Genomic DNA, 144179 nt, shown 5'->3' with positions numbered 1-144179 from the left:
CCATCCTGCTTTCACATTCAAGAAACCTGTTATATGCCCTCTCCTTACACTATACTAATAACATGGTAATTTACTAAATTTTGCTTTTCTGCCCAATATTAAAACAGCCCTTAAACATATATATATATATATATATATATATATATATATAATATATATATATATATATATATATATATATATATTGTCTGGGACCGACCAGGGGACAGGGAGAGTGAACCCTAAACTGACCCTAAAACATCTCTCCCTGCTTACTTGCCCATCAACCCTAAACGGTGGATTAACAACTGGACACCGGTCCCTCCCTGAACAAAAGTGCAGTGGCCTTAAAAACACATACTAATAAACAGTCAGTCCCAATCCAGAAACATAACAGGAACATAGAACTCTATAAACTTTAAGTTCAGAGGACACAGATCAGTGAGCTGCACAGAGGACACTGGTAAAGCACAGAGGAAAACACTAGCTAAGTGAACATGTACTCTATGATCAGTGCATGTACAAAAACTCCAAAGATCTGAATAAAGAACTGATAAACATATACAGTTCAAAACACGACAAAGAAACGGATGAGTCTGAACAGACTCCAGGAACAGACAGGAATATAGCATAATCCCCTAGAAAACCTCCGGTAGACACAGGAATAACAATACCCTCTGAGTCCCCCACACAAAGGTAAATGGGATCTATAGCTAAACAGGAATAATCACAATCCCTCAGAAAACCTCCAGTAGACACAGGATGAATCTCCCAGAGTCTCCATGGACTGGTAACAGGGGTGCCAAGTTGCAACTCAGAAAAAAAACAAATACAACAGGATATAATTATAGAACACTGTTCACACTGAAAACAAGACAGGAATAATCACAATCCCTCAGAAAACCTCCAGTAGACACAGGATCAATCTCACAGAGTCCCCATGGACCGGTAACAGGGATAACTAGTTATAGAAATACAGAAAATGGTTACAAGAGAAAACATAGTGTGAACAGATACATAGAAAAATAGACATACAAATCCTAAAACCGACTAAACAAACAAGGATTAAAGTCTACTATGAGCATGCTATCTAACCATGTGTAAATGCCCAGCACATATCAAAGATGAATGCAAGGTGCATGCTAAAACAGAGATAGTAGAATTTAAGCACAAACAGACAAAGTGTTTCATCAAAAGCTCCATTTCAGCATGTCCATATGTTATCACCAGCACTGAAATGGTTTTTGGGGGGCATGTCACATTTTAGAAGCCCCTATGGTGCCAGAACAGCAAAAAAAAAACCACACACACACACACATGGCATACTATTTTGGAAACTACACCCCTGAAGGAACGTAACAAGGGGTACACTGAGCCTTAACACCCCACAGGTGTTTGAGGACTTTTCGTTAAAGTTGGATGTGTAAATTATAATTTTTTTCACTAAAATGCTAGTTTTCCCCCACATTTTACATTTTTACAAGGAGTAATAGGAGAAAATGCCCCCGAAAATTTGTAACCCCATCTCTCCTGAATATGGAAATACCCCATGTGTGGACATCAAGTGCTCAGCTGGCGCACCACAATGCTCAGAAGAGAAGGAGTCACATTTGGCTTTTGGAAAACAAATTTTGCTGAAATGGTTTTTGGGGGGCATGTCACACTTAGGAAGCCCCTATGGTGCCAGAAACGCAAAAAAAAAAAAAAACACATGGCATACTATTTTGGAAAGTACACCCCTCAAAAAACACAACAAGGGGTACAGTGAGCCTTAACACCTCACAGGTGTTTGACGACTTTTTGTTAAATTTGGATGTGTAAATGAAGAAAAAAATGTTTTCACTAAAATGCAGTTTTTTCCCCAAATTTTACATGTTTACAAGGGGAAATAAGAGAAAATGACCTCCAAAATTTGTAAACGATTTCTTCTGAGTATGGAAATACCCCATGTGTGGACGTCAAGTGCTCTGCTGTCGCACTACAATGCTCAGAAGAGGAGGAGCGCCATTGAGCTTTTGGAAAGAGAATTTGTTTGGAATGGAAGTCAAGGGCCATGTGCGTTTACAAAGCTCCTGTGCTGCTAGAACAGTGGCCCCCATTTTGGACCTACTACACCCCTCACAGAATTTAATAAGGGGTGCAGTGAGTATTTACACCCCACTGGCGTTTGACAGATCTTTGGAACAGTGGGCTGTGCAAATGAAAAATTACATTCTTCATTTTCACAGACCACTGTTCCAAAAATCTGTCAGACACCTGTGGGGCGTAAATGCTTATAACATTACATGAGGGGTGTAGTTTCCAAAATGGGGTCACATGTGGGGGAGTCCATTGTTCTGGCACTATGGGGGTTTTGTAAACACACATGGCCTTCAATTCCGAACAAATTTTCTCTTCAAAAGCCCAATGGCGCTCCTTTTATTCTGAGCAATGTAGTGCGCCAGCAGAGCACTTTACATCCACATATGTGGCTTTTTTCCTATTTTCCCTTGTGAAAATGAAAAATTTAGGGTAACACCAGCATTTTAGTGAAAAAAATATAATTTTTTTTATTTACACATCCAAATTTAACAAATAGTTGTCAAACACCTGTGAGGTGTTAAGGCTCACTATACCCCTTGTTATGTTCCATGAGGGGTGTAGTTTCCAAAATGGGGTCACATGTGGGTATTTATTTTTTTGCGTTTATGTCAGAACTGCTGTAAAATCAGCCACCCCTGCGAAAATCACCAATTTAGGCCTCATTCCTGAGCCTTGTTGTGCTTGCCCAGAGCATTTTAAGCCAACATATGGGCTATTTCCGTAATCAGGAGAAATTGCGTTACAATTTTTTTCCCTTTTACTGCTTGTAAAAATAAAAACTAAAAAGTATGGGGCAACACCAGCATATTAGTATAAAATTGTAATTTTTTTACACTAACAGGCTGGTGTAGCCCAAACTTTTCCTTTTCATGAGGAGTAAAAGGAGAAACAGCCCCCCAAAATTTGTAGTGCAATTTCTCCCGAGTACGGAAATACCCCATATGTGGCCCTAAATGGTTTCCTTGAAATACGACAGGGCTCCGAAGTGAGAGAGCAGCATGCGCATTTGAGGACTAAATTAGGGATTGCATAGGGGTGGACATAGGGGTATTCTACGCCAGTTAATCTCAAACAGGGTGCCTCCAGCTGTTGCTAAACTCCCAGCATGTCTTGTTTTGGAAACACTGACGTACGATATGTTTTTCCTTTTTATTGGGGGGGTCAGTGTAAGGAGGTGTATATGTAGTGTTTTACCCTTTATTATGTGTTAGTGTAGTGTTTTTATGGTACCTTCGCACTGGCGGGTTTACAGTGAGTTTCCCGCTAGGAGGAATTTGCCGCAGCTCAAACTTGAAGCAGGAAACTTACTGTAAACACGCCTTTGGGAAATTACCCTATACATTCACATGGGGGGCAAACCTCCAGCTGTTGCAAAACTACAACTCCCAGCATGTACTGACAGTCCGTGCATGCTGGGAGTTGTAATTTGCAACAGCTGGAGGCACACTGGTTGGAAAACCTTCAGTTAGGTTCTGTTACCTAACTCAGTATTTTCCAACCAGTGTGCCTCCAGCTTTTGAAAAAATTACAACTCCCAGCATGTACTGATCACCGAAGGGCATGCTGGTGAGATGTAGTTATGCAACAGCTTGAGGTACGCAACTACAACTCCCAGCATGCCGAGACAGCTGTTTGCTGTTTGGGTATGCTGGGATTTGCAGTTTTGCAACATCTGGAGGGCTACAGTTTAGAAACCACTGTACAGTGATCTCCAAACTGTGGGACTCCAGATGTTGCAAAACTACAAATCCCAGCATGCCCAGACAGCAAACTGCTGTGTGGGCATGCTAGGAATTGTAGTTTTCCAAGATTTAGAGGGCCACAGTTTAGAGACCTGTGATCTCCAAACTGTAGCCCTCCAGCTTTTGCAAAACTGCAATTCCCAGCATGCCCAAACAGCAATATGTATAGTGGTCTCCAAACTGTAGCCCTCCAGATGTTGCTAGGCAACTCAACGGCTTCCATAAGATCCAGGGAGCCACATCGCCGTCCTCTGCTGCCGCCGGTCAACGCCGCCAATCGCTGGGCCCCATCAGTTTCCCCGTTCTGCCCGGCCTACCATGGGTGGGCAGAACGGGGGAACCGAATGTTAACCCCCTGCCCCCGATCTGCTATTGGTCGTCGCTTCTGAACTACCAGTAGCAGGGATAGGAGGGGTGGCACCCCTGCCACCTCACTCCTATCCCTTCAGAGGGATCGTGGGCGTCTTGGACAACCCTGATCCCCCTTATGTTCCAGGTCACTGGGTCACCGGAGACCCGTATGACCCGGAATCGCCGGTGTGAATTCACCAGCGATTGCCGACATGAGGGGGCCTCAGGCCCCCCCTGGGCATTTGCACGGGGTGCCTGCTGATAGATATCAGTAGTCCTCCCGGTCCGGTCCCTGCCCAGGTACGCCCTGGGTCCTTAAGTTCCAGGCCGTCAGTGCGTATCTGTACACCCTGTGTCTTTAACTGGTTAAAGACTCAAATTCGTCTTTTACTTAATCTATAGCTTTACATTTATCTGGGACCCCCCTTGGGACTCCTATAGCATCAATATACACAGCCAAGGCTCCCAGCAGGGGCTGCACGTTTACTTCTAGAGTGTGGTTTGGGTTCCTCTGTAGGTTCGGTAGTGAAAATGTGTATGGGCAGAAGAGTCTTGGCGAATGTGCATTCTCCAGTCCAATTCCCTTCTAATCTGGTTCTGAGCTTCATATCCCCAAGTATCCCATACCTTACGGTAGTTAAAGGGGTATTCCAGGAAAAAAACTTTTTTATATATATCAACTGGCTCCAGAAAGTTAAACAGATTTGTAAATTACTTCTATTAAAAAATCTTAATCCTTTCAGTACTCATGAGCTTCTGAAGTTAAGGATGTTCTTTTCTGTGTAAATTCTCTCTGATGACACCTGTCTCGGGAAACGCCCAGTTTAGAAGAGGTTTGGGGATTTGCTTCTAAACTGGGCGTTTCCCGAGACAGATGTCATCAGAGAGGATTTAGACAGAAAAGAACAAACTTAACAAACTTAACTGGAATACCCCTTTAACATTTACTCATCCCACTAGCTAGGCCTATCATCTCTATATTTTTATGCCAAGTATTCCTTTTATTTATCTTTTCCTATGGAATAACCATGGTTATGTAAAGACATAGATTTAAAAGTTATCAGAGAATATATCTTAGATACATCTGTACGGGACCATCATATGTAAGAGTCTCTTTCCTCACTTATTCCCTGATACACACTCATAGGTTTAAGGAACTGGGTAACAATAACAGAATCTGAAATAGGCACCACTTTACAAAAGGTTCTTAGTTGTATTCTTTACTGTATCTATGGCTAGCGAATCAGTACAGTCAAAGACATACTTATATTGGTCTACCTTAGGCAGTTAGATGAAGTCTACTCATATTCTCTGAAACAGGTAAGTTGATTATGGAGTGGGTTTGTCAGGTACCTTTATTGTTTTACTTAGGTCATAACAGATATAAATAATGCAAGTCTGTACAAACCTTCTTTCTGCATTGTTGAATCCTGAGGCTACCCAATGTACGGCCATTACTACACACATAGCTCCCTTCGGCTTAGTGTACAGGGCCATATAAGTCACCATGGGGTACAAGACTGTTGGCACACACAGTTTTTTACCAACTCTCCATCTTTTCCCTGTACCACCTCTTTCTTTTTCCATTGGTCTCTCTCAAGAGACCTAACCAAACAGATCCACACTCCCCATCCATCTGTACACTCTGTACCATAACTGTAGGAGGACAGGAGCACTGCAGCCTTAACAGCCTTCTCCACAATCCAGTCCCCTTGGCTTCTGAGATTGTTTCCTTCAAGTGGCTCTGAACCTGTATGATGGCCACCTTCTCTGGTAGCTCTAGGACTTTGAACACTTGAATTACAAACTACAGATTCTACATTTGATTGGTTTGCCCAAGGATTAAAAAAAAACTTTACTACAATAGGTCCCTACTTTTGGGCGGTAATATAAAAGTGTACCCGTACTCATTATGTCTTACCTTCAGATATCTTACACATCTCAGTGAATATCTTCAACTCTACTTTCTGAACCAACAGCTCAGATCGAGTGGTTTATTGAAGTAGAACTTCATTCTGCGTGTGGACACCATATATCCTGTCTGGTGTATTACATATTTGCATCATTTGGAGCAAGCTTACATTTACAACTCAGCATCAACCACGGATTCTCTGATATCCTATCAAGGCTCTTGAATTTTTTATCTCATAAGTTCAAGACAATCAATCATAAGGCGAGGGTAGCAAAGCTACCAAACAACGGTCTTCTTTTTCAGCATTTTCGTGTTACTCTAAATTATAATCATTATAAATGTATCCACTCAAAATTGATGTTATTCAAATAAATGCAATGCAGAATGTATAGGTATATCACATTGTGTATGTAGGTATTATGGACATACTCAAGTTCAAACAGTAGATTTATATTTTCTTCAAGTCTAATGTGACTTTGTGTTTCAGTAGACCAAGGCTGCTATTCTCCCTATAAGCCCCACCTTTCTCCTCCCACTCCTCTATGTCACAGGTCACCACCCCATTGAATCTAGCTTTTTGTTCTCCCTCAGGTTTTGTCAGTCTTCAATAACACTTGAATGTATAGTATCTGACTGGATTCCAGTATCACTTTACAAGGAGACATACAATACACATGTAACATGTAACAATACCGACATGTACAAATACTCAACGTACAACACACAGCGCCCAACACACATTCTCACCAAAATGTAAAAGAATAAAAAATATATATACAGAGCTTTTTTATAAATTGGGAAAAATCACCTTTAATGCGCATTGTTTATAATATAATAAATCATTCGCTGATTTTAAATGCTTAACATTTTCAGGACTCTTTTGAGTCCTTAAGGACGTAGGGCGTACAGGTACACCCGTGGGAATTCCGGTCCCCGCCGCTAGCAGGTTGGGAGACCGGACCCGGATGCCTGCTGAAATCTTTCAGCAGGCGTCCCGGCACATCGCCGAGGGGGTTCCTGAGACCCCTGTGACCTGGAAAATAAGGGGGATCGGGGGATCCAAGACACCCCAGATCCCCTGAAGGGATAGGAGTGAGGTGGCAATGGTCAGTCAGAAGAGAGGGGCGGGGGCTCTAAACTGTAGCCCTCCAGATGCAGTGGTCTCTAAACAGTGGCCCTCTAGATCTTGAAAAATTACACCTTCCAGCATACCCACACAGCAGTTTGCTGTCCAGGCATGCTGGGTTTTGTAGTTTTGCAACATCTGGAGTCCGATAGTTTGGAAATAACTGTCCGGATGTATCTAAACCGTGGCCCTCTAAATCTTTCAAAACCACAACTCCCAGCATGAACGAACAGCAAACAGCTGTCTCACCATGTTGGGAGTTGTAGTTGCGTACCTCCAGCTGTTGTATAACTACATCTCCCAGCATGCCCTTCGGCAATTAATAGATGCTGGGAGTTGTAGTTTTGCAACAGCTGGGGCCACACTGGTTGGAAAATACCGAGTTAGGTAACATAACCTAACTGAAGGTTTTCCAACCAGTGTACTTCCATCTGTTGCAAAAGTACCTCACGCAGCATGCACAGACCGTCAGTACATGCTGGGAGTTGTAGTTTTGCAACAGCTGGAGGTTCCCCCCTCCATGTGAATATACAGGGTACATTCACACGGGCAGGTTTACAGTGAACTTCCTGCTTCAAGTTGAGCTGCGGCAAGTTTCCCGCCATAGCACAAAGTCCTAGCGGGAAGCTCACCGTAAACCCGCTCGTGTGAATGTAAAAACACTACACTACCACAAAATAAAGGGTAAAACACTACATATACATCCCCTTACACTGTCCCCCCGCAATAAAAATGAAAAACATATCGTATGGCAGTGTTTTCAAAACGGAGCCTCCAGCTGTTGCAAAACAACAACTCCCAGCATTTCCGGACAGCCACTGACTGTCCAGGCATGCTGGGAATTTAGCAAAAGCTGGAGGCACCCTGTTTGGAAATCACTGGCATAGAATACCCCTATGTCCTCCCCTATGCAATCCCTCATTTAGTCCTGAAATGCGCATGGCGCTCTCTCACTTCGGAGCCCTGTCGTATTTCAAGGAAACAGTTTAGGGCCACATAAGGGGGATTTCCATGCTCGGGAGCAATTGCATTACAAATTTTGGGGGGCTTTTTCTCCTTTTACCCCTTTTGGAAAGGAAAAGTTGGAGTCTACACCAGCCTGTTAGTATAATTTTTTTTTTTTTTTTTTTTACACTAACATGCTGGTTTTGCCCCATACTTTTTATTTTCACAAGAGGTAAAAGGAAAAAAAGACCCCCAAAATTTGTAACACAATTTCTCCTGAGTACGGAAATACCCCATGTGTGGACGGAAAATGCTCTGCGGACGCACAACAAGGCTCAGAAGTGAGAGAGCACTATGTACATTTGAGGCCAAAATTGGTGATTTGCACAGGGGTGGCTGATTTTATAGTGGTTCTGACATAAACGCAAAAAAATAAATACCCACATGTGACCACATTTTGGAAACTACACCTCTCATGGAACGTAACAAGGGGTATAGTGAGCCTTAACACCCCATAGGTGTTTGACAAATTTTCAATGGATGGGAAAATGAAAATAAAAAATGTTTTAACTAAAATGCTGGTGTTACCCTAAATTTTTCATTTTCACAAGGGAAAATAGGAAAAAAAGCCCCCCAAAATTTGTAACCCCATTTCTTCTGAGTAAGAACATACCCCATATGTGGATGTAAAGTGCTCTGCGTGTGAACTACAATGCTCAGAGAAGGAGCACCATTGAGCTTTTGAAGGGAAAATTTGTCCGGAATTGAAGGTCATGTGTGTTTACAAAGCCCCCCTGTGGTACCAGAACTGTGGCAATTTTTTTTTCATTTGCACAGCCCACTGTTCCAAATATTTGTCAAACACCAGTGGGGTGTAAATGCTCACTGAACCCCTTATTTAAATTCTGTGAGGGGTGTAGTTTTCAAAATGGGGTCACATGTGGGGGGCGCCCACAGTTCCAGCACCACAGGGGGCTTTGTAAACGCACAAGGCCCCAGACTTCAATTCCAACCAAATTCACTTTCCAAAAGCTCAATGGCTTTCCTTCTCTTCTGAGCATTGTAGTGCACCAGCAGAGCACTTGACGTCCATACATGGGGTATTTCCATATTCAGAAGAAATGGGGTTACATATTTTGGGGGATATTTTCTCCTATTACCCCTTGTAAAAATTTAAAATTTGGGGAAAAAACTGCATTTTAGTGAAAATTCATTTACATGTCCAACTTTAATGAAAAGTCTTCTAACACTTGTGGGGTGTTAAGGCTCACTGAACCCTTTGTTACGTTACTTGAGGTGTGTAGTTTCCAAAATAGTATGCCATGATTTATTTATTTTTTGCTGTTCTGGCACCATAGGGGCTTCCTAAATGTGACATGCCCCCCAAAAACCATTTCAGAAAAACTCACTCTCCAAAATCCCATTGTTGCTCCTTCCCTTTTGAGCCCTCTAGTGCACCCAGAGAGCACTTGACATACACATATGAGATATTTCCTTACTCAAAAGAAATTGGGTTACAAATTCTAGGGTGATTTCTCTCCTTTTGCCCCTGGGTCTACAAGAACATACAAGTGTAAAAAATTAAGATTTAGAATTTTCTCCTATTCCTCCTATTCTCCTGCTATTCCAGTGAAACACCTAAAGGGTTAACACACTTACTGACTGTCACTTTGAGGGGTGCAGTTTTTATAATGGGGTTATTTATGGGATATTTCTAATATGAAGGCCCCTCAAATCCACTTCAAAACTGAACTGGTCCCTGAAAATTTCCAATTTAGAAAATTTTGTGAAAAATGTAAAATTTGCTGCTGAACTTGGAAGCCTTCTGATGTCTTCCAAAAATAAAAACATGTCAATGATGTAAACATAAAGTAGACATATTGTATATGTGAATAAATATATAATTTATTTGGGATGTCCATTTTCTTTATAAGCAGAGAGTTTCAAAGTTAAAAAAAAATTCATAAAATTTGGGAAATTTTCACCAAGTATCGAATAAAATTTACCACTAACATAATGTAAAATCAAAACCGAATGACCAGGGAGTCAGGAGTTTGTCTGGCGCAGAGAGGAACCATCAGGCAGCCAAGTAAAATCAATGGATTTATTAGATGCAACGCGTTTCGCTGCGCATGCGCAGCGCATGCGCAGCTTCATCAGGCATGACAAGAGAAGGCTGGTAACAGATATATATACCTCCAGGAATTAACCATTAAAGTACTTTTTGAAAGAGTTGTTACATAAAATTACATATTCACAATTGAATGTGACAATGTATAAAAAATATATAAATAAATATAAATGGACAGACAAAAGTCACAAAAATAATAGTGAAACAATAATGTAAAAGCACAATGGAATCATATAAACATATAAATATAATATAATTATCGCACGTGATGTGAATATACCACCACAAGCGACTCAAGCAATTACACCGCTTAGTCACCGGTGCGGCATTCAACAACGCAAGTTGGATATTATTTCAAAAAATATATATAATATAAAAGAATATGGACCTATAGGGTGCTCTGTATGTTAGTTCAAAGAGTAAAAAATTGATTTATATATCGCTGCATTATTAAATGAATAATGATAGTATAAATAAAAAATAATAAACAGTGCGGTAAAACAAATCACAACTGACCAGAGGGTGATGTATGAACACTACTTAGAGAAAGTGAGGAAAAAGAACTAGAATAACTAGTGCGGTATTGAATACAGCACCCGGCGAAAACGCAGGGTGTGAATATTCGTAAAAAGATCCAAATTTGCAAACATAAAAAAATTAAAGATATAGAAGTTTCTGTATACAGAAAGGAAGGAAAAACAAAAAAGGATAATAAATACACAGTGGGGCGCTCCAGGGTGAACAGCACAGAAGGAACAACGAAAAAAACAGATCGAGATATAATATTTTGGAGATTGATCCATTGGAAAAAATGAAAAGTTTTTAAACCCAAATTTATCAGATTATTTAACTGTATCGATACATTCATTAAAACCTTGAGGGTGCAAAGTGTGTAGTTTGTGAATCCAGAAGGATTCACGATTATTTAATCTTTGTATTCTATTAGGTAAATGAATGGGCATAGTTTCTAGAATAATTAGTTTCAAAGTTTCGGTATTTTTTTGATGGTGAAGAGTGACGTGTCGGGACAGACTATGCAACAAAAAAACATGTTTTATGTTCCATCTGTGCTTGTTCATCCTGGAGCGCACCGTTTGTGTGGTGCGGCCAACATATTGGCGGTCGCAACCGCAAGTTAATAGATAAATAGCAAAAGTGGTGTCGCAATTTAGTGAATCTTTTATTTTAAATGTTTGTTGTGTGGAAAAGGAAGAAAAAGTATCAGTTTGGATGATCCATTCGCAACAAAGGCAGCTTTTTTTTTACAAGGGAAACAATATGGTTTAATAGAACAGGTATTTTGTGGTGTACGATGTTCGGAAAATCTACTGGGGGCTAATAGGTTGCTAAGATTTTTGGAACGTCTGTAAGTGACATTAGGAACTGGGGGAATTATTTGGTTTAGAATTTTATCATTTTGGATAATGGGCCAAATTTTAATTAGTATTTTTCTGATATTAGATGCCTCAATATTGAAATTCGTAACAAAGTTATATCTAAAGGGGTTATGAGGCTGATTGGAACTAGATTTTTTGAAAATAGATGTAACCAAATCAGATTGTTTTTTATCTTTCACCTTCATGTATGCCTTAGTTAAGAGCGATTTAGGATAGCCCTTCTGTATGAAGCATTGTTTTAAAACCTCAGCTTGAGAAATAAAATCTGAATCAGAAGTACAGTTTCTGCGAATTCGTAAATACTGGCCGAATGGCACCCCTCTTAGCCAGCTTGGATAATGTGCACTGTCGAACTGTAAAAAACTGTTAATATCAACAGATTTGAAAAAAGTCTTCGTGGAAATAGTGCCATCCACTGTTTTATGAATATCAATGTCTAAAAATTGGATGGAATTTTCTGCATAATGCATAGTAAATTTTATGCCCCATGTATTAGTATTCAGCTCATGTACAAAGAGGTCAGCTTCATGTTTGGTACCTACCCAGATCAAGAAGAGGTCGTCTATATAACGACGAAAGAAAAAAACAAACTTAAAATACAGGGACTGTGACATAACTAGGGACTCGAATGGCCCCATGAACAAATTAGCGTAACTGGGGGCGAATCGAGTCCCCATGGCACAGCCCCTGTTCTGCCGATAAATTGTATGATTGAATTCAAAAACATTATTGAGAAGAATAAATCTAATGGACTCCAGTAAAAATTCTGACTGACTGGGATTTAATGAGGGGTCCTCTTGTAAAAAATGTTTAATTGCAGGAACACCTAAATCAGTGGAAATGTTAGAATAGAGGGAGCACACATCCAGGGTAAGAAAACTATAATGAGGGGGTAGGGATAGGGCATGTAATTCAGAAATGAGCTGGGCTGAATCTCTCAAATAGGATGGTAATTGTAAAACAAAAGGTTGGAGAAATAAATCTATAAAGTGGGAAAGGTTTGCAGTAATCGAACCAATACCAGAAATAATAGGTCTACCAGGGGGATTGATTAAACATTTATGTAATTTGGGTAAATAATAGAAAATAGGTAAATTATAATTTTTAATATTGAGAAATGTGTGCTCCCTTTTATCCAACAATTGATTTTCTACAGCTCCACCTATAAGCAAACCATATTGTGAAAAAATATGAGGAAAAGGATCATTGGAAAGCGGGGTGTAATATTCAACATCTGATAGGATTCTGAGGGCTTCATTTTTATAATCAGCCCTATTCAAAACAGCGACCCCCCCCCCCACCTTTGTCTGCAGGGCGAACAATAATAGATTTATTGTTCTGTATGGATTTAATTGCAATTCTCTCAGCGGAAGTTAGATTATCATTCTCCTTAACAATAACAGATTTATCACATAAATTTGAAAAATCCTGCATGACCATATGGTAAAAAGTCTCAAGATGGCTGCCACGATTGTGTAAAGGGTAAAACGAAGATTTAGGTTTTACTAATACATGACGAGCTGGAGTCATGTCAACTGGTGTGGTAACGGGAGTTGGAATGTTACCAATACTAGAATTACAAACTCCCAAATTCGAAATTTGGGGGGTATTGATAGTTTGATGATCGGATCTATTCTGGATAAAAAAATGACGGCTCAATGTTAATCTACGAATAAAGTCATTTAGATCTAAGAATAACTGAAAGTCATTCGGACGTGCAGCAGGACAAAAAGAAAGCCCCTTCGCAAGTAAATTAGTTTCATTTTCGGAAAGTATATAGCTAGATAAATTGAACATTTTTATATTTTCTTTTTTTGTTATTAGTTTTTCTGTCTTTGAGATAGTTGTAGAGGTGGGGTGGCGTTTTCTTTGACCTCCTCTGCAACCTCTGGGTTTTCCTTTCTTTTTATGGATTGTGTTCGATTTAATGTCTTTATGAGGGGGTAATACTGAGTGATCGTGCATAAGCGTACATCCAAATTGGCATTGCACGCTAGAGTGGCATCTGTAGTGGGAGGGCAATTGTAAAAAGAAGATGAAGAAGTGGAAGAAGGAGTAGAACTCCCTGGGGTGTCAAACGTGTCATATTGTGAACTATCAATAAGTGTGGAACTCATGTCAGACAATGAAACCTCGTGTACTGTGAGGAGGGAGGAATCGATGGAGCAGTCAAGAGGCTTACAGGGCTGCCCAGCATAAGGACCCCCCACTGCCCCGGAACCCAGGTCCAACCCATGACAGGGATCCGAAAAAGTAAGTGGAGGGAGCAAAGGACAGACCATGCTAGGTGCTGGTCTGTCTAATGATAGGAGAGTATTAGTGGTAGTGTTATTAAGAACATTAATTTTAGAATTAGCAGGGGTGATCCGTGTAATGGTAGTGACTTTTTGGCTACAACTTGCATTGGCATTAGTAGCAGACATAGAAAATTTATTAGCTGAGGATTTGGTTTCAGAAGTAATTTGATTTTTCTTACTATTAGAATTTTTTGAGTTAGAATGTTGGGAATTACCACGAGCTGAATTTACTATGGTTCTACTATGTTCAAATCTTCTATCAGTCCCCAAGGGAGTGATAGACAATGTTTTCAAGATGGAATTAGTTGGATTTTCCTGTTTTTTAGAGGATAAAGTATTATTAGACATTTGTTTCTGAGGATTATATCTTGGCCATTTATGTATTTGGCCACACATATAATCCTGTTTGTCACGATTAAACTTATGTACTTTTTTATTTATGGTTTCTATCTCCAGTTTTTGTAATCTATTGGATAAAAGTCCCTCAAGTTTGTGATATTCAGAACAACCCGAAAAGGTTGCTAGAGTATTTTTAATGGACCTAGCTTTGTCCGGATAATAGAGGACTAATGTATTTCTTTTGTCCAGGAGACGAGTAACAAGTCCCCTTGAACAATTTTCCGTAAATTCATGCCACTCTTTAGTAAAAAGAGGATCCTCAGGAAAGGAAGATTCAAATGGTAATCTCAGACCCCTCGGGGTGAAACTATCATTAAGATATCTTTGTAAAAATAAAACATCTATATTATGCTGCAATTCAGACTTACAACAACTTTCATAATCATTAAAAAGAGCCGGCAATTTAGTGAGATCATCCTCTGTGAGGGCTCCTGGAAAAAAGCCACCAGGTGGTGCAGGGTTAATTTTAACCGCACCTAAAAGTTGGCTGATCAGGGAGTTCCTAACATGGTCACGATCAGGAAAATACTCCATGTCAGAGCAAGGAGAGCAATAAAAAATGGCAAAAAAATGAAAAAATAAAATGAAAATGAATGCTGATAATAAATAAAATAAAATGAAATAAGAGGAAAGGAAATCAAATAAGAATCTTTAAGAAAAAATAATAGAATGACAAAATAAAACAAAATAACTGAATAAATTATAAAAATAATAATGCAGTGAAAAAACACAATTCATAAAATAATAAGTCCTACTAATCGAAGAGTCCAGAGCAATAGGTGATCCCAGCAAGGGGTCAATAACCACAATGGTGGAAGAAGTATCCCGTAAGAGCAGCACTTCTAGGAATGATTCTTGTGGAATCCACACCGCGGTCAGCCAATGTAAGTGAAATCTAGAGAGAGGGAGGAAGGCGCCTCATGTGCGGGATCAGTAGATCTTGTTGCTGGGGGTAGGGGACGGTAATTACCAAGCCGCTTACCAAAGTTGGTTGTGCGCCCACACACAACAAGGTAAAGTGCAGAAGAGATATGGAAGAAGGTCCACTGCAGCCCTCCTGGGTAAGAGTAAAATCAAAACCGAATGACCAGGGAGTCAGGAGTTTGTCTGGCGCAGAGAGGAACCATCAGGCAGCCAAGTAAAATCAATGGATTTATTAGATGCAACGCATTTCGCTGCGCATGCGCAGCTTCATCAGGCATGACAAGAGAAGGCTGGTAACAGATATATATACCTCCAGGAATTAACCATTAAAGTACTTTTTGAAAGAGTTGTTACATAAAATTACATATTCACAATTGAATGTAACAATGTATAAAAAATATATACCGTATATACTCGAGTATAAGCCGAGCTTTTCAGCACAATTTTTCGTGCTGAAAACACCCCCCTCGGCTTATACTCGAGTGAACTCTCCGCCCTCAGTGGTCTTCAACCTGCGGACCTCCAGAGGTCCGCAGGTTGAAGACCACTGCGGCCTTCGACATCATCCAGCCCCCTCTCACCCCCATTAGTTCTGTACTCACCTCCGCTCGGCGCTGGTCCGGTGCTGCAGGACTGTCCGGTGAGGAGGTCGTCCGGTGGGATAGTGGTTCCGGGCTGCCATCTTCACCGGGGAGGCCTCTTCTCCGCGCTTCGGGCCCGGCCCCGGAATAGTCACGTTGCCTTGATGTTCCTCTGCGTCATCATCAAGGCAACGCCTCTATTCTGGGCCCGAAGCGTGGAGAAGAGGCCTCCCCGGTGAAGATGGAAGCCCGGAACCACTATGCCACCGGACGACCTCCCCACCGGACAGTCCTGCAGCACCGGACCAGCGCCGAGCGGAGGTGAGTACAGAACTAAAGGGGGTGAGAGGGGGCTGGATGATGTCGAAGGCCGCAGTGGTCTTCAACCTGCGGACCTCCAGAGGTTTCAAAACTACAACTCCCAGCAAGCCCGGACAGCCAATGGCTGCCCGGGCTTGCTGGGAGTTGTAGTTTTGAAACATCTGGAGGTCCACAGGTTGAAGACCATGATGATGACATGTGGTGATGATAACAAGGGGATGATGAAGGGGGGGGATGTGGGATTATGACAAGGGGATGATGAAGGGGGGGGGATTATGGCAAGGGGATGATGAAGGGGGGGGTGTGGAATGGTGACAGGGGGATGATGAAGGGGGGGTGGGATGATGACAAGAGGATGATGACAAGGGGATAATGACAAGGGGAGGATGAAGGGGGGGTGTGGGATGATGACAAGGGTATGATGACAAGGGGATGATGAAGGGGGGTGGGGATGATGACAAGGGGATGATGAAGGGGGGTGTGGGATGATGACAAGGGGATGATGACAGGCGGTGATGATGAAGGGGGGATGATGACAGGCAGTGATGATGAAGGGGGATGATGACAGGGTGATGATGATGAGGGTGTTAATGACGGGGGTCTGGATGATGACAGGGGGGGATGATGTATTTCCCACCCTAGGCTTATACTCGAGTCAATAACTTTTCCTGGGATTTTGGGGTGAAATTAGGGGCCTCGGCTTATATTCGGATCGGCTTATACTCGAGTATATACGGTAAATAAATATATATGGACAGACAAAAGTCACAAAAATAATAATGAAACAATAATGTAAAAGCACAATGGAATCATATAAACATATTAATATAATATAATTATCGCATGTGGTGTGAATATACCACCACAAGCGACTCAAGCAATTACACCGCTTAGTCACCGGTGCGGCATTCAACAACGCAAGTTGGATATTATTTCAAAAAATATATATAATATAAAAGAATATGGACCTATAGGGTGCTCTATATGTTAGTTCAAAGAGTAAAAAATTGATTTATATATCACTGCATTATTAAATGGATAATGATAGTATAAATAAAAAATAAAAAATAATAAACAGTGCGGTAAAACAAATCGCAACTGACCAGAGGGTGATGTATGAACACTACTTAGAGAAAGTGAGGAAAAAGAACTAGAATAACTAGTGCGGTATTGAATACAGCACCCGGCGAAAACGCAGGGTGTGAATATTCGTAAAAAGATCCAAATTTGCAAACATAAAAAAATTAAAGATATAGAAGTTTCTGTATACAGAAAGGAAGGAAAAACAAAAAAGGATAATAAATACACAGTGGGGCGCTCCAGGGTGAACAGCACAGAAGGAACAACGAAAAAAACAGATCGAGATATAATATTTTGGAGATTGATCCATTGGAAAAAATGAAAAGTTTGATATCAGAAAAATACTAACTAAAAATTGGCCCATTATCCAAAATGATAAAATTCTAAACCAAATAATTCCCCCAGTTCCTAATGTCACTTACAGACGTTCCAAAAATCTTAGCAACCTATTAGCCCCCAGTAGATTTTCCGAACATCATACACCACAAAATACCTGTTCTATTAAACCATATTGTTCCCTTGTAAAAAAAGTCGCTGCCTTTGTTGCGAATGGATCATCCAAACTGATACTTTTTCTTCCTTTTCCACACAACAAACATTTAAAATAAAAGATTCACTAAATTGCGACACCACTTTTGCTATTTATCTATTTACTTGCGGTTGCGACCGCCAATATGTTGGCCGCACCACACAAACGGTACGCTCCAGGATGAACAAGCACAGATGGAACATAAAACATGGTTTTTTGTTGCAAAGTCTGTCCCGACACGTCACTCTTCACCATCAAAAAAATACCGAAACTTTGAAACTAATTATTCTAGAAACTATCCCAATTCATTTAACTAATAGAATACAAAGATGAAATAATCGTGAATCCTTCTGGATTCACAAACTACACACTTTGCACCCTCAAGGTTTTAATGAATGTATCGATACAGTTAAATAATCTGATAAATTTGGGTTTAAAAACTTTTCATTTTTTCCAATGGATCAATCTCCAAAATATTATATCTCGATCTGTTTTTTTCGTTGTTCCTTCTGTGCTGTTCACCCTGGAGCGCCCCACTGTGTATTTATTATCCTTTTTTGTTTTTCCTTCCTTTCTGTATACAGAAACTTCTATATCTTTTATTTTTTTATAAAAGTAAGAAAATTGTGTAGCTCACCTATGATATGAGATATAGTACTCGAGGTTAACGGTGTTGCCTTCACCCTAAAAGGCCTAAAGCTATGTAGTATTGTAGATATGTAATTACCAGTCCTCTAAAGTACTAAAAGTAATGAAAAATAGAGAAATAGAGAAAAAGATGATGATGTAAGTATAAATGTTTAATATATGTAATCTGCCTTCACCTCAGCAGGGCCCTTGCATAAGGTGAACGGCAATTTGATAACACTTTGTAAAATTGTGTCGTTAAAATAATATATAGAAAATATAAAAGGATATATATATAAAAAATGATGCATAAAAAATATGCTAGTTGCACTTAATCCGTTGGTGATATAGTTCGGATATGTAAGACTTGTAATTGTCCGTAGGTGATATAGGTGCACTTATAACATTTAGATTATTTGCAGAAATAATTGCAAAAACAGTTCTTTGACTTGTATGAATAAGTCTTAGTATTGGAAGAGCGCTGTATTGGTTATCGGTGCACAGCACCACTCACCACCCGCAGGATACACTAGTGTTCGGGGCTAGTGTGGCTGTCACGGCTTGGTCCTGCGCTGTCAGCATCCGCGTCCTGAGTTGTAGTGGGTGCCCGTCTGTGTTGGGGGTGAGTGGCACTCCGGCAGTCTGTGGGTCCCAAACTGGCACGGCAGGCGTCCGGCCTTTAGTAGTTATGTCCGGGGCTCACGCAGAGAAGCCGGGGCTGTGGATGGTGGATGCAGCTGGATCGGAGAAGGCGTTCCTCGTGTCTGACCTAGGCGCTATGCGCGCGCGTGTTGCGGTGGTCTCCAAACGAGGGGCATCCAGCAGTTTCAAATGAAAGTTTTGGATTATTGTGCAAACTGCATGGAATATTACATAAATGCTAAACGCGTTTCAATGCCTCGGGCATTTTCTTCAGTAGCGATATATTATCGCTACTGAAGAAAATGCCCGAGGCATTGAAACGCGTTTAGCATTTATGTTATTTATGTTATAGTTATTCTAGTTCTTTTTCCTCACTTTCTCTAAGTAGTGTTCATACATCACCCTCTGGTCAGTTGCGATTTGTTTTACCGCACTGTTTATTATTTTTTATTTATACTATCATTATCCATTTAATAATGCAGCGATATATAAATCAATTTTTTACTCTTTGAACTAACATACAGAGCACCCTATAGGTCCATATTCTTTTATATTATATATATTTTTTGAAATAATATCCAACTTGCGTTGTTGAATGCCGCATCGGTGACTAAGCGGTGTAATTGCTTGAGTCGCTTGTGGTGGTATATTCACATCACATGCGATAATTATATTATATTTATATGTTTATATGATTCCATTGTGCTTTTACATTATTGTTTCATTATTATTTTTGTGACTTTTGTCTGTCCATTTATATTTATTTATATATTTTTTATGCATTGTCACATTCAATTGTGAATATGTAATTTTACGTAACAACTCTTTCAAAAAGTACTTTAATGGTTAATTCCTGGAGGTATATATATCTGTTACCAGCCTTCTCTTGTCATGCCTGATGAAGCTGCGCATGCGCAGCGAAACGCGTTGCATCTAATAAATCCATTGATTTTACTTGGCTGCCTGATGGTTCCTCTCTGCGCCAGACAAACTCCTGACTCCCTGGTCATTCGGTTTTGATTTTACTCTTACCCAGGAGGGCTGCAGTGGACCTTCTTCCATATCTCTTCTGCACTTTACCTTGTTGTGTGTGGGCGCACAACCAACTTTGGTAAGCGGCTTGGTAATTACCGTCCCCTACCCCCAGCAACAAGATCTACTGATCCCGCACATGAGGCGCCTTCCTCCCTCTCTCTAGATTTCACTAACATAATGTAGAATATGTCTCAAAAAACAATCTTGGAATCAGAATGAAAAGTAAAAGCATCCCAGAATTATTAAAGGGGTATTCCAGGAAAAAACTTTTTTTTATATATATCAACTGATTCCAGAAAGATAAACAGATTTGTAAATTACTTCTATTAAAAAATCTTAATCCTTTCAGTACTTATGAGCTTCTGAAGTTAAGGTTGTTCTTTTCTATCTAAGTAATCTCTGATGACACCTGTCTTGGGAAATGCCCAGTTTAGAAGCAAATTCCCATAGCAAACCTCTTCTAAACTGGGCGGTTCCCAAGACACGTGTCATCAGAGATTACTTAGACAGAAAAGAACAACCTAAACTTCAGAAGCTCATAAGTACTGAAAGGATTAAGATTTTTTAATAGAAGTAATTTACAAATCTGTTTAACTTTCTGGAGCCAGTTGATATATAAAAAAAGTTTTTTCCTGGATAACCCCTTTAATGCTTAAAGTGACAGTGTCCAGATTTGCAAAAAAGGGCTGTGTCCTAAAGGTGAAAATGAGCTGTGTCCTTAAGGGGATAAGGTAATACTTAGATGAAATCTTAATCACTTTTTTATACCTAATTTTATTTTCCTTGGCCAAACTTCTTCTCTTGTTACTTCTGTAATATAATCAGACAATGAATCGCATTTCCTGATACACTTCATTTTTGGCATCCATTCTGTGCAACTGTGAAAACAAAACTTATTAGGAAATTAATGAAATATCATCAAATATGTTCAATTAATACCACATGGATTTTCTTTTGTTCTTTACCAATCTAAAGAGGATCTATTTACAACACAAACAGCTTCACACAGAAAACATTCATTGGTCATACTCCATGTATTCCTGATTCATTAATACACATCACACATATACAACATACTTTATATTGTAAGAACCATCCTATGAACGTCATCATATAACTACATACACAAAATCAATGTAACATTCATATATCAGACACCTTTCCTAGAGACCGATCGTGCCCTCTGCATTCCATAGCACTAAACACTCCTCATCATCATCTTCACTTTTACCCTTACCAATGGAAGCACAACTACCCCCATTCAATCTCCATTTCCATTCAGGGAACCTCACACATCTGAGAGTTATTATCCACACCCTGAAACAAAGGCTCTCTTAATTCGACATCCTATCATTAGGCTACCAAAATGTATGTCTGTACATCAGTGTTAATTTCATTACCTAATTATTTTCATTATACTTTTAGCCAACAACAACTTTGACATAACTATACCAATTCAGATGACTACAATATAACTAAATACAGTCATAATTGCTCTCAAGAATCACACTGCCAAATATGAATACTTTTGTGCATCAACCATCAACTTTCAACTGCCTTAATATCCATCATATCCATTCTTCACTCACCACATGCTTTTCCATCAAAACCTTGAGTCTCCATTTTGTTTCTCTCTCTCTAATCCTATCAAGCTGCTAATAACAATCTGCTCCTCTTTCACTTGTCTTATCACTTGTAATACAACTCCCATCATACCTTCTATTCATCCCTTTACACACACACACACACACACACACACACTTTTTCAGTTTCTCCCGCTTTCATTACCATCTCTATACATTTCCCATCTTTGCACACTCATACATTCTTCCGGGCTGGTGCCCCCCCCCCCCCCCCTTCCTCTTTCCTTTCAACAACTCTACCAGTGAGGTCATTCTAAACTGCAGCTCTATGACCTTTGCTTCTCCCGGTCTCATGCAACTTACATCTAGCCCACAGACCCCCACCCCTAATCCATTCAAGGTGGAACCTATTTGTGGGATCTCCAGCTGCTGCTCAAACTGCTCTACTATCTGCTAATTAACTACAAACCCCACTCAACACCTCCTTTTCTTAGGAGATATCTCTAAAACATTAGAGTTCAATTAACAGTCACACTTTAATGCAGTTCCACCTTTTTAACTAGGTCTAGTACTAGAAAGAAGTGATCTACTCTCTCTCTTCTTCTACAGTAGCTAGCTTAACATTAATCTATTGACACATTAAAACAGGACATGACACATATACAATCAGTTACAATGGGAAAAGGGTCCCTGGAACATGTTATTGTTGGGAGAGTCCCTGGGAATATGTTATTTTGGGGAGTCCCGTGTACTGTGAACACTCTGTCCTAGACATGCTTTCAGTGTCTACTTATGACAGTATCCTCTGATACCCTCACACACAGACAGACTTCTGGAGGAGCAATTATCAGCTTACCACAAAATTCAATTCACCCAAGAGACACAGTCCCAGTTAATCGTCGTCCTGCGCCAAAATCCACTGATATCCTCTTAATCGATCATCAGCTTACCCCAAACAATTCAATTCCCCCAGATGACCCAATCCCTCCCCTCTAAGGATCCTGCGTATTCACTCAATCACATTTCATACACACTAGGGTAGCAGATAGTTACTTTATGACAGGTTTTAGGTAAATGACACACAGGGTGAGGTCACCTGCCTCTAGTTTGCCATAAGCCAGTCGACTTAAGGCACCAAGATAGACCAAAGGGGGAGACAGTGGTACTGTGGCTAGGTACAAGAAGGTGTCCTACCGTACTCTCGGAGATGATCCACTCCCTGTCTCTGTGTTTCATCTCTTTTTTTATACCAAATGATGCCTTGTATTTTGAGCGACTGCCTCACGATCCACTAATCCATTGTCCCTGTTCAGGCACCAAAAAACTGATATGGATTATATCAGCGATCTAGTAAATATCTAACTCCCGACAAAATCATTATCAGAATGTATGCACCAAAGTAATTCAAACGGAGTCATGTCAGTTTCAAGTACAACCCTATGAGGCAGATATCAGCCTAGCTTTAATGGGCTCATTCTGCAGTGACACTGCTGGGATCTGTAGTACACCAAGTGGAAAAACTAATGCAGGGAGGTGACAATAGGTCACTATCTGAGGTCAGCCTACTGCTCAATGCTTTGCTCAACTTGCTTTCTATTAGATTTGTAAAGGCTTTTTGGCATCAGTCGTTCCTCTGTGCAGTGCTCTCTCTCTCTTTCTCTTAGCATTTTCTACAAGATGGTGGCTGCAATGAAGGGCATAGGGTTTTATCATCCTCTTAAAATGCTCTCTCTTGACTGGCCTTGGAGCTGTTTGTCACATAATGCAAGCAATGATTGGATTACCTGGGGTCCTGTGATCTTGCTGCAAGGTATACTGGGCTACCCTGACGTTATGTCAGTGTTCCCTTTTAGGATGTTATAACATTTGATCACTATGTTTGGCATGCATTGGAAAAAAAACTAGCACATATGTAGGGCATGTCCCTAGGACCCCAATGATTAGGTACGTACAGGAGGTATACATCAGCATACATTTTGTTTTTTGTATGATATTGCATTGTGAACTTTGTTATTCTATACAGAGGAATAAAAAAAAATGGCAGACCACATAATATTTGGCCCTGTCTCAGCACTAGGTAAAACACATAGAGCCCCTTTTTTTACAACACAATGTTAGACCCCACCTCAAACTGTGAAGAAACTGCAGTGCAACCCCATTTACTGGGTTGATTCACAGAATAGAAACAGCACCTGGTCACAAATAGTCCACTGATGAGACACTATTGAAGCACTGGTACCAATTATATTGGTCTGTAAAATCCATGTACTTGATGGAAATTGGTTACCTAGAAAGTTTAATTTTGATTGTGTCTTTAACATCCTTGTTCTTCATGCCGTAGATGATGGGGTTCAACATTGGGGTCACTGCTGTATATATAATAGACATGGTCTTGCCTATTTCAGGAGAGTATACAGAGCGAGGTTTCATGTACATGAAGATAATAGTCCCATAGTACACAGATACAACAGTGAGGTGGGATGAACATGTCGAGAAAGCTTTTTCTCTCCCTTCTGATGACTGGATCTTGCAGATGGTGTAGATGATGTGAACATATGAAATTAACGTCAAGCAGAAAGCACACAGGATAATGATAAGTGCCGCAACATACATGACAATTTCATTAAGATGAGTATCTTTGCAAGAGAGTTGAAAGAAAGGTGGCATCTCGCAGAAGAAGTGGTTAACGTAATGGGATTTGCAAAAGGGCAATTGAAAAGTGAGAGGTGTATGAATGATGCCATTAGCAAAGCCCACAACCCATGATATAGAAGCTAAACAAACACATATCTTCTTGTTAATAATCGTTTGGTAGTGCAATGGTCTACAAATGGCTGCAAAACGATCATATGCCATGACAGCAAGAATGACACACTCTGTAGCTCCCAAGGACATATGGAAATACATTTGAAGTGCACATCCCACAAGAGAAATACTTCTGTCCTTGGATAAAATATTTTCTAGAATTTTAGGTACAATGGTGGAGGAGAAGCAGATGTCAATCATGGAGAGATTACTCAAGAAAAAATACATGGAAGTGTGTAACTTTGAGTTAATTAATACAACAATGATCAGTAGAACATTCCCTGACAGTGTTATGATATACATCATCAAGAACACAATAAAGCAGATGACCTGAAGATACAGGCTATTGGCCATGCCAAGGAGGATGAATCTTCCAGAAGATGTTTGATTTGACGCTTCCATTACTTGTACTGTAGCTGTTGAAAGATAGTCAAGATATAAAACAGTTAACAGGTACCAATGGCTACTTTTTTTTGTATATTCTTAATGAAGAGTGGTGGTTTAGTGCAGTTCTAAAGCATCTGTTTTTACCTTTGACTAGGTCTTCAAACCTTACCGGTGCAATCCATCCAGGTTGGTGTGAACTTTTGGCTGGCCTTTCACAGTATCTAGGCCTTTAAAACTTTAACAAAAAACAAAATGGTACACCACTTAGATGTACGTTTGTGGCATGCATTTATGAGGGGAGTACAATGTGCTCCACTATGCTTAAAACAGCATTTGTCTACAAACACCAGCAGGTGTGTACTTTTTCCTGGCCTTTCACAGTATCTAGGCCCTTAAGACTTTAACAGGAACAAAATGGTACACCACTTAGATGTACGCACAGGTTAAACTTAATAGAGGACAATACGCTTTTGGTGCTCTGCTCATCCTAACTGGCTGGATACTATTAGCTTTTCAGTTGTTGTACATACCAGTGCTGCAGCATACAGTCGCTGTTTACTACACCCAAAATTGCACTCTCTCTCAATCTCACTCCCTTCCCTATCAGTGCTTCTAGGCTGGATTTGGGCTTGAGGTGAATCGCTGCTTAAAAAAGCTTTTCTGTGCAACACACTGCTCTCTGTCCCTCTCTCTCTCTGCAATAGAACACTGATGTGAGTGGCCGCAAGTTGGCTGCCAATTATATAGGGCTGTAACATCACAGGGGTGGCTGACTGCTTATAGGCTGTATACTGCATGTGATTCAGGGTCATCCCACCGACCCTTGTTCCCACCTTCCCAGGATTCCTTGCTCCATATCCTCACAGGTGGAACTGCAATTTTAGATGCCCTGGAGCCTGGAGCGAACTAAATGGAGTTTAATGAAGCGATTTGAGTGATTTTTGACCAATTTTTGAGTGATTTTTGACCAATGTTTCCTGAAATTTGTAATGAATTCGGATTCATCAAATTCGATTTGCTCATCCATAGAGCTCATGCTACCTGTCTGCCTGTGGAGCTTATACAGAGCTCTGTTCAGTCTGTTGCTGCTTTTCTGCCTGAAGAACCCATACTGGACCCTGTTCAGGCCCCTGCTGTAATTCTGCCTGATGTGAGACCAGAACACAATACCCAAGCCCCTGATGTCCAGAGGAAGCCCTCGTATTGGTCCCAAGAAGAAAGGACCTAAGAAAAGGGACCGTGAGGGGGGAGGGGATACTGTAATGCTGCTGGTTTCCAACCACAAGCATACCATGGGACCTGGTTGTGCGACATTCTCTGTGCCATGTGTCTGCTGTTTTTCCTGTTCTTTCTGCTCCAATGTGTCTCTTGCTGCAGTTTCTGCTCTATCCACTAGGAGACACGCACGAGCACTGGCTGAGTCATATGCCATTGTGCACTCCCTAGTAGTTTCCCCACCTATCCCCTCGAACCTGACCTGTCTCTCCTGTTATGAACATGGACTGTCTAGCACGATTCCTGTGACCTGAAGCCTGTCTGTCTGCTGATCCTGATCCTGCCTGTCTACTGGACTTTCCTGTTGCCCTTGGACTCTCTACCTGCTCTGTTATAAAACACCTTAATCAGCTCTGTTACGCCTGACTCTATCTTTAAGCGTCAGCGTGCCCAATTCTGTCTGCTTGCCTGGCTGGCTATCACTTGTGGCACAGTGGGTCCACACCCGTGGGGCGTTATAATTCCACACACAGGTTCTCACTCTATTCACTCATATCACTAAAAACACAGTAACAGACATGAGCCACACTTGTACACTGTAATGGCTAGAGCACAAGACATTAAAGTTCTTGATTTTAATGTACAAGGGTACATTACTTAGTTACAAAAAAAGAATTACAGACTTACAAGGCAAAATTCTCTGGGCTAAGAGCTGCACTTCAGGACATAGACTGGGAGGAGGTGTACCCAAATACTGATACAGACCGTAAATGGGAAATGTTCAAATCAACACTGAATAACTATACAGCTAAATTTATTCCGAAGGGGAACAAGTATAAACAATTAAAACTAAGTCCTGCGTGGCTGACAACTGATTTTAAAAGAAAAATAAGCAACAAAAAAAGCTTTCAAAAGATACAATTCTGAGGGGTCAGCTATAGCATTTAAACATAACAAAGAGCTTAATAAAATCTGTAAAAATTTAATAAAAACAGCAAAAGATTCAAAAAGAGAGAAGGTGGCCAAAGAAAGCAAAACAAATCCTAAATATTATTTTTTTTAAATAATATAGATGCAAAAAAAAAAAAAAAAAAAAAACAATGACAGAGCATGTAGGACCCCTTAAATGGGTATTCTGGGCAAAGCTTTTTTTTTGTACTACAGTAAAGAGCATGTCCTGTTTAAGTAATGTGTGCATACCTTTTTTTTTCCGTTTCTTTCCAAATCTTTCTTCTTTTTTTGGCCTACCTGATGACTGTAGTCTTGCTTTTTCCCCATCTCTCTTGGCGTTCTGTGACCTCACAGTTTAGTGGGCTGTGCTGCTCTCTCTTCTGTTCGGCAACCCTGCCTCCTACTGACGTGTATTTTAGTCGCCCGTGTGTGCGCATCATCAAGCTGCGGCCATGTCACATGATTTGTCTAATCTCATGTGATGTTAGTGGGCTTGGCTGCTGTGTGTTTTCGTTTTGCAGCCCGCCCCCTGCTGACATTATTGACGTTAGTCATGTGATCACAATTTTTCATGTCCTAGTCATGTGATGTAATGGGAGGTCATAGATATATTTTTTTACACTTAGTTCTGCCCTAACTTGCCATTCTCCTTTGAAACATGTGTTATTCATTGTGTCTGATTGGATTTTCGTCAGAGACTTGCAGTCCAAAACCCGGCCGGGCTTTGCGCACTGGAAGAGGTTTCAGTTTAATAATGGAAGACAACAGTAGTTTTTTTTTTGCCTCAGAATATAAAAAATAACATGTGCAGACTAGTTATCATAACTGCAATCCAGGCCAGGTTTGCACACCAACATACAGTCCCTCACGCTGAGGCTAAATCACAGCCCACATCAGGTGACAGGAAGATGAGGGCAGGGAATCAGCATCACAATGTGGGCATGATCAGAAAGAAAAGATGCATGAAGGGAAATGTAGTTCACAGCCCAGCACGCATGCAAATGAACACGGGAAGGCGTGAACGGGAGGGACAACCACAGGGTGTGCCCAAACCAAAAAGGGAAGGCAAGGAAATAAATGAGGCATGATGGGACATGTAGTAAAACCAAAAAAGAAAAAAAAAGTGAGCGTGGCAAACAAGCAATGGGAGGAACAACTTATGGGGATGAGGGGGGAATGTGACATCACAATCCCCTGCAAAGCAGCATGGTAGTTGTAGTTGCAGTTTGGAGAAACAAATAGGAAACAGCTTGGAAGGGAAAATGAAGCAGCAGCATTATGGTGGACACAGAGCTCAGCCTGCTAGCCACAAGACAAGCATGAATACTTCACTAGCACGGCCATTAGAGACTCACAGGTAAGATTGAAAAAAGTATTTACACTGGATAACCCCTTTAAGACTCCAGCCCAAAAGATAGGGGATAAGATGCCTGACCGCTGGGGACCCCCGCAATCTTTCATGCAGCACCCCGCTATCATCAGCCTCATCAGCGAACATCGGGGGGCCAGAGTATTGTGACATCACGGCTCAGCTCCCATGTGATGTCACACGGGGGCGGAGCCGTGACATCACGATACCCCGGCCCCGTGATATTATCTCCCCCAGCTGAATGGTATACAGCAGTGCATAGCATTCCACTGTATAGGAGCCAGGACTTCTATCACTTTACTAATGGAGACCCTGCTCCGAGCTGGCAACTATACAGCCATGGGTGCAGCTTAGGCTTTCTGCCCAGCTAGAAAGGAGTTAAAGGGGTTATCCACCATAAGGTGATTTTAGAATGTACCTGGCAGACAGTAATGGATATGCTTAGGAAGGATCAGCGCTTGTCTTGCGGCTAAATGGCTATGTTGTGAGATTACCATAACACTGTGGCTAACTTTTTGTGAACTGGTATTTCCTGTTTGACTTTTCTTTTTTGCCTACAAATCCCACAATTCAATTTTCCTCCCTCCTACACATCAGCCACCCCACCCATTGAAGCATAAATGAGCTGCATCCATTCAAAGACCTGTGGTTTTCAATCAGGATGCCTCCAGCAGTTGCATTAGTAGCAGATTGATCTCTCTCCCACCAAGCTATTGCTCCACCCATTGAAGCAGACAGGCTCCCTGTCATCAGCTGACTAGTGAGTCAGGTATCGGCTGCATTGAAACCTGGGAAAAATCTGAGACAACAGTAATTTTGTATGCTGTTAAAAATAAATATTGGAGTGAAAATCATAGAAGAATTGTGAGAAAACCATCACACACAGGTGCAGACACTATCAGCCCCTGTAACATAGTCAAATAAAAAAATACTCCTTTAGGTAGCGATGCTGTGCATCAGAAAAAGGACAAAACAAAAATGCACCAGCTCACCGTACACTGTTCACATTACACGAGGCAACTTCATAACAGGGAGCAAAGGAAAACGAAGCTGAGCCACATTCTCAGTTCAGAAAGACAAAATTCAATAGGGGAGGTTCTCCAGCTCACAAATCCAATCTAAAACTTCAAGGCTTTAATTAAACTTCATGTTAAAAAATATATCACAAAAAAAAAAAAAAAAAGTGTTCAAGTGAGATAAAACCCCACACACGCTAACTCTTTTAAAACTCTACGATTCTTAATCATGGCTAGTCTACCAACTCCTAACTACAAGCTATATATACTCTTAGGGTGCGTTCCCACAGGGCGTATACGCAGCGTATTTGACGCTGCGCAAATTTTACGGCAGCAGCGGGAAATACGCTGCGTATCCCTTGCTCACTATACACACAGGGCTTTCCGGCAGCAGCCCTATGTGTGTAGTGAGTTTTGGAGGCGGGGCCGTGTGCCGGCGTGACTGTGACGCGCGGCCCCGCCTCCAAAACTCACTACACGCATAGGGCTGCCGCCGGAAAGCCCTGTGTGTATAGTGAGCAAGGGATACGCAGCGTATTTCCCGCTGCTGCCATAAATTTTGCGCAGCATCAAATACGCTGCGTATACGCCCTGTGGGAACGCACCCTTAAGCAAATATATGGATGCCAGAACACACCCTCTTAGCACACCAGGAACTAACAAGATCTAGGGAGGAAGGCATGAACACAAGAGAACAGACCAATTAACCCTTTAGTGCATACTACACAGAAAACAAAAATAAATTATTTACATGACTCAACAGATGAAGGCCAAATCCTTTTTATAGCTCATTCTCTTGGGGAAACATGTATCGAGGAAAATAATCCAATATGCCTCTCTCATAAATAGTCGCAACCAATCACCCCCCCCCCCCTTCTAGGGGGATGATGCATTCGTTCTATTCCCACTACTTCCAGGTCTGAAGCATCACCTCCATGAACCTCCCTAATGTGCTTAGTTAGAGCTAAAGTAGAACAGGAAAGCAGAGTCACATTGTCTGTGCATTTGTTCATAGATGCGTCTTTTAAATTTTCGAGTAGTACATCCAATATACTGAACCCTACATGATTTACATGTAACATAGTAACATAGTTCATGAGGTTGAAAAAAGACCAGTGTCCATCAAGTTCATCTATATCCCTAATGAGTCCCTACTGAGTTGATCCAGAGGAAGGCAAAAAACCCTCATACTAGAGGTAAAAATTCCTTCCCAACTCCAAATATGGCAGTCAGAATAAATCCCTGGATCAACGTTCTGTCCCTATAAATTTAATATACATAACCAGTAATGTTATTACTCTCCAAGAATGCAATCAGACCTGTTTTGAACTCTTTTACAGAGTTCACCATGACCACCTCCTCAGGCATAGAATTCCACAGTCTCACTGCTCTTACAGTAAAGAATCCCCATCTGTGTTGGTGTAGAAACCTTCTTTCCTCTAAATGTAGAGGATGCCCCCTTGTTATAGATACAGTCCTGGGTATAAATAGCTCATGAGAAAGATCTCTGTATGGCCCCTTGTTACGCCGAGCGCTCCGGGTCCCCGCTCCTCCCCGGAGCGCTCGCTTCACTCCCTCCGCTGCAGCGCTCCGGTCACGTCCTCTGACCCGGGGCGCTGCGATCCCGCTGCCAGCCGGGATGCGATTCGCGATGCGGGTAGCGCCCGCTCGCGATGCGCACCCCGGCTCCCCTACCTGACTCGCTCCCCGTCTGTTCTGTCCCGGCGCGCGCGGCCCCGCTCCCTAGGGCGCGCGCGCGCCGGGTCTCTGCGATTTAAAGGGCCACTGCGCCGCTGATTGGCGCAGTGGTTCCAATTAGGGTTATCACCTGTGCACTTCCCTATATTACCTCACTTCCCTTGCACTCCCTTGCCGGATCTTGTTGCCTTAGTGCCAGTGAAAGCGTTCCTTGTGTGTTCCTTGCCTGTGTTTCCAGACCTTCTGCCGTTGCCCCTGACTACGATCCTTGCTGCCTGCCCCGACCTTCTGCTACGTCCGACCTTGCTTCTGCCTACTCCCTTGTACCGCGCCTATCTTCAGCAGCCAGAGAGGTGAGCCGTTGCTAGTGGATACGACCTGGTCACTACCGCCGCAGCAAGACCATCCCGCTTTGCGGCGGGCTCTGGTGAAAACCAGTAGTGGCTTAGAACCGGTCCACTAGCACGGTCCACGCCAATCCCTCTCTGGCACAGAGGATCCACTACCTGCCAGCCGGCATCGTGACAGTAGATCCGGCCATGGATCCCGCTGAAGTTCCTCTGCCAGTTGTCGCTGACCTCACCACGGTGGTCGCCCAGCAGTCACAACAGATAGCGCATCAAGGCCAACAGCTGTCTCAACTGACCGTTATGCTACAACAGTTACTACCACAGCTTCAGCAGTCATCTCCGCCGCCAGCTCCTGCACCTCCTCCGCAGCGAGTGGCCGCTCCTGGGCTACGCCTATCCTTGCCGGATAAATTTGATGGGGACTCTAAGTTTTGCCGTGGCTTTCTTTCCCAGTGTTCCCTGCATCTGGAGATGATGTCGGACCTGTTTCCCACTGAAAGGTCTAAAGTGGCTTTCGTAGTCAGCCTTCTGTCCGGAAAAGCCCTGTCATGGGCCACACCGCTCTGGGACCGCAATGACCCCGTCACTGCCTCTGTACACTCCTTCTTCTCGGAAATCCGAAGTGTCTTTGAGGAACCTGCCCGAGCCTCTTCTGCTGAGACTGCCCTGTTGAACCTGGTCCAGGGTAATTCTTCCGTTGGCGAGTATGCCGTACAATTCCGTACTCTTGCTTCAGAATTGTCCTGGAATAATGAGGCCCTCTGCGCGACCTTCAAAAAAGGCCTATCCAGCAACATTAAAGATGTTCTGGCCGCACGAGAAATTCCTGCTAATCTACATGAACTTATTCACCTAGCCACTCGCATTGACATGCGTTTTTCCGAAAGGCGTCAGGAACTCCGCCAAGATATGGACTCTGTTCGCACGAGGCGTTTCTCCTCCTCGGCTCCTCTCTCCTCTGGTCCCCTGCAATCTGTTCTTGTGCCTTCCGCCGTGGAGGCTATGCAGGTCGACCGGTCTCGCCTGACACCTCAAGAGAGGACACGACGCCGTATGGAGAACCTCTGCCTGTACTGTGCTAGTACCGAACACTTCCTGAGGGATTGTCCTATCCGTCCTCCCCGCCTGGAAAGACGTACGCTGACTCCGCACAAAGGTGAGACAGTCCTTGATGTCTACTCTGCTTCTCCACGTCTTACAGTGCCTGTGCGGATGTCTGCCTCTGCCTTCTCCTTCCCTGCTGTGGCCTTCTTGGACTCTGGATCTGCAGGAAATTTTATTTTGGCCTCTTTCGTCAACAGGTTCAACATCCCGGTGACCAGTCTCGCCAGACCCCTCTACATCAATTGTGTAAATAATGAAAGATTGGACTGTACCATACGTTTCCGCACGGAGCCCCTTCTTATGAGCATCGGATCTCATCATGAGAGGATTGAACTTTTGGTCCTCCCCAATTGCACCTCAGAAATTCTCCTTGGACTTCCCTGGCTTCAACTTCATTCCCCAACCCTGGATTGGTCCACTGGGGAGATCAAGAGTTGGGGGCCCTCTTGTTCCAAGAACTGTCTAAAACCGGTTCCCAGTAACCCTTGCCGTAACTCTGTGGTTCCTCCAGTAACCGGTCTCCCTAAGGCCTATATGGACTTCGCGGATGTTTTCTGCAAAAAACAAGCTGAGACTCTACCTCCTCACAGGCCTTATGATTGCCCTATCGACCTCCTCCCGGGTACTACTCCACCCCGGGGCAGAATTTATCCTCTCTCTGCCCCAGAGACTCTTGCCATGTCCGAATACGTCCAGGAGAATCTAAAAAAGGGCTTTATCCGTAAATCCTCCTCTCCTGCCGGAGCCGGATTTTTCTTTGTGTCCAAAAAAGATGGCTCCCTACGTCCTTGCATTGACTACCGCGGTCTTAATAAAATCACGGTTAAGAACCGCTACCCCTTACCCCTCATCTCTGAACTCTTTGATCGCCTCCAAGGTGCCCACATCTTCACTAAATTGGACTTAAGAGGCGCCTATAACCTCATCCGCATCAGAGAGGGGGACGAGTGGAAAACGGCATTTAACACCAGAGATGGACACTTTGAGTATCTGGTCATGCCCTTTGGACTGTGCAATGCCCCTGCCGTCTTCCAAGACTTTGTCAATGAAATTTTTCGTGATCTGTTATACTCCTGTGTTGTTGTATATCTGGACGATATCCTGATTTTTTCTGCCAATCTAGAAGAACACCGCCAGCATGTCCGTATGGTTCTTCAGAGACTTCGTGACAACCAACTCTATGCCAAAATTGAGAAATGTCTGTTTGAATGCCAATCTCTTCCTTTTCTAGGATATTTGGTCTCTGGCCAGGGACTACAGATGGATCCAGACAAACTCTCTGCCGTCTTAGATTGGCCACGCCCCTCCGGACTCCGTGCTATCCAACGCTTTTTGGGGTTCGCCAATTATTACAGGCAATTTATTCCACATTTTTCTACCATTGTGGCTCCTATCGTGGCTTTAACCAAAAAAAATGCTGATCCCAAGTCCTGGCCTCCTCAAGCAGAAGACTCCTTTAAACGACTCAAGTCTGCCTTTTCTTCGGCTCCCGTGCTCTCCAGACCTGACCCTTCCAAACCCTTCCTATTGGAGGTTGATGCCTCCTCAGTGGGAGCTGGAGCTGTTCTTCTACAAAAAAATTCTTCCGGGCATGCTGTCACTTGTGGTTTTTTCTCTAGGACCTTCTCTCCAGCGGAGAGGAACTACTCCATCGGGGATCGAGAGCTTCTAGCCATTAAATTAGCACTTGAGGAATGGAGGCATCTGCTGGAGGGATCAAGATTTCCTGTTATTATCTACACCGACCACAAGAACCTCTCCTACCTCCAGTCTGCCCAACGGCTGAATCCTCGCCAGGCCCGGTGGTCTCTGTTCTTTGCCCGATTTAATTTTGAGATTCACTTTCGTCCTGCCGATAAGAACATTAGGGCCGATGCTCTCTCTCGTTCCTCGGATGCCTCAGAAGTTGATCTCCCTCCGCAACACATCATTCCACCTGACTGCCTGATCTCCACTTCTCCTGCCTCCATCAGGCAGACTCCTCCAGGAAAGACCTTTGTTTCTCCACGCCAACGCCTCGGAATCCTCAAATGGGGTCACTCCTCCCATCTCGCAGGTCATGCGGGCATCAAGAAATCTGTGCAACTCATCTCCCGCTTCTATTGGTGGCCGACTCTGGAGACGGATGTTGGGGACTTTGTGCGAGCCTGCACTATCTGTGCCCGGGATAAGACTCCTCGCCAGAAGCCCGCTGGTTTTCTTCATCCTCTGCCTGTCCCCGAACAGCCTTGGTCTCTGATTGGTATGGATTTTATTACTGATTTACCCCCTTCCCGTGGCAACACCGTTATTTGGGTGGTCGTTGATCGATTCTCCAAAATGGCACATTTCATCCCTCTTCCTGGTCTTCCTTCTGCGCCTCAGTTGGCTAAACAATTTTTTGTACACATTTTTCGTCTTCACGGGTTGCCTACGCAGATTGTCTCGGATAGAGGGGTCCAATTCGTGTCTAAATTCTGGAGGGCTCTCTGTAAACAACTCAAGATTAAATTAAATTTTTCCTCTGCATATCATCCCCAGTCCAATGGACAAGTAGAAAGAATTAACCAGATCCTGGGTGATTATTTGCGACATTTTGTTTCCTCCCGCCAGGATGACTGGGCAGATCTCCTTCCATGGGCCGAATTCTCGTATAACTTCAGGGTCTCTGAATCTTCCTCCAAATCCCCATTTTTCGTGGTGTACGGCCGTCACCCTCTTCCCCCCCTCCCTACCCCCTTGCCCTCTGGTCTGCCCGCTGTGGATGAAATTTCTCGTGACCTTTCCATTATATGGAGAGAGACCCAAAATTCTCTCTTACAGGCTTCTTCACGCATGAAGAGGTTCGCGGATAAGAAAAGAAGAGCTCCCCCCGTTTTTTCCCCTGGAGACAAGGTATGGCTCTCCGCTAAATATGTCCGCTTCCGTGTCCCTAGCTACAAGTTGGGACCACGCTATCTTGGTCCTTTCAAAATTTTGTGTCAAATTAATCCTGTCTCTTATAAACTTCTTCTTCCTCCTTCTCTTCGTATCCCTAATGCCTTTCACGTCTCTCTTCTCAAACCACTCATCCTCAACCGTTTTTCTCCCAAATCTGTTCCTCCCACTCCTGTTTCCGGCTCCTCGGACGTCTTCTCGGTCAAGGAAATTTTGGCTGCCAAAAAGGTCAGAGGGAAAAAATTTTTTTTAGTAGACTGGGAGGGTTGTGGTCCTGAAGAGAGATCCTGGGAACCTGAGGACAACATCCTTGACAAAAGTCTGCTCCTCAGGTTCTCAGGCTCCAAGAAGAGGGGGAGACCCAAGGGGGGGGGTACTGTTACGCCGAGCGCTCCGGGTCCCCGCTCCTCCCCGGAGCGCTCGCTTCACTCCCTCCGCTGCAGCGCTCCGGTCACGTCCTCTGACCCGGGGCGCTGCGATCCCGCTGCCAGCCGGGATGCGATTCGCGATGCGGGTAGCGCCCGCTCGCGATGCGCACCCCGGCTCCCCTACCTGACTCGCTCCCCGTCTGTTCTGTCCCGGCGCGCGCGGCCCCGCTCCCTAGGGCGCGCGCGCGCCGGGTCTCTGCGATTTAAAGGGCCACTGCGCCGCTGATTGGCGCAGTGGTTCCAATTAGGGTTATCACCTGTGCACTTCCCTATATTACCTCACTTCCCTTGCACTCCCTTGCCGGATCTTGTTGCCTTAGTGCCAGTGAAAGCGTTCCTTGTGTGTTCCTTGCCTGTGTTTCCAGACCTTCTGCCGTTGCCCCTGACTACGATCCTTGCTGCCTGCCCCGACCTTCTGCTACGTCCGACCTTGCTTCTGCCTACTCCCTTGTACCGCGCCTATCTTCAGCAGCCAGAGAGGTGAGCCGTTGCTAGTGGATACGACCTGGTCACTACCGCCGCAGCAAGACCATCCCGCTTTGCGGTGGGCTCTGGTGAAAACCAGTAGTGGCTTAGAACCGGTCCACTAGCACGGTCCACGCCAATCCCTCTCTGGACAGAGGATCCACTACCTGCCAGCCGGCATCGTGACACCCCTGATATATTTATACATAGTTCTTAGGTCTCCCCTAAGCCTTCTTTTTTCTAAACTAAATAACCCTAATTCTGATAATCTTTCTGGGTACTGTAGTCCTCCCATTCCCCGTATTACTCCGGTTGCCCGTCTTTGAACCCTCTCCAGCTCCACTATATCTTTCTTCTACACTGGTGCCCAGTACTGTACACAGTATTCTATGTGTGGTCTGACTAGTGATTTGTACAGCGATAGAAATATTTCCTTGTTGTGGGCATCTATGCCCCTATTGATGCCCCCCATGGTTTTATTTGCCTTAGCTGCAGCTGTCCGACACTGGTCACTACAGCTAAATGTATTGTTAACTAACACTCCTAAGTCCTTTTCCATGTCAGTCGTCCCAAGTGTTCTCACATTTAATACATAATCCCAGCCCGGATTTTTCCTGCTCATGTGCATTACCTTACATTTATCAGTGTTGAACCTCATTTGCCACTTCCCAGCCCAAACCTCCAACCTATCCAGATCCATTTGTAACAGTGCACTGTCCTCTATAGTGTTTACCGCTTTACAGAGTTTAGTGTGTTACTTTACTATTCAACCCCTCTACAAGGTCGTTAATGAATATATTAAATAGAACAGGACCCAAAACGGACCCCTGTGTTACCCCACTAGTAACAGTCACCCAATCAGAATAGATACCATTAATAACCACCCTCTGTTTCCTATCACTGAGCCAGTTACTTACCCACTTAAACACATTCTCTCCTAGCCCCATCCTTCTCATTTTATGCACCAACCTTTTATGAGGCACCGTATCAAATGCTTTGGAAAAATCCAGATATATGACATCCAGCGATTCCCCTTGGTCCAGTCTGGAGCTCATCTCCTCATAGAAGCTGATCAGGTTAGTTTGACAGGACCGATCCCTCATAAATCCATGCTGATATGGGGTCATACCTTTATTCTTATTAAGATATTCCAAAATAATATATTTGCTTTTTCCTGATCCCCGTTTATAATTTCTTCTTTATCATTTTTTAAGGGGCCCACACTTTCATTTTTGACCTTTTTGCTATTTATATAGTTAAAGAACATTTTGGGGTTAGTTTTACTCTCTTTGGCAATGAGTCTTTCTGTCTCTATTTTTGCGGCTTTTATCTGTTTTTTACATATTTTTAATTTTTCTCTATAGCTTTTTAATGCTTCTTCACTAATGTCCTGTTTTAGTTTTTTAAATGCTTTATTTTTGTCCTTTATTGCCCCTTTAATGTTTTTATTCATCCATATTGGTTTTCTTTTATTTCTAACCCTTTTATTCCCATAAGGTATATATTTCTTAGTGATAATTTAAGATATCTTTAAAAGTCTCCCAATTAGTGTCAGTATTCTTGTTTTTGAGGACATTATCCCATTTTATATTGTTAAGTGCTTCTCTGAGCTGATCAAACTTTGCCTTCCTAAAGTTCTTTGTTTTTGTGGCCCCTCGAGAGATTCCCTTATTAAAGAACAATTTATAATGTATTATATTATGATCACTATTTCCCAAGTGTCCTTTTACCTGCACATTCGTTACTCTGTCAGGTCTGTTGGTTAATATTAAGTCTAGCAGGGCGCCCCCTCTGGTCGGGCTCTGCACCATTTGGGACAGATAATTGTAGTGAAAATCTACATAAACTCAGAGCTGATTTCTGAGCTGAATTAGAGGACGAATTTCTGAAAGCCCCATAGACTTAGCATCATCAGTTACATCAGGTGTGCTGAAGATAAAACACATCACATACCTAGACTGGCTAGGCCTTTGTTGACTACAACATTTGGTTAGACTCCTGAGGAGATTCCTGAGGAGACAGGGTCAAAAGACTGAGCTTCTTAACTGTTAATATTAGACTTGTGCACTAGAAAAAGTTTTGTTTCATTTTTTCGTTTTGGAAAAATTTTCGGTTCGGCAATATTTTCGGTTTTGATTTTTCGGATACATTCAGTATTCGGGTGTTCGGGTTGATTTTTTTTCGGATACATTCGGTATTCGGGTACATTCGGTAAATCTTTTTATTTTATGGAGAAACCTTTTTGATAAAAATTTCGTAGGGTACCATAAACAAATCATAATAAAAAAGATACAGTAGTGATGGAAAAAATTGTATCTAACGAAATGTATCTTTTTTTATTATGAAATGTTTATTAATTTTTAAACAGGGATCAATTTATGTGAGCGGGTAAAGCACTAAAAATGTAACCGACAATAATAAAAATGTAGTGTGTGCATGTTTTTCACTTTCTTTTTATTTATTTTTAGGTAGTACTACTTCTCCCAGCATGTAACACACTCTTCCATGATGGGAGTATTAGTTACCTGTACTAATTGACAGATCGCTGGGGTCCCTTTCGATCCTCTTATATAATGTATAGATGCGGCGGCCACTCTTCTATGGTCCCCTGCACTCACGTATATATACACATATTCATATTTCCCACAGAGCTGTGATTGGCCAGATGGTTCCAGCCAATCACAGCTCTCTGTGTGAAATAGGAATATGTGTATATATATACGGCCATGCAGGGACCATAGGAGAGCGGCCGCCGCATCCATACATTATACAGGAGCATCACAGCGGTTGTCAGGAGTGATATCTGCAGTGATCTTTCCTTTACTACAAGTACTACTGCTCCTAACATGGAGTACACTCTGCTCCATGCTGGGAGCTGTAGTACCTGCTAGAAATGAGCGAATTTACAGTAAATTCGATTCGTCACGATCTTCTCGGCTCGGCAGTTGATGACTTTTCCTGCATAAATTAGTTCAGCTTTCAGGTGCTCCCGTGGGCTGGAAAAGGTGGATACAGTCCTAGGAGACTCTTTCCTAGAAATGTATCCACCTTTTCCAGCCCACCGGAGCACCTGAAGGCTGAACTAATTTACGCAGGATAAGTCATCAACTGCCGAGCCGAGAAGTTCGTGAAGAATCGAATTTACTGTAAGTTCGCTCATCTCTAGTACCTGCATTAATAGACAGATCGCAGCGGGTGTCAGAAGTTACACTCGCTGCGATGTCTATTAATGCAGGTACTACAGCTCCCAGCATGGAGCAGAGTGTGCTCCATGTTGGGAGTATTAGTACCTGCAGTAAGGGACAGATCCCAGCGGATGTCACTCCTCCTGACACCCGCTGCGATCGTCCATATGTGACTGTCGGGATCAGCTGTTCTCAGGGCTATAGAGCCGGGAGAACAGCTGATCCTGAGCAGTAAATATACATCGTATATCTACTGCCCAGCAAGAACTTACAGTGAGCCTGCAATGTGTATACAGTATACACATTGCTGGCTCACTTAACCCCTTGCTGAGCTGTGCGCTATGCGCAAGCCCAGCAAGGGAAGAGTTAACTTACACTGCTGGACAGTGTAGGTTAACCCTTTGGGCGGTATACACTATATACAGCTATCTATAGATAGCTGTATATAGTGTATACAGAAGACGAAGTCCGCTTACTTCCCTCGAGTACCGGGCAGGTCTGTGTAGCTCCGCCCCCTAGTGATGACGTCATTAGGGGGCGGGGCTACAGAAGGGAACAAGGCTAGTTAATCTGAAGCTCTGTTCACATTGTCCGTTTTGTATAATGTGAACAGACCCTTCTGTCAGTGTCCACCCAGACAGGGAGACTCCAGCTGTTGCTAAACTACAACTCCCAGCATGCCCAGACAGCCAAAGGCTGTCTGGGCATGCTGGGAGTTGTAGTTTTGCACCAATTGGTGGCTCCCTGTTTGGGTAGACATTGCATCATGGGTGCTCTCCCCAGCGGACAGCGCCAAAAATGTCATAACCAATTTTTTTGTGTTTTTTTTCTTCTTGTTTCAGATCCATGCAGAGGATTACTGCGGATTCGATGAATTACGGCAGATTTTTTTTTTCTTAATAAAATGGTTAACAAGTAAAATAATTTTTCCAATGTGTTGTGTTTTTTTTTATTGAATTTTCAGGGTTAGTAGTGGAAGCTGGTCTTACTGACTGAATCCATTACTAAGCCAGGGCTTAGTGCAAACCCCCAATTATTACCCCGGTACCCACCGCCACAGAGGTGTCGGGAAGAGTCGGTACCAACAGGCCCGGAGCGTCAAAAATGGCGCTCCTGGGCATAGGCAGTAACAGGCTGGTGTTATTTAGGCTGGGGAGGGCCAGTAACAATGGTCCTCGCCCACCCTGGTAACGTCAGGCTGTTGCTGTTTGGTTGGTATTGTGCTGAGAATGAAAATACGGGGAACCCTATGCGTTTTTTATTTATTTATTTAAATAATAAATTAAAAAAACGTATAGGGTTCCCCGTATTTTAATTCTCAGCACAATACCAACCAAACAGCAACAGCCTGACCTTACCAGGGTGGGCGAGGACCATTGTTACTGGCCCTCCCCAGCCTAAATAACGCCAGCCTGTTACCGCCTAGGCCCAGGAGCGCCATTTTTGACGCTCCGGGCCTGTTGGTACCGGCTCTTCCCGACACCTCTGTGGCGGTGGGTACCAGGGTAATAATTGGGGGTAAGCGCCAGCTGTTTTTGGGGCTAGCGCTAAGCCCTGACTTAGTAATGGATTAAGTCAATAAGACAGCTTCCACTACTAACCCTGAAAATTCAATAAAAAAAAACACAACACATTGGAAAAATTATTTTATTTAAAAAAATACTCCCCCACAGCCCTCGTTAACCATTTTATTAAAAGAAAAAATAATAATCCGCCGTAATCCATCGAATCCGCAGTAATCCTCTGCATACACGGATCTGAAACGAGAAGGAAAAAAAAACACAAAAAAATGGTTATGACATTTTTGGCGCTGTCCGCTGGGTAGAACTCCCATGATGCAATGTCTACCGAAACAGGGAGCCACCAATTGGTGCAAAACTACAACTCCCAGCATGCCCAGACAGCCTTTGGCTGTCTGGGCATGCTGGGAGTTGTAGTTTAGCAACAGCTGGAGTCTTCCTGTCTGGGTAGACACTGCCAGAAGGGTCTGTTCACATTATACAAAACGGACAATGTGAACAGAGCTTCAGATTAACTAGCCTAGTTCCCTTCTGTAGCTCCACCCCCTAATGATGTCATCAATAGGGGGCGGAGCTACACGGACCTGCCCGGAACTCGAGATAAGTAAGCGGACTTTGTCTTCTGTATACACTATATACAGCTATCTATAGATAGCTGTATATAGTGTATACCGCCCAAAGGGTTAACCTACACTGTCCAGCAGTGTAAGTTAACTCTTCCCTTGCTGGGCTTGCGCATAGCGCACAGCTCAGCAAGGGGTTAAGTGAGCCAGCAATGTGTATACTGTATACACATTGCAGGCTCACTGTAAGTTCTTGCTGGGCAGTAGATATACGATGTAGGAGAATGTAGGAGATGTAGGCAGCGGGTGTCAGGAGAAGTGACATCCCTGGGATCTGTCCCTTACTGCAGGTACTAATACTCCCAACATGGAGCACACTCTGCTCCATGCTGGGAGCTGTAGTACCTGCATTAATAGACATTGCAGCGAGTGTAACTTCTGACACCCGCTGCGATCTGTCTATTAATGCAGGTACTACAGCTCCCAGCATGAAGCAGAGTGTACTCCATGTCGGGAGTAGTAGTACTTGTAGTAAAGGAAAGATCACTGCGGTTATCACTCCTGACACCCGCGGTGATGCTCCTGTATAATGTATGGATGCAGCGGCCGCTCTCCTATGGTCCCCTGCACGGTGGTATATATACACATATTCCTATTTCACACAGAGAGCTGTGATTGGCTTGAACCATCTGGCCAATCACAGCTCTGCGGGAAATATCAATATGTGTATATATACGTCAGTGCAGGGGACCATAGAAGAGCGGCCCACCGCATCTATACATTATACAAGAGGATCGCAAGGGACCCCTGCGATGTGTCAATTAGTACAGGTAACTACTACTCCCATCATGGAAGAGTGTGTTCTATGCTGGGAGTAGTAGTACTACCTAAAAAATGTGAAAAACACGCACGTACTAAATTTTTATTATTGTCGGCTACATTTTTTAGTGCTTTACCCGCTCACATAAATTGATCCCTGTTTAAAAATTAATAAACATTTCACAATAAAAAAAGATACATTTCGTTAGATACTATTTTTTCCATCACTACTTTATCTTTTTTATTATGATTTTTTTATGGTACCATACGAAATTTTAATCAAAAAGGTATCTCCACAATTTTTTACGATCGCTAAAGTCCAAAAAAAGAATAAAAAGATTTACCGAATGTACCCAAATACCGAATGTATCCGAAAAAAATCAAACTGTATCAGTATCCTTTTCATTATCTTTGTTATTAGAATGAATTCTTTACCTTCGTTTACGGATAACGAATACATATATTTGGGAAATAAGGAATGCATTCGTTATTTTGCTATTCATATTATCGTGGCTATTCGGGAATGTTCAAAATATGTTTTCGTGCATTCGGATCGGTCTGAATGCCCGAAAACTGTAAAATTTGGTAAATTAGACATTCATGCCGAACCGAATTGCACATGTCTAGTTAATATTGAATAGAAAGCCAGGAACAGATCATAAGTGGAGGAAATGTATAAAGAAAAGACTGAGTGTCACACAGGGCAGGGAATAGTGCGCCCTGAGCCTACCCAGATCCCCTGTCCCTGCCTACTTACATAATAGCTCTAGGAGATGATTTCACAACTTGGAGCCAGTCCCTAACTAATGAAGTAATGTCAGACAAGCCGGATCAAACCAGAATAGCTCAAAGCACCAATACACTAAGCAAAAGAAAGACTACAAGGCACAGAAAGGCAGGCAAAACAATGGTTAATGAACAGGCAGATGGTCACATAAACATAAGGCAAAGCTGATGAAATGCTAAAGACACAGGTATGAGCAGTACTAATAAAGATAACTGTGCAAGGTGGGGGATACAGGTCAGGATACAAAACCCACAAACAGACAGTGAACCAGGATACTAATTAATGATAGGAAAGTAGGAAAGTAGTGTACAGATATCAGGGAAACATAGAGGCTGGTATATAGTGTACAGACAACAGCCTTAGAAACAAAGCAATATATATACACAAAGTATGAGAAGGGGCACTTAACTGGATTACAGGAAATATATAGCAGCAAGATTAACCAGGAATGAAAAGAGTAGAAAAGCAACTAAAGTCAGACACTATATAGATCAGGATAGACGGGAACAGGAGAAACAAAGGACTATCATCAAAAGCAAACTCCAACTTTGGAAGAATTCACAATACTTTCATGGCCAGCACTCTACTCCACTCATTCAGCTCAAGCATTTTTAATTAGCAGGAGACTGCATATGGGTTTCCTCCTAGCATTCTCCCAGCCCTCTGGCAGGGAGCACATGGTAGGTGTTCACACTGGTGTGGTGCTCGGTGGTGGCCATTGGTGCTGTGATGCTTTGTCAGTGGGGTGGGGTGGCCCAAAGCTGGGGGCTTGGCCGGGCCACAGTGGGGCTGCCTGGCCACTGGGTCCTTCTCCCTGTGGGCTTGGTGTGGCAAAGGCAGTGGTCGCCACCCAGCGCTACGCCAGTGTCAGGTTAGGGACCCACTCTGACTACGTGGCCTTGACATGGCGAGTGGGCTTGTACTTTTTGATCAAAATATATACTAACAACCTGTTTGTTTTTGAAAATGCTGAGAAACAAGTAGATCAAAATACAAATGGTGGATATGCGGCTTTGATTCTGTTTCTCTATTTCAGTTTTTACTAAATAGATCAGGATTCACAGGTACCGGATATACAGACTAGACACAAAAACAGGTGTGAATACAGGCCAAGATCACAAAACTGATACAAAACTAGACAGGGTTAAACTGACCATAGGACAGACAAATGACTAAAAAACAAGGCAAGGCTAACTAAAAGCTAGAAAAATGGATCAGAATAACAGAGCCAAGACTGACACAAAACTACAAAAATGAACAGAAACAAACCGGATTAAAATTAGAGCTAAGCTGAATAGAACTGAAAATCATGAGCAAGGCTAGAAAACTGATTCAAGTGTGCCTCTTCAGTATCTGACCTGCCTGTGCCTATAACTCTTACCTAACCAGAGCACAACATGCAAAGCCTAGCCAGGTGCAATTGTTACAGTACCCCCCCCCCTCCCCTTTAACCCCTTAAGGACTCAGCCCATTTTGGCCTTAAGGACTCAGACAATTTAATTTTTACGTTTTCATTTTTTCCTCCTCGCCTTCTAAAAATCATAACTCTTTTATATTTTCATCCACAGACTAGTATGAGGGCTTGTTTTTTGCGCGACCAGTTGTCCTTTGTAATGACTTAACTCATTATATCATAAAATGTATGGCGCAACCAAAAAACACTATTTTTATGGGGAAATTAAAACGAAAAACGCAATTTTGCAAATTTTGGAAGGTTTCGTTTTCACGCCGTACAATTTATGGTAAAAATGACGTGTGTTCTTTATTCTGAGGGTCAATACAATTAAAATGATACCCATTACTACATACTTTTCTATTATTGTTGCGCTTAAAAAAATCACAAACTTTTTAACCAAATTAGTACGTTTATAATCCCTTTATTTTGAAGACCTCTAACTTTTTTATTTTTCCGTATAAGCGGCGGTATGGGGGCTCATTTTTTGCGCCATGATCTGTACTTTTTTTTGATACCACATTTGCATATAAAAAACTTTTAATAAATTTTTTATAATTTTTTTTAAATAAAATGTATTAAAAAAGTAGGAATTTTTTACTTTTTTTTTTTTCGTTCACGCCGTTCACCGTACGGGATCATTAACATTTTATTTTAATAGTTCGGACATTTAAGCACGCGGCGATACTAAATATGTTTATAAAAAAAAAATTACGCTTTTTGGGGGTAAAATAGGAAAAAACGGACGTTTTACTTTTTTATTGGGGGAGGGGATTTTTCACTTTTTTTTTACTTTTACTTTTACATTTTTTTTACATTTTTTTTTACACTTGAATAGTCCCCATAGGGGACTATTCATAGCAATACCATGATTGCTAATACTGATCTGTTCTATGTATAGGACATAGAACAGATCAGTGTTTTCGGTCATCTTCTGCTCTGGTCTGCTCGATCACAGACCAGAGCAGGAGACGCCGGGAGCCGGACGGAGGAAGGAGAGGGGACCTCCGTGCGGCGTTCTGAATGATCGGATCCCCGCAGCAGCGCTGCGGACGATCCGATCATTCATTCAAATCGCGCACTGCCGCAGATGCCGGGATCTGTATTGATCCCGGCACCTGAGGGGTTAATGGCGGACGCCCGCGAGATCGCGGGCGTCGGCCATTGCCGGCGGGTCCCTGGCTGCGATCAGCAGCCGGGATCAGCCGCGCATGACACGGGCATCACTCCGATGCCCGTGGTTATGCACAGGACATAAATGTACGTCCTGGTGCGTTAAGTACCACCGCACCAGGACGTACATTTATGTCCTGCGTCCTTAAGGGGTTAAAAAGGGTCCACCAGACTCAAAAATCACAAACAAGCATGAAAAAAACATGATACAGTAAAAAATTTTGAGTGCCCAAATGGCCTCCATGATGACCACCTGGATGCAAATGCTTGGTACAGGAGCTGAAGACCTGGACTGGCTGAGAAGGTCTTTGCATCAGGTCCCCTTAGGAAATCAAGGGTATACATGACAAGGAGTGGCACCAAAGAAGGTATGTGGGCTCTTGATTCTGTCACATCATGTAGGGCAGAGATGAGTGTACCCCGTGCTTACCCAGAACCTCTTTCCCTGACTATTTGCATAACCGACCTAAACTGAGGCTCTACAACTGGGAGCCAGTCCCTTTACTGAACAAAAGTGCAAGGGAATCATAACAAAAACAATAAACAGAACTGAATGAGGTTGGAGATACAGGTCAGGATATGAAAAAGTTACATACTAAAAAACAGACATGGAGCCAGGATACTAAATAATGGCAGGAATGCAAAGTAGTGAAGAGATATCAGAGAAACATAGCAGAAGGTATATGGCTTTGGTAATGAGCTATTGTCTGTACGCAAGATATGGCAAGTATGAGAATATGAATTTAACTGGACTACAGGAAATAGATAGCGGCAAGATTAACCATTAATGAAGAGAGTAGATGATTAAAGGGGTACTACCGTGGAAAACTTTTTTTTTAAATAAAATGGTGCCAGAAAGTTAAACAGATTTGTAAATCATTTCTATTAAATAATATTAATCCTTCCAGTACTTTTTATGGGCTGTATACTAAAGAGAAATCCAGAAAGAAATGCATCTCCTCTGATGTCATGACCACAGTGCTCTCTGCTGACCTCTGCTGTCCATTTCAGGAACTGTCCAGTTCCTAAAATGGACAGCAGAGGTCAACAGAGAGCACTGTGGTCATAACATCAGAGGAAATCCAATTCTTTTTGGATTTCTCTTTAGTATACAGCCCATAAAAAGTACTGGAAGGATTAAGATTTTTTTAATAGAAGTGATTTACAAATCTCTTTAACTTTCTGGCACCAGTTGATTTAAAAAAATGTTTTTCCACAATAGTACCCCTTTAAACTGAAATCAGACACTATATAGATCAGTATAGACAGTAACTGGATAACACAGGGCTAACATAAAAACCAAACTCCAACTATGGAGGCATTTAAAATATAAATAGGTCTGAATATGGGTCAAAATACTAAATAGATCAGGATTCACAGGTGATAGATAGACTAGAATTAAAAACAGGTGTGAATACAAGCCAAGATATAAGTTCACAAAACAGACACAAAACTAGACAGGGTTAAACCAACCATAGGACAAACAGATAACTAACAAACAAGTCAAGGCTAAAAGCTAAACAAACGGATCAGAATAACAAAGTCAAGACGCGTACAAAGTTCCCCAAACTGAAGAAAAACAAACAGGATTAAAACTAGAGCTAAGATAAATTGAAATGAAAATCGAAATAAGGCTATAAGGCTAGAAGGATTCAAATACCTCTCCTCAAGACTCAGAGCTGGTCCGGGCCTGTAACTCTTACCTCACCAGAGCCAAACATGCACAGCCTAGCCAGATGCGATCCGTATACTGAGACTTCCTCTCTTTTTAAATTGCTGGCTTTGTATTAAACAATTTGTATTTAAAGCAAATCACCAAAAGGGAAAAATATACACAACATTTCTTTTCATACTCTTAACATCTGACACAAAAATGTTACTGTTAAGGTCTGTTCACATGTACAGTATCCGGTGCATATTTGATGTGCACGATTTGAAGCTGCACACTTGAACTGTGTTCAGTCATTTAGTCTACATTGAACTCTGCAGCATGAAAAAGGCAGCTTAAAATCCAGCACATCAAATATACGCAGTATGCGCAGTATATATGTGTGAATATACCCTTAAAAAATATAAGACGCAGACTCTGTTTATACTATGAAAATTTACACTTACAGGCAACCCAATTCTCAGAATAAAGGCGATAATACCCACTGAACCACCAGTGAACAGACTTTAGAGCATATTTAGTGCATTTGTCATAATAATAAAGCCCTCATTAAAACATAGTAACTGGACCCCACAGTAAAAAAAAGTTTTATACCAATATTGATGCCCTTTAATCAGTCTATATTTTGATATGTCTTTTCTTTCCCTATACTGATTTCGTAAGCAAATTACCTCAACAGAATTTGGATTCCAGTAAATTATTGACAATATGTTCTTTATGGTTTAATAATCATTTTTGTTCATGTTTTTATCCATATAAGTGACCATTATAGAGGCTTGTTTATGGCCAAATCATGAATATTGCGTCCATATAGAAAAAAGAATGCTCAGGTTCAGAAATCATTCTTATATTAGCAATTTGTAATCCCAATTGTATTGTAGAATACAGGTGCTGAAATGCCTTACTGTAAGTCCCTTGTTACTCATTAGTCTCCATAGAATAATTATATGTTTAGTAAGTGTCAGGAATAGAACACTATTATTTAATACTCAGGAGATATACATTTTTACATGGCATATATTAAATTGTATGTTCTCTGTCATTACTGTAAGTGGTTAATGGTCACTTCATGTAACCCTTCATACAGAATGCTTGCAACATCAAAGGGAATGACACAGGGGTTGCCTGTTTAAGCCCTGTACTCCTTAACCTGTTTTGACCTTAATGACCAAGGCAAATTAAGAAAATCTGACATGATTTTGGAACGCTTTTACTAATGAAAAAGATTTTTAGAGTGTTTTTTGTGACATATTGTACTTTAGAATCGTGGTAAATTTTAATTGATATATTTAGCGGTTGAAAAAATAAATCCCCCCCAAAAATCCCCAAATTTGTATTTTTCTAGATTTTACATTTTCTGCTCGTACGATAAATAGTCATGCCGCACTGAATCAACCCCTTGCCTTAGGGACAGACGGTTTTCCAATTTTTACACTTTAATTTTTTCCTCCTTACCTTTTAAAATTCATAACCCTTCAAATTTTGCAGCTAAAAATCCATATGATTGCTTATTTTTTGTGCCACCAATTCTACTTTGTAATGACATCAGTCATTTTACCCAAAAATCTACGGCGAAACCGAAAAGCATTGTGCCACAAAATTGAAGAAAAAATGCCATTTTGCAACTTTTGGGGGCTTTGGTTTCTACGTAAAAATGACACCTTATCTTTATTCTGTAGGTCCATACAATTAAAATGATACCCTACTTATATAGGTTTGATTTTGTCGTACTTCTGGAAAAAATCATAACTACATGCAGGAAAATTTATACGTTTAAAATTGTCATCTACTGACCCCTATAACTTTTTTTATTTTTCTGCGTACGGGGCGGTATGAGGGCTCATTTTTTGCACCGTGATCTGAAGTTTTTAGCGGTACCATTTATGTATTGATTGGACTTTTTATTCATTTTTCATATAAAAAATATGATATAAAAAGTGACCAAAAATATGCTATTTTGGCTTACGCCATTGACAGGGGGGGTGATGTGCGGGGGGGGGTGACAGAGGTGCGGGGGGTTATGGGGGTGATGAGAGGTGCAGGGGGTAATGAGAGGAGGGTCATGGGGGTGATGAGAGGTGCAGGGGGGTTATGGGGGGGTCATGAGAGATGCAGGGGGGTTATGGGGGTGATGAGAAGAGGTGAGGGGGTTATGGGATGATGAGGAGAGGTGTGGGGGGAGTTATGGGGGTGATGAGGAGATGTGCGGGGGGGTTATAGTAGTGATGAGGAGAGGTTTGGTGTGGGGTGATGAGGATACAGTATAAGAGGGGGTGTATAAGTATATATGATGTGTATGCATGTGTGGGGCAGCATTATATTCAGAGTACAGTGTGTGGCAGTATTATATTTTGGGTGCAGTGTGTGACAGTATTATATTCAGTGGATACATTGTGTGGCAGGATTATATTCAGTGGGTACAGTGTGTGGCAGTATTTTATTCAGGGTACAGTGTGTGCCAGGATTATATTCAGTAGATACAATGTGTGGCAGGATTATATTCAGTGGATACAGTGTGGGGCAGCACTATATTTAGGTTACAGTGTGTAGCAGGATTATATTCAGTGGATACAGTGTGTGGCAGTATTATATTCAGAGGGTACAGTGTGTGGCAGTATTATATTCAGAGGGTACAGCGTGTGGCAGTATTATATTCAGTGGATACAGTCTGTGGCAGTATTATATTCAGTGGAGACAGTCTGTGGCAGTATTATATTAAGTGGATACAGTGTGAGACAGCATTATATTCAAGGTGCAGTGTGTGTGGCAAGATTATATTTAGTGGATACAGTGTGTGACAGTATTCATGGTACATTGTGTGGCAGGATTATATTCAGTGGATAATGTGTGTGGCAGTTTTATATTCAGGGTAAAGTGTGCGACAGGAATATATTCAGTGGATACAGTGTGTGGCAGTATTATATTCAGGGTACAGTGTGTGGCAGGATTATATTCAAGTGGATAAAGTGTGTGGCAGTATTATATTCAGTGGATACAGTGTGTGGCAGTATCATATTCAGGGTACAGTGTGTGGCAGGATTATATTCAGTGGATACAGTGTGTGGCAGTATTATATTCAGGGTACAGTGTGTGTCAGGATTATATTCAGTGGATACAGTGTGTGGTAGGATTATATTCAGTGGATACAGTGTGTGTCAGGATTATATTCAGGGTACAGTGTGTGTCAGGATTATATTCAGTGGATACAGTGTGTGTCAGGATTATATTCAGGGTACAGTGTGTGTCAGGATTATATTCAGTGGATACAGTGTGTGGTAGGATTATATTCAGTGGATACAGTGTGTGTCAGGATTATATTCAGGGTACAGTGTGTGTCAGGATTATATTCAGTGGATACAGTGTGTGTCAGGATTATATTCAGGGTACAGTGTGTGGCAGGATTATATTCAGTGGATACAGTGTGTGGCAGGATTATATTCAGTAGATACAGTGTGTGGCAGTATTATGTTCAGGGTACAGTGTGTGGCAGGATTATATTCAGGGTACAGTGTGTGGCAAGATTATATTCGGTGGATACAGTGTGGGGAAGCATTATATTCAGGTTACAGTGTGTAGCAGGATTATATTCAGTGGATACAGTGTGTGGCAGCATTATATTCAGAGGGTACAGTGTGTGGCAGTATTATATTCAGTGGATACAGTGTGTGGCAGTATTATATTCAGTGGAGACAGTGTGTGGCAGGATTATATTCAGGGTACAGTGTGTGGCAGGATTATATTCAGCGGACACAGTCTGTGGCAGTAGTATATTCAGGGTACAGTGTGTGGCAGGATAATATTTGGTAGATACAGTGTGTGACAGTATTATATTCAGGGTACAGTGTGTGGCAGTATTATATTCAGGGTACAATGTGTGGCAGTATTATAATAAGGGTACAGTGTGTGGCAGGATTATATTCGGGGTACAGTATGTGGCAGGATTATATTCAGTGGATACAGTGTGTGGCAGTATTATATTCAGGGTACAGTGTTTGGCAGTATTATACAAAGGTTATAGTGTGTGGCAGTATTATATTAAGGGTACAGTGTGTGGCAGGATTATATTCGGGGTACAGTATGTGGCAGGATTATATTCAGTGGATACAGTGTGTGGCAGTATTATATTCAGGGTACAGTGTGTGACAGGATTATATTCAGTGGATACAGTATGTGGCAGTGTTATATTCAGGGTACAGTGTGTGGCAGGATTATATTCAGTGGATACAGTGTATAGCAGTATTATATTTAGGGTACAGTGTGGGGCAGTATTTTATTTAGGGTACACTTTCTGGCAAGGTGTAATGATTACTGTCTTCATGCAGAGCATGAGGATCTGCTGACAATGTGAGGAGCCAATGATGTCTGGATGTCAGACTCTGCAGAGAAGATGGAGCTGGAGGAAGACCTTGTCTCTGGACCAGATGAAGAAGAAAAGATAACAGAGAAGATATCACTCAAGTCAGAAGACGTCACTCAGGTCACTAATATAATTGTGTATTCTCCTGACTGTCCCATCAGAACTGTAGTCACTTGTAAATTCTGCAGTTATGGTGGGTAAAACTGTGTCCAATCTGTTTCTCTCCAGCTGTTACAAAACTACAACTCCCATTGCCATAGGCTCTCCAGACATGATGGGAGTTTTAGCTTTTCAACTGGAGAACAACTTCAACCAAGGTAATCGGTGGGGGTCTCAGCAGTCAGACCCCCACCAAAAAAAATGGGCTGCTCATTATAAAATTCCCGGGCCCTGGGTGGGGAGCAGGGGGGCCCAGGCCTTGAGCTGTGTAAGGGGCCCTGAAATTTCTGATGGCAGCCCTGCACAGGCCTCAGACATGAAGGTGTGCTGTGTGGATTTTGGGACCTCCTTTTAGTTTAGAATATTTTGTTGGCATCATATAAAATTGCAGAGGCCTGGGGGTGCAAAAATATTTTTTGGGAGACAAGTTGACGCTTTCATTGGTACCATTCTGGGGTACATGTGACACGTTTTTTATTATTTTTTTATGGGGTGGTACACATAAAAAAAATCTATTCTGCAGTTGTTCCTTAATTTTTTTAGGTCGTTCGTCATACGGTATAAATTTACTCTGCAGGTTGATACGATTATGGCAATACCAATTTTTATATACTTTTTTAAAATAATTTAGTTCGTTTATAGAATAAAAACTATTTTTCTAAAAAAAATCATCTTTTAAGTCGCTTTATTCTGTGAGACATCATTTTTTTTATATTTTCACTCACGCAATTGTGTGAGGACTCTTTTTTTGCTGGACAAGTTGATGTTTTTGGGGGACTATTTTGGGGTTTGCTTTAGGGTGTATTATATATAACACGCAAAGAAAGTGTGCTGTGTGTAACACTCACGTTTCTGAAGAAATGAACTCTGGTGTATTTGGATCCGCTGGACCTGTGTGGCAGATGACTCGGACCGTATAAGGGAGCGGAGTTTAAGGTGCCGCTGGTCTTCACCAGCCCGCCGCAAAGCAGGATGGGCTTGCAGCTGCACGCGACACCCAGGTTGCTACCCCTGGCACGGCTCGAACACACAGGTGACTGAGGAGATGCGAGGCACAGGAGGGATGAGGCAACTCGTAGTCTGGATAGCAGTAGGTCAGGGCAGGCGGCACAGTAGCGTAGTCGGGACGTAGCAAGAGTTCAATTGGCAGGCGGCAGAGGAGCAAGGTCAAGTCACAAGAGCAGGAGATCTGGTACATGGCAAGGCAAAACAATGGAACGCTTTCTCTAGGGCACCAAGCAACAAAGATCCGGCAGAGAACTGAGGAGGGTGGAGGAATTTATAAACAAGCCACAGGTGGTTACACTAATGAGCTTACTTTTTTTGCGGGACAAGTTGACGTTTTTGGGGGGACTATTTTGGGGTTTGCTTTAGGGTGTAATATATATACATATATATATATATATATATATATATATATATATATATATAACATGCATAGATAGTGTGCTGTGTGTAACACTCATGTTTCTGAAGACAGGAACTCCGATGTGTGTGGATCCACTGGACCTGTGTGGCAGATGACTCGGACCGTACCAGGGAGTGGAGTCTAAGGTGCTTTTGGTCTTCCCCAGAGCCCGCCGCAAAGCAGTATGGGCTTGCAGCTGCAGGCGACACCCAGGTCGCTACCCCTCGTAGTCTGGATAGCAGTAGGTCAGGGCAGGCGGCACAGTAGCGTAGTCAGGACTTAGCAGGAGTTCAGTTGGCAGGCGGCAGAGGAGCAAGGTCAAGTCACAAGAGCAGGAGATCTGGTACACGGCAAGGCAAAACAATGGAACGCTTTCTCTAGGGCACAAGGCAACAAAGATCCAGCAGAGAACTGAGGAGGGTGGAGATATTTATAAACAAGCCACAGGTGGTTACACTAATGTGCGTACTGTCCTTTACATCTTAAAGCTCCGTTGCGCGTACGCCCTAAGGGACGGGGACAGGCGCGCCAGAGCAGATAGGTTGAGGCAGAGGCAGGAGAAACAACCGGAGAGTGACGGACTGGGGCTCGCATGCGGGCGCGTCCCGCGATGCGAGTCCCAGCCCTGTTGGCAACAGAAGGTAAGGGGACCATGTGCCCACGGCCAGCGTGTGAGGCCGGAGTGCATAGTGTAACACTGTGTTAGTGAAATAATACTGTTATTCAATATGACATACAGATAACAAGCGTTGCTATTATAATCACTGTTACAGAGTATCTGGATGTGGCGGCAGGGTCGCAAGACCATATGGCATCACAATTAAAGTGATTAACAAGATTTTTTAATTGAATTTTTTAACATTTTTTTAAAAAGTTTGAGGTGAGCATCGAGCTGGTACTCTGCCATGAGGCCACACGGCGATTTAACCCCTGTTCCAGCCCCTGCCTCTCAGCACACCCCCATGCTCATGACAGAGTGTCCACTTCAAAAAGTAGGGACTGCAGCCCTAGCATTTTGGACAGGAGCACATTCAGCTTTTGCACCGTTGGATATGTGGGCGCATGCTGCTATAAGTTGCTGCAGTGAAAAAGGTTGCACTTGTATCTTAAAATCGAGCTGGCAGTCTGCCACGAGGACAGATACTGCCTGTCCCAGGCCCTGCCTCTCAGAGCACCCCCATGCTCCTTTTTGAGTGTCCGCTTCAAAAAAGAGGGACTGCAGCCCCAGCAACTTGGAAAGGAGCACATTCAGCTTCTGCCATGTTGGATAAGTGGGTGGATACTGCTATAAGTTATTGCAGTGAAAAAGCTTGTGCTTATATCTTAAAATTGAGCTGGCGGTCCGCCTCGAGGCGAGCTACCACCTGTCCCAGCCCCTGCCTCTCAGTACCCCCCACCCCTACTGTGAAACTGTGAATGTTTAATTTGATCAGTTTTGGTTCATTGTTATCGCTCCAACCTGTTTCATTGGATTCTTGTGGTAATTCCACAGGTAATATATGTTGACGAGCATAGGGCTTCACAATTGAAAAGATTGAAAAGATTTTTTAAATTTAAATTGAAGATTTTGATTAGATTCACAAGTTTAATGCCCCGGGTGCCCAAAGCGTTTACTTTGAACTAATATGGTATGACCACAAAACCCAATATAACAAGAAGATCACATGGCAGCACAATGACAGAGCCTAGAGGTGGTAGCCGCCCAACAAGACCATAGGGCCTGGTTGAACTTGATGTTCGTATGTCTTTTTTCAACCGTACTAACTATGTAACTATGTAACTATGTAACTATGTTGGGGGATACCGCTCTGACGCTGCAGCTCAAGGAGGGTGTGCTTTGCGGTGTACGAGTGGCTGAAGTGCATACAAAGTTCCCTTCCCATTGTTAGGATGTCTTGCAGATGGGGGGAATCCTCCAGGAACCGTTTGACAACCAGATTGAACATGTGTGCCATGAATGGCGCATGGCTCAAGCTTTCTTAACACAGCGCAGGCAAGATGTTCTTTCCGTTGTCGGTCACCATGGTTCCCATTTCCAGTTTGCATGGAGTAAGCCATGATTCGATTTCTTGATGAATCACTTTTAGAAGTTCCTCCCCCTGTGTGACTCAGTTCGCCAAGGCAAACCATGTGAAGAAAAGCGTGACACTGCCGTGCCCTGCACACATGGTATGCTGGAGGGGCACTGAGATTTGTCCGTGCAGTGGAGGATGAGGACATGGGGGAGGATGAGGAGGCGGAGTCGCACTCTTTTGCAGGACCATCAGCCTGGGAGTGTGGAGGCAGAAGCGACGTGACCTATTCAAGTTGATGTTGTGCAGGAACCACATTCCCCCAGTGGGCCGTAAAGGACATGTATTGTCCCTGACCGTAGTTACAGCTCCACACAACGGCGCTGCCAGGCACTTTGGTACACACTGACAGGCTCAAGGACTGGCCCACCTTCTGTTCCACAAAATTGTGCAGGGCTGGTACTGCCTTTTTCACAAATGACGGCTTGGGACTCTCCACCTTTGCTCGGCACAAGCCATCAGTTTTCTGAAAGGTGCAGAATCCACCACTTGAAAAGGGAGGGACTGCAGCACCAACAAATTGGACAGAAGCACATTCAGCTTCTGTGCTGTTGAATGAGTGGGCGCATACTGTTGTCTCTTCGACATGGCTTCACCGATGGATTGCTGGCTGAATGACTCACTCAAAGTAGGAGGAGCAGGAGCATCTGGAGCGACATAAGGAGGGTATGACACACAGCTCCCTTCGGCTGAGGTGGTGGATTCCTGGTTGGCTGAAACACTGGGTGATGCTACGGGCTGGACCACCGCATCAGAGCCACGGTTTTCCCAGGCCGCTTTATGATGATGTTGCATGGGTTGATGCAGGGTCGTGGTGCCAACATTGGGGCCCTAGTAATGCTTCATCTTCACCATCTTGCATGTGGCCAGGTTAACATCCTCTGGATGCTTGATGAAAAACTGCAACACCACCGAGTAGCTGATTTTCCCCCCAACAATCCACACTAATTGACTGCTACTTCCGCCGACTCTTGGAACCCGTGTTCCATTACCTCCCGGGAAGGTAGGCTGCCGCAAAGCAGGTGGTCTCCCCCAGGCACGTTTGGCTCCAGGCTTCCCACTTCTGCCACCATACTGACTCCCAACCATGCTACCACTTTGCTGGCTCAGTTGCTGCCTCATGGACAACCTGCAACTCTCTTCTCCTGATGATGATGAAGCCCCTTCTACACCTGGCTCCCAAGTGTGATTGGCTTCATCATCATCGAGTCGTGTCTGCATGTCACTGATGTCCTCCTCAGGTTCCTCAACAGTGTCTGCTTCAGGAGCCTGAATGCTCACAACACCATCTCCCACGCCACTCTCCTCATCACTACTTGCCTGCCTAGCGGAGGAAGCGGCGGATGTGTCCTCCACTTTTTGGCTGGGCAGTAGCTGCTGACTGTCCTCATGTAGATCGTACTCACTAAATAGTGGAGCTGAACCCACAACATATGATCCTTCTTTGGGGATTGAAGAGCATTTGGAGGGCAGGGACTGCTCCAGGGCCATGCCAACTGAGGGTTGTGTCTGAGGAATCCCCCAACTGTTGACTGTTGACTGGGTGTTCATCACTTGTGATGAAGTGGATGACCGTTTTAACCAATCGATGACAGCAGATGCGTTGCTGGTCGAGACATGACCTACCGCTGGCTGATACCGTGACTCAGGCCTCTCGCTGCGACTCCTGCTGCCACTTGCCCCTAGTCTGCTGCCACCTCTGCCTGTGCCTCATGAATTTAAGCCTCTGCCACTCCTCTGTGCACGTCCTGGCACTTCTCTGCCTTACATACTTAGTGCGTATATGAGGGGAGGAACAATACGCTCCACTACGCTTAAAACAGTATTTGTCTACAACACCAGCAGGTGTATACTTTTGGGTGGCCTTTCACAGTAACTAGGCCCTTAAGACTTTAACAGTATGGGCTGTGTGCTACACCTAAAATTGCACTTTCTCTCTCAATCGCTCTCCCTTCCCTATCAGTGCTTCTAGGCTGGATATGGGCTTAAGATGAATAGCTGCTGTAAATGTGCTTTTCTGTGCAACACACAATGCTCTCTGTCCCTCTCTCTCTGAAATAAAATGCTGATGTGACTGCTGCATGTGATTCAGGGTCATCCCGCCTACCCATGTTCCCACCTTTCTAGCGTTCCTTGCCCCATGTCCTGACATGTAAAGCCGCCATCTTAGATGCCCTGGAGCCTGGACCGCATCAAATGGAGTTTAATGAAGCGATTCCTGCAATAAAATCGCGGAGATATTCCTGAAATTAGTAACGAATTTGGATTCGTCAGATTCGATTTGCTCATCCCTAGTAGTAGCAGTGCATCTCCTTGATGATGATGATTGACGTCAGGTAGGAATACCAGATTTAAAAACTTTTTCATCATCGTGTACACCAACATGAAGTTTCAGCTACTGCTCCAGCCTCTCGCAGAGGTATTGCAGGAAGAGGAAGTGGAGTTTTGACTCAACTAGAAGCAGAGCGATGAACTCTGTTTGGCAGGTGTTTGTTGTTAGAAAGCCGTGGCAAGATGACGGCATAGCTTGTTCCTATAAAAATAAAATTTCTTCTCAGACGGTAAAAAAAAATTCTTCCTTTCTGGCTTTGTACTGAGGGTCTTAAAGTGTGACTATCCAGTACTCATTTTTTTCCCTTATGCTCACAATATGCATGTCAGTATCAGAAGGCATTGGTGGACTTAGCAGCAATAGCTGTAGCCAGCAAACAGCAGACATTGATGGGCTAGTGATACTTTTAGCCAGGCCTTGTGATGCCTCACCATGTGCTTACGTTGAGCCATAATTCCTAAACTCAGACACTGGCTATGCCTCACTTTCTTTATGCAGAGACGGCAGTGTGCCTGGTAGAATAGGAAAAAAACACTTCCACAGTGAAGAAGATCTTAACCTCTTAAGGACCAAGGACGTACCGGTACGTCCTGAGTCCTCTCCCTTACTATAACGTAGGGGCCACGGCGTGGCCCCGTGTCATAGCGGGTTGGGCCCGGCACCTAGCAACGGCCGGGACCTGTGGTTAATAGCACACGACACTGATCACAGTGCCGCACGCTATTAACCCTTTAGACGCGGCGTTCAAAGTTGATCACCGTGTCTAAAGTGAAACTAAACTGCTGCCGGTTAACTCAGGGGGCTGTTCGGGATCGCTGCGACGAAATCGCGGCATCCCAAACAGCTGTAGGACACGAGGAGGGTCCCCTTACCTGCCTCCTGGTGTCCAATCGCCGAATGACTGTTCAGTGCCTGAGATCCAGGCATAAGCAGTCAAGCGGCAGAATCATTGATCTATGTTTTCCTATGGGATAATAAAGATCAATGTAAAAGATCAGTGTGTGCAGTGTTGTAGCCCCCTATGGGAGCTATAACATTGTAAAAAAAAAGTGAAAAAAAAAGTTATTAAAGATCATTTAACCCCTTCCGTAATAAAAGTTTGAATCACCCCCCTGTGTAAATAAAAATAAACACATGTGATATCACCCAGTGCGGAAAGGTCCGAATTATAAAAATATATTGTTAATTAAACCGCGCTGTCAATGGCAGACGTGCAAAAAAATATGTATTTTTGGTCACTTTTTACATCATGAAAAAATGAATAAAAAGCGATCAAAAAGTCTGATCAATACAAAAATGGTACCACTAAAAACTTCAGATCCCGGCACAAAAAATGAGCCCTCATACCGCCCCGTACGCGGAAAAGTTATAGGGGTCAGAAGATGACAATTTTATGATTTTTTCCAGAAATACAACAAAATCAAACCTATATAAGTAGGGTATCATTTTAATCGTATGGACCTAAAGAATAAAGATAAGGTGTAACTTTTACCGAAAAATTTAGAAACGGAATCCCCCAAAAGTTACAAAATGGCATTTTTTCTTCAATTTTGTCGCACAATGATTTTTTTTTCCATTTTGCCGTAGATTTTTGGGTAAAATGACTGATGTCATTACAAAGTAGAATTGGTGGCGCAAAAAATAAGCCATCATATGGATTTTTAGATGCCAAATTGAAAGTGTTATGATTTTTAATAGGTATGGAGGAAAAAATGAAAGTGCAAAAACTGAAAGGTCCTTAAGGGGTTAAAGAAATAGGTATACCACAACTCGACTGTACTCCTCCTCTTGAACGCTTTTATCGCAAGCCTGCACATGCAGCAGCATTGCCATCACCTGCTACTAATCTGCTGACATCCTCATCATCAAACTTCTCCTCATCGTCCCCACCATTCCTCTTAGTATGAACACTCTAAATCTGACTGTGACACAAATCCTCCCTGTGGCTAATAGAATCCAATGACACATGGCTCAACATCATATTGTCAGACTTTTCTTCCTCCTTATGAGAAGACCTAAAATGAGTCAGTCAGTCCACAAGGAGCATACTATCCTCCAAAACCACATAGCCCCCTGGAAGACAGAAGTTTTGCTTGCGGACGTGGCTGCTACTACTACCACCAGGCACTTGGCTGCTGCTGCTACCTGTACTGGTGCCGGTACCACCACCGCAACCAACATTCTTACTGGCAGAGGACATGGCTGGGGTGCTCTGTCCTCTCCTCCATTTAACAATTTATTTACCTATTTTTTATTTTTAAAAAAAGATTTGGAGATAGTTTTTTATGTTTTTGGGGTGATTTGTCACTCGCCTTCTGGTATATTTTTAACTCTCAATGTTAAAAAAAACACATATCTATGTTAAACCCAGCTACAAATACTATTTATTTTTCAAATAAACCCAGAAAACATATGTAACTTAGCCTTAGATGGGTGTTCCGCCTTAACTTTTAAAGTTTTTATATGTTTAGTTATGGTAAACGCAGGTAGAAATACTATATGTTTGATTAAACCCATAAAATGCACATAACTTTCCCTGAGATGGCTATGCTGAGTTCACACTCCATGCTTGAATTGCACAGTTATGTTAATTCCACATAGAAATACTATATGTTTGATTAAATCCAGAAAATACACATAACCAAGCCTTAGATTGCTTTTTCCTGTTCACTCTCACTAATTTTAAATGCATAGCTATATTAAACCCAAGTAGAAATACTATATGTTCATTTAAACCCAGAAAATACAAGTACCTTGTTCTTATATGGCTATATTGGGTTCACTCTCAATGCTTTTTAATGTGTAGATGTGTTAAACCTAGGCAGGAATACGATATGTTTGATTTAACCCAGAAAATACAAGTAACTTGGCCTAAAATGTGTATTTAAAGTTGACTACACGTTTAACGTGTATTTATGTTAACATACAGGTCAGCCCACTGGTTTGCTCAGCTTGCTATGTATTGTTTTGTGATAGCTTTCATGGGCTCGTTCACTGCTTGCTAGGATTTATAGTTCACCAACTGGACACAGCATTGCAGGTGACAGGAGGTTAATGTCTGAGGTTAGCCTACTGATCAATGATTTGCTCTACTTGCAATGGAACAGCTTTTATGGGCTTGTTTACTGCTTACTGGGATTTGTAGTGCCCTAACTGGACACAGCACTTATGGTGACTCACTGAATAATGCTTCAGCTCACTGCATAATGCTTTGATAAGCTTGCTTTAACATTTTATTGGGTTTGTGAAGGTTTTCTGGTTTCAGTAGTTCTTGCTCTCTCACCTTTCTCTGTCTAAACTGGCAGATTCAATTCATAGATCTTTATCTACCTTTTAAACACACCCCTATGCTGTGTTCTCAATGGTCTGAGAGCTGCATGGTACACAATGCAAAGCAATGATTCGATAACCTGAGGTAATGTGATTTTGCTGATACCTGCAAGGTATGCTAAACTACCCTGAGATCATCTCAATGTTCCCAATACTTCCTTCTTTCATTCACGCATCAAAACACCATGTGTTTCTCATCCCTTATGCTATTATTACTGCCTTTGCTAGACTCTTGCAAGCCACGCCTGGCAATATTAAACATTTTGAGTGAGACTAGATATGCAAGGCTCGGCTTGCTCATTTCTAGAACTGAATAAAGAGTCTAAATACTTGTGTCAATGCAATATTTTAATTTGTCCCTTTCAATAAATTTGTAAATATTTCTAACATTATATTTTTACTTTTGTCCTACTAATGTCATTATGGGGAATTGAGTGCAAAATAATAGGGAAAACTTTTGTTTTATATATCCTTTTTTTTTTTATACCATTTTGGCCTTAATCCCTTAAAGGGGTTCTCCGGTGCTTAGACATCTAATCCCCTATCCAAAGGATAGGGGATAAGATGCCTGATCGCGGGGGACCCCCGTGATCTTGCACGCAGCACCCCGTTTGTAATCAGTCCCCGGAGCATGTTCGCTCTGGGTCTGATTAGCGGCGACCACAGGGCCGACGGCGTGTGACGTCACGCCTCTGCCCCCATGTGACGTCACGCTCCGCCCCTCAATGCAAGCCTACGGAAGGGGGCGTGATAGTTGTCATGCCCCCTCCCATAGACTTGCATTGAGGGGCAGACCGTGAGGTCACACGGGGCGGAGGCGTGCAAGATCACGGGGGTCCCAGCGGAGGGACCTTTGGATAGGGGATAAGATGTCTAAGCACCGGAGAACCCCTTTAAGGACCCAGACCATTTTCACCTTAAGGACCAGAGCATTTTTTGCACATCTGACAACTGTCGCTTTAAGCATTAATAACTCCGGGATGCTTTTACTTATGATTCCAAGATAGTTTTTTTGTGAAATATTCCACTTTAACATAATGGTAAATTTTCATCAAAATTTAGCATTTTTCCTACTATGAAACTCTCTGCTTGTAAGGAAAATAGACATACCAAATAAATTATATATTGATTCACATATACAATATGTCTACTTTATATTTGGATCATAAAGTTGACATGTTTTTACTTTTAGAAGACATCAGAGGGCTTCAAAGTTCAGCAGCAATTTTCAAATTTTTTACAAAATTTTCAAATCGGAATTTTTCAGGGACCAGTTCAGTTTTGAAGTGGATTTGAGGGGCCTTCATATTAGAAAAACACCATAAATGACCCCATTATAAAAACTGCACCCCTCAGTATTCAAAATTACATTCAGAAAGTTTGTTAAAGGAGTAGTCCGACGCGCATTTTTCTCATTTTATCCCGTCCGGGCTGCAAAATAAAAGAAAACACACTTTCTCTTACTTGCCAACGAGCCCCCGGAGCTCTGGTACACTCCGATACAGGTGTTCGGTCCCCGGCTGTATTCTTCTTACCTCCTGTTAGCCCGGCACGCCACATGGAGCTTCAGCCTATCACTGGCCGCAGCGATGTCCCGCCTCGGATGGTGATATGCTGAATCTCCGTGTGACGTGCCGGGCTAACAGGAAGTAAGAAGAATACAGCCCGGGGACCAAACACCTGTACCGGAGTGTACCAGAGCTCCGGGGGCTCGTTGGCAGGTAAGAGAAAGTTTGTTTTCTTTTATTTTGCAGCCCGGACGGGATAAAATGAGAAAAGTGTGCGCCGGACTACTCCTTTAACCCTTTAGGTGTTTCACAGGAATAGCAGCAAAATGAAGGAGAAAATTCAAAATCTCAATTTTTTTACATTAACATGTTCTTGTAGACCCAGTTTTTGAATTTTCACAAGGGGTAAATCGAGGAAAAGCCCCCCAAAATGTGTAACACAATTTTCTTGAGTAAAGAAATACTTCATATATGAATGCAAATTGCTCTGTGGGTGCACTAAAGGGCTCAGAAGGGAAGGAGCGACAATGGAATTTTGGAAAGTGAATTTTGCTGAAATGGTTTTTGGGGTGCATGTCACATTTAGGAAGCCCCTATAGGGCCATAACAGCAACCCCCCCCCCAACATGGCATACTATTTTGGAAACTACACCTCTCATGGCACGTAACAAGGGGTATAGTGAGCCTTAATACCCCACAGGTGTTTGATGACTTTTCAGTGAATTTGGATGTGTAAATTAAAAAATCTTTTTTTCCACTAAAATGCAGATTTTCACCAAATAATAGGTAATAGGAGAAAATGCCCCCCAAAAGTTGTAACCCCATGTGTAGACGTAAAGTGGTTTGTGAGCGCACTACAATGCTCAGAAGAGAAGGAGTCACATTTTGGCTTTTGGAAAGCAAATTTTGCTGAAATGGTTTTTGGGGGGCATGTTGCGTTTAGGAACCCCTATGGTGCCAGAACAGCAAAAAAAAGCCCCACATGGCACACTAGTTGGGAAACAACACCCCTCAAGCCATGTAACAAGAGGTACAGTGAGCATTTACATTCTGCAAGTAAATTTCCGCTAAAGTTTGACATGAAATTGAAAAATAGATTTTTTCACAAAAATGCTGGTGTTTCCCCAATTTTTTCTTTTTCACAAGGGATAATAGGAGAAAAAGCCTCCCAAAATTTTAACCCCGTTTCTTCTGAGTATGGAAATACCCCATATGTGGATGTAAAGTGCTCCGCAGGTGAACTACAATGCTCAGAAAAGAAGGAATGCCATTGGGCTTTTGGAGAGAGAATTTGATTGGAATGGAAGTCTGGGGTCATGTGCGTTTACAAAGCCCCCATGGTTCCAGAACAGTGGACCCCCCCCCACATGTGACCCCATTTTGGAAACTATACCCCTCACGTAATGTAATAAGGGGTGCAGTGAGCATTTACACCTGACAGGCTTTTGACAGATCTTTGGAACAGTGGGGTGTGCAAATGAAAAACAACATTTTTCATTTTTACGGACGACTGTTCAAAAAATCTGTCAGGCACCAGTGAGATGTAAATGCTTACTGTACCCCTTATTACATATCATGAGGGGTGTAGTTTCCAAAATGGGGTCACATGTGGGGGAGGTCCACTGTTCTGGAGCCATGGGGTCTTTGTAAACGCACATGACCTTCAATTCCAGACACATTCTCTCTCCAAAAGCCCAATGGCACTCCTTCTCTTCTGAGCATTGTAGTTTGCCAGCAGAGAACTTTATGTTCACATATGGGGTATTTATATACTCAGAAGAAATGGGGTTACAAGTTTTGGGGGGCTTTTTTTCTATTACCTCTTGTGAAAATGAAAAATTTGGAATAACACCAGTATTTTGGTGAAAAAATACACACTTTTAATTTTCCCGTCCATTTAAAAAAAAAAATTTCAAACACCTGTGGGGTGTTCAGGCTCACTATACCCCTTGTTATTTTCGTTGAGGGGTGTATTTTCCAAAATGGGGTCACATAATTTTTTTTTTTGCGTTTACGTCAGAACTGCTGGAATGATCAGCCACCCCTGTGCAAATCCCTTCAGATGTACATGGCTCTCTCACTCCTGACCATTGTTGTGCGCCCGCAGAGCATTTTACATCCACATATGGGGTATGTCCGTATGTTAATGTAAGAAATAATTTTTTAAAATAACATGCTATAGTAGACCCCAACTTTACCTTATCATAAGGGTTAAAAGGAGAAGAAGCCCCCAAAATTTGTTAGGCAATTTCTCCCGAGTACAGAAATACCCCATATGTGGCTCTAAACTGTTGCCTTGAAATACGACAGGGCTCTGAAGTGAGAGCGCTATGCGCATTTGAGGCCTAAATAAGGGATTTGTATAGGAATGGACCCGGATGCAAGAATTAGACTTGCCTCCGATACCAAAATTTCCCTACAGCAGTGTTTCCTGAACAGGGTGCCTCCAGCTGTTGCAAAACTCCCAGCATGCCTTGTTTTGCAACAGCTGGAGGCTCTGCTTTGGAAACACTGCTGTACGATACATTTTTTATTTTTATTGGGGGGACAGTGTAAGGGGGTGTATATGTAGTGTTTAACCCTATTATGTGTTAGTGTAGTGCAGTGTTTTTAGGATACATTCACAGGGGCGGGTGTTTACAGCTAGTTTCTCGCTGGGAGTTTGAGCTGCAGCAGAAAATTTGCTGCATCTCATACTTGCAGTGAAAAACTTGCAGTAAACCCCCGCCTGTATGAATGTATCTTGTACATTCACATGAGGGGGTGGGGGGTCGAACCTTAGCTGTCGTAAAACTACAACTACCAGCATGACCTTTGCCTGTCCGTGCATGCTGGGGGTTGCAGTTATGCAACAGCTGGAGGCACACTGGTTGCAAAACATGGAGTTTGTTCCTTAACTCAGTGTTTTGCAACCAGTGTGCCTCCAGCTATTGCAAAACTACAACTCCCAGCATGTATGCTCTATCAGTACATGCTGGGAGTTGTAGTCTGTAACAGCTGGAGGCAAACTAGTTACGAAACACTGAGTTAGGTAACAAACTGTGTCTCACAACCAGTGTGCCTGCTGGGACTTGTTGTAGTAGTAGTTATGCAACAGCAGGAGGCATACTACTAACACCCCCAGCATGCCCTTTGGCTGTCCGTGCATGCTGGGGGTTGTAGTTATGCAACAGCTGGAGGCTCACTGGTTGTAAAACACAGAGTTTGTTACTTAGTGTTTTGCAACCAGTGTGCCTCCAGTTGTTGCAAAACTACAACTTCCAGCATGTATGGACTATCAGTGCATGCTGGGAGTTTTAGTTTGCAACAGCTGGAGGCACACTGGTTTTAAACACTGAGTTTGGTAGCAAAATGTGTTTCATATCCAGTGTGCCTTCAGCTGTTGCAAAAACTACAACTCTCAGCATGCAGTGACAGCTGAAGGGCATGCTGGAACTTGTAGTTATGCAACAGCTGGAGGCATACTACTAACACTCCCAGCATGCCCTTTGGCTGTCTGTGCATGCTGGGGGTTGTAGTTATGCAACAGCTGGAGGCACACTGGTTGCAAAACACAGAGTTTGTTACTTAATTCAGTGTTTCAGACCAGTGTGTCTCCAGTTGTTGCAAAACTACATCTCCCAGCATGCCCAGACAGCCGAAGGACATGCTGGGAGATGTAGTTATGCAACAACTGGAGAAGAACAGTTTGGAGACCACTGTGTAGTGGTGTCCAAACTGTAGCACTCTAGATGTTGCAAAACTTCAACTCCAAGCATGCCCAGACTGTCCAGGCATGCTGAGAGTTGTAGTTTTACAACATCTGGAAGGGCTACAGTTTGGACATCCAGGGCCAGGCATAGTAACATAGTAACATCGTCCATATGGTTGAAAAAAGACCAGAGTCCATCAAGTTCAATCTATAACCCTAATGAGTCCCTACTGAGTTGAGTTAATTCAGAGGAAGGCAAAAAACCCTCATACTAGAGGTAAAAATTCCTTCCCAACTCCAAATATGGCAGTCAGAATAAATCCCTGGATCAAGCTTCTGTCCCTATAAATCTAGTATATATAACCAGTAATGTTATTACTCTCCAAAAATGCATCCAGACCCTTTTTGAACTCTATTACAGAGTTCACCATGACCACCTCCTCCGGGAGAGAATTCCACAGTCTCACTGCTCTTACAGTAAAGAACCCCCGTCTGTGCTGGTGTAGAAACCTTCTTTCCTCTAGACGTAGAGGATGCCCCCTTGTTATTGATACAATCCTGGGTATAAATAGATCATGGGAGAGATGTCTGTACTGTCCCCTGATATATTTATACATAGTTATTTGGTCGCCCCTAAGCCTTCTTTTTTCTAAACTAAATAACCCTAATTCTGATAATCTTTCTGGGTACTGTAGTCCTCCCATTCCCCGTATTACCTTGGTTGCCCATCTTTGAACCCTCTCCAGCTCCACTATATCTTTCTTGTACACTGGTGCCCAGTACTGTACACAGTATTCTATGTGTGGTCTGACTAGTGATTTGTACAGCGGTAGAATTATTTCCTTGTCGTGGGCATCTATTCCCCTATTGATGCACCCCATGATTTTATTAGCCTTGGCAGCAGCTGCCGGACACTGGTCTCTCCAGCTAAATTTACTGCTAACTAAGACTGCTAAGTCCTTTTCCATGTCAGTTGTCCCAAGTGTTCTCCCATTTAATACATAATCCCAGCCCGGATTTTTCTTCCCCATTTGCATTACCTTACATTTATCAGTGTTGAACCTCATTTGCCACTTCCCAGCCCAAACCTCCAATCTATCCAGATCCATTTGTAACAGTGCACTGTCCTTTATAGTGTTTACCTCTTTACAGAGTTTAGTGTCATCTGCAAAGATTGCTACTTTACTATTCAATCCTACAACGTAGAGGGGGAAGATAGTGTAGATAGGGAGGTGTGAATTATAAATGTACCTGGAGGTGGAGCGGAGGGAGGGGTTAGACTAGTTAATAGGAATAGGCTTCATAGGAAAATAAAACTTACACCCTTGAATCCCATTAACCCCAATAACATAAAGGATGGAAATGTAAAGTGTATGTTCACAAATGCCAGAAGCCTAGCAAATAAAATTGGGGAGCTTGAGGCCTTGATACTGAAGGAACATATTGATATAGTTGGGGTCACTGAGACATGGCTGGACTCCTCGCATGACTGGGCTGTCAATCTGCAGGGGTTCACATTGTTTTGCAAAGATAGAATGAACAGAAAAGGTGGTGGACTCTGTCTGTATGTAAGAAGTGGTATGAAAGTCAGTGTGAACAATGCCATAGTGTGTGATGATTTCTGAGGATGTGGAATCACTGTGGGTAGAATTACAAAAGGAGGGAAATACCGTATTTATCGGGGTATACCACGCACCGGCCTATAACACGCACCTTCATTTTACCAAGGATATTTGGGTAAAAAAAGTTTTTTACCCAAATATCCATGGTAAAATGAGGGTGCGTGTGTGCGCGTGTATACCCCGATATACCCCCAGGAAAGGCAGGGGGAGAGAGGCCGTCGCTGCCCGCTTCTCTCCCCCTGCCTTTCCTGGGGTCTAGAGCGCTGCTATCGGCCCTTCTCACCCCCTGGCTATCGGCGCCGCTGCCCGTTCTGTCCCCCTGACTATCTGTGCCGGCGCCCCATTGCCGGCGCCGATAGCCAGGGGGAGAGAAGCGGCGCCGACAGCCAGGGGGAGAGAAGGGGCAGCGGCACCCATTGCCGGCGCCGCTGCCCCGTTGCCTCCCCCCATCCACGGTGGCATAATTACCTGAGTCGGGTCCGCGCTGCTGCAGGCCTCCGGCGCGCGTCCCCGGCGTCGTTGCTATGCACGGCGCGGCGCACTGACGTCATGCACCGCGCCGTTCAGCGCATAGCAACGACGCCGGGGATGCACGCCGGAGGCCTGCAGCAGCGCGGACCCGACTCAGGTAATTATGCCACCGGGGATGGGGGGAGGCAATGGGGCAGCGGCGCCGGCAATGGGTGCCGCTGCCCCTTCTCTCCCCCTGGCTGTCGGCGCCGCTTCTCTCCCCCTGGCTATCGGCGCCGGCAATGGGGCGCCGGCACCGATAGTCAGGCGGACAGAACGGGCAGCGGCGCCGATAGCCAGGGGGAGAGAAGGGCCGGCAGCAGGGCTCTAGACCCCAGGAAAGGCAGGGGGAGAGAAGCGGGCAGCGACGGCCTCTCTCCCCCTGCCTTTCCTGGGGGTGTATCGGCGTATAACACGCACACAGACTTTAGGCTAAAAATTTTTGCTTAAAAAGTGCGTGTTATACGCCGATAAATACGGTACTGAAAAAATATTTGGTGTAATCTGCAGACCCCCTAATATCGCTGAAGAGATAGAAGGTCGGCTGCATAAACAAATAGAGAGGGCCACTCGGGCAGGTATAGTGGTAATAATGGGAGATTTTAACTATCCAGATATAGATTGGGGTCCGGGGTTGGCTAAAACTACAAAGGGGCGACAATCCCTTAACCCCTTAAGGACTGAGCGATTTCACGTTTTAGCATTTTGGTTTTTTCCTCCTTGCCTTTAAAAAATCATAACCCTTTCAAATTAACACCTAAAAATCTGTATCATGGCTTATTTTTTGCGCCACCAATTCTACTTTACAGTGAAATTAGTCATTTTACCGAAAAATCCACGGCGAAACGGAAAAAAATTAATTGTGCGACAAACTTGAAGAAAAAATTCCATTTTGTAAATTTTGGGGGCTTCCGTTTCTACGTAGTCCATTTTTCGGTAAAAGTGACACCTTATCTTTATTCTGTAGGTCCATACGGTTAAAATGATACCCTACTTGTATAAGTTTGATTGTGCATTACTTCAGCAAAAAATCATAAATACATGCAGGAAAATTTATACGTTTAAAATTGTCATTTTATGGGCCCTATATCTTTTTTATTTTTCTGCGTTCAGGGGGCTATGAGGGCTCATTTTTTGCGCCGTGATCTGAAGTTTTTAGCGGTATCATTTTTGTTCTGATCAGACTTTTTGATCACTTTTTATTCAATTTTTGTGGTATAAAAAGGGATCAAAAATGCGCTATTTTGGACTGTGGAATTTTTTTTGCGCGTATGCCATTGAACGTGCGGTGTAAAAAGCAGTGTAAAAAGCGGTATATTTTTATAATTCTCACATTTCTGCATGCGGTGATACCACATATATGTATTTATTTTTATTTACACTGTTTTATTTTGTTACTAGGAAATGCCGGGTGATTCAAACTTTTAATTCAGAAGGGAATACCTGAAAGGGTTAACTTTTTTTTAACACTTTTTTTTGCAAGCTGATAGGTGCCATAGAGACCTATCAGCTTGCTATGGCTGATTTCATTCACAGACTGCTGCCTTGCCGTTGCATGGCAACAATCAGTGAAATCGGTGATTGATTGCTCCAGCCTGTAACTCAGGCTGGGAGTAATCAATCGGAGCCCGGACGCCACCAGAGAAGGTAAGAGACCTTCTTCACTCCGAGTAGCTGATCGGGGCTTGGCGATGTTTTCGCAATGACCCCGATCAGCCCGATTGAGCAGCCGGGAAGCATTTAGTTTCACTTTCGATGCGGCGCTCAGCTTTGAGCGCCGCATCGGAAGGGTTAATAGCGTGTGGCCGAACGATCGCGGCCGCGCACTATTAGCCGCGGGTCCCGGCTGTGAATAGGCGCTGGGACAATCCCGCTATGACGCGGGGCCCCGCCGGGACCCCTCGTTATAGACAGGGAACGAACTTAGAACGTACTCCTATGTCCTAAGTCCTTAAGGGGTTAATTTATTGCAGGATACATTTTATGGGCCAGTTTGTGGAGGACCCAACAAGAAGTGATGCCTTCTTGGATCTGATCATTTCCAACAACGCAGAGCTGGTTGGTAATGTAACTGTGAGGGAAAACCTTGGTAATAGCGACCACAATATAGTTACTTTTGACTTAAAATGTAGAAAAAAAAGACAGGCGGGGAAGGCAAAAACATATAACTTTAAAAAGGCAAACTTCCCTGGGCTGAGGGCTGCACTACAGGACATAGACTGGGGGGAGGTGTTCTCAAACACTGATACAGAAGGTAAATGGGACATCTTTAAATCAACTCTAAATAACTATATAGCTAAATATATACCAAAGGGGAACAAATATAAACGATTAAAACTAAAACCTACATGGCTGACAAATGATGTTAAAAGAGCAATAAACAACAAAAAAATAGCTTTCAAAAAATACAAATCTGATGGGTCAGCTATAACATTTAAACAGTACAAGGAGCTTAAAGGGGTTCTCCCTTGTTTATACTGTTTTTTGTTATTATGTTTGTGTGTTATGTGTGTATGTGTTTTTTTATGTGTTGTGATTATGTATATATGTATTTTCTTACCTTTTGGGAAGATCCAGAAGCTGGCCCCTTTTTCTTCCGGTGGCTTGCTCTGTACCTCGGCCTCCGCCATGTTGTGTTCGGTACATGGGATCTCGGGGTGTGTGTTCTTGCTTCTGTCCTTCCTATCTTCTGACGTCCGAGGCAAATCTTTTCTTCCTGTTTCTTCCGTGGCTCAGCAACGAATCTGTGGCCTCTTCCGGCGCATGCGCAGGTATTTTTTTTTTTTTTTTACCAATAATTTTTTTTGTCTAATTGACAACTGCCTGCGCTTGCGCGAAGCTACGCTATTAGTGTAGACCTAACGTACGCTACGCCGTACTCGTACTTGCGTACTCGCGCATGCGCAGACAGTTTGTCAATTAGACAAAAAACTTTATTGGTAAAGAAAACAAACAAACTACCTGCGCATGCGCAGATTCGTCGCTGAGCCACGGAAGAAACAGGAAGAAAAGATTTGCCTCGGACGTCAGAAGATAGGAAGGACAGAAGCAAGAACACACCCCCAACATCCCATGTACCGAACACAACATAGCGGAGGCAGAGGTACAGAGCAAGCCACTGGAAGAAAAAGGGGCCAGCTTCCGGATCTTCACAAAAGGTTAGAAAATACATATATACATAATATCACAACATACCTAAAAAAACACATACTTATACACACATAACACACAAACATAATAAAAAAAAACAGTATAAACAAGGGAGAACCCCTTTAATAAAATCTGTAAAAATGTAATAAAAACATCAAAAATTCAAAATGAGAGACAGGTGGCCAAAGAAAGCAAAACTAATCCTAAATATTATTTTAGATATATAGATGCAAAAAAAATATATATACTAGGGAAGAAGGAGCTGATATTGGCCAGGTCAGTGCTGGTAACACATTATGTAATGTACTGAACTGGCTTAATGTAGAGATGGTACAAGGTAAGTTAAGTAATATAAATGTAAGCAAATCTCCAGGGCCAGATGGATTGCACCCAAGGGTTCTTAGAGAACTAAGTTCAGTAATATCTGTACCCCTGTTCATGACATTTAGAGATTCACTGGTGTCTGGTATTGTGCCAAGGGACTGGTGCAAGGCGAATGTGGTGTCAATCTTCAAAAAGGGCTCTAGGTCTTCCCCACGAAACTATGGACCGGTAAGTCTAACGTGCATTGTGGGTAAATTGTTTGAAGGACTTATAAGGGATTACATACAGGAATACATAGGGAATAATAGTATTATAAGTGATAGCCAGCATGGGTTTACTAAGGATAGAAGTTGTCAAACCAATCTTTGCTTTTATGAAAAGGTGAGTAGAAGCCTTTACAGAGGAATGGCTGTGGATATAGTGTTTCTGGATTTTGCTAAAGCGTTTGATACTGTCCCTCATAGACGTCTAACAGGTAAGTTAAGGTCTTTGGGTTTGGAAACTTTAGTTTGTAACTGGATTGAACACTGGCTCATGGATCGTACCCAGAGAGTGGTGGTCAATGATTCGTACTCTGATTGGTCCCCGGTTATTAGTGGTGTACCCCAAGGTTCAGTACTGGTCCCGCTGTTGTTTAATTTATTTATCAATGATATAGAGGATGGTATTAACAGCTCTGTTTCTATCTTTGCAGATGACACCAAGCTTTATAGCACGGTACAGTCTATAGAGGATGTGCATAAGTTACAAGATGACTTGGATAGACTAAGTGTCTGGGCATCCACTTGGCAAATGAGGTTCAATGTGGATAAATGTAAAGTTATGCATCTGGGTACTAATAACCTGCATGCATTCTATGTCTTAGGGGGGATTAAACTGGCAGAGTCACTGGTAGAGAAGCATCTGGGTGTACAGGGAGATCACAGACTACAGAATAGCATGCAATGTCAGGCTGCTGCTTCCAAGGCCGGCAAGATATTGTCATGTATAAAAAGAGGCATGGACTCAAGGGACAGGGACATAATACTCCCCCTTTATAAAGCATTGGTACGGCCTCACCTGGAATATGCTGTTCAGTTTTGGGCACCAGTCCATAAAAGGGACACTGTGGAGCTGGAAAGGGTGCAGAGACGCGCGACTAAACTAATATGGGGCATGGAACATCATAGCTATGAGGAGCGATTAAAGGAGTTACAATTGTTTAGTCTTGAGAAGAGACGTTTAAGGGGGGATATGATAAATGTATAGAAGTATATTAATGGCCCATACAAAAAATATGGAGAAAAACTGTTCCAGGTTAAACCCCCCCAAAGGACGAGGGGGCACTCCCTCCGTCTGGAGAAGAAAAGGATTAGTCTCAAGGGGCGACACGCCTTCTTTACCATGAGAACTGTGAACTTATGGAACGGTCTATCTCAGGAACTGGTCACAGCAGGAAAAATTAACAGCTTTAAAACAGGGTTAGATACATTCCTGGAACAAAATAACATTAATGCTTATGAAGAAATATAAAATCCCATCCCTTCCCCAATATCGCGCCACACCCCTACCCTACAATCCCCTGGTTGAACTTGATGGACGTATGTCTTTTTTCAACCGTACTATGTAACTATGTAACCCCTCTGCAAGGTCATTAATGAATATATTAAATAGGACAGGACCCAAGACGGACCCCTGTGGTACCCCACTCGTAACAGTCACCCAATCAGAATAAGTACCATTAATAACCACCCTCTGTTTCCTCTCATTGAGCCAGTTACTTACCCACTTGCACACATTCTCCCCCAGCCCAAACCTGCTCACCTCCTCATAAAAGCTGATCAGGTTAGTTTGACAGGATCGATCCCTCATAAATACATGCTGATACGGGTCATACATTTATTTTTATCAAGATATTCCAAAATAGCATCTCTTAGGAAACCCTCAAACAGTTTAAATAAAACCGAGGTCAAACTAACAGGTCTATAATTCCCAGGGTCACCTTTTGACCCCTTCTTAAATATTGGCACCACATTTGCCATGCGCCAGTCCTGGGGAACAGTCCCTGTCACTATATAGTCCCTATTACATTACTTAATTCCTTTAGAACACGGGCGTGAATGCCATCTGGACCTGGCGATTTGTCTATTTTGATTTTTTGTAGGTGGCACTGTCCTTCTTCCTGGGTTAGACAGGTGACCTGCACTGGGGAGTTTACCTTATCACACTGTATTTCACCTGACATTTCATTTTCCTCAGTGGAGAAGAATTTGTTTAATATATTTGCTTTTTCCTGATCCCTGTTTATAATTTCTTCCTCATAATTTTTTAAAGGGCCAACACTTTCATTTTTGACCTTTTTGCTATTTATATAGTTAAAGAACATTTTGGGGTTAGTTTTACTCTCTTTGGCAATGAGTCTTTCTGTCTCTATTTTTGCGGATTTTATCAGTTTTTTACATATTTAACATTTTTCTCTATAGCTTTTTAATGCTTCTTCACTACTGTCCTGTTTTAATAATTTAAATGCTGTATTTTTGTCATTTATTGCCCCCTTAACATTTTTATTCATCCATATTGGTTTTCTTTTATTTCTGATCCTTTTATTCCCATAAGATTTATACATCTTACAGTGAAAAATTAAGATATTTTTAAAAGTCTCCCATTTAGTGTCAGTCTTTTTGAGGACATTATCCCATTTTATATTGTTAAGGGCTTCTCTGAGTTGATCGAACTTTGCCTTCCTAAAGTTCATTGTTTTTGTGGCCCCTCGAGAGATTCCCTTATTGAAGAACAAGTTATAATGTATTATATTATGATCACTATTTCCCAGGTGTCCTTTTACCTGCACATTAATTACTCTGTCAGGTACGTTGGTTAATATTAAGTCTAGTAGGGCGCCCCTCTGGTAGGGCCCTGCACCATTTGGGACAGATAATTGTCTTTAGTTATAGTCAGAAACCTGTTTCGTTTATGAGATTCACAGGTCTCAGTCTCCCAGTTTATATCAGGATAGTAAAAGTCCCCCATTATTATCACATCATTTTTATTTGCTGCCTTGTTTATTTGCCTCAATAATTGATCTTCTGGCTCTTCCATTATGTTTGGTGGCTTATAGCAAACCCCTATCAGAATTTTTTTTTTTTAATCTACATATATTTCTACCCATAATGACTCCACATTATCGTTTCCCTCCCAAATATCCTCCAGCAGTGCAGCCTTCAAATTGGACTTTACATAAAGACAGACTCCTCCCCCTTTCCGTTTTGTCCGATCCTTCCTGAATAGACCATAACCCTGTATGTTGACCGCCCAGTCACAGCTATCGTCCAACCAAGTCTCTGTTATACTGACTATGTCATAATCCTCCTCCAGAAATTTTCAACTCCAGTTTGTCAGTTTTATCGGACAGACTTCTGGCATTAGTCAATATGCACTTCAATGGTGTATGTTTTTTTCCCTATGATGCCTATCCCTATTAACTATTCCAACCCCTCCCTCCGCTCCACCCCCAGGTACATTATTAAGTCCCCCCCTCTATCTACACTATCTTCCCCCTCTATGTTGTAGGTTCCCTCCCCCCAGTCCCTAGTTTAAACACTCCTCCACCCTTCTAGCCATCTTCTCCCCAAGCACAGCTGCACCCTTCCCATTGAGGTGCAGCCCGTCCCTACGATAGAGCCGGTAACCGACAGCGAAGTCGGCCCAGTTCTCCATGAACCCAAACCCTTCCTTCCTACACCAGCTTCTGAGCCACTTGTTTACCTCCCTAACTTCCTCCCGCCTCTCTGGTGTAGCTCATGGTACAGGTAATATTTCAGAAAATACTACCTTGGAGGTCCTTGACTTAAGCTTGCAGCCTGAGTCCCTGAAATAATTTTTAAGGACACTCCACCTACCTCTTACTTTGTCATTGGTGCCAATATGTACCATGACTGCTGGGTCTTCTCCAGCCCCACCCAGCAACCTGTCAACCCGATCTGCGATGTGACGAACTTGAGCGCCAGGAAGACAACACACTGTTTGGTGATCCCGGTCTTTGTGACAGATCGCCCTGTCTGTCCCCCTAATAATTGAGTTCCCCACTACAGTACCTGTCTGGCCTGCCCTGCACTCCTCCCTCCCTCCTTACTGGACTCCAAAAGGACTTAGATCGGCGCAGAATGGATAGGAGCAATATGGACAAGATCGATTTATTGTGGAACAACGCGTTTCGACGCCAGACGTCGAAACGCGTTGTTCCAAAATAAATCGATCTTGTCCATATTGCTCCTATCGATTCTGCGCCGATCTAAGTCCTTTTGGAGTCTGGAGGTTATTTGTTACATTTGCTACACCATTGCTGTGGTGGGACTGGCTGCATTTTGGAATACTCTCTATCAGTGTTGTGCCTGGGTCTCTAAGCACAACTCACGGGGTAAGCGCTGCCATTAATTATCAGTAAAGCTTACCTACTCTTTTCTACGCTTTGTGTTGTGTTTTTTCCCTCCTTACTGGAGCAGACACCCCCCTGGCGGTCAGAGGCCTGCTGCAGTACCGCTAGCTCTGAAATGGCATCCCCCTCATCTGCCATCCGGGCAAACTTGTTGCGGTGTGCCAGTTCAGGACTAGCCTCCCAGACACTTTTCCCTCTACCCCATTTTCTAACTTTAACCCAGCTAACTGCCTGACTGTCCTGCACCTCCATCCCACTATTCTCCCCCACCTATACCCCAGAGAGTACCTGCTCAGTGAGCAGGAGACTCCTCTCTGGGTTGTCAATGCATCTCAGTGTTGCCAGTTGCTCCTCTAGATCCAGGATCTGGGCTTCCAAATGAACAACTCGCACACACCTCACGCAACAATATGCACCCTCAAACTGCTGTTCAAGGATTGCATACAGTGTGCAAGATGCACACTGGACTGCCTTTTCCAACATGGAGGTCATACTAGAGGCAGAGCGGGGATTTCAACTTTAACCCCCCGGCCCCCAACTGCCATTGGTTGGTCAGTCCTAACTGACCAATGGTAGGGGATAGGAGGAAATGGCACCCCTGCCACCTCACTCCTATCCTTTAGGATGATCGGGGCTGTTTCTGAAAGCTCTGGTCATCCCTATTTTCAAGGCTATCGGGTCATCAGAGACCCGATCAGCCCGGAATCACCGCAAATCGACGATCTGAATTGATCAGCGATTTGTGGCGATCGCTGACATGGGGGGTCTCAGGACCCCCCCAGGGGTTTGCACTGGATGCCTGCTAAATGATTTCAGCAGGCATCCCAGTCTGGTCCCCACCCGGCACGCGTCGGGGACCAAAATTCCCATGGGCGCAAAGGTACACCCTTGGTCCTTAAGTACCAGGGAGCAAGGGCGTACCTGCACGCCCTTAGTCCCCAAAGGTTAAAGGGGCCCTCCGATGGAAATTTTTTTTTTATTTTAAATCAACTGGTGCCAATTGGTGCCAGAGAGTTAATCAGATTTGTAAATGACTTCTATTAAAACATCTTTACTCTTCCAGTACTTTTTAGCAGCTGAATGCTACAGAGGAAATTCTTTTCTTTTTGAATTTCTTTTTTGTGACACCTGATGCCCTTATCAGGAACTGTCCAGCGCAGGAGAAAATCCCCATTGCAATCCTATGCTTCTCTGGACAGATCCTGACACGGACAGAGGTGTCAGCAGAGAGCACTGTGAACAAGGAAAAAAAGATATTAAAAAAGAAAAGAATTTCCTCTGTCATTTACAAATCTGTTTAACTTTCTGGCACCAGTTGATTTAAAAAAAAAAAAAATGTTTTCCACCAGAGTATCCATTTAAGGACTTGGCCAATTTTCATTTTTGCACTTTTGTTCTTTCCTCCATACCTTCCTCCGCACCTACAGACCCATATAAGGGCTTGTATTTTGCTTCACCATAGGGGGCTATAATATTTTGATTGCATATACTGGTCAATGCTATGCTGTAGTGGAAACCTAGCCTCAACATGCTTTTATTCAGCAATGGAGTCTAATGTGGTGAGTGTGGTCTTTGAGTCAAAAGTACCTGCTCTTTCCAAGTGGTTTTTGGCTTTTGTACAACAATTCTAATTATTATTTTCACTCCATTGTAAAAAAAATATTGCGAGGAACACCTGGCATGAAGAAAATTTATGGTTAAATGATTGGTTTTCTACTTCCATATTATGGCCCTAACAGTGCTGACTGAAACATTCAGACGCTTAGAAATGCGTCTGTAGATCTTTTATTAAAAAATATAAAACATTACAAAAAGAATAAACATCACCATAACAATAATACAAACAACATACACCTGTATAATATATACAAAAATGAGTCCATATTAGTCCAAAAATGTCCAACCAAGTATCTTCTGGTCCAGCCTCATTCTCACCAAACACACCGCTATAATAACAACAACTACTAAACACTCTACAATAATAATAATACTTACAGTAATAATAATAACAATAATAACTAAAAACTGGTCCGGTTGCATTTCCCCACCCAAAATAATAAATATAATAAATATGTGTCAAACCACCAACAAACACCACAATAAGAAAAACCGAATATACAATGTTTTTTATATATAATTTTTTTTTTTTTTTTTTTTTTTGGCCCTGAGCTGGTCCCGCATCCCATGCCCCCAGTACATGATAACAGACGTCCATGAGAGAACGCACCTTCACCAGGTCACCAAGAATGTTCCTAACCACCTCACCCACAGGGAGGATTTTACGCTGCGTCGACACTAAACACCGTGCGTTCCACGTGTAATACCTGACCACTGAGCTGACTAGGAATAAAGTGCACCGGTCCCAGCCTCCAAGGTTTCTGAATGCCCCATAGGCCCATTCCGCATAGGAGAGACTGGCCAGCCGAGGCCAACCAATGGAAGCGCCCACCCTGTTGTAAACCTCTGTGTTAAAGGGACAATGAAGCAGAAAATGCTCCATGCTTTCCAGCATGCCTCCACACTCTTCGCGGGGACATCCCCGGTCATCAGAGCTCCTGCACTTCAGATTGTCCCTCACACACAGTTTCCCATGGAAGCAGCGCCAAGTCAAGTCCCAAAACTTCAAGGGGATCCTGATAGAATTCAAAAGCTCTAATCCCACCTCCAGATCCCGACTTGGGTAGTCCTTGAGTGCCAATGGCCTCTGGAAATGAGAAGACAGGACCCTCTTGTCAAGGAATTTCCTCGACAGAGTCCTAATCTCCCACATCCCCAGACCCCATCGACGAATAACCTTCAGAACCGGGGTAGCATAAGCTGGGAGATGCCCGTGTGGTGTGCGAAGATCCTTCACTTGCCCTCCTGTCTCCCATTCCTGGAAGAAAGGCCGAAACCATCCCCTACAGGAGGATACCCACGGAGGAGCCCTCTCTGACCAGAGGTTTGCTATATTGGTCTTAAGAAAGGTATTCACTAGGAACACCACAGGGTTGACCATACACAACCCCCCTAGTCTCCTCGTACGGTAAGTAACCTCCCTCTTCACTAGGTTCAGTCTATTCCCCCATAACATTTGGAAGAACACACTGTAGACCCGGGTCCAGAGAGGTTCTGGCAACATGCATACACTGCCCAGATATATCAGCAAAGGGAGCAGGAAAGTTTTCATCAGGTTAACCCTTTCCCGGAGGGTCAAAGACCAACCCTTCCACTGATCTACCTTCTGAGCGGCGATCTTAAGCCTGCTGTCCCAGTTTTGTTTGGGGTAATCCCCTTGACCAAATTCGATGCCGAGGACTTTTGCGGATTCCTGGGGCTCTGGAAGGGCGTCCGGGAGATCAAAATCAGGATCTCCCCCTCCCAGCCAGAGACTCTCACACTTATCCTGATTGATCTTTGACCCGGATGCCTCCGAGTAGCGGTCCACCTCTGACATCACCCATCTGCCCTCCTCTTGTGAGGAGACAAACACGGTGACATCATCAGCGTACGCTACCGCCCTCAGAGCCGAATCCGGCACCTCCAGGTCCATTCTCACCCCCGCCAACGGTCCACAATCAATCCCTCTAAGGAAAGGATCGATTGCAAACACGTACAGCAAAGGGCTCAAAGGACAACCCTGACGGACACCAGACCCAACCTCAAAAGAGCGGCCAATCCAACCATTCACAAGCGGGAAACTCTCTGCCCCTACATACAAGGTCTTAAGCCAATCAACAAACCCCCCTGGCAGGCCATATCTCAGAAGGACAGACCAGAGGTACTCATGGTTAACCCGATCAAACGCTTTTGCCTGATCCAAGGAAAGCAAGTACCCCTTCCAGTGGCCAGCCCTACCCTGCTCCACAGCCTCTCGGACACTGAGCACAGCACTGAATGTACTGCGGCCCGGAACAGAGCAATGCTGAGCCCACGAAAGGAGCCGGGGTGCAAACTTTTAAACAGCACTTTTGCCAGAATCTTTCTGTCCGCATTGAGAAGCGCTATGGGACGCCAATTCTCAATGTGGGACAGGTCTTTACCCTTTGACAGGATGATCAGCGCTGACCTCCTCATTGACTTTGGCAGAGTGCCCGAGGATAGACACTCATTAAAAACCGCGGTCAAGAGGGGAACCAAAGTGTCCTTAAAGGTCTTATAGAACTCAGATGTTAAGCCATCCGGCCCGGGTGACTTCTTGAGGGCAAGCCCATCAATAGCCATTCTGACTTCCTCTTCCCGGATCATCTCTGTCAAAACGTCAAGAGAGGGGTCTACTCCTGGTTCAGGGACGGTTTCAGCCAAGAAAGCTGATACCTTATCTCGATCTAGATCCTTCCTTCCCAAGAGGTGCGAGTAGAAGGATCTGACGACCTCCAGGATCCCTGATCTGGACCTTTTCAAGGATCCCGTACTATCAATCAGTCCTGAGACTACTTTACTATTCACTGACATCTTGCAGTTTCTGTAAGGGTCGGGCGAGCGGTACTTCCCGTAATCCCTCTCAAAAACCAAAGATGCGTGCCTATCGTACTGGCACTTCATCAGCAAGGACTTCACTCTGGAGATATCATCACGACTACCTCCAGTCGAGACAAGGTTCTCAAGTTTCTTCCTCAGGCCCTGGTACAAACGGTACCTGTTTAGACTTCTGAGGCCCGAGAGCTGGCGGAAGAATCTCGCAACCCTTTCCTTGAAGATCTCCCACCACTCTGACTTACTGCTACAAAGGCCCAGCAATGGTACCTGGCTCTGAAGAAAATCCTCAAAGGACTGTCTTATCTCCGCTTCTTCCAAGAGAGACGAATTCAGCTTCCAATAGCCTCTGCCCATCCGGGGGGTCTCTGTGACATTCAGAGAAAACAAAATTAAACAGTGATCGGAGAACTCCACCTCAACAACAGACACTGCTGAAGAGACGGCTTCCTCCTTTAAATAAAACCTGTCTATTCTAGACCTACAACTACCCCTATGATAGGTGAATCCCGCGTGGCCTGGGGTGTGCCGGATGTGGACATCCACCAGGCGAGCCTCACTCGCTATGCTATTAAGGGCGACGCTATCATAAGTCAGCTTGTCTCTGGCACCTCCCCTGTCTTGGGGCCTCGTGACAGCATTAAAGTCCCCTCCAAAGACCACCTGCCGACTTGTAAAAAGATAGGGCTTGATCCTCATAAAGAGACACTTCCGGTCCCACTTAGACTGTGGGCCGTAGATGTTAATAAGGCGAAGTTCTTGTCCCCTCATGAGGACATCTAAGATCAGGCACCTCCCCATTTCTAACTCGATAACCCGTCGGCATTCTACCGCTGCGGTAAAAAGGACCGCCACTCCGCTATACGGCTCGGCCCCAAGAGACCAGTAGGAGGGCCCATTCCTCCACTCTCTTTTAGCCTTGTAGATAGATGACATGTCTGTTAGCCTGGTCTCCTGCAAAAATAAAATATCAGCATTAATATGGGCAAAAAATCATAGGCAGCAAATCGAGCCGTATCTGACTTAATGCTGGCGACATTAATGGACGCCAGCGTCAATGGAGAGGGTGCCGCCATCAAGGGTGATTGAGTTAAACAGCTTTCTTTTTCCCACTCCCCTTCTCACCCTCCACATCAGAAGAACTCTTCACCCTCTTTAGAGAAATAGAAGTGTCCATCTCACCAGACGTCGTTTTACTTTCCTCGTTTCCGGATTCCAGGCCAGTCCCTTCCCCCGAGGACATAACCTCCCCAGGGGAAGAGGACTCGGCGCCCCCTGGAAGCTCCTCTGCCACCTCCCCCTCATCCTCCCCTTCCGAAGAAGAGGAGGAGATGTCCCTGAGGGGTCGGAATCGATTGGAAAGGCCAACCAGAGGGGAGTCAGTTTTGCCTTCCTGTGGCACCTGGACCAGGGTGGGAGAAGATCTTAAATCTCCCTTTTTTTTCCTACTTGTACCCCGCTTTCGTGTCTCCTTCTGCCATCCCCCATCATCCTCCTCCACGCTATCTGAGGAGATGGCACCTTCCTCATTCTGGATCCTCCTGACCTCCTCATTCAGCTCGCCATCCCTCAGGGTCTCAGCAGCAAGGTTGGCCTCTGGGACAGAATGAGAGGTTGTCCGGTAACCCGGGCTTTCCCCATCACCCTATCCCTTTGGCGTTTATCAAGACGTCTTAGTTGGGCTGGTGTCTTTTTCTTGCTGTTCCTCACTGACCCCTCAGTTCCTCCACCCCTGCTAGTCCCCCCCCCAGCAGATTCCGGCTCGTGATCTTCACCCGCTGGGGACAAGACTGCATTAGCGAAAGAACGAGGACAACGACTGAATGGGTGACCTAAGTCACCACACAGGTGACACCTAATCTCTGCACAAGATGCGGCAAGATGGCCTACACCCCCACACAAGGCACATTTCTGCACCGTACAGTTTGCACTGAAGTGTGTGGGGTCACCACATCTGTGACAGAGCTTCGGCTGACCCCGGTAGAAAATCTGGATACGATCCCTACCGAGAAAGGCAGAGGATGGAATATGGGTAACTGTATTTCCTGAACGTTTAAGTTTTACCAAAAACGTCCAGGCTCCTGACCAGATGCCAAACTCGTCCCTGTTCTTCTGTGGGACCCCCATTACCTCGCCATACCGAGGTGATGATGTCAACACAAGAGAGTGATTCGTTACGGGTCAAAACGGTCACTCTCTTGATTTCGTTTTGGCGAGACAATGCCTGTATGGCAAAGTCTCGCCAGCCGGGCTCATTCTTTACCAATTCATAATTCGACCAGAAAAGCTCAAGCCCCTCCGACCGAACAAAACTGATATCGAATTCAGGAGTACCGTAGGGATGTATCAAGGCGAAGATATCAACTGCCTTGAAGCCCATCTTTAGCAAGAGCTCAACCACTTTCGTCCTTGAAGGACACATATCTTCGCCCTGCCACCGAAGACGGACTACATTCCTACGGTTACTACCTGCCCCGGCTGTTGGGAGGGACCACACAGTATCGCCCCCTCTTTCCTCTCGGAAGGCAGAGAGACCGTGTCTCTCTATCCAGAAGGACAGATCAACTGCTCTACCCTCTACATTAATCGACCTTTCCCCCTTTTTCAGAGCCTCCAGGAGACGTCGCCCGCTAAACCGTCCCTAGAGTCAGGAGACGAGGAAAGTATTCTACTTCCCCCAGCAGTGACATTGGCATAACTCCTATGGTCTGTCACCACTGGGGGGGCAACCGGACCAGACCCTGCACCTACACCACTGCCGATGACAACATCCCCACCACCCCCAATGACAACATTAGCACCAACTCCAATAACATGGTCACCACCTCCCCCAAAAACACCTTCCCCAGTAACATCAATCTCCATCCTCTCCCCAGTCATACATCCCCCAACCCCATTTACCCCATCACTCACACTGGCTGGACCAGCAACAGGTAAACCGGCAAATGATGATGGTGATGTTGATACATTTTCATTCCGTTTTGCCTCGGCATCACGGGGCACTAGAGCTGGGACAATCTCCGCTGGCCCTTTAAGGGACCGGGCAGCATGCTTACCCAGTCTAGAGGATGCCCCAGCCCTGTTCTTATTAGTGCCCTCCGCCTCATCAGCAATTTCTCCAGTCTTATCAGGGCGCCGCTGATCAATGGGATCAGCGGCGCCAATACAAAATAAGATTTGTTCTTTTCTTTTGGGAGCGTCTGCTACATCTGTAGTCACCGCGACTACCTCAGGCACTGAATCACCCCCCCCTCCCACAGGGGAGCGAACTACAGCCCCGGAGTCTGCCTCTATGCCCACTGCTGGGCTGCCCTCACTGTCCGGCCTTGCGGCCAGTGCCTTCTCTACTCCATCCCTGCTACTACAAACAGGCATGGAGTTTTGCGCCCTTTTAGTACCTGTACTCTCCCCGCTCCTTTGCACCGAGTCCTCCACAGAACACGGGCTGGGCTGGGTAACGGGGCTTGCACAATGAGCTGACCCTGCGGCCGACTCAGGGTTTACAGGGAGGGGGGTGTAGATGTAACTCAACACTTCTTGCTGCTTTGGCTTGGTCTTCTTTTTCTTACCCCCAGGTGCCTCATCTGGCAGCTCATCTCCGAACACCAGATTCTGAGGACACACTGGGGATTCCAGCATACGTATCTGGGCCATTAGCGCCCCTCCCTGGTAGCTGTTGTCACTGTCTTCCCCCTGAGTCGGCAGGTGATACTGCTGGCTGCTGTGCAGGGGGCCCACTGTACGGGGCCTGCTGCTGTTGCGACAGGCCACCAGGTGGATCTGGCTGTTGTTCTCCCTCTATCTCCTCCTCATCGTCCACCTGGCTCTCAGGTTGCAGCCCCATCAACCTTCTCTGTTTCTTTTCATCCATATCTCTGAAACGCTCTTGATTTTTCAGCTTTTCTTTAAATGGTCCACTCATCTCCAGCAATTCCTCCTTTCTTTCCTCCAAAGCATTTATTTCAGCCATCAGACCTTTTATCTGTGCCTGGACTTCAGGCTTCTTCTTCTTTGGGGTAACCTCCAGCCTAGAACGGACATGGCGAAGTTCCTCCTGAAGCCTCCTCACAGCTTTCCTGGCGTCTTCATACTCACGGAGGTGACTTACGACCCGGGTAGTATAGGTGGAAATAGACTCCCGGGTCCTCAGCATTCCCCAGCCTTCCTCACTGAGGTCGGCTTCACCTCCGTGAGTACTCTGCCTTCCTCCAGATGACCTTGGCTTTCTGCTGGCAGCACCCAGCTTTCCCAAATTGTGATCCTCGTTTCCAGAAAACTTTCGGCCTCTTGCCTCTGTGGGGGGTGTTGGAGTGACATTGCTGCGACTCCGGGTGGATCGCCTAACCCCCAGATCTTCTGATGTACAGGCCGCTTGCTGGCCTCTCCTGCCTCCCTGCGGCCTACTCCGGGAGGCAGAAGCCTGGGCCTCGCCTCCCTCACTCATCCCTGGAAACCCACTCCCTCCCTGGGGAGGAGAAAGCAGGTCCCAGGTGGAACAGGTGGTAATTCCCTGGAGCTCAGGAGGCACAGCAGACACTACACAGCTGAACTGAAGCAGAACCACACCCGCAACTGATTGGCTCCCACTCCAGAGCTGAACTCACTATTCTGCTGAAATGCGTCTGTAACCAACTCCTTTGTTATGTTTTGCAACAATAGGGTTGCAAAGGTCTGGAGACAGCTGTTTGCTTTTACCCATCATTAGATGTGTCTTGTGTGACACCTTGGCAATGAGACCATTTTGTTGGCCATCATTTGAGACTAAACCAGCTGATTTTATTTGCACTGACGATGGGCTGAATTGCTTTTTAATCACTAATAGATTTCAGCTGTTGTCTTGGCTTTCCATGCCTTTCGCACATCTCTTTCTTCATGTGTTCAATACATTCTTTTCTGAATCATTTCACAATTTTACACATAACTTTAATTTCTGAGCTTATTTGTTTTGGCTTCTTTGTATGTATGGGTCACTTTGGTTGCTACAGGAAAAACACGCTCTGTTGGATCTGCTCATTTTTAACAATGCAGAGCTGATTGGGAATGTAACTATGCGTAAGTACCTTGGTAAAAGTGCTTACAATATACACTGCTCAAAAATAAAATAAAGGGAACACTAATATAACACATCCTAGATCTGAATGAATGAACTAATCGTAGGAAATACTTTCGTCTTTACATAGTTGAATGTGCTGACAACAAAATCACACAAAAATTATCAATGGAAATCAAATTTTTCAACCCATGGAGGCCTGGATATGGAGTCACACTCAAAATCAAAATGATAATCCACACTATAGGCTGATCCAACTTTGATGTAATGTCCTTAAAACAAGTCAAAATGAGTCTCAGTAGTGTGTGTGACCTCCACGTGCCCGTATGACCTCCCTACAATGCCTGGGCATGCTCCTGATGAGGTGGCGGTGGATGTCCTCCCAGACCTGGACTAAACTACTGGACAGCCTGCGGTGCAACGTGGCATTGGTGGATGGAGCAAGACATGATGTCCCAGATGTGCTCAATCGGATTCAGGTCTGGGGAACGGGCGGGCCAGTCCATAGCATCGATGCCTTCCTCTTGCAGGAACTGCTGACACACTCCAGCCACATGAGGTCTAGCATTGTCTTGCATTAGGAGGAACCCAGGGCCAACTGCACCAGCATATGGTCTCACAAGGGGTCTGAGGATCTCATCTCAGTACCTAATGGCAGTCAGGCTACCTCTGGCAAGCACATAGAGGGCTGTGCGGCCCCCCCAAAGAAATGCCACCCCATACCATTACTGACCCCCCCCCAAACTGGTCATACTGGAGGATGTTGCAGGCAGCAGAATGCTCTCCACGGCGTCTCCAGACTCTGTCACATCTGGCACATATGCTCAGTGTGAACCTGCATCCCTCTGTGAACAGCACAGGGCGCCAGTGGCGAATTTGTCAATCTTGGTGTTCTCTGGCAAATGCCAAACGTCCTGCACAGTGTTGGGCTGTAAGCACAACCCCCCACCTTTGAATGTCAGACCCTCATATCACCCTTATGGAGTCTGTTTCTGACCATTTGAGTGGACACATGCACATTTGTGGCCTGCTGGAGGTAATTTTGCAGGGCTCTGGCAGTGCTCCTCGTGCTCCTCCTTGCACAAAGGCGGAGGTAGCGGTCCTGCTGCTGGATTTTTGCCCTCCTATGGCCTCCTCCTCTTCTCCTGATGTACTGGCCTGTCGCCTGGTAGCGCCTCCATGCTCTGGACACTAAGCTGACAGACACAGCAAACCTTCTTGCCACAGCTCGCATTGATGTGCCATCCTGGATGAGTTGCACTACCTGAGCCACTTGTGTGGGTTGTAGACTCTGTCTCATGCTACCACTAGAGTGAAAGCACCACCAGCATTCAAAGGTGACCAAAACACCAGCCAGGAAGCATAGGAACTGAGAAGTAGTCTGTGGTCACCACCTGCAGAATGGCTCCTTTATTGTGGGTGTCTTGTTAATTGGCTATAATTTCCACCTGTTGTCTGTTCCATTGGCACAACAGTATGCTGTCTGTTCCATTTGCACAAACCAACCTAATTTACTTTTATGAAGATGTGAGTAGAAGCTTTGACAGAGCACTACAATACACCCTCAACTAGTATTCCACTATTAACTTCAATGCACAGGTGTAACATAGCCAGTATCTGCCACAGATAAAGTAAGGACTAAGTTGGCACTGAATCTATGCAGTGAGCCTGGTTATGGTACTATATCTAAGAAGTATGTTTATAAACAAAAAAACTAAATGCGCTCCTAGTAACGCCTGTATGACATAATCCGCAAAAGGAAGATACATTGGCTCCTTACCAGAAGGGGTTATGTTCAGACCACAACCTCTCACTGCGCCCATAGTATAATTGATGATCAGCAGGCTCTTGGTTCCTCTGGATGGTGCAGCACCCTGGCTAGTATGCAAAGAAAAAAGAATACAAAACTGGAACATCTGCAGAAGCCCATCCTCACTTGAAAATTGATGGTAGAAAAAAGCCTGTAAATATAAAACAAAAAGGCTATTATTAAAATGTTGCAACGCAACACGCCAGAGCATTTCAAACGCATACCGTACTCTTCGTCAGGCAATAAAATTACAAATAATATAAGAAGTGTGTTACTATATCTATGGAGTGAACTTGATTCTAGAAGCATAACTAGGTGGTATGCTCAAATCTGGCATTGAATTTTTACATTAAAGTGTTATTGTCGCTTCAGAAAACCTTTGACATGTTACAGAGTCATGCCAAAGTTTTAATCAGTCAGGGTTTGGGAGCTGATCATTACAACGATCCAGGAGAAGTGCAGACTTAATCGCTTTACTCATCTCATAAGAAATGGTCCTTTATAATTCAATAGAGCATGACTTATGCAATGAGACAGAGATTGCACTGATAAGGGGAGTGTGTATGCTTTTCCTGGCTCATTCTGTTAAATGTCAAAAGTTTTTCTTTTTTTGTTTTCAAGAGACAAGGACACTTTAAAGTGGAGAAGTCTCCTGCAGCTAGATGAAGTCTGTAGAGACAACTTTATCTAGAGATCGGTAGGGGGTCTGAATAATGTCCCTTCAACGTGTCGTATGTTTATTATAATGACAGAGACACTTTAAGCTTGCTTATGGCCCTATGTTTATGTAGTAAGCTTGGTTCTGGTACTGTATTAATTTAGTGAGCTTGATTCGGTTTTCATATCTATGAAGTTAGTGCCAGGTGATTTTTAAACTTTATAGTAATGGGGGGCATACTCCCTAATACAACCCAGGGCCCATGGTCACCTTAACATGCCCCTTACTGTCACTTTACTGTCATAACCAAATAATAGCTAGCATAGTTACTTACAGGGTCACAAAGCTAGAGTGAGTACTACCAATGGTTGGCTGTGGGTCAAGAGCTCAAGGGGGAGAAGGAGCAGAACAGAACATCTACACCAGGGGTCCTCAAACTTTTTAAACGGGGGGCCAGTTCACGGTCCCTCAGACCGTTGGAGGGCCGGACTATAGATAACAAAACATGAATAAATTCCTATGCACACTTATATATCTTATTAGTGGACTACCACTTTAAGTACACAGCACAGTTCCCCCACATTAGGTTGGCAGTATAGATCCCCCATATTAGGTTGTAGTTCCCCCACATTAGGGTTGGCAATACAGTTCCCCCACATGAGGGTTGGCAGTATAGTTCCCCCACATTAGGTGCAGTACAATTCCCCCACATTAGGTGCAGTACAATTCCCCCACATTAGGTGCAGTACAATTCCCCCACATTAGGTGCAGTACAATTCCCCCACATTAGGTGCAGTATAGTCCCCCACATTAGGTATTAGTTCCCCTACATTAGGTTGTAGTCCCCCCCCACCTTAGGTTCTGTATAGTTCAGCCACATTAGGTTGTAGTTCCCCCACATTAGGTGCAATATAGTCCCCCACATTAGGCTTGCAGTATGTTCCCCCACATTAGGTGCAATATACTCCCCCACATTAGGTGCAATATAGTCCCCCACATTAGGTGCAGTATAGTTCTCCCACATTAGGTGCAATATAGTCCCCCACATTACGTTGGCAGTATAGTCCCCCCACATTAGGTGCAACATAGTCCCCCACATTACTTTGGCAGTATAGTCCCCCCCATTAGGTGCAATATAGTCCCCCACATTAGGCTTGCAGTATGTTCCCCCATATTAGGTGCAATATAGTCCCCCACATTAGGTGCAATATAGTCCCCCACATTAGGCTTGCAGTATGTTCCCCCACATTAGGTGCAATATAGTCCCCCACATTAGGTGCAATATAGTCCCCCACATTACGTTGGCAATATGTTCCCCCACATTAGGTGTAATATAGTCCCCCACATTAAGCTGGCAGTATAGTCCCCCCAGATTAGGTGCAATATAGTCCCCCACATTAGGCTGGCAGTATAGTTCCCCCACATTAAGTGCAATATAGTCCCCCACATTAGGCTGGCAGTATAGTTCCCCCACATTAGGTGCAATATAGTCCCCCACATTAGGCTGGCAGTATAGTTCCCCCACATTAGGTGCAATATAGTCCCCCACATTACGTTGGCAGTATGTTCTCCCACATTAGGTGCAATATAGTCCCCCACATTAGGCTGGCAATATAGTTCCCCCACATTAGGTGCAATATAGTCCCCCACATTAGGTGCAGTATAGTCCCCCACATTTGGCTGGCAGTATGTTCCCCCACATTAGGCTGGCAGTATAGTCCCCCAAATTATGTTGGCAGTATAGTTCCCCCACATTAGGTGCAGTATAGTCCCCCACATTAGGCTGGCAGTATGTTCCCCCACAATAGGTGCAGTATGTTCCCCCACCTTAGGCTGGCAGTATTGTTCCCCAAATTACGTTGGCAGCATGTTCCCCCACAGGCATACAGCCTCCAGCCATGAAGTATGGCTGGAGGCTGTATGCCTGTGTACTGCCCTATTTCAGTGTTCCGACCACCGCTCCGGCCATAGCAGGACTGGAGGATCGGTGGTCAGAACACCGAAGGGACGCGCCGCTGGTAAACACTTACCTACTACCAGCGTGCGCGTCCTAGCTTCTTCTCTTCTTCTCCGCAGCTCCGTGCTCGGTTGCCATGGGCGCACGCATGGGACGTCAGTGACGTCGCTGCGTGCGCCTGCTCCCGGCGGTCCCCGCGTTTTTAAAGTAAACGCGGGCCGCAGGGACTTCACAGAGGCATCATTGTGTTCCGAAAGCATCTTTCGGAACACAGGGATGTTCTAAGGCAAAAACACCCGGCGGGCCGGGTAAATGCGCTCTGCGGGCCGCATGTGGCCCGCGGGCCGTAGTTTGAGGACCCCTGATCTACACAGAATAGTGTTGGCTAGCTGAGCTGTAGAACAGTGGGCAGGCCAGATAAGTATTTCACTCCTCAGCTATTCTCACTTATTGGTACCAACAGTTCACTTTGTCCTATCAATGCAGCCCTACTGGCATTCTAGTAAGTGTAAGTGTGGTGTGTAAGCCTGCGGACCTACCTACCTTAGGGAACCAGTAAAAACTGATAGCCACATTAAAGGAGAACTCCAGAATACAAAAATTTTCCCCACACTGCCAGCAGTAAAAAAAAAAAAAATAGATACATACCTTCCTTCGCTTCCCCGGTGCCTCCGGTAACCCGCTCCGGTCTCCACCGCGATCCTCTTCCTGGTTGCCGGTGGTCAGTGAGTCATACTGCACTCAGCAAATCACCTGCCGCAGCGAAATCCTGACTCAGCCGGCGATAGGCTGAGCGGCAGTGTGACGTTTTCGACCCCGGCAGCTGGTGCCAGTGTAGTGAAGAATTGTGTGTCTTGAAGCATTCTCACACGGCCCTTCAGCCTATCGCCAGCCGAGTCAGGACTTCGCTGCGGCCGGTGATTGGCCGAGTGCAGTATGACTCGCTGACCACCGGCAACCAGGAGGAGGATTGCGGCGTAGGCCGGAGCGGGTTACCGGATGCCCCAGGGGAGTGAAGGAAGGTATGTACCTGTTTATTTTTTTTACTGCCGGTAGTATGGAGGACAATTTTTGTATTCTGGAGTTCTCCTTTAAAATGTCAACTTCAAGTAACATACTTCAGGTGATAAAATAAACTTGGACTCACTGTCAACTATAATTTTCAGTAACTCATCATCATCTTGATAGTAGTAGTAATACCATAGAGACTCCAATTATAAGGAATAAGGGATTTCTGCCAAAGAGACATTTAATTGACCTGGGAAGACCAAAGCCCCACTTAACACCAGAGGAATACTCCAAGCTGTACATAGTAATAGAATATAAAGGGGCAGATTGTCAGATTGGTGATTTTGCCATGACCATTGCTGTTGTCATTGCAAGAATTCTGTAATGAATATTCTAATAAGGAGAATTCAACCATGGATGAATCAGAGGCATAAGCAATCACATCTTTATAGGTAAGTTTAGACTATGAAATACATGTTTTAATCTGCCAGGTTAAATAAATATTGTGCAGTATTTTTGTGTTGCAGTTTAGGATGTATGTGTACATTTGTAATGCAGCCATTACTATTGTGGAAATACCTAGGAAGTTTGAAGCGTACCTGTCAATAAAAAAAAAACTTACCTAACCTTTCAACTGGCTAGAGTGTTCAGACCCTGAACTAATAAAAAACGAGAAAAAAAACAACAAGAGGTGCGCCCCTAGTGAGGACCGTTTGATGGTAGTGAAGATGTAGCATAAAGATGGGTTCTTACCCCTAAGTGTTGCGCTTAGAGCACAACACCTGTAGTAGCGTAGAAATCACGGGACACCGCTGCCACGAGGAACCACCCGGTTTGACATCCGTCAGTCCGGTAGTAAGCAATGGAAAGAAATATGTGGATAGATTCCTCTTAGAAAGGCGCTGGTACCCAAGGATGGAGATAAACTTCTTTATTGGCAAATAAAGAAGTTTATCTCCATCCTTGGGTACCAGCGCCTTTCTAAGAGGAATCTATCCACATATTTCTTTCCAGACCCTGAACTATGAACAAACAGACTCCAACGGATATGTCTCTACGACATCAAAAGATGTTTTCAATTTTTTTATGACCGTTCAAATAGAAATATTTTAATATTTATATAACTTTTAGGTTAATAATATAATAAGATCCCTATGATGCTATGCATTCAGCTCATTACTTCAGGCTAGAACAGGCCGACATAATATAAGTGCATAAATGCCCCCTTACTGTGGTGTGAGGGATCTATTTAACCCTTTAAGGACACAGCCCATTTTGGCCTTGAGGACACAGGCAATTTATATTTTTGTGTCTTTGTTTTTTCTTCCTTTCCTTTTACAGAGACAAAAGTCTTTTATTTTTCCATAACACACAAAGGGAATAAGCTAGAGAAACCGGCACTGCCTTAACCCTACAAGTCCAATACGGAAATGCAAGTGTGAGCGGCACAGGTGTGACAGTGTCAATGATCCAGGTAGCACTACACGCTGTAGAAACTACTAAATATGCAACACAAAAAGAAGAAAAAGCGGAGCGCTCACCACTGCAGTTGTCAGCTTCGCCCGACGTCTGAATTCCTGCGGATCAATCTGCCACCTCCCTGCTCGGGACCGACCCGGTCTATGGATTAGCTTCCTACGCCTGTCTGACAACTGCAGTGGTGAGCGCTCCGCTTTTTCTTCTTTTTGTGTTGCATCTTTCATTTTTCCATTTACAGACCCATATGAGGGCTTTTTTAATTTTTGAAACAATATGCACTTTGTAATGACACCTTTCATTTTACCAAAAAATGTATGAACCAACCCAAAAAAAATTATTTATTTGTGGCAGAAGAAAAAAAAAATAGCAATTTAGCAAATTTAGGGGGTGTAATTTTTATGCAGTGCACAGTACACGGACATGTTCTCTTTACTCTGTGGGTCAAATATGATTAAAATGTTTATATCCATACCCATGCATGATTAAAATGTTTTTACCCATACCCATGTATGATTAAAATGTTTATACTCGTGTTTATATGTCTATTATTGTACTACTTTTAAAATAAGGCAAACTTTTTAACAAAATCTAAAATAGCCCTGTTCTACCCCCTATAAAACTCGTTTTTATTGTGCCATAATACTTTTTTTTTTATTGATACCACTTTTGCATATATGTGAATTTTTTATAACTTTTTATTCCATTTTTTCTGCTATGAAAAAATATGCAATTTAGAAATTTAGTATTTTTTACAGTTGCACTGTTCATTGTCCAAATCATTAATATTATATTTGAATAGTTTGTGCATTTCTGCATGTGGTGGTGAATATACTTATAACATTTTTTTGATTGAGGGAAGGCTTATTTACTTTATTTAAAAAAATTAAAAACTTAAAAACAAATTTTTTTAAATATCCACTGGGGACTATTTTTAGCACTATTTTGATAGCTAATACTGTTCAGTGCTTGCAATGCTTGAGAAAGACAGTGTGATGCTGTCCAAATGATGCATCCACTGCTGACCATGGATGACTAAACACTTTTAACCCCTTAAGGACTCTTCAGGATGTTTTTCAGACATTTACGCACGCGGCAATCCAACATATGTTTATATTTCTTTTTGATTACATAGTTTTTTTTTTTTTTTTTGGGAAAAGGGGTGATTCAAACTTTTATTATGGAAGGGTTTAAGTCCCATTTGTTAACTATTTTTTTTACACTTTTTTTTGCAATGTTATAGCCCCCATAGAGGACTATAACATGCAGTACATTAATTGCAGACACTGATCAATGCTATGCCATAGCATTGCATTGATCAGTGTTATCGTTGCTCCACTGCTCCTGCCTGGATCTCAGGTACGGAGCAGTGAATCAACAATTCAACAAGGAGGCCGGTAGGGACCCACTTCGCATCCTAACAGTTGATCGGGACACCGCGGTTTTAGCGCGGTGGCCCCAATCAGCCCGACTGAGCTGCCGGGAATGCTTTCTTTAACGTTAGACGTGGCGATCAACTGTGATTGCCGCGTCTGAAGGGTTAATACCAGGCATCACCGCGATCAGAGATCTCCGGTATTAGCCACGGGTCCCGGCAACCATTAGCCGCCGGGACCAACCCGATATGATGCGGGGTTACCGCCTGACCCTGCGTTATATTGCGGGAGCAGGTGCAGGATTACAGCTATGCCCTTCGTCCTTGAGAGGTTAATTTACCTACTCCTAGAATGCTGTTGTGTTTCTACTGTGGATTTGGATCAAATTATTCAGTCTGCAACTGGGACTGAGCTCATGTCCACATGCACCCTGCACTTTTATTCATCTATACTAATTGTCTGGCTGTGCTGCTTATGCTGTTGGTAATACTGTTTAGTGCTATACATAGGCAAAGATTTCATCAGTGTTATCGGCAATCTACTTCTATGGTCTACCATAATGCAAACCATAGAAGAAGATTACCGAAGCAGCACAGGAGTAAGTAAGAGGAACTATGGCCGTCATCATGACTCATCGGACCCCTGTGATTGCACCGCAGTATTAATTACGGCATCTGAAGGGTTAATCAGTGTGATCATTGATGTCTGTAATTAACCCAGGTCCCTGGCTTCTGACAGTGGTCTATGAAGTGAGCACAGAAAAAAATTCTGTAAAGCATTGTAGGGATAGCATTTTTATGTTTCAATATTGATTCCTAGCAAACATCTGTACACTGCATTTTTTTCAGAAAAACTCCCATACATTGCCCATGGCATGCTTTTCAGCATTTTTTCGAAAAAAACCCTCGTGTGAAACCCATTTTCAGACAAGAGTTCATATTATGATTGCAAGTCCTATTTCAGACTGCAAGTCGAATGACTTTCCTATGAGGCTTTCAATTCAGGACATTAATCCCATGTTCAGGCCAGAAAGAAAGAATACATGCCTTACACTTTCTGAAACTAGCTTTAAGCTAAGTTTATATCTGCACAGATATTTTTAGTTTTCTGTTCTGTCATGGGAACAAAAGGACAGCAAGCTCAGTTACATGATGAACATCAGTGCATGTTAATGATCCCATCTATTTATACATAAATGTCTTCACTTTATGTTTATTTTTATGATGCGTTGTTTTAGGTTTTATTGATGAATTGTACATTTAGCACGTCCTTTTTTAAACATTGGGGGACATATTGAAAGTTCTTTGCTTCAAAGGTTTTGTGTTTTGCATCAAAATTTTGGCACAAAAAAGTTTTTATCAGATATTCAAAGTGTTTTACGTCAGAATTATCCAAGGTTTACACTAGTCATACCAGTTTTGCAAAAGTGGATGTGGTAATGTAGATTTCATGTAATATAAGATTTTCAAAGGGTGAGAGTCCTTTTTACATTAAAAAAAATTTGCACTTACTCTTCTTTAGTGTGAAAATCACAAAAAATGGTTGATTTTATTTTTGTTTAGTTTTTGTTATTCATTCAATTATTGAAATATGAATATCAATTATTGAATTTTTATTTTTTTTACGGTCACAGCACCTGCACTCACATTTCACCCCTAGACATGTTTCATCGACACAGTTATAGCTTATCTGTGCACCAGTCATCATGGAATATTACATTAGATGCTTCCGCACATTTTTTGGGTTAAAAAAAAAACATAGTGGGAAAATGAACTCATAAGCATATTTTTAAAGCAGCACAAGTAACCTTTGAAAATGCGAGTAGAAAAAAAAGTGTGATGGGTATTGCTGTAACAGAAATGACAGTAGTTTTTGAATATGTTCTGCATTATTTATACATTATTCATAATAATGGTTGTATATGTTTGGGGCAGCATCATGATATGTGCATCTATTTGGATAGCAGTTGGCAATGGGAAAGCTGGTGTGTATGCTCGGAAGGCGATGTATTTTGGCCATCTGAGTGAACATCTAGACAGCATAAGTGGGGTGGCAAGAGTGTCTGTCAAATTACTAAAGTTCTCCGGAAGTTCTGGCCATTTGGCCATTAGGTAGCCAAACGTGCATTAGGGGCTCTGTGGCTGGCATTTTTACATATAAGATGGATATGTGTCCTGTGAAATTGTTATTTGTTTGGTTTTATCACCTATCACCTGGTATTTTACATGTATATGTTAATTTTGATCTACTGGGACATATGGTGATAAACAATGCGTTTGGAAAGTCTTTAGACCATTTTACTTCCTTGGCATTTTGTTATGTTGCAGGATTGTGCTAAAATCCACAAAATTTGAGTTTCCCTCCATTATTCTGCACTCAGTACACCAAAATAAGAATGCGAAAATAGAATATTAAAAAAAACTTTTGCAAATGTATGAAAATGGAAAAATTTACATCTGCCTTTACTCAGAACTTAGTTAAAGCACCTTTGGTATCAATTACAGTCTCCAGCTGGGTATCATGCCATCTGGATTTGAGATGTTTTGCCAATTTTCTCTTCAGATCCTCACAAGCTCCGCCAGGTGTATGGGGATCTCCGGTGGAAGCCATTTTAAGGCCTCTCCAGAGATGTTTGATTGGGTTTAAGTCAGGATTCAAGTGGATTCACTCAAACACATACACAAGTTGTCCCTAAGTTACTCCTGTTTAATCTTAGCTGTGTGCTCAGGGTCATTGTCTTGTTGGAAGGTTACCCCTCGGCTCACTCTAAGTTTTCTTGTCCCAGCCGCTGTATTGGGCAGGTGATGAGCAGTGACTGTCCTCTAGACATGATGCTTGATTTTGAGACCAGAAAGATCAATTTAGGTTACATCATGTCAGGAAATCTTGTTTATCATAGTCTGGGAATCTTTTAGGTTCTTTTTTGCACACAACAGGCAAGCTCTTACTGAAGAGAAGATTATTTATTGACACTGCTATAAAGCTCAAATTAGTTGAGTGCTGGAATGATCATTCAACTTCTGGAATTTGAAGTTCAGCCATAGTGACTATTGGGTTTTGGTAACTTCTCTCCCCAAGGCTGTTCTCCCCTGATGAACATAGATTGGTGTGGCAGTCAGCTCTAGGAAGAGTTCAATTCAAGAGTTCAATTCAAGAAATATTAAGGCAGAAATTTGTATACCCTTCTCCAGTTGTGCTCAGGGCTTCACACTCGTGCTCGTGTCACAAACATTACACATACCTGAAGGGAAACTTTAACAAAAGAGGTCAAACTGTGCCCATAGCCGCATCCGAGGGCACGCCTTAAGTAAGCATACCCTGTAATGAATGAATGACTGAAATTAAAATAAGAGCTAGGGAGGGTTGGGAGGGATCCGAAAAAACATCATGTACGCTCCGCCAGTAAGAGCAGGGGGCTTATATACACCTATACCCCACGACAACACCTATATTCCCTGACTAGTAGTTTAGGGGCGAAAATGTTCCAGCCCCTCGCTCAAATACAGCCTGATAGGCTTAACACTTGTGCTCAGGGCTTCACACTGGTGCTTGTGTAACAAACATTAAACATACCTGAATGGAAAACATTAAACCTTAACAAAAGCGGGTGAACTGTGCCCATAACTGCGTCCGAGGGCATGCCTTAAGTGGGAAAAACACTTTACCTGGCAGGGTAACTAGCATAAACGTAGAAATACATAAACCTCGTAAACAATACCACACCCTAAGTACACTGATCATCACAACACCCTAATTCAGACCCTACACTAAGAGACAGAGTAGAATCCACCAACTAGTTATCAATTAAGGTGGTACCTGGTACTGAGGAGCTATGGCCACTATGCCTACTCTGAAGAACGAGCCGGCACTGAATCAGGACCAGGCTGACATAATAGCTAAACATACTCACCTGTGCCATTATGGCAAGGGAAATGGATAGATGCCTGTCAGGCCTAACACTAAGTTCTCCAAGTCTCTGTGATTAAGAGGCCAAAAAATACAAACTGTTAGCCAACTGACACACAAGTAACAGGACCACATGACAGACCTTGACCATGATCTCCATATTACCTGTAACCAGAACTAGGCTCAAGAAACTTACCTAAAGACTACCCAAACTGTACCGACAGCCATACCCTAAACTACAAACCAACTGGTCTCAGGAGGAATGGCCTGCCGTGGGTTACCGATCCTTGCATTACCATCATGCCTGTAGCCTGTAGTCAATTCTATGAGTAAACATTGTGCCTGAAGACGGGCCAGGTCTATGAGTACACATCGTGCGTATCGTGATCTGACTGCATTCGAATAACCCCTTTCCTGGACACTAAACCACACCTTAAACTGCTGAGCTTCCGACTCAAAATTGGTCTCAGGAGTGATGTCCCGCCGCGAGTGACCGATCCCTTCATTGCCATCGTGCCTGTAGACGTGACAGTTCCTTGCATAACCCTAGGTCTTTTTGAGAACCACTGTGCATGTAGACGTGCCAGGTCTTTTCGTAATCATCGTGCCTGTAGATGTGACAGGACTTGCATAACCATCTGTGTTTTTTTTTTGGCAACCACCTATGTGTCATGAAACTATTTCTCTGAAAGCGTGTCAGTAGCAATAACTATGTAGTGCATCCCACTGCAGATGTGGCAGTTATGAAGGGAATACAACCACCTGTGTGCCATGATGCTGTTGCTCTGAAGGAGTGTCAGTAACAACAACTGCGCAGTGCATCCCCCTGTAGACGTGGCAGGTACGAAGGGTATGCAACCGCCTATGTGTTGTGATGTTGTTGCTCTGAAGATGTATCAGTAACCACAACTATGCAGTGTGTCCCCCTGCAGACGTGGCAGGTATGATGGGTATACAACTGCCTATGTGTTGTGATGTTGTCGCTCTGAAGACGTGTCAGTAACAACAACTGCACAGTGCATGCCTCTGCAGACATGGCAGGTACAAAGGGTACAAACCACCTATGTTTTGTAATGTTGTTGCTCTGAAGACGTGTCAGTAACAACAACTATGCAATGTATGCCCCTGCTGTCGTGGCAGGTCCTATATCTCGTGATGATGTTGCTCTGAAGATGTGTCAGTAACAACAACTATGGAGTGCAACCCCCTGCAGACGTGGCAGGTATGATGGGAAAACAACCGGAATACTATGAGTGTATAAAACTGTATAAATGCCATGCACAATATAAATGCCCTGAGTGCCTGAACCCAAAGCGCGAGTGCATACGCAGCACAAAACGCCAAGAGTGCACATGCAGCATGAATGCTATGAATGTATGAACAATGAAAGCATATGCACAGTGTGAATACATGATCGTATGAACAGTATAAATGCCATGAGTGTCTGACCAGTATAAATGCCAAAAGTGTATGAACAGTATAGATGCCACAAGCATGTGAACAATATAGATGTCATGAGTGTATGACAGTATGAGTGCCGTGAGCGTATGGTCAGTATAATTGCCATGAGCATAAGGACAGTATAAATGCCACGAGCATATGGACAGTGAAAGCCCTAAATGTATAAACAGTATGGACATGAGCATATGAAGCTGCATAATATCATGAGCGTATGAATAAATACCATAAGTGCATGAACAATATAAATGCCATGAGCGTATAACCAGTATCAATGCCACGAGCATATGATTACAAATGTCATGAGCGTGTGAACAGTATAAATACTGTGGGCTACTGAGCAGTATAAATGCCATGAGCGTATAAGAAGTATAAATGTCATGAGCCTATGAAAAGTAAACCACCACAAGCGTGAGAACAGTATAGAAGCCATGAGTGAATGAAAAGTATGAATACTATGAGCGTATGAACAGTATAAATATCATGAATGTATGAATAGTATAACTACCATGAGCATATGAATAGTATAAATATCATGAGAGTATGAATAGTATAAATGCCATAGACTTGTGAACAGTATAAATACTAAGAGCATATGGACACTATAAATGCTATAAGAGTATGAACCGTATTTTGCCCTGAGCGAATTAATATTATAAGTGCCATGATCGTGTGAAAAGTATAAAAAAACGCCACAAACATGTGAACTGTATAAATGCCATAAGAGTATGAACAGTATAAACACTATGAGCGTATAAACAGTATAAATTCCATGAGCATGTGCACAATGAAAGCCACTAGCGTATAACAGAATGGATGCCATGAGCATATAACCAGTATAAATGTCATGAGTGTCCATGAACAGTATAATGCCATGACCGTATGCATGATTTGAATGCCATGGGCGTATAAACAGTATAGCTGCCATGAGCTTATGAACAGTATAGATGTCAGGCTTATATGTACAGTATATAAATGCCATGAGGGCATGAACATAAATGCTATGACATAATATAGAAAAGTTACGAAACAAAATGTTATCACCTAAATATTATGAACCTTTATCACGTGTACCTATTGTAAACTCAACACGTATACCCACTGAAAATGCTATCAAGATTACACACTACAAATGCTATGAAGCGCATGGACTAACCGCAATTGACATATAATTACTAATGCAAAAAACATATGCGCCCAAAATGCTATGAAAGTATAGGCATAAAGAGATTACATAAGGAGGAGGTTTGTTACAGTGTGTCACCACAATAGTAAAGATATTACATGAGGGGGAGGTTTGTTACAGTGTGTCCCCCCAGTAGCAAGGAGATTAAATGAGGAGGTTTGTTACAGTGTGTCACCCCAGTAGTAAGGTGATTACATGAGGAGGAGGTTTGTTACAGTGTGTCACCCCAGTAGTAAGGAGATTACATGAGGAGGAAGTTTGTTACAGTGTGTCACCCCAGTAGTAATGAGATTACATGAAGAGGAGGTTTGTTACATTGTGTCACCCCAGTAATAATGAGATTACATGAGGAGGAGGTTTTTTACAGTTTGTCACCCCAGTAGTAAGGAGATTACATGAGGAGGAGGTTTGTTACATTGTGTCACCCCATTAGTAAGGTTGATTACATGAGGAAGAGGTTTATTACAGTGTGTCACCCCAATAGTAAGAAGATTACATGGGGAGGAGGTTTGTACAGTGTGTCACCCCAGTAGAAAGGAGATTATATGAGGAGGAGGTTTGTTACAGTGTGTCACCCCAGTACTAAAGAGATTACATGAGGGGAGGTTTGTTACAGTGTGTCACCCCAGTAGCAATGTGATTACATGAGGAGGATGTTTGTTACAATGTGTCACCCCAGTAGTAAGGTAATTACATAGGGAGGAGGTTTGTTACAGGAGGAGGAGGTTTGCTTCTGTGTGTCACCCCAGCAGTAAGGAGATTACATGAGGAGGAGGTTTGTTACAGTGTGTCACCCCAGTTGTAAGGAGATTACATGAGAAGTAGTTTTGTTACATTTTGTCACCCCAGTAGCAAGCTGATTTCATGAGGAGGAGGTTTTATACAGTGTGTTGCCCCAATAGTAAGGTCATTACATAAGGAGGAGGATTGTTACAGTGTGTCACCCCAGTAGTAAGAAGATTACATGAGAAGGGGGTTTGTTACAGTGTGTCACCCCAGTAGTAAGGAGATTAGATCAGGAGGAAGTTTGTTACAGTGTGTCACCCCAGTAATAAAGAGATTACATAAGGAGGAGGTTTGTTACAGTGTGTCACCCAAGTAGTAAAGATATTACATAAGCAGGAGGTTTGTTACAGTGTGTTATCCCAGTAGTAAGGAGATTACATGAGGAGGAGTTTTGTTACAGTGTGTCACCCCAGGAGTAAGGAGATTACATGAGGAGGTTTGTTACAGTGTATTATCAGAATGATAATCCCTTAAGAACATTGGGGGAGATATATAAAGACCTGTGCAGAGGAAAAGTGGAGCAGTTGCCAATAGCAACCAATCAGATCGCTTTTTTCATTTTTCAGAGGCCTTTTAAAAAAAATAAAGAAGCGATCTGATTGGTTGCTATGGGCAACTAGTCAACTTATCCTCAGCACAGGTTTTATTATATCTCCTCCATTGGAGGTAAATAAAAACATTTTTTATATACATATTTGGTATCGCCGCGTGCGTAAATATCGCAAATATTAAAATAAAATGATACCGTACGGTGAACGGCGTGAACGTTAAAAAAAAAAGTCCAAAATAGCTGCTTTTTATAACATTTCATTAAAAAATTATAAAAAAAAGTATTAAAAGTTTTACATAAGCAAATATGGTATCATTAAAAAGTATAGATTACAGCGCAAAAATGAGCCTTCATACCGCCGCTTATATGGAAAAATGAAAAAGTTATAGGTCTTCAAAATAGGGGGATTTTAAACGTACTTATTTGGTTAAACAGTTTGCGATTTTTTTTAAGCACAACAGTAATAGAAAAATATGTTATCATGGGTATCATTTTAATCGTATTGACCTAAAGAATAAAGAACACATGTCATATTTACCGTAAATTGTACGGTGTGAAAATGAAACCTTCAAAATTTGCTAAATTGTGGTTTTCTTTTTAATTTCCCCACACAAATTGTATTTTTTTGGTTATGCCATACATTTTATGGTAAAGTGAGTGATAGCATTACAACGAACAATGGTCATGCAAAAAACAAGCCCTCATTCTAGTCTGTGAATGAAAATATAAAAAAGTTATGATTTTTTGAAGGCGAGGAGGAAAAAACAAAAACGTAAAAATAAAATTGTCTGAGTCCTTAAAGGGGTTCTCCGGTGCTTAGACATCTTATCCCCTATCCAAAGGATAGGGGATAAGATGCCTGATCGCGGGAGTCCCGCCGCTGGGGACCCCCGTGATCTTGAACACGGCACCCCGTTTGTAATCAGTCCCCGACGGCGTGTGACGTCACGCCTGCACCCCCGTGTGACGTCACGCTCTGCCACCTCAATGCAAGCCTACGGGAGGGGTCGTGACAGCTATCATGCCCCCTCCCGTAGGCTTGCATTGAGGGGCGGAGCGTAACATCACACGTGGGCGGGGGTGTGACGTCACACGCCGCCCTGTGGTCGCCCGTAATCAGACCCAGAGCGAACACGCACCGGGGACTGATTACAAACGGGGTGCCGCGTGCAAGATCCCGGCGGTCCCCAGCGGCGGGACTCCCGCGATCAGGCATCTTATCCCCTATCCTTTGGATAGGGGATAAGATGTCTAAGCACCGGAGAACCCCTTTAAGGCCAAAATGGGCTGAGTCCTTAAGGGGTTAATGTACCAGGAAGTACATTTACATCCTGAGCAGCAGACCGACTATGGAGCGAGTGCAGGAGGTGTCAGCAGCCGCACACTTACAGTAAATGACAGAGAACGGAGTTCTTGCTGTTCTCCTTCATTAACCCCTTAAGTGCCGTAATCATGACACTTAAAGGGTACTCCGATGGTTAATTTTTTGGACTACATGGCATCTTCTTTGTAAGTTTTGCTTTTTTGCAATATACATGTGTTATATGTTTTGGCAGCATGTGAGTGTTTTTCTTACCTGTTTGTTGGGCAGGAAGTTCTGTAGTTCAGAGGGTTTTCTTTTACTGTTGTCCACAATTCTGAGTCTGTTGTGGACAAGATGTCACCGCTTTTTTTTTTTTTTTCTCTCTGTCTGAGTACACAGCTCCTCACCTCCCCTCCACCCTGCTCTGTATTCTAAGGACGCAGGTCTGCACAGGAGAAGGACCTCACAGAGAAGATAAGTGTTATCTTTATGGGGGAGATTTATCAAAACCTGTGCAGAGGAAAACTTGCCCAGTTGCCCATAGCAACCAATCAGATTGCTACTTTCATTTTTCACAGGCCTTCACAAAAATGAAAGCAGCAAGCTGATTGGTTGCTATGGGCAACTGGGCAAGTTTTCCTCTGCACAGGTTTTGATAAATCTCCCCCTATATGTGAAGGGGGAGGAGGGGGGGGGGAGACTGCTGAATGACACATGCTGGGAGTTGTTGTCCCTGTTGTGTGTGTGTATATGCTAGTGTTTACAAACCAGTGTGCCTCCAGCTGTTGCAAAACTACAACTCCCAGCATGCCCTGACATACTTTGGGCATGCTGGGAGTTGTAGATTTGCAACAGCTGGAGGTACACAGGTTGGGAAACACTGTTCTAGCCTATTCAGCATACACATCATGTTACACCAGTGTTTCCCAACCAGTGTGCCTCCAGCTGTTGCAAAACTAAAACTCCTAGCATGCCCAAAGGCTGTCAGGGCATGCTGGGAGTTGTAGTTTTGCAACACCTGGAGGCACCCTGGTTGGGAAACACTGGTGTAGGCCCTACAGAGGTGTGGTGAACTACAACCCCCAGGAGACTACAGAGGCAGCATGCTGGTGTTATACCACAGACTGAAGACTCCTGAATGACACATGCTGGGAGTTGTAGTCCCTTTTGTGTATGTGTATGACAGTGTGTCCCAACCAAGGCTGATTATATTAGTGTGCTGTGTATAAGGGGGCTGACCCGGGAAAATAGTAGGGTGGGTAAAGGGCGAAAAAAAAAAAAAAAGGAGCCACCCCAAACCAGCAAGGCATGTGGCATGCTGGGATTTGTAGTTTTCAGAACAGCAAGAAACAGGAAATAGAAGCAAAGATAGGAAAACAAAGTCGGGGATAAAAAGACAACAAAGAACGGAAATAGAGTAGGCTAAACAACAAGAATAGAAATGAAACAAAACAAATAGGGTAAGTCAAAAACGGAAAAACAAGTTGACCACCGGAGTACCCCTTTAAGAGACGCAATCACTGTCCCCCCTAAACAAATTGGCCACCCTGCAACATGTATGTGGAGGTCCAATCCGTTTGCTCACATGTCGGAGGTCCTCTCACCTGGTCCTTGTGGGTCACGGCTCCAATCTGCTTATAGAGTCTGCTGAGCCAGGCTCTACTAGCAGATCACCAATAACACTGAGTAATGCTATGCAAAAGCGAAGCATTACTCAGTGTAAGGCTGGGTTCACACTACATTTTCAACTACGGTTCCCGCATACGTTTTCTATCAAAAACCGTAAGGGAAAAAAACGGATGGAACAATATGGGAAAAAGTAAACCGTATGCGTTTTTAAACAGTATAGTGTTTTTAAAAGTGCATACTGTTCCGTCCGTTTTTATTTTTTTTAAAACATACGTTTTTTAAAATTCTGTCCATTTTTAATGGGAGGGGTCTTGGGTGGGGACTTTAGGATGCAAATGCGCATGTGCAAAGAAAAACGCATACGTTTTTGCCGTATGGAACCGTATACATGTGCGTTTCCCATTGACGTCCATGTTAAAAAAAAAGGTATGCGGTTGCAATACGGTTTTAAAACTGGAGTCAAAACCGTGGTCAAACACGGTTTGGAGAACTGTTTAAAAACGTATTGCAAGCAAACCGTCCGCAACCGTATGCATCAGGGTGCATACGGTTTGCAATGCTTTGCCTATGTTTACGGTTTTCAATATTGTTCCATAAGTTTTCACTAATGAAAACGTATGCGGGAACCGTGGTTGAAAAACGTAGTGTGAACCCAGCCTTAGGAATCTGAAGATTGCATGTAAAAATTCCCTATGGGGGACCTAAAAAAGGGAAAGTAAACTAAGAAACAATGTTGTTGTTTTTTTATTTTTAAAGTCCCTCCCTTAATAAAGATTTAAATAATTCCCTTTTTCTATTTTTAACATAAAAATAAATAAAAAACCCTGCCTTTTTGGTATTACTGCATGTGAAAATATTCTAAATATCCAAACTATTGAAAAATATAATGTTTATGATCCCATATGGTGAACGGCATAAATGTAAAATAATGCCAATGTCCACATCACAACCCAGAATAAATTGAATATAAAAGTCATCAAAAAGGCTTTTATGTGCAAAAGTGGTACTGATGAACACTACAGATTATGGCACAAAAAAATTAGCCAACATAAGCCCTGTATAGGCAAAATGAAAAAAAAATTATAGGGGTCAGAATACAATTAAAAAAATGCTTCACTTTTTTTTTTTTACATGTAAGCATGGGTATCATTTTAATCATATTGACCCACAGAATAAAGATGGCATATCATTTTTACCATAAAGTGCACTCCAAATAAACGAAATCCCCCAAAAGTTGCAAAATTGTGTTTTTCTTTTCAATTTCCCTCACAAATTATATTTTTTTTGGTTGTGCCATAGATTTTATAGTAAAACTAGCTGAGTACCCGGCGTTGCCCGGTTTTTACATTCTAATCTTTGTTGGGGAGGAAAATAAACAAAGGAGGAAGCTTTTGACTTCATATTCCGTCCTCATATATTGTTGTCATATCCCAACCCCATATCCTGTCCTCATATCCCGACCTCCTATCCCGTCATCCTATCCTGTCCTCCTATCCTGACCTCCCATCCCGTCCTCCTATCCCGTCCTCCTATCCCGACCTCCTATCCAGTCCTCGTATCCCGACCTCCTATCCCGTCCTCCTATCCCGTCCTCCTATCCTGTCCTCCTATCCCGACCTCCTATTACGACCTCCTATCCCGTCCTCCTATCCCGTCCTCCTATCTCGATCTCCTATCCCATCCTCCTATCCCGTCCTCCTATCCCGTCCTCCTATCCCGGTCCTCCTATCCAGTCCATCTATGCCGTCCTCCTATCCCGTCCTCCTATCCCGTCCTCCTATCTCGATCTCCTATCCCATCCTCCTATCTCGACCTCCTATCCCGTCCTCCTATCCCGGTCCTCCTATCCAGTCCATCTATCCCGTCCTTCTATCCGGTCCTCCTATCCGGTCCTCCTAAATCACCTATCCCATGTTGGTTGTTGACATATAAGTAACATATGTGCCAAGTTTCATGTTAATATCTTAAGCCGTTTGGAAGTTTTTGTGGAACATACACACACATACACACACACATTGAGTTTTATATATATAGATGAGTGATGTCATTACAAAGTACAATTGATCATGCAAAAACAAGCCTCATATGGGTCTGTGGATGACGAAATTAGTTATAGCTCTTAGAAAGCGAGGAGGAAATCAAAATGCAAAGAAATGTAAACTTTGTGTCTTCAAGGCCAAATTGGGCTGTGTTCTTAATTCTATGAAGGTTTTGTTACAGTTTGTTATCAGAAAGGTAATTTGTTACATTATGTACTATTGAGTGACAGTCCCCCAGGACCGCTACCATTACATTAGGAATGCAGACGCCCTCTACCACTTTAACAGGTTAATGGCTGCTGGGAGTAGATGTGCTGAGACAGTCACGTCTGCTAGAATACACCAGACCCTCTGCTGCCCACCAATGAGGAGCAGAACAGCCACTACTGTGGAGTCGGACTGTGATGGTAACTAACTTCGGTCAGGGCCTACTGCCATATAGGGGCTGTACAGGAGGGCTAGTAATCTCTACAGTGGGCATTATTACTGTTTGGGGCACTTTAGGTGCTGGAAAAGTGCAGAGCCTAAAATGTTTGTCTTGCAGGTTCTGTGGAGACAAGTTCAGTCTGGAATGAATCGTCGTGACATTCTGGGCCAGATGGAGAAGAAAAAGGAAAGTAACTGTTGCTGATCAGAGAAGATGTCCCACGTGCGAGTCACCTGATGTAACTGTATGTAATCGCTTATGTGGTAACGGGGTGTGATGAGGGCAGATGTTGTTACCCTAGGGGCAGATGGCATTAACCCCTTTTATTTGTGTCGCCAGGGCGTGGTTTATCCTCGATACCACCTGAAGGTTTACCGCTGGATACTGGGCTAGGCACTGGGGCAATAATGACTCTGATGCCAAGTTACGGATAACGGTAGCCTTACTGAGGGTAGACAGATGGTAAAATTTATACAGTTCAGCAAGGGCCCTCAGAGGTGACCAGTGACCAGTAATTACTTAACTCTTGAGTCTCTAGTGTTATCCTAGCTGTACTTTCCTGTAAACTCACAGAGGGATAGATAAATAGAATGATAAACCTTATTTTTAGCACTGGGGTGGTAGGTGTGAGTGAACGGAGGCTCCACTCCGTCTAAAGCAGCATCCAACATAAGAAGTAATTCACACTTGACAACCATATGCGTTTTTAAGAAATGCTTTTAGTAGTTTCAACTTCTTAGTAAAAAATCAGAGCAATCTCCATTATTTGCAAGTACAAAGGTACAAAAGTTACTTCACCCACAGTGCTCACTAATAAACGTCCGACAATCCTGATCCAGCAGCTGGTGTAGTTTCACCCTTTAACAGGCATATCGGAGCTGGTCTTCCTTCCCCTCAGGAAGGGGTAGACAAGTGACCCTATCGTACACCCATTACATAGCCTTCATCTCTCGCGAGAGCTCATTTCTGGAAGTGAGAGATTTCATATTAAAATATAGGCACATACATGCTTCATAATTAAAAATATTCCATCATAGCAACTTACAGGAAAACTGAAAAATTGCATAACTCTTTGAGCCCATCTGGACTCAGCGAGTTTAAAGTTTCTATCCAATACACTTCTCGTTGTAGTAATTTTCTTTTAATTTTCTTTTCCGTGTCACCTTCTATCTCTTCAATAACCAACCAACGTAATTCACTTACTTGATGACCAAAACATAAAAATGTTTTGTTACTCCTGTTTCACTGAACTTATTCCCTATTTCAATCTGGCTTGAACCTTCCGGATTGCGCATCGATGTTCATTAATCCAACATTTCACATTCCTCATCGTCTGCCCCACATAAACTCGTCCACAAGGACATTTTAACATGTAAACTACATGCTTAGAGTTGCAATTGTACCAGCCTTTTACAGGAATTTTAGAACCTTTTAATGGATGACAAATAATATCAGTTTTTATAATGCTGTTACAATTTTGGCAACTCAAACATTGGAACGTTCCTTTCTTTTTTGCACATAAAAATGACTGTTTGGTTTTTCTTTTTTTTTTTTCTTTCATGTCTGCACGTGCCGAAAAATTTGCCAATGATTTACCTTTCTTGTAAATAAATCTTGGTGGCTTTTCAATTTTTTTTCCATATTTGGGGTCTGCATGTAACAGTCCCCAATATTTATTTACAGTCTTTTTTATTAATTGTGCATGGCAATCATATGTAGACATGAAAGAAAAATTTCTCTCTTCTTTCCTTTTTTATTTTTACCTTTCTTTTGTCTCAGTTTTTCCCTTGGTATTTTTTTAACTTCTTCTCCTACTCTCCTTACTTTTTTCTCTTCATAACCTCGTTTAACAAATTTCTGTATTAACATTTCTTTATTTTTCACATAATCCTCATCTTTACTACATATTCGCTTTGCTCTTATGAATTGTCCTTTCAGTATTCCATTGAATGTTTGTGGTGCAACCTGACTCTGTCTCAAAAGAACATTATTTCTGTCTGCTTCTTTTTTATATAATGTAGACAGGGCCGGATTAAGAGCATCATGGGCCTGGTGCTGAGAATTTTGAGGGGCCAACAAGTGGCCACGACCCGACAGCTGGTATGCGGATATTTCTCCTGGCAGAACTATTTGGCTATTTTGGTTTTTCAGTTTATATCCAGAAGATTGAAGTCTTCCACAATGATAACTTCTCCTTTCATTGTCATTTTAGCTATTTCCTCAACTAGTAGATCATCTAAGTTTCAACTTGGCCAGGTGGTCTATATATCACACCTACACGAGTTGCTGCATGATAACCAAACTGCAACATAACCCAAACTGACTCTATGTTGGCCTCACTAACTTGTATTAGGTTAGATTTTATGCTATCTTTCACATACATGGCCACTCCTCCTCCTTTCTTGCCTTCTCTGTCTCTTCTGTATAAAGAGTACCCTGGTATGGTTATGTCCCAGTCATTACTTTCATTAAACCATGTCTTAGTAACAGCCACTAAATCTACATTCTCAGATGCCATTATTGACCCAAGTTCATTGATTTTATTACCTAAAATTACCGAGCATTTGTAGACAGGACTCTGAGGTTGTCAATTCATAACCTCTGTGCTACTGACATGTTCTGGCAGTGTTTCAGGGGGCAATGCAAGGAGGAATTTAATGACATACATTTTATCACCATCATAGTGTTACTGACCAAAGCCTGTATACTGAGACCAAAATTACCAATAATACCAGTATACAAGGAGGAATATGATCACCCTACATATCACCATCATATTGTTAGTGACCAAATCATAAATACCAGGGCCACTATTACCAATAATGACAGTATACGTGAAACCAATTATACCACTACACAAAGACTGAATAATATCACAATACTGAATAAAAACCACTATACACAGACTAACAATACCAATAATAGCAGTAATCAAATAATACGAGGGCCAAATTATATCAGAAACACAGTAAACATCAGTGACTGACTAATGCACTGTACTGTTACTATAATGTCTCCGCTGTCTCGTTGACACAGCTTCACATCAAGTTTATACTGAATCTCAAGGAAAGACACGCTGGTTTGCTTAACTGATGTAATCTTTACTGAGATATAATGAACACGGTAAAACTGTAAAACAAACATATGAAAGACAAATATAAGCATGGCTATTCAAGTGCCTTACATTATGCATAGCTAATACATAGATAGGGTCTAACATGTGCTCACTTACTACACACTGAAAACACACATTATCTATCTACAAATGCCTAGGATCTCTATACACAAGGTAACTAGCAATTCCTTACTCACAGGCTTTGGTATTTATCAGATTTGCTGTCTGTATTAGCTTCAAGAAGTCCTGTGGATCTTATCACTGTGGTAGCTGGAGCTGGAATGAATGAGACGTGTCGGGGCTAGCCCTAGGCTTTAGAGAGAAGGCCCGCCTCTAGGCTTCAAGAAAATGGAGGGTCTTAAAGGGACAGACCCTGCTGAGTGCCAAGCATGTAAAATACATTGCGAAGGCAGCACACTCCCCACCTGGCATACTTTTTGTTATGCCACTAACCCTTGGACAGAAGTAAAACTACTTCAGAAATTGGCCTTGCATACACTTTGGGAATGCCCTGTCTAACAATTCTAACTTCAACCTTTCTAACTCTAGCATCACTACCGAGGATCAGTCCCCACAATGAGTCCAATAGGCCACTCGTTCCTGTGGGCCTGAGAGTCTTTCAGTAAAACAACATCTCCAACTTGTAAATTGGGCTTGTCATCTTGCCATTTCTTGTGTGGCTGGAGTGTCACCAGGTATTCCTGTCTCCACCTCTTCCAGAAAATGTCCGCAAGACTTTGAACTTGTTTCCATTGCTTGGTGTACAAGTCCTTGAGGTCAAAGTCTCCTGTGGGAGCTGTCACTGGTTCCATCTTCTGAGTCAACAGCATTGCGGGTGTCAAGACTGCCGGCATCTCCGGATCTGTGGACACAGGAACCAAAGGTCTGGCTTTCATAATGGCCATGACTTCAGCCATTAGCGTAGTCAAAGCTTCATGTGTGAGGCGAGTAGACCCAACCTTCAGGAGCATGGCATCCAGAATGCGACGAGCTACTCCTATCATCCTCTCCCAGGCTCCTCCCATATGCAATGCGTGAGGAGGATTAAAAGTCCAAGTGCATCCTTGGTTTTGAAGATAGGAACCTGTTTCAGAGTCTGTAGAAATGATCTTCAACTCTTTGCAAGCCCCAATAAAGTTTGTGCCACGGTCTGAACGAATCAATTTTGCTGGTCCTCGGATAGAGAAGAATCTTCTCAAGGCATTGATGAAACTTGAAGTGGATAAAGATTCAATCACTTCAATGTGAACTGCTCTGGTACTCAGGCAGGAGAACAGAACAGCCCAACGTTTACTCTCGGCACTGCATCCTCTGGTCTTGCGAGAAGAGATGTTCCAAGGGCCAAAAACGTCTAGACCTACGTGAGTGAATGGAGGAGCTGAAGAAAGTCTGTCCGCAGGTAAGTTTGACATCTTCTGAACTTCAAGTTTCCCTCTAATCTTCTTGCAGGTCACGCATTTGCTGATCACACAGGAGACTAGTCTCTTACCTCCTATGATCCACAACCCTGCTGACCGTACCGCTCCTTCAGTGAAGTGTCGACCTTGATGTGCGACTTGCTCGTGATAATGTCTCACCAGAAGAAGAGCGATGTGATGATTTTTGGGTATGATGAAGGGATGTCTCTCTTGGATAGTTGTATCTGCTGCCGACAAGCGACCTCCAATTCTTAACACTCCATCTTTGTCGAGGATAGGGTTCAACTTCTTTAGCAAATTGTGTCGAGAAACCTCTTCCTTTTTCATAAGGATTTGGATTTCTTCTTTAAAGACTTCCTGCTGGATGCATCTGATGATCGTGACCTTGGCTTGTTCAAGGTGGTCATTGCTATGCTGATCAGTATTGGTAGCTCTGCAGGAGGATCTGGCTAGACAGATAAGTTTTCCGATTGCACGGGTCAGCGACTTCCAGCTGGAAAACCTTTTAAATCTATGGGCGCCCAGACTGTCTCTTGTAACTAAAGTCCTACATACTGCAACTTGAGGTCTTACCTCTTTGTCTTGATCTGGTTCTACGAGCTGAAAGGTCTCTACCTGAGTAGTTTCTTTGGTTTCTGGTTTACGAAGAAAGGATGGACCTACGAACCAGTTAGTTTGCTTGAGTGCAGTGGCTGGCACCAATCTTGTCCCATGATCAGCTGGGTTCTTGTCTGTGCTGATGTGATGTCACTGTTCTGGACTTGTAGACTTTCTGATAAGTGCCGCTCTGTTGGCCACGTATGTATAAAATCTTCTTGAAGCGTTGTGAATATGTCCTAACACAATCTTGCTGTCTGTATAAAAGTTCACTGCATGGATCTCAATGTCCAGTTCTGTTGTAATCATGTCTGCCATCTCTACAGCTAAGACAGCAGCACAAAATTCTAGACGTGGGACAGTGTGAGCCGGTCTGGGATCCAGCTTAGATTTTCCCATGAGGAACCCGACATGGCTTTGTCCCTCAGTGTCTATTACCCTAAGGTAGACGACAGATGCGATAGCCATAGTGGAGGCGTCAGAGAATATGCATATTTCTCTTCTCTTTGTAGCAGACAAGGAAACAGATACGTATGGTCTAGGGATGTTGAGTTGTTCAAGCTCTAACAATGAGTCTTTCCACAACTTCCACTGCATTTCCTTCTCTTCAGGTAGAGGTACGTCCCAGTCACTTTGTTCTTGCTCAGTAGTGATCTGTCTCAAAAGAGCTTTACCTTGCATAATGATGGGTGCTACGAACCCCAGGGGGTCGTAAAGACTGTTGACTGTAGATAGGACACCTCTTTTTGTGAATGGCTTCTCTTCTCTGGAGACCCTGAAGGCGAAACTGTCAGTCTTCAGGTCCCAACTAATCCCAAGACTTCTTTGCAAGGGTGGTGATTCTGTTCTTAGATCCAAGTCTTTGAGGTCTTTAGCACGGTCTTCCATTGGAAATGCTTCCATGACTCTGTTGCTGTTGGAAGCTACCTTGTTCAGTCTTATGTTGGATTCTGCCAACATTTCTCTTGTACTTTTCAGGACGTTGATAGCTTCTTCGTTGCTGGAGAAAGAAGCAAGTCTATCATCTACGTAGAAGTTCTTCATGACGAACTGTGTGGCTTCTTGACCATGTCTTTCACCTTGCTGTGCTGCTCGTCTCAGGTTGTAGATAGCTACAGGTGGAGAAGGGCTGTTTCCAAACACATGTACCTTCATCCTGTACTCTGTGATTTCTTTGTTAAAGTCATTGTCTGCATACCACAGGAACCTTGAGTAGTCCCTGTGATCTTCACGAACAAGGAAACAGTAGAACATCTGTTGTACGTCTGCTGTCACTGCTACAAGTTCTTTTCTGAACCTGATGAGTACTCCAAGGAGTGTATTGTTCAGGTCAGGTCCGCTGAGAAGGACATCATTTAGTGAGATGCCTTTGTGCTTCGCACTAGAGTCAAATACTACACGTATCTGACCTGGTTTCTGAGGGTGGTACATCCCCAAATATTGGTAAGTACCAGTGCTCTTGGTTCTCTTGTAGTGGTGGTGCCCTTTCAGCTTGATTGTTGTCAAATATCTTCTGCATGAAGGCTTGGAAGTGTTTTTTCATATTTGGCTTTCTTTGTAGCATGTGCTGCAACGAAGTGAAGCGTTTCTCTGCTTGTACCCTGTTGTCTGGAAGGCGATGGCGTGGTGACCAGAAGGGTAGAGGGGCTACCCAGCTGCCTGATTTGTCTCTGAAGACTTCTCTGTCCATGATCTCAAGGAAGAGAGTGTCTTCCACAGAGGGTGCTGGCTTGTCTTCGTCTCGTGTTCTTTCAAACACCTTACAGCTCAGTTCATCTGTATCTCCAGTTGAGGCTAAGTCTTCCATGCACCTCTGGATACTCTGATGATGTGTTAGGTTAACAAGTCTCTCTTTAATGTGTAGACTGTTGGTACATGGTCAAAGACAAGATGTACGACCATTCTGTAACAGATGTGTTCTGTAGACATTCACCTTTTCTGGTTTCTGGAGTCCGTCTAGACATACTTCTCCAATGATGACCCATCCGAGATCAAGGCATTGTGCAAAAGGTGCTTTGTGTGGCCCATTGTACTGTTCTCTGACTTGGTGCACTCTGAGGATATCTCTCTCAAGTAGAAGGATGATTGCAGCATCTGGATCTAGTGCTGGTATCTAGTCTGCTATTCGCACCAGATGGGGGTGATAACGAGCAACTTCGGGTGTGGGGATCTATGACCTGTCGTCTGGTATCTCATTACATTCTATGAGGGTAGCAAGACTCACATTTGTCTTTCCATCTAATGACTCAATGATGTAGTTGTTTGCTCTTTTCCCTGTTGTCTCTACAACTCCAGAACAAGTCTTCAGGGTGTATGGAGTTGGACTTCCTTTGTCACCGAAGAGGTCAAAGAACTCTGTTTTTGCCAGAGATCTGTTACTCTGTTAATCCAAGACTGTGTACATCTTGATTGCTTTTTCTCTGAAGCCTGCAGGATACACCTTGACTAAGCATATCTTGGAACATGATCTGGGACGGCCCTGCTCTGTACAGATCTCAGTGCACTTTGAGGTTACTGCTGGCGTTGTACTCTCACCTTGCTCCCCACCATGATCTTCTTGAATTGCTGGAACTTCTTGTTTCCATGGTGGTGGTCCTGGGTGTAGTGCTGACAGGTGTTTGTCACTGTTGCACTCTGTGCATTGTATTGTTTTTGTACAGTCTTTTGCAAGATGCTGAATTGAAGCGCAACATCTGAAACAAATGTGATTGTCTTTGAGGTAAGCTTTGCGCTCTTCTAATGTCTTACTTCTGAAACTTCGACATTTTCTTAGTGGATGAGGCTTGTTGTGGATTAGACATATTTTGTCTGGCTCCTCAACTTTCTTACTTGTGTTGTCTTCCTGATTGACAGCAGACTCAGGCGAGACTTCTGTCTTCCGTACAGAAACTGTTGCTCTGCGTTCTTTGTAAGGCATTGGATGTTTTTGCTCTACCTTTGGGGAGCTTGCATTTCTCTTGTTCAGGAAAGCAAAGCTTGGATCATTGCGTGTTTCAGCTTGGTCTACAATGAATTCAGCAAGGAAGGCGAACGGTGGAAATGCGACTCGATGATCTTTCTTGTATCTTGATGCTTGAGTGACCGACCCTTCTTGCAAGTTGAAAGGAAGTTTCTCGATTATGGGATCAACTCCACGTGCTGTATCTAAGTATGAGAGACCTGGCAGATATCCACTAGACTTAGCGGCTTCTATTTCTAAGAGTAGGTCCCCAAACCCTCTCAGCTTTTGATTGTCTTTGTTTGTCATTCTTGGATAGTTTTCTATCCTCTTCAGAAGAGCATCTTCAATCACTTCAGGTGACCCATAGAAGTGTTCTAGTCTCTTCCACACCATTGCAAGTCCTGCTGCTGCATCATGAACATGTACTGATCTGATTCTTTGGGCTTGCTCAGTGGACTCTGGTCCTAGCCATTTGACGAGCAGATCAAGCTTTTCTCTGTCTGTCAGATCTAAGTCTTGGGTACCGCTTAGGAAAGATGACTTCCAGGCCCAGTAGTTTTCTGGGCGGTCGTCGAATTTCATTAGACCAGCGTTCACTATCTCACGGCGAATCAGGAATCTTGCTACCTCTGTAGCTCTTGCTACATCTGGTGAATACTTCCTGGGTGTAAACTCAGGGTATGGCTGCGGCTGGTAAGGCTGATGAGGTACTTGACTAAGTCTGCTTTGTTCTCCTCTGTTGTAAGTCTTTCTGCTATAATCCAGACTTGTATTTGCTTGAGGAGGGAGTACATCAGCATCCGTTTGCACTCTTGTCAGGTTGGCAGATTGGTCTCTGAGCATGCGACCACTTGACTTCCTACCCTGAGGTTCTGATTCAGTCTTGCAATGTTGCGTAGAATCAAAGTTGCTTATTGCTGGTGGAGTCAATGATGGTCTTGGTGTGTCATTGAACTGCTGGTCAGTGTACATGATTGCTTGTGACTAAATGTACTCACGGGTAAGTTGGCTTACGTTGAGGGGTGACATCCGGGTTTCTATGTCAGCGAACTGAACTTCAGCAGCCCTTGTGAGAACTTCTGCCTCGGCTAAGGCTGCTGCAGCGTTTTTCTGCTGATGCAGTAAGTGTAAAGATGCTTGCACTTCTGCTTTTCTTCTAAGTGCTTCAGATTCACTTTTTGCTTGTTCTTTCATCAATTCAGCTTCCTGCTTTGCATAGGACGCCATTGCACAAGCTGCCTCTGCTTTCGCTCTTGCCTTAGTTGCTATGGCGCTAGCGGATGACAGGCTGGTGGTGCTTGAGTGTCTAGAACTATGGCGTTTAAATCTTGCTGCATCGGCACTAACCGAAGTTAGATTTGTTTGACTGGACGCTCTAGACAATGTTGTGCACCTAGATCTACTTCTTGGCAAGGTGTCTTCCTCTTTATAGCAGCATTGAGGGTTAACTGTCAGAGTGCTGTTCTCTGGGTTCTACATCTTGATTTAGCTGGCAGCGTAGATAATGATGATGACTGGACACAGCACAGCGGTGTTATAGCACGTGAGAGAATTAGTTTCACTTCCTAGTGCTTCGCGCCCTTACTCCGACACAGACTGCAGCCACAGGATTTATGAGTCTTTTTTACTGCTGCGGACGATTCAAAGCTGATTAACTGCTTCTGATAACATTTTAAAAGCCTTTTTACTATAATGTCTCCGCTGTCTCGTTGACACAGCTTCACATCAAGTTTATACCGAATCTCAAGGAAAGACACGCTGGTTTGCTTAACTGATGTAATCTTTACTGAGATATAATGAACACGGTAAAACTGTAAAACAAACATATGAAACACAAATATAAGCATGGCTATTCAAGTGCCTTACATTATGCATCTCTCTACACAAGGTAACTAGCAATTCCTTACTCACAGGCTTTGGTATTTATCAGATTTGCAGTCTGTATTAGCTTCAAGAAGTCCTGTGGATCTTATCACTGTGGTAGCTGGAGCTGGAATGAATGAGACGTGCCGGGGCTAGCCCTAGGCTTTAGAGAGAAGGCCCGCCTCTAGGCTTCAAGAAAATGGAGGGTCTTAAAGGGACAGACCCTGCTGAGTGCCAAGCATGTAAAATACATTGTGAAGGCAGCACAGTTACCAAATAAAGCCACTGTACACAGACCAGTATTCCCCATGCCAATCCGGAATATGAAAGGAGGTTCAAGCCAGATTGAAATGTGGAATAAGTTCGGTGAAACAGGAGTAGCAAAACAATTTTATGATTTTGGTCATCAAGTAAGTGAATTATGTTGCTTGGTTACTGAAGATATAGAAGGTGACTCGAAAGAGAAAATTAAAAGAAAATTACTACAACAAGAAGTGTATTGGATAGAAACTTTAAATTTGCTGAGTCCAGATGGGCTCAACGAGTTATGCAATTTTTCAGTTTTCCTGTAAGTTGTTGTTAACATCTAACTTAATATTGCTGTGATGGAATATTTTTAATTATGAAGCATGTATGTGCCTATATTTTAATATGAAATCTCTCACTTTCAGAAATGAGCTCTCGCGAGAGATGAATGCAACGTAATGGGTGATGGTTGCACGATAGGGTCACTTGAGAAAGGGGGCGTGTCCTCAGAAACGTCGGAAGTGTCCGGCAAACACTCACCTGTCTACACCTTCGTGAGAGGAAGGAAGACCAGCTCCGATATGCCCCAGGATCAGGATTGTCAGAGGTTTATCAGTGAGCACTGTGGGTGAAGTACCTTTTGTACCTTTGTACTTGCAACTAATGGAGATTACTCCAATTTTGTAGTAAGAAGTTGAAACTACTAAAAGCATTTCTTAAAAACGCATATGGTTGTCAAGTGTGAATTACTTTTTATGTTAGTCACAGAGGGATAGCAAGGACACACAATTCTTTCTATGATCTGCCGCGGTGTCTAGATCAGCTGAGGACACACAAGGAGGGTCCCTACCTTCCTCCTCGGCGTCTGATCATCGCTCAATAGCTCCATACCTGGGATCCAGGCTGGAGCAATGGAGCACCGATAACACTGATCGATGCTATGCTTTGGCAGAACATTGATCAGTATATACAATCAGATGATTGCATGTTATAGTCCCCTATGGGGGCTATAAATTTGTAGAAAAAAAGTTAAAAAAAAGTTAATAAATGTGATATAACCCTTTCCCTAATAAAAGTTTGAATCACCCCCTTTTTTCATTAAAAATAAATAAATATGTAAACAAAAATAAATATAAACATATGTGGTATTGCCACGTGTATAAATGTCTGAACTATAAAAATATAATGTTAATTAAACACAAGGTCAATAGCGTACTCGTAAAAAAAATTCAAGATTCAAAAATTGCGTATTTTTGGTCACTTTGCATACCATAAAAAAATTTATAAAAAGCAATCAAAAAGTCCAATCAAAACAAAAATGGTACAAATAAAAACTTCAGATGTGGGAGGGAAACTGGTAACCTTCAACACATATTTTGGGACTGTCATAACCTGAGACACTTCTGGCTAGAAGTGCAATCTTTAAAGGGGTACTCCGGTGAAAACCTTTTTTCTTTTAAATCAACTTGTGGCAGAAAGTTAAACATATTTGTAAATTACTTCTATTAAAAAAATCTTAATATTTCCTGTACTTATTAGCTGCTGAATACTACAGAGGAAATTCTTTTCTTTTTGGAATGCTCTCTGATGACATCACGAGCACCTTTCTCTCTGCTGACGTTATTATAATAATTACGCTTTATTTATTGTTGTCCTTAGTGGGATTTGAACCCAAGTTCCTAGCACTGCAAGGCAGCAGTGCTAAACACTGAGCCACCATGCTGCCCTTAGCATACATCTGCTATGCACGGTTGCTAAAATGGACAGAGATGTCAGCAGAGAGCACTGTGCTCGTGATGTCATCATTGTTCCAAAAAGAAAGGAATTTCCTCTGTAGCATTCAGCAGCTAATAAGTACTGGCAGAATTAAGATTTTTTAATAGACATAAATAAATATGTTTAACTTTCTGCCACCAGTTGATTTAAAAGAAAAAAGGTTTTCACCGGAGTACCCCTTTAATTAGGAAAATCACAGAAATCCATCTTCCCCTAGATCCAAAAACATACCTTTTGAACCTTATGCCAGCAGGTATACAAAAACATCTGTCGAGACTTATCTTGCACATTTTGACTGCCTCTAAATGCCAGCCAAAAACTGGAGACAAACCAACGTTCCACCTTATCAGGCCCTTTTGGAAAAAAGTAGACACATAAAAAGAATGAAGCATATATCAGCTCTTTCTGTTAATAAAGTGGAGGCCTTTTTGAAGGTATGGCAGTGTTGGGAGGATTACGAAGACTCCTTGAGCTCCGTTACAAGAGCCTGACCTCTCCTTCTCTGTTTTTCCACCGACCACGCATGACTTTCCTTTTCCTTCCTTTTCTTTCTTTAGTTTTTTTCACTATACCTAGTCTTCTTCCATCTTTTCATATCTTACTTTTCTTTGTCCTACTTATTTCTTTTTTATGTATTTGACATGTACTCTTGGAAATTTCCTGCGTCTCTTGGGAAACTAGTTGAGATTTCATATGTAATGACAGTTCTAATTTTGCTACATTATAACTCCTCTTGTGGGCATAAAGTCTTAATGTGCTCCTATCTTAGGACGTTAATTACACAATCCTATACGCCTGATTTTGATGGTTTGCTAACAAGACTGCTCTTGACTTGTTATTGTCTTTTCTACTTTATTATTGTTTTGTATTTCACAAAAACCCCATGAAAACGATAAATAAAACAGTTATATAAAAAAAGAACTTCAGATCATGGCGCAAAAAAAAATGAGCCCTCATACTGCCCTGTATGCGGAAAAATAAAAAAGTTGTAGGGTTCAGAAATGACAATTTTACACATACTAATTTTGGTGCATGTAGTTATAATTTTTTTAAGTAATAAAAATAAAACCTATATTAATTAGGCATACTTGTAACCACATGGACCTAAAGAATAAAGAGGTGTAATTTTTACCAAAAAGTGCACTGCATAGAATCGGAAGCCCTCAAAAGTTACAAAATGGCTTTTTTTTTTTCAAATTTTGCCCCACAAATATTTTTTGTCTGGTTTCGCTGTAGATATTGTGATCAAATGATTGATGTCATTACAAAGTACAATTGGTGGTGCAAAATATAAGCCCTCATATGGGTCTGTAGGTGGAAAATTGAAAGTGTTATGATTTTTAGAAGGTGAGGTAGAAAATACGAAAGTGCAAAAATGAGGGGTTAAGGAGGCATGTGAAGGATTTACCCAAGTTGAGAGAGTCTTTAAGCTACATGGCCCTAATGCCACACAATTTGTTGAAAACAGTGGTAGACTGAATATTAGCTCCTTCGGCAGCCATGAGTTCCCAATGATTATTAAAACCCAGATGGACACTGATGGTGCCCATAGATAGATAGACAGACAAATAGACCGAACTTTCCAAAAGTTAAAACAAATTAACGAGTTTGGGTCGCGATGAAAAGGCTCTTAGCGAACCGACAAGAAATAAGCCACAAAAATGTGTATAACACTGACTAAAAGCTCTAAAGCCATGTATAAAACTGCTAGGTTTGAATTCAAGTAGTTTTCAGGTGGTTTTAGGACATTGAGTTAATGTCTAAGAAAGTGGTAACCCATGGTAACTAACAGCTTGCTTAAAAACATACTGTTCTAGCGGATTTTGCATGCTTTATAACACTAAAATAAAGATGCATAAAATATCCCTTTTCTGTAATTAAACCTAGAAATACACATCATTTTGCCTTAGATGGGTATTCTGTGTTCACCCACAATGTGGAATGTGGAATTATGTTAAACCCAGGTAGAAATATTATATGGTTAAACCAATAAAATGCACATGACTTGGCCTTAGATGGCTGTCATATTTACTCTCAAATGTTTTCAATAAGTATTTATGTTAAAGTGTACCTGTCATCAACAAAGACTTTTTATATAACGTAGATAATATCATTATATGTATATTTGTAATGTACATTGGTTAAAAATGATGTATATTTTTGTCCCTGCAGCTATTGCCTGTGTGTCTCTATAAGGAGTCCAAATACAGGAATGAGGGTGGATAAGCAGGACTCTGTGCACTGAGGACAAGCAGTGCTCTGTGCAGTGAGGCTCTGTGACAGGGTCCTTGCTCACACATGAGTATGACTGACAAGCCAGGAGCCTGCACAGAGCCCTGCTTGTTCTATCCTCACTTCCTGTATTTGGACTCCTCATAGAGACACACAAGCAATAGCTGCAGGGATAGACTTTTTTTTACCCAAAAATATACACATTTTTCAACCAATGTACAGTATATTACAAATATACATATAATGGTTTTATCTACATTATATGAAAAGTTTTTGTTGATGACAGGTACACTTCAAACCCAGGTAGTAATTCTATATGTTTAATTAAGTCCTGAAAATACACATAACTTGGCCTAAAATGCATGTTCTACATTTACAACATTTTAATGCACATTTATGTCAGTCTACTACTTTGCTCAGCTTGCTAGGTATTGTAATGTAATAGCTTTTATAGGCTTGTTTGCAGTGACACTGCTGGCTGGGATTTGTACTGCACCAACTGGACACAGTAATGCAGCTGACAGGAGGGAGGACACTGTCTGAGGTCAGCCCACTGCTCAATGCATTGGTCAGGTTGCTTTCAAATTCTACAGTTTTTAAAAGGCTTTCTGGGTCCCTGTAGTCCCTGTAGTCTCAGTAGTCCCTGCTCACTCTCATATTTCTCTCTTTAAGGGCTTTATCAGCCTTTTAACCCCATCCCTAAGCTGTCTCCTGATTGGTCAGGGAGCTGTATCTCACATAAAAGCAAGCTATGTCTGGATGACTTGGGGTCATGTGATCTTACTAATAGATGCAAGTTATGTTGGACTACCCTGAAGTCATGTCAGTGTTCCTAGTACTTCCTCTATTCATTCAGGCACCAAAACACCATGTGCATCTCATTCCTTCTGTTACTATTACTGCTGTTGGCAGGCTCATGTGGGCCGAGCTTGGCCAAATTGGAAAGCTCGGATAGCTGCAGTCACCCTAAAGTTCTGGCTCAGATCACTCATCTCTAGTTATTCTGTCTTAGTCAATGAAAGGGTAGCTGCAAATGATAGGTTATCCACTAATGAAATGATTAAGACTACCATAAATACATGATAAAATGAATAGAATGATAAATATGGAGATAGCACTTGTAAAGTATTTTCTTCTTTTCTTTAGGTTTGTCTTAAGAAATCTAATGGATCAGCTCAACCAAACAACAGTTAAGTCATTCATCCTGCTTGGTCTTTCTAGCATACCCCATCTTCAGGCAATATACTTTCTGCTATTCTTGATTATATATACCATCACACTGTCAGGAAATGTCCTATTAATTGTGGTGGTAAGAGTCAACAGCCAACTACATACCCCTATGTACTTCTTCCTCAGCAACCTCTCATTCGTTGACATCTGTTTCTCCTCCACCGTCGTGCCCAAAATACTTGTGAATACATTGTCTAAAGACAAAAGCATTTCCTTCTTAGGATGTGCCTCTCAGATGTATTTCTCCTTGGCACTGGGAGCTACAGAATGTATAACATTGGCAGTGATGGGCTACGACAGATATGTAGCCATCTGCAACCCTTTACGATATCAGATCATCATGAATAAAAAACTATGTTTATGCCTGGCAGCTTTTTCCTGGACTGTGAGCTTTCTGAATGCCATCATTCATGCTACCTTCACTTTTGAGTTGCCATACTGCAAGTCCAATCATGTTAACCATTTCTTTTGTGAAATGCCCCCACTTTTCATGCTCTCCTGTAGAGACACCTTATTCAATGAAGTGGCTGTATACATCTCAGGGGGAATAATTGCATTGTGCTCATTTTTGTTGACTATAGTTTCCTATTTTCACATAATTACCACCATCTTGAAGATTCATACCTCCAAAGGGAGGTACAAGGCATTCTCCACCTGTGCTTCACACCTTACTGTGGTTTCTCTCTACTATGGAACCATTGTGTTCATGTATTTGCGTCCCCGACACAGTTACTCACCAGATCGGGACAGAGTCATCTCTATACTTTACACAGTGGTGACTCCAATGTTGAATCCTATCATCTACAGTATAAGAAATAAGGATGTCACAGGAACTCTAAAAAAAAAATTCATAAGAAAAGATAAACATTGATCACATCATGTTTTGCCGAGAAATTCCAAAAGTGGTAGAATTTTATGGTGCATTCAGAAGCTACAAAATATTCCCTGGGGTTGTGGTTTGGATTATAGTGCCAAAAATGTAATACCTGTGCATACTAGATAATGGTCAGGATATGAACATGGGACAATATAGTTGTGAGTATAGCCTTTGGCTATTTCGTAAGTGGTCACGCTTTATCAAGGCTTCAGTATCTTCCAATTCTCCCCTCTTCTATACAATTGTAACAAGTTCTGTCACAATATACAAACAAAAGAAAAATTAAACCATCCATATAATGTATAAGTGAAATAAAACAGCAATATGATCCCCATATTTATTAAATATAATGATTAGTATCATATTCCAAATTATTCTACAAAAAATGCACTGAGATTCTCATGATCATTGTGACCCAAAAGACTCAGCACTTCTGTCTTTAAGATTGCGAGTAGGGGGTAAGTAAAAAAAATAACCCTCTCTTTCTCACTCCCAGGCCGCCACTGTTATCACAAATCTCAGGTTCCCACGGTCCTACATTTTTTAAGTTTAGTGACATGACGTCACATGATCCTTATCCAATCAGCAGTTGCAGTGATATCCTGCCTCAGCCTCTGATTGGCTTAGTGGGCTGTCTCTTCTGCTCATCTCCAAAGGCAAGCTTAGAAGAATGGTGAGTTGAGAGCAGGGCCTCATACAAGACATCATGGGGGTCCAAGTGGTGTCCCCCCCAACCCCCCAATCCTGTGGATAGGGGATAAATTATGTTCCCCAGATAACCCCTTTAATAATAAAGAATGACTGTGTCATGAACAGGGAGGGGGGGGGGGGGGAGAAGTGAGCCCTAAGCTGTCCCTAAAAACCACTCTCCCTGCCTACCGTCAACAATGGATCAAAAACAAATGGAACTGTACCAAGTCAGGGAACAAGTCAGGAATATAACAGGAATACAGTAACCAACAAACAGATATATAAATACAGGGCAGGAAATAGCATATTAACGGGTCAGGAAATCAAGAGCACTGTTCACACTGGACTCAGAACAAGAAATACACTAGACACTCCACTCCAATCATGGAGTGACATCAATACCAAAGCCAAATAAGCTCCTAGCCAGCTGCCACTCTTCACCGAGTGATCGGGATACTAGCCTAGGAGGAAACAAAAATCCTAAATACAAGCAAACACGGGTACAAACACAAGAGTAACTCACTTCTCGATAGACAGATAGCACAAGGCTCAGAACAGGATTCTATCCTAGGAGATACAGGATAAAACAAGGGTCAAAACAGGACCAACAAAATGCACAGTGTGAATACGGACTTAGGGAACACAAAGCAGAACAAACAATACAAAAATACTAAAACCTGACAAAAGTACTAAATCAAGGCAAGCTAAAATCTAGATATCAAACGACAGATAAACATGGTTTAAACTTAGGATAAATGTGCTGAGACAGACATAGTGAACATAATGCAAACTTTGTAAGAGAAACAGGTTTAATTCCCAGTATCGGGATCAGCTGAAGTGGGCTTATATCCACTTCCAGTGCTGAAGTCAGGAAGGTTAATTCTTCCCATCCCAGGGAGAATAAACACACAAACTGTTCAGATAGAAACATAATGTCCAAACAGGACCCAAAGCAGAAAGATACAAAACTCAAATATCCGGACATTACAGGCTGATGTGCCCCTTTAATTCTGTCTCTTCCCGAGATATTAAACTTGCATATGTTGAATGGGAAGGGGTGACTTGGATCCCCTACTTGTGAAATTCCCATAATTCATAGTTTCTTAATAAACTTTACCCAATGTCACAAGGATCACAGAAACATATAACCACATATGCCACAAAACTGGTTTTGCAAGTAGCATGTAAGAACAAGTTAGTCCAATGAGCGAATGGGGGTCTCCTCATATGATTTAGTCTATGCGAGTACATCATAATAGTAACCCAAGAGATTTATAATTTGCAGGTCTTTTTCATCGGAGATCTCAGAAATGAAGGCTAAAAAGCAAAAGTGCTGGATTCATTGGTTCTGAGCGATTGCTAACAATCTAGGTGCATTTTTAGTAAAATAATTGCAATTGGAGTCTGAATAAGGCCAGGTTCATATAATCCATGCCTCTGAGACATGAATAAGTTGGGAGAATCCTTAAATCACATGCCGTGTTTGTGCTCAAATCGTCACAGGCCTCATGCAATTCAATGACCTGAATATAGTAAGCTAGTCACTACGTTAGGTAATTTTCTGAATTCATACAAGTTTTACACAGACTACAATGCATGGTTTGCTGCACTTTTCAGTCAGCGCCAAAACTCATATGTGCAATACAATACTACATTAAATACTTTAAAGGGGTGTTCCTGTATCAGAAAATTGTATTTAAACAAGACTATCACCTCAAGATATTTAAAATACTAATACAGTGTTATTGCAAATTGTACTGGCTTCAGCATGCCTTTGCGTGATTCTCCCATCAGGAAGTTGTGTAGTCCTCTCTTTGCCAGTGTGGTGTTGTTTCAGCAATGACTCCCTGGCTCCTCCGTCTCTCCAAAGACAACACATCATCCTTTGCTGTCTCAGGAGGCTTGGCCAGATCTTGTCTCTGAGCTATAGCTCAGTCCCCTGAGTGATGTCATCACCACTAACCAGACCCTAAAGCCTACATCACCATCTCCCTGAATTATAAAGATACCTATTTTATAGAACATTTAGACTGTGTTTACCCGTTGCATTTTTACCATATTTTTGTTGCAATTGTTCTGAACTCGCAAACCAACATAGTGTTATTTTACAACGATAATCTGAATTGTGGTAAATAAAATATTGTTTTTACAACGATAAAATCATGGCAAAAAACATGCCATGTTAAAACTGCAACATGTGAACACAGCCTAAAGGAGAATGAGGTGTGTTCACAGCATGCTGTCTTGTAATGATTGATGCCAAAGGCAGAGGACCAGGCAGGGAATACATGCTGCAACCCCACTGCAATAGTCTGCTGTGAAATGAGATGTTCTGAATCTGCAACAGCTCTTGGTGTGCAACTGGCAGGAGTGCTATGGGAGGGGAACAGGCAGGGTGGGAGGACTGTAATGAAGAAATGAGGAAAAACAATGCATTCTCGTGCTAGCAAATTGCTCAATAAGAAAGTACAGAATTAGGACCCCAAAACAAACATTTTTTTTTTTTTGGTGATTTTAGAACTGAGGAAAACAGGTAGACAATATTAAATGTTTCCAAAGCAATTTCCTGTTTTTTAACCCCTCAAGGACGCTGGCATTTTTTTATTTTTGTGCTTACCGTATATACTCGAGTATAAGCCGACCCGAGTATAAGCCGAGACCCCTAATTTCAACCCAAAATCCCAGGAAAAGTTATTGACTCGAGTATAAGCCTAGGGTGGGAAATACCTCATCCCCCCCTGTCATCATCCAGACCCGTCATTAACATCCTCATCATCCCCTTGTCATCATCCCACACATCCCCCCTTCATCATCCCCTTGTCATCATCCCACACATCCCCCCTTCATCATCCCCTTGTCATCATCCCACACATCCCCTTATCCCACACATCCCCCCTTCATCATCCCCTTGTCATCATCCCACACATCCCCTTATCCCACACATCCCCCCTTCATCATCCCCTTGTCATCATCCCACACATCCCCCCTTCATCATCCCCTTGTCATCATCCCACACATCCCCCCTTCATCATCCCCTTGTCATCATCCCACACATCCCCTTATCATCCCACACATCCCCCCTTCATCATCCCCTTGTAATCATCCCACACCCCCCCCCCTTCATCATCCCCACCCCCCTTCATCATCCCCACACCCCCCCCCTTCATCATCCTCTTCTCATCATTCGCCCTCAGTGGTCTTCAACCTGCGGACCTCCAGAGGTTTCAAAACTACAACTCCCAGCAAGCCCGGGCAGCCATCGGCTGTCCGGGCTTGCTGGGAGTTGTAGTTTTGAAACCTCCGGAGGTCCGCAGGTTGAAGACCACTGCGGCCTTCAACATGCGGACCTCCAGAGGTTTCAAAACTACAACTCCCAGCAAGCCCGGGCAGCCATCGGCTGTCCGGGCTTGCTGGGAGTTGTAGTTTTGAAACCTCCGGAGGTCCGCAGGTTGAAGACCACTGCGGCCTTCAACATGCGGACCTCCAGAGGTTTCAAAACTACAACTCCCAGCAAGCCCGGGCAGCCATCGGCTGTCCGGGCTTGCTGGGAGTTGTAGTTTTGAAACCTCCGGAGGTCCGCAGGTTGAAGACCACTGCGGCCTTCAACATCATCCAGCCCCCTCTCACCCCCTTTAGTTCTGAGTACTCACCTCCGCTCGGCGCTGGTCCGGTCCTGCAGGGCTGTCCGGTAAGGAGGTGGTCCGGTGAGGAGGTGGTCCGGGCTGCTATCTTCACCGGGGGCGCCTCTTCTCCGCGCTTCCGGCCCGGAATAGAGCCGTTGCCTTGACAACGACGTATCTGCGTCGTTGTCAAGGCAACGTGACTATTCTGAGGCCGGGCCCGAAGCGCTTAGAAGAGGCCTCCCCGGTGAAGATAGCAGCCCGGACCACCTCCTCACCGGACCACCTCCTCTCCGGACAGCCCTGCAGGACCGGACCAGCGCCGAGCGGAGGTGAGTACTCAGAACTAAAGGGGGTGAGAGGGGGCTGGATGATGTTGAAGGCCGCAGTGGTCTTCAACCTGCGGACCTCCGGAGGTTTCAAAACTACAACTCCCAGCAAGCCCGGACAGCCGATGGCTGCCCGGGCTTGCTGGGAGTTGTAGTTTTGAAACCTCTGGAGGTCCGCAGGTTGAAGACCACTGCGGGTGGGGGAGTTCACTCGAGTATAAGCCGAGGGGGGTGTTTTCAGCACGAAAAATCGTGCTGAAAAACTCGGCCTATACTCGAGTATATACGGTAATTTTTTTGCCCTGCCTTTTAATAGCTATTACACTTTCAATTTTGTCCTTACATACTAATTTGAGGGCTTGTTTTTTGCATCACTCATTTTACCACAAAATGTACAGAAAAAGAACAGGAAATTATTTGTTGGTCGAAATTGAAAAAAAAAAGCATGCTATTTTGCAACTTTTCGGGGCTTTCATACGACTTACATGTTCTTTATTCTGTAGGTTCATACAATAATAATGATCCCCGATTTTTTGAGGTTTTGTTTTATATAGGTTGCTTAAAGGGGTACTCTGCTGCTCAGAATTTGGAACTAACTATTCCAAACGCTGGAGCAGCTGCTAGGAGCTTGTTATGTCACAGCCCCGCCCCCTCATGACATCACGCCCCACCCCCACAGCTGTCACGCCGCCTCCAATAGACTTGCATTGAGGGGACAGGGTGTGACGTCACGAGGGGGCAGGGCTATGACATCACGAGCACCTGGCAACGGCTTCAGCGTTCGGAACAGATTGTAGCAGTGGATTACCCCTTTAAACCTTTTGTATATAAATTAGTATGCTTATAATTGTCTTCTTCTGAAACCAACACAGTAGGGTTTTAGGTTGAACTCGATGGACTTTTCTCTTTTTTTCAACATTACAAACTATGTTACTATGTTTTTTTTTATATATACGAGGCTGTATGAGGGCTCATATGAATTAACTAAAAAATCAGAATTTTTTCACCTGTATGCAACTGAAAACATTTTCTTTTAAATCAACCAGTGCAAGAAAGTTAAACAGATTTGTAAATTACTTCTATTAAAAAATCCCAATCCTTCCAGTACTTATCAGCTGCTGTATAATCCATAGTAATTTTCTTTTTGAATTTCCTTTCTGCCTGACCACACGTGTTCTCTGCTGACACCTCTGTCAATTTTAGGAACTGTCCAGAGTAGGAGCAAATCCCATAGCAAGCCTCTCTTGCTCTGGACAGTTCCTGACATAGACAGAGGTGTCAGCAGAGTGCAAACTGAAAAGAACTTCCTATGGAGCATACAGCAGCTGATAATACTGGAAGGATTGGGATTTTTTAATAGAGGTAATTTACAAATCTGTTTAACTTTCTGGCACCAGTTGATTTAAAAGAAGATGTTTTCCAGTGGAGTACCCCTTTAACATTATATTTTAATAGTTCAGACATTTACACATTAACATTATTTAATTTGAAAAACTGGATGTAAAGGGGTGTGGTTCAAACTTTTTCTTTTTAGGAAAGGGGCTTATTCACAATGATTAACATTTTTTACCACATTAACATTGATTAACATTTTTTATCACTTTTTATTCACTATTGTTTAGTCCTTATGGGGGATTACTACATGCAATCTTTCAAATGAATACATTGTTCAATCCTGTGCTATTGCACAGCATTGATCAGTTTTGTCGACACTCCATTACTACAGCCTTCCAAGGTTGCCTACAGTATTAGAGCACCAATCCGACGGAACAAAGGCACTTAGGGACCCTCTCCCTGTCCTCTTAGCTGATAAGGACCTTGCCACAGTGGTCCCGATCAGCTCCAATTAGCCACGGGTCTATGGTCCTGAGCATGATTTATAGAACGGTAGAGGTTGCAGGGCATACATTTACGACCTGCGCTTTCTAGGGGTTAACTTGACATTGGAATGCCTCTTTAAAGTACATTATCAAGTAGTATTCAGAAAGCTGTTCAAGACACACAATATCCAATGTCTTTGTAAACATTTTTGGAAGGCTACCTACAAAGGTTTTAGACAGATATGAAAAAAGTACTGTAATGTAAGAATGCTAGAAGTGTTTATTGTTTATTTTTTACTAATTAACAAAAAGGGAAAGGGAGGTTGAAACACAACCATTAACTGAAACAGAAGCAGCTGTGTAGAAGTTTTAAAACTTGATGAGAAACAGCCAAACTCAAAACAAAAGGGAAGTTGTGGGCAAAGGTTTCTTTTCACAGGTCATACACCATGACAAGGCTGAGCACAGCAAGAAGAGACAAGGTAGTTATGTTAAGGTTGGCTGCTGGTTAGGCCTTAAAATGTGCATGAATACTGTATACTGTCGACACAAGAAATAAACACCAGACAAAATGTTGGTAGATATCTCCTTCTCAGCATGCTGGCTAAGGAGCTGTCCCAAGGAGTTCTGTTTATTATATGGAAGTACATTGTTTTTTACATTTGACAAAAAGGGGAGGTTAGTTATCATGTCAAAATCATAATGTTATATTTTGATTGGTTATTTGAGTATTGCGTCTGTATATATTAACATATTAAGCATTCATTTCTTTCTTAGCCATAGGTCACTATTCTACCGGAAAATTCCGGATGTATCTGTCCTTCTGCACAGTCTATCCTTCTTCAAATGTTTTGTCTCCAACTTCCAACCTCTTCTTTATTTTGCTTCTTTTAACCTCGTCCCAAGGTCTTCATCTTAGTCACAAGCAAATAGCAAGCTGATATGTCTCATAAGGAAAATGTTTTTCTGCAGCATATTAGCATATATGTATCTATTTTTAAAAAATATATATATATATATATATATATATATATATATATTTTATATATATATATATATATATATATATATATATATATATATATATATATGGAAAAAAAGAGAAGTGAAGCAGCACTCTCAAGCAAAAATAAATATGTGGGTGCAGGCAAGCTCAGGGACCCCGGTCCTGGGTCCAAAATGTTCAGAAGACAAAAGAAGCAGCTGCAGCACACCAAAGTATCAAACAAAATGAAAAAATGTGTTTTATTCCAGCTAAAACATAAGACTATGTTTCTGTGATCTCACACCACCTTTCTCAAGTCATAGTGCAAGTGAATAGCAGTTGTTTAAATAGGAATGAACATGTGATACAAGCATCAAATCAATTACAGAATAATTAGTACAAATACATAGAATCTAAAAGATGTATTACATTACGAAAACAAAACAAATAATCATAGTGTTGCAAAGTGACGATGTGCTACATAAGTGAATACAGTGTCCTTATACAGTGCATAAATATAAAATCAACAGCATATACATAATTATAACAACTGATAATAATATGTGATTGACTTACAGGGTGGGGAAGAACCACGGCGTCAGGGCTGGCCAGCCTGTGTTAATAAACAGGCACTCTGCGCCCAGCGTCTGTTTCCATGCATCATCACTAGGGGAGGCCCCTGTGTACACAGTGGCCCCGATCATGTGACTAGAGTGGATCACGCGAGAGTTGGATTGCCGGGTCCCGTGACTGGGGGATCCACCTCGCTATTGGCTACTTGCTTTATCCGCCCATATACACGGAAGTATGGCTTTTATCTTTATTACACGAGCCCGCCATGGCGTGGGCTTTGTTTACTAACACAGGCTGGCCAGCCCTGACGCCGTGGTTCTTCCTCGCCCGTAAGTCAATCACATATTATTATCAGCTGTTATAATTATGTATATGCTGTTGATTTTATATGTATGCACTAAATAAGGACAATGTATTCACATATGTAGCACATCGTCACCTTGCAACACCATGATTATTTGTTTTATTTTCACAATGTAATGTAATACATCTTTTAGATTCTATGTATTTGTACTAATTATTCTGTAGTAAATTTGAGAAGCCGTATTAGTCCAGTGATGCAGATGCAAATCATAAAATGTTGCAGTATCTTGTAATACCTTTTTTATTGGACAAACAGCATTTTGTAGAGACAAGCTTTCGGGATTCCTCCCTTTATCAAGTCCAAAGCAAATCTTAGCTCACAAGTAGAAGACACAGGTTACATCTCACAAATATGCAGGGGTTAAGACAATAGATGTGGAGAATTCACACTAAGATGGGCCATAAATTGATCTGTTATGGGAACATAGACTAAATAGATAAGAATGAGAAAAAGGGGGAGGGAGGGGGGAGCAGGGGAGAGACTGGTAATTAGCAGGACATAGTGAGATGTAAAAGAGAACACAGTGCAGGTTATAAGAGAATACAGTACAGCACAGGTTATAAGAAATTTTGATAATGAGATAAGAAGCTCAAATCCACATTAAGTCCCCTGTTTTTCGAGTCAAAAAACAGTATCATTTTGGCTTCAAATGTCTTTCTCTCTTGCGTGTTTTTGAAGTTCCCTCTCAGTATCTTGATTGTAAGGTCATGTATGTAGTGGCCTGTTTGGGTAAAATGATGTCCAACTGGGGTGCAGTAGTCATTTTCTTCATGGCGGTTGATGGAATGTCTGTGTAGATTCATCCTTTCGTTGAGTTTCCGGCTGGTTTCACCAATGTAGCATCCCATGTCACACTTGGTGCATTGTATCATGTAGACCACATTTGGGGATGTGCAGGAGTATAGTCCCCTAATGTTATATGTCTTGTTGTTGTGTGTGGCTTCCATCTTGGTGCAGATATGTTGGCAGAGTTTGCAGCGTGGTTTGTTGCAGGGTTTGGTCCCATTCTCTGTGTCTGTTCTTTCTGTAGGTAATTTTCGGCTGACCAGCCTTTGTTTTAAATTGTGTTGTTGTCTGAAGGCCGAGATGGGAGGTTCAGGGAAGTTTTCTTTTAGCATCTCATCTTCCGCCAATATCGGCTGTAGGTCCTTGATAATTTTTCGTATTTCTTGGCCAAAATGATACTGTTTTTTGACTCGAAAAACAGGGGACTTAATGTGGATTTGAGCTTCTTATCTCATTATCAAAATTTCTTATAACCTGTGCTGTACTGTATTCTCTTATAACATGCACTGTGTTCTCTTTTACATCTCACTAGGTCCTGCTAATTATCAGTCTCTCCCCTGCTCCACCCTCCCTCCCCCTTTTTCTCATTCTTATCTATTTAGTCTATGTTCCCATAACAGGACAATTTATGGCCCATCTTTGTGTGAATTCTCCACATCTATTGTCTTAACCCCTGCATATTTGTGAGATGTAACCTGTGTCTTCTACTTGTGAGCTTAGCTTTGGACTTAATAAAGGGAGGAATCCCGAAAGCTTGTCTCTACAAAATGCTGTTAGTCCAATAAAAAAAGGTATTACAAGATACTGCAACATTTTATGATTTGCATCTACTAATTATTCTGTAATTGATTTGATGCTTGTTCATGCCTATTTAAACAACTGCTATTCACTTGCACTATGACTTGAGAAAGGTGATGTGAGACCACAGAAACGTAGTCTTATGTTTTAACTGGAATAAACCACATTTTTTCATTTTTTTTGATACTTCGGTGTGCTGCAGCTGTTTCTTTTGTGTTATATATATATATATATATATATATATATATATATATATATATAAAGCAAAATCATCGGTAATTGCAGTATCTTGCAGCAGGTAGTTGCCGGTCGGCAGCACAGACGCACACAGGACCTCTGACCAGCTCTACAGTACTACCAGAATCTACTTGGGCACTGTAAGTGGACCTGAGGAAGGCATGAGTTCATGCCGAAATGCGTTGTCCCCGTTATACCAATAAAACATTTTATTGTCCTGTGCTGCTCGAGTCCTCTCTTCGTGTTCTTGTTGTGCAGCGCCTCCGCGAAACTGTTTTTTATGTCTCATCTGTCTACCATTACCATCAGCCCCCATTATTGGGGCCCGATACTGGTAGGAGCACAGCAGCCAACTAAAAACCATTGACCCAGCCTGTGCTTACCGCTGTGCCATTAAGATCACGGCTATACAAGGTGGGTATCTCACTGTGGTGTGGTGAAGGGCACACATCAGCAGAAACCTCTTATCAGGGAGCGCCCCCTGTGTTTTTTTTTATCCTTCTTCAAGCATGGATTTAGACGAGTGGCTCCTTATGAACCCCCCCCCTCTTTGTACCCAGACTGATCCTTCACCTGGGCGTCCTATATTAGCCCTACTCTGCTGGTGCTACTAATAAGCACACACACTACTTAATGTCAGTAAATGCAATCTACATTTAACCAAATGGGACAATAATGGTTTAAAAGCAGCACTTTTAAACTGACAAAAACAGTACAGTATGTTGTACAGGGCCTGACAAGTAGTTAAGGCAAAATTATGCAAAACAGAAAGGTGACTTAACAGTATCTGTAAGCCAAAGAGATAAGCTATACTGAGGAGAGAGAAAAAAAAAACAGAAGAAAAAAAATAAAGAAAAAACTAAAAAACTAGGAATGGCGCTCTTAACAGAGAAAAACAGAGAAAGAGGAAGAGAGAGAGGGAGAGAGAGAGGGAGGGAGAGAGAGAACCCCCCCCCCCCCCAACTTGAAGAGTGTAACTCTTTTGATTGTTCCCGTATGAACAGGAGTTCAGTGCTGCAGCTGGGCACATGGGCTGCTATTCCCCCCCCCCCCCCCCCCCCGTTACATATCCTTGAAAATAACATAAGCGGGTTTAAATGCTCCAGAATTTCCATTAATCCGGCAATATTTTACATTTACTAAATGTATTACTGCAAATATTGATTACCTTTTATCCCATGAAATTATCTATTTTGCCACTTATTAAACCATTATTTATTATTTAAAAAAGGATATATATCAGGAACGTGGTGTGGGAACCCTCTTACAGTGCGAGGCGTGAGTCCTTGTTAATTTTCCTTCTTTCTACAAACCTTGCTGACTGGTGGTGGTATGCACAATGATTTATTATTTCTATACCCATTACTTTTATTAGGTATTTAGAAAGGATCTTTCACCATACGTACTGATTGATATAATTCACATTGTAAAATGATCACAATTAAATAAGAACTAGTACATTACCAGATATATGTGAGGCCTCTAACTTTAAGTAATGGGAAAGAGAAGATGAATGTGACATATGCCCCTGGGTATGAAGACTCTTGACCAATATGGACATAGAAAGCCCCCCTTTGGGGTAGTGACAAATGCATTTATTTTTTTTTAGTTGGCGCTATAACACCAAATAACAAAATATAAAAAATAATAAGAGGATAATTTGACCTTGTAACAACTAACAACGCCATATTATTTATAGCTAACATCTGACTATGAAGGGCAATGTAGCTAGGACCTTAAGAGATAATCCAAACAAAGCTGATATGGTGTTTGAGAACATTTGGTTGTTGGGTAGAAATGTTTATGAGAATAGAGGTTAGTGTGTGCAATATCACAGATCCATTAAAATGGCTGCTGTTATGTTAACTTAAGAACATGTGGAATATTTATGAGGAACAATAGAATAAACTATGTGCAACTCTAAAACTCTATTAAATGTTTGAATCACATGTGTTATGGGTGATACAGGGGACAGCTGATTATATGCAGAGTATGAATATAAAATATATGTTTGTGTAATGCACCATTTCATAACCAATTAAATAACATTTATCATTTTGGTATTTAGGGTTAAGTTTTGAATGCCTCTCCACTTCATTCTGATCCAATCAGAATGCATAACATATTCCCACCCTTCAATTCCGTGAGTCAACAGGAAATTGAAATGAAGAAAAGGTAAAGTGCTCCCATTTATCATATATTGGAGAACATACCTTTAATTTAAAATAAATGGACCACAAATTGTGTGTACTTTTACGACACATACCCAATGTGCAAAAAGTTATGCAACTTTACTTTCAGTGCATTAATGTGGATATTAGTTGTAGTATTAGTTGTAGACCATTAGTGAATATGTGTGGTAATGATAGCGACAATTATTTAGATGACCACTGTAGGAAAAACGTCTGTTAGGAATCACGGCAAGTGAATAACAGGAGGTGGATTCTCTGGGCCAGTGTGGATAGAGACTTGAGGGGTGCCAGGGAGCAGGGTCTAAGGTGCCACTGGTCTTCACCAGAGCCTGACGCAAAACGGGATGGTCTTGCAGCGGCGGATGACACCCAGGTGGCTACCCCTGGCACAACTCATCCACACAGGTAGATGGGGGGTAACGTGGCACAAACAGAGACTGGCAGGATGTGGCAGGCAGGACGTGACTGGCAAGGCAGAAGGACAAGGCAGGACACGGGAACAGGAAAGGCCGGATCTAGGGATAGGTACACAGACTCGGGAACAGGACTTGACTCGGAACAGGACTTGACTTGGAACAGAACTTGACTCGGGAACAGGACTTGGCTCAGGCATAGGAATCACAGACAAAGACAACCAAGATCCGGCCCAGGGAGCAGAGAGGAGCAGATACTTATGGAGCAGGGACAGGTGCAAGCAATTTAACTAATTGGGTACTGGCCCTTTAAGAAGGTGAGCTCCAGTGCGTGCATGCCCTAGAAGGCAGACGCACGGGCACCGAAGCTGACGGGACACATGGAACAGAGGACAGAGGACCATAAGTAACAGCGGGCTGAGATTCGCATGCGGGCTCGTCCCGCAATGCAAATCTCAGCCCCGCCGGCAGCAGGGACAGAAAGCGCTCACGGCCGGAGAGTCAGGCCGGAGCGCTACTGTAACAACGTCTTGATTATTGATTTTTAAGAAGCGTGTCTCTGAAAAAAAAATTGGGGTTATCAATAAACTCATTATAGTAAGATTTAGCACAATTACATTTTAAGAAAGCTTCTACTTTTCACTTCTGTTACAATTCTAATTATTATCATTAAGAAGTACATTTGACATTGATTTGGTACATCAAATGCTGATAAAACGTTCACAGTGAGCTGAAAAAGAAAATGTTTACATGAAGCTGCAAAGATGTGACAGGTAGGTTCTCCCTTGCTCTGTGTCTATGGCCCCCTCCTTTGCTTCCTAGATTATAGAGGGCTCTTAGGTGTTAAAGTAAACAGCTCTGCTGCTTTTTACACTATCGGGCTGTTCCCAGGTACCTGTTTGAGAGTTCTTAAAGGGGTATTTCGGGCAAAAACATTTTATCCCCTAGGGGAAAAGATGTCTGATCGCGGGGGAGGGGGGGGGGTACCCAGTCTATGCGGGAGCTGCGTCTCCAGTTTCCAGGACTGGGTATGTGACGTCACGCCACGGCCCCTCCATTCATGTCTATGGGAGGGGGCATGACGGCCATCACGCCCCCTCCCATAGACATGAATGGAGGGGGCATGGCATGACATCACATCCCCATAGAATGCGGTGCTGCAGGGAGATTGTGGGGGTTCCCAGCGGCGGGCCCCCCGCGATCAGACATCTTATCCCCTATCCTTTGGATAGGGGATAAAATGTTTTTGCCCGGAATACCTCTTTAACCCCTTAAGGACGCAGGACGTAAATGTACGTCCTGGTGAGGTGGTACTTAACGCACCAGGACGTACATTTACGTCCTAAGCATAACCGCGGGCATCGGAGCGATGCCCGTGTCATGCGCGGCTGATCCCGGCTGCTAATCGCAGCCAGGGACCCGCCGGCAATGGCCGACGCCCGCGATCTCACGGGCGTCCGCCATTAACCCCTCAGGTGCCAGGATCAATACAGATCCCGGCATCTGCGGCGGTTCGCGATTTAAATGAACGATCGGATCGCCCGCAGCGCTGCTGCGGGGATCCGATCATTCATAACGCCGCACGGAGGTCCCCTCTCCTTCCTCCGTGCGGCTCCCGGCGTCTCCTGCTCTGGTCTGTGATCGAGCAGACCAGAGCAGGAGATGACCGATAATACTGATCTGTTCTATGTCCTATACATAGAACAGATCAGTATTAGCAATCATGGTATTGCTATGAATAGTCCCCTATGGGGACTATTCAAGTGTAAAAAAAATGTAAAAAAATGTAAAAGTAAAAGTAAAAAAAAAGTGAAAAATCCCCTCCCCCAATAAAAATGTAAAACGTCCGTTTTTTCCTATTTTACCCCCAAAAAGCGTAAAAAAACATTTTTTATAGACATATTTGGTATCGCCGCGTGCGTAAATGTCCGAACTATTAAAATAAAATGTTAATGATCCCGTACGGTGAACGGCGTGAACGAAAAAAAATTAAAAAAGTCCAAAATTCCTACTTTTTTAATACATTTTATTAAAAAAAAATTATAAAAAATGTATTAAAAGTTTTTTATATGCAAATGTGGTATCAAAAAAAAGTACAGATCATGGCGCAAAAAATGAGCCCCCATACCGCCACTTATACGGAAAAATAAAAAAGTTAGAGGTCATTAAAATAAAGTTATTATAAATGTACTAATTTGATTAAAAAGTTTGTGATTTTTTTTAAGCGCAACAATAATATAAAAGTATATAATAATGGGTATCATTTTAATCGTATTGACCCTCAGAATAAAGAACACATGTCACTTTTACCATCAATTGTACGGCGTGAAAACAAAACCTTCCAAAATTAGCAAAATTGCGTTTTTCGTTTTAATTTCCCCACAAAAATAGTGTTTTTTGGTTGCGCCATACATTTTTTTTTTCCAAATAAAAGTTTATTCAGTTTTAGAATAATGTGCATTATAACAAAAACACAATAATCATTTAACAGGAGAGTTGCATAATAATTTGCCCATAGCATAGTATGTGTAGAAAATACTCTCTTTGTAACAGACTGCCAGTCATGTAACTATCTAGGTATTGTTACAATATACATGGTGGGGACTAATGTCTGTTCAGAGAATGCCTCTCTTAACTAGGTAGTGATAATCTTTAGATACCATAATGAAAAAGCTTCTACGATATCCCGTATTGTATCTAATCGGAATCAAAATGGGGTAAATGAGAGGTAAGGTCAAAACTTGTGGTATCAAGCAGTCTGGCGAATTAAATGACATTGTAAACTTAACTTAACTAAAAGAGAAGGAAAGGAAAAGAAAGGTGGGTAGAGACGTAGGGGTAAGTAGAAGAGAAAAAAGGGGGGGCATAGGGGATACGAAAGAAGAGTTACATGGAAGAAGAAGGGACCATGGAAGACATATCAAGAACTTACCGCACAGGCCAAACCACACCGGAATCACTGTCGCGCCCAGTGCTCACAGGAAAAAAAAAGGGTATGTATAATAGAAGTGTACATGTCCAAATACATGTTGATAGGAAAAGGGTAGTACACTGGGTATAGACAGGGGTTCTAATGGGTGTTTGTATATCAGTTGGCAAGATACAGAGTCTCATATTCCGGGGAGGATACAAAGGTTAGCCAAGGTGACCAGATCGTAGTATACCTGGCTAGCTGGCTGGGAGAGTCGGCCATCAGCTCCTCCATTCTATGTAATTTAGATATGTCAAGTAGCCAAGAGGAGATTGAAGGTACCGAGACCGACTTCCACAACCTCGGGATAACAGCTCTGGCCGCTATCAACAGGAATGAGATTAGACGTGAAGTGTTCTTGGGTAGCGATGTCGGAAAAATCGATAATAAAAGAGTCTCAGGTGTGCGCTGGAGACCCACCGATGTGATACGTTTAATAATGTCTAAAACCTTCAACCAATAAGAAGTTAGTCTAGGGCATGAGAGCCATATATGCAGCATGGTGCCTCTATCACCAGTGCATCTCCAGCACAAATCCGATGTTCCCGGGTACATATTAGCCAGTAACGTTGGGACCCTATACCATCTGGAAAGGATTTTATAGTTAATTTCGTGGGTTTTACATGACACAGAGGTTTTATGGCACCGTAGCAGGGTCTGTGTCCAGGCTAAATCTGGGATTGCGTGGCCCATGTCCCTTTCCCAACCCACTTTGAATGGGAGAGGTTTGGATGTCGTCCTCTTAAGTAAGAGAGGGTAAAGTAAGTTTATTACATGAGACAGCTGAGAGCTTCTTGTACACAGTTTCTCAAAGTCAGTTAGAGGTCTGTGAAGTTTCCAGATGTTTTTAGCGGAGGCATAGAAATGTGTGAGTTGAGAATATTGGAAAAGGTGGGCCGTGGTTGGGTTTGTCCTGTCTATGATTACTGAGAGGGGTTTCAGAGATGTATCGTTCAAGAGAGATCGAAATGTAACATAATCCCTGGCCTGAAAGGATAGGAATGAGGAGTGAGATTGTGTGGGAGGAAATATTGAGTTGTGGAATAAAGGCATTAAGGGTCCATCTGGGGTGTAGAGGGGTGTCCGAGATAGATACATTTTGGTTGCCTGACTAATAGAAGTCAGAACCGGTGGATAATACTTGATGGTTCCCCTAGCCGATTTAATTGGGGGGCTCCACAGGATTGATCTAAGGTCGCTCCCTGTAATGTCCCGTTCTATCTGTAACCATTGCTTATCAGAGACATGATGAAAACAGTCTAGAACTCGATTGAGTACAGTCGCTAAGTAGTAAGAGTGGAAATCGGGGAGGGCTAGTCCTCCTTCATCTTTTCTCCTGACCAGCACATGTCTCGCCAGTCTGGTATGTCCACGATTCCATACAAAGCTATTCTGTAGGGAGATTAATTCTTTGAAAAAAGTGCGGGGCAGGGCTATAGGAATTGTGGAAAATAGGTATAGGAGGCGGGGTAGAGTGTTCATTTTAAGGATGTTTATTCTTCCTATCCAGGAGAAGTCTTTCTTTTCCCATTTGGATAGATCCGCTCGCAACGCTTGTAAGAGTGGTGCATAGTTAAGTTTAAAAGTTTCCGTATGAAGTGATGGTATTTGAATTCCTAAATAAGTGATCGAGTGATGTTGCCACTTGAATGGATATGAGGTCTGCAGTAAGCGAACCATTGTCTGGGACAAAGTAATGTTGAGTGCCTTGCATTTTGATGAATTTAATTTATAATTACTGAGAGCTGAGAATGTTTTGATCGTGGACAATAGAGAAGGGAGAGATGTAAGTGGTGAAGAGAGGTAGAGCAACAAGTCATCTGCAAACGCCGCACACTTGTGATGGCCCGAGGGCAGAGCAATCCCCTTTATATTTGGGTTATTTCGTATAGCTATTAACAGGTGTTCCATGCAGATAACATATAGTATCGGTGAAAGGGGACAACCCTGCCTCGTGCCATTTCCAATAAGCAACGGGGAGGAGAGATGCCCGTTAATCCTAATCTGAGCCTGGGGGCTTGTATATAGTGCTTGTATGCGGGAGAGCATGTTGGGACCTATACCTATTTGGGATAAAGAGGCAAACATGAATTCCCAGTCCACCCGGTCAAAAGCCTTCTCGGCATCTAGAGACAAGAGGAAGAACGGGCATCTCTGCGCACGTGCTTGATGTATCAAAGAGAAGGTACGAAGGGTATTGTCCCTCGCCTCTCTGCCTTGCACAAAGCCGACTTGATCCAGGTGGACTAGGGAAGGCACGTACGGGGACAATCTATTAGCGATTAATTTAGCGTATAATTTGGTGTCCGAATTAAGTAGAGAAATGGGACGATAACTAGGACATAGAAGCGGGTCCCTACCCTCTTTAGGGATCACAGTTATATATGCTCTCAAAAAGGACGGGGAAATGTTAGGGGAGTTAGACATGGAGTTAAACGCCTCGAGCAACGAGGGGGCCACATCTTCCCGCAAGATCTTATAGAACTTGGCTGTATAGCCATCAGGGCCTGGGCTTTTACCTGCAGGCATGGTAGATATAGCATCAAACAACTCTACTTGCGAGAATGGCCCCTCCATTGCCCGAATTGCATCGATAGATAATCGAGGCAGTGCAGTGTCAGAGATAAACTGTGATAGAGACGGAGTCTCAGGGTTAGTGGGAGAGGTAGAACCATGCTTGGGGAGATTATATAGCGAAGAGTAATATTTATGGAAGGATTCCAAAATGTCAGGTGTCAAATAAGAGGGGATTCCATTCGGATCTTTAATTGCTGGGATAAAAAGAGAGGATTTCTTATTTTTGAGAGCTCTTGCCAGCAACTTGCCCGATCTGTTACCCCATTCATAAAATAACTTTCCTGTCAATTGTTTGTAATGTTTGTGTGAATTGTTCATAAGCGATAGTAAGTCTGTGCGTACTTTAATAATGTCTCTGAAGACCATATCTTGTTGTGTACGTTTGTGCAGAGACTCAAGCGACTGTAACTGTGTTTGTAAGGAGTGAAATTTTGCCGATGCTTCCCTCTTCAACCTCGTCCCATGTTTAATGAAGACACCCCTCAGGACACACTTTAGAGCTTCCCATTTGGTGAGAGGAGAGGAAGCATCAGAGGCATGGTCTGCATAGAAGTGGGAGACAGTCGTCTTAAGGTCTTGGAGACATAGTGTATCCAAAAGGAGGGTCTCATTAAGCCTCCAGGTGGGGCGAGGTCTGGCAAAAGCCGGTAGCGAGATGGAGCAAAACACCAGAGCGTGGTCTGAGATAGCTATATTGCCTATTTGAGACCGTAAAATCGTATGGAGTAAGTGATGTGAGCATAGTAAATAATCTATTCTACTATATGTGCCTCGTGCATTAGAGTAGAATGTATAATCCCTGTCCTGAGGGTTAAGGGATCTCCATATGTCACTAAGCTGAAGATCATGTAGTTTCTTTCTCAAGGCTCGGAGTTTGCTGTGAGAGAGCAGTGAATGGCCCGTTGAAGTGTCTATGTGGGGGAAGAGTGGAAGGTTGAAATCACCCCCCAAGAAAATCGGGCCAGTGGCAAAGTCGGACAGGGCGTTTAGCGTCTTAATTAGAAAGGGGACCTGAGATCTATTGGGCGCATATATGTTTGCGAATGTGTATCTCTGTCCCAGAATCTCACAGTTCGCAAAGATATATCGGGATTGCGGATCAGTATGGGAAGATGTGATAGAGATTGGGAGGGATTTATGGAAGGCTATAGACGTCCCTTTTGAGCGGGAGTCCGGGTTGGTGCTATGAATCCATTGAGTGTAGTATTGATTATTTATTTTAGGTATATGGCCAGATTTAAAGTGAGTTTCTTGTAGGAACAAAATGTGAACTTTCTGTCTATGGAATGAATATAGTGTTTGAGCTCTTTTCTCAGGCGTATTAAATCCCTGTATGTTGAGGGAGGCAAGTTTAAGATCAGTCGACATACTTGGTTAGGAGAGGTGGACACCATATGGGCCAGGCACGACAGCACCCCGGTCGGTCCAGTCTGCACGGCAAGCTAGGTTGGAGGAAGATGGTCCTGTAAAAGAGGAAAAAGTGGAGAGATGAATTAGGAGGGAGTGTAGTAGTAGAAAAAGGAAGTACCCATAAGGGAATGAGTACACGGTGTCTACAAGAAAGGGACATAAGGGACAATAGTAAGACTGGAACCAGTCCAATCATGCAACTAGTGGGGGTAACGTAGAAGTCTCGCTAGGGTAAATCTACAGGCTATAACAAATTAGGTCAAAAATTAGAACCGCTAAAAAAAAAAAAAGGACTTAAAGAACATGGGTCATGGTGTAGGCCATGACAACCACTGCAGGGTACAGTGAGGCAATTAACTATTAAAGAGAAAGCAAAGCCATCTCTTTGTAGTAGCGAGTGTATGGGAGGCAACAGGTGATAGTTAGAGACCAATGCAAGAAAAAAGCACAGTGTATCGGGGGTAAGTGTGTAGTAAAAGAAAGTAGAGTCAAAAATATGTGTCAGGGATTTGACCAAGATCCACTTTCTAAGTGCGGAGGTGAATAATGCGACATTAGAAGACAGACATTCAAACTCAATATCTAAGTACAAGTCAGTAGGTGCTTCTGGGT

The 144179-nt window shown here is 43.0% G+C and overlaps 2 protein-coding genes across 2 annotated transcripts; one reads left to right on the top strand and one right to left on the bottom strand.

Moving 5' to 3' along the window:
• Nucleotides 1–23966: 23966 nt before the first annotated feature.
• On the bottom strand, nt 23967–103786 carry LOC130313972 (olfactory receptor 2G3-like). The gene is made up of 3 exons (XM_056552706.1): nt 103686–103786; nt 87719–87899; nt 23967–24904 (listed from the first exon to the last, which is right to left on the bottom strand). Exons 2-3 carry the CDS (start codon nt 87852–87854, stop codon nt 23967–23969), a joined length of 1074 nt encoding a protein of 357 aa, XP_056408681.1. The 5' UTR covers nt 87855–87899; nt 103686–103786.
• Nucleotides 103787–116566: 12780 nt separating this feature from the next.
• Nucleotides 116567–123796, top strand: LOC130313971 (olfactory receptor 5V1-like). Its single transcript, XM_056552705.1, has 4 exons — nt 116567–116578; nt 116798–116929; nt 119997–120019; nt 123052–123796. The coding sequence occupies exons 1-4, from the start codon at nt 116567–116569 to the stop codon at nt 123794–123796; spliced, it is 912 nt and encodes a 303-aa protein (XP_056408680.1).
• Nucleotides 123797–144179: the final 20383 nt, after the last annotated feature.

The sequence above is a fragment of the Hyla sarda genome, unplaced genomic scaffold (assembly GCF_029499605.1).
Source record: "Hyla sarda isolate aHylSar1 unplaced genomic scaffold, aHylSar1.hap1 scaffold_18, whole genome shotgun sequence".
Taxonomy (NCBI): domain Eukaryota; kingdom Metazoa; phylum Chordata; class Amphibia; order Anura; family Hylidae; genus Hyla; species Hyla sarda.
The sequence above is the reverse complement of the archived record's forward strand: the minus strand, read 5'-3'. Positions and strand labels throughout refer to the sequence as shown.

Bases quoted from the DNA above. Each gene is read 5' to 3' on its own strand.
- LOC130313972 (XM_056552706.1), bottom strand. From the start codon at position 87,854: ATGTTCCAGTTTTGTATTCTTTTTTCTTTGCATACTAGCCAGGGTGCT. The intron at 24,905-87,718 runs GTAAGGAGCCAA...ATCTTTCAACAG, and splicing joins TCTGAACATAACCCCTTCTG to CTACAGTACAAGTAATGGAA.
- LOC130313971 (XM_056552705.1), top strand. The intron at 116,930-119,996 runs GTTAGATTTGTT...GCATGACTTTCC, and splicing joins CTGCATCGGCACTAACCGAA to TTTTCCTTCCTTTTCTTTCT. The intron at 120,020-123,051 runs GTTTTTTTCACT...CTTCTTCCTCAG, and splicing joins TCCTTCCTTTTCTTTCTTTA to CAACCTCTCATTCGTTGACA.